General features: G+C 43.3%; 2 protein-coding genes and 3 long non-coding RNA genes across 11 annotated transcripts; 3 read left to right on the top strand and 2 right to left on the bottom strand.

Annotated features, from left to right (window-relative positions):
* The first annotated feature begins 32,486 nt into the window (after positions 1 to 32,486).
* On the top strand, positions 32,487 to 67,800 carry LOC130538165 (glucocorticoid receptor-like). 4 transcript variants are annotated; one of them, XR_008953786.1, is made up of 11 exons: positions 32,487 to 32,931; positions 34,006 to 35,153; positions 52,154 to 52,323; positions 53,279 to 53,305; positions 55,049 to 55,165; positions 55,935 to 56,192; positions 57,058 to 57,202; positions 57,857 to 57,987; positions 62,804 to 62,961; positions 63,259 to 63,375; positions 63,601 to 67,800. XR_008953786.1 is itself a non-coding variant. In XM_057055535.1 (10 exons), the coding sequence occupies exons 2-10, from the start codon at positions 34,015 to 34,017 to the stop codon at positions 63,751 to 63,753; spliced, it is 2,298 nt and encodes a 765-aa protein (XP_056911515.1). In that variant the 5' UTR covers positions 32,487 to 32,931; positions 33,938 to 34,014; the 3' UTR covers positions 63,754 to 67,800. The 4 variants fall into 4 exon arrangements, 3 of the variants coding, with proteins under 3 accessions (XP_056911515.1, XP_056911516.1, XP_056911514.1); XM_057055535.1 differs by lacking the exon at positions 63,259 to 63,375 and having other exon boundaries at positions 33,938 to 35,153; XM_057055534.1 differs by lacking the exon at positions 63,259 to 63,375 and having other exon boundaries at positions 32,489 to 32,931.
* Positions 67,801 to 68,179: 379 nt separating this feature from the next.
* Positions 68,180 to 123,770, bottom strand: LOC130538164 (rho GTPase-activating protein 26-like). 3 transcript variants are annotated; one of them, XM_057055531.1, is made up of 24 exons: positions 123,060 to 123,768; positions 88,268 to 88,363; positions 86,226 to 86,287; positions 85,935 to 86,006; positions 83,642 to 83,743; positions 83,448 to 83,558; positions 83,215 to 83,319; positions 81,759 to 81,888; positions 81,468 to 81,568; positions 80,694 to 80,788; positions 79,389 to 79,467; positions 78,836 to 78,872; positions 78,631 to 78,696; positions 78,429 to 78,503; positions 78,261 to 78,345; positions 77,531 to 77,589; positions 74,734 to 74,839; positions 73,726 to 73,885; positions 73,462 to 73,606; positions 73,101 to 73,248; positions 70,399 to 70,434; positions 70,213 to 70,323; positions 69,588 to 69,679; positions 68,180 to 69,355 (listed from the first exon to the last, which is right to left on the bottom strand). In XM_057055531.1, the coding sequence occupies exons 1-24, from the start codon at positions 123,211 to 123,213 to the stop codon at positions 69,267 to 69,269; spliced, it is 2,316 nt and encodes a 771-aa protein (XP_056911511.1). In that variant the 5' UTR covers positions 123,214 to 123,768; the 3' UTR covers positions 68,180 to 69,266. The 3 variants fall into 3 exon arrangements, with proteins under 3 accessions (XP_056911511.1, XP_056911512.1, XP_056911513.1); XM_057055532.1 differs by lacking the exon at positions 70,399 to 70,434 and having other exon boundaries at positions 123,060 to 123,770; XM_057055533.1 differs by lacking the exons at positions 70,213 to 70,323; positions 70,399 to 70,434 and having other exon boundaries at positions 123,060 to 123,770.
* A 1,577-nt stretch (positions 123,771 to 125,347) lies between these two features.
* Positions 125,348 to 125,750, top strand: LOC130538189 (uncharacterized). Its single transcript, XR_008953802.1, has 2 exons — positions 125,348 to 125,624; positions 125,658 to 125,750. It is a non-coding gene; the product is annotated as an uncharacterized LOC130538189 (long non-coding RNA).
* Positions 125,751 to 131,567: 5,817 nt separating this feature from the next.
* LOC130538196 (uncharacterized) lies at positions 131,568 to 133,468 on the top strand. The gene is made up of 3 exons (XR_008953812.1): positions 131,568 to 131,726; positions 131,809 to 132,240; positions 133,344 to 133,468. It is a non-coding gene; the product is annotated as an uncharacterized LOC130538196 (long non-coding RNA).
* On the bottom strand, positions 132,365 to 134,265 carry LOC130538185 (uncharacterized). 2 transcript variants are annotated; one of them, XR_008953799.1, is made up of 4 exons: positions 134,113 to 134,265; positions 133,766 to 134,036; positions 133,016 to 133,575; positions 132,365 to 132,941 (listed from the first exon to the last, which is right to left on the bottom strand). It is a non-coding gene; the product is annotated as an uncharacterized LOC130538185 (long non-coding RNA). The 2 variants fall into 2 exon arrangements; XR_008953798.1 differs by having other exon boundaries at positions 133,016 to 134,036.
* Positions 134,266 to 144,179: the final 9,914 nt, after the last annotated feature.

The following is a 144,179-nucleotide window of genomic DNA, read 5'->3' as shown; positions in this document are numbered from 1 at the left end:
TGGATTTAATAAAATTGTACTGCCTGACCCTCAATCCTGTCTCTGCCTCTGGAACCGAACCGTATCTGCGCGTGCCTGTTTCCGGTTAATTCCTGGGGTGAAATTCCCCAGGGGGCGTTGTCATTGACCGTTCCACCTCTCTCCACCCCGCCACAGTGGCATTCACCAATTTCTTCTTATCCTGGATTTATGCGTAGGTAAGAACAAATCCTACGAACACTCAGGAGTCCTCTTACGCACATTTCAGTGCCGACATGTTGGCATGGTTGTGTTCTCTTGTGCAGTTCAATAAAATTCAATATTACAATGATAATTATGTCATATTTATTTATTTCCTATTTTTGGTGATTGACGGAGAATTTTAAAATTACGTAAATGTGCCAATGACTTAACTTTAATCAACCAAATTGGAAACCATGCCAAAACTGTATTTTTATTTGATTTTATCTTGATTTATTTTATTATGGGATCGAGGATATGCCCTGGTTGTTGACACCACTGACCAACCCTCAGACTCCACAGGAAATTTTATTCAATCAGATGCATGCGCGCAGTCGCTCCACCATTGAACGCACCATCGGCATTTTAAAGGGGCGCCGGATGTGTTTGGACATCCACAACCCCTTGAGGATGTGCGTCCTGACGCAATGATGGGGCCAGACTGCAGGCACGCGGTTCACGTTTGAGCGCGATTAATTGCCCGTTTGTGAATAAAATGCATTATTGTCACAATTTTAGTCTAACAGTCTTGATTCACTTCAAAAAGAAATAAGAGAGACCGGTTTCAGAGCACAGCTTTTACACGTTTTTATTTTTACATTCTTATTTTTTTTTACATTCTCGTTGATTTCTTTAAGCGTGTTGGCTATAGTCATCAGGGTTGAGGCAATTTTATCAAGCATGTTAGCCATCCTTTCTTGATTGTTCAACAGGGCGTCAGAAATCAGGCGTGGAGAGGCAAGCTTTGTGCATTTTGCTGCTTTTTGCTCCGTCTACAGGGTCCTGCTGCAGTTCCTTTTATAGGCATTGGTGGGCGGTGACTTATGCTAATCATATGTTAATTAGACTCACCTGGCACGCGCTTTCAACTTACCAACAGATGGCATTCATCAATCTAAGAACACAGCTGCGAACAATTCTGGGGCTTACGAACGCGTTGGTGAATCCGACGTAGGGTTTTCTTAAGGAACTTCTTAAGAACAACTTAAGAAAGAATCTAAGAAGATTCTTAAGAACATATTGGTGAATCTGGCCCAATGAGAGGGACTGGAGGAGAGAGTGGCCAGGCCAGGTGTTCCTCAGCCACAAACTGTCCAACAGTGCTGGGGTGGGAATCCTGTTCTCCCCACACTTTAAGCCTCAGTCTGTGGAGCTGCACCACACTATGGATGGACACATCTTAATGGTAAAGGCTGTTTATGAAAATGTGAAACTGATCTTCCTGTGTGTTTATGCTCCTGTGCTGAGCAGAGACAGGATGAACTTTTTGAATGTCCTGTGTGATGTTGTCAGAGGTGTCCAGGATGAGTTCTTATTCATGGGGGGTGATTTTAACTGCACAGTCGATGCAAGACTGGACAGGAATCACCTGGAGCCTCATCCTGCTTCATGTGCCCATCTGAAGAGACTTTTAGAGACTCATGACCTGAAGGACGTGTGGAGGGGTTTCAACAACACCACCAGGCAGTACACCTGGGCCCACTGTCTCCCGACAAGAGTTTGTCGTTGGCTAGACTAGATCGGTTTTACTGTTTCAAACATCATTTTTAAGAACTGTCACATCGTCCCCGTAGGTGGTTCAGACCATTCTTTGGTAAAATGTGAGTTTTTTATTCAAAATGTTAAAACCTCCAGTGTCTTCTGGCACTTTAACACCGTTCTGTTAGAAGATCATGCCTTTAGACAGGCTCTGCAGGTGTTATGGGATGCACATAGACTCAGGAAAGCAATGGGCCAGATTCACCAATATGTTCTTAAGAATCTTCTTAGATTCTTTCTTAAGTTGTTATTAAGAAGTTTTTTAAGAAAACCCTACGTCGGATTCATCAACGCGTTCGTAAGCCCCAGAATTGTTCGCAGCTGTGTTCTTAGATTGATGAATGCCATCTGTTCGTAAGTTGAAAGTACGTGCCAAGTGAGTCTAATTAACATACGATTAGCATAAGTCACCGCCCACTAATGCCCATAAAAGGAACTGCAGCAGGACCCTGTAGACAGAGCAAAAGGCAGCCAAATGCCCAAAGCGAAATGCCCAAAGCTTGCCTCTCCACGCCTGATTTCTGACGCCGTGTTGAACAATCAAGAAAGGATGGCTAACACGCTTGATAAAATTGCCTCAACCCTGATGACTATAGCCAACACGCTTAAAGAAATCAAAGAGAATGTAAAAAAAAATAAACGTGTAAAAGCTGTGCTCGGCTTGTGACAATAATGCATTTTATTCACAAACGGGCAATTAATCGCGCTCGAACGTGAACCGCGTGCCTGCAGTCTGGCCCCATCATTGCGTCAGGACGCACATCCTCACGGGGTTGTGGCTCTGTGTCCAAACACATCCAGCGCCCTTTAACATGCCGATGGTGCGTTCAATGGTGGAGCGACTGCGCGCATGCATCTGATTGAATAAAACTCCTGTGGAGTCTGAGGGTTGGTCAGTGGTGTCAACAACCAGGGAGCCAGGGCATATCCTCGATCCCCTAATAAAATAAATCAAGATAAAATCAAATAAAAAGACAGTTTTGGCATGGTTTCCAATTTGGTTGATTAATGTTAAGTCATTGGCACATTTACGTAATTTTAAAATTCTCCGTAAATCACCAAAAATAGGAAATAAACAAATAAATAAATAAATATGACATAATTATCATTGTAATATTGAATTTTATTGAACTGCACAAGAGAAGAAAACACAACCATGCCAACATGTCGGCACTGAAATGTGCGCAAGAGTACTCCTGAGTGTTCGTAGGATTTGTTCTTACCTACGAATAAATCCAGGATAAGAAATTGGTGAATGCCACAATCTTCGTAAACTGTTCGTAAGTGGGACTTAAGAACAAATTTGTTCGTAAGAACGCTTCGTGAATCTGGCCCAATGTTTTCATCGCTGCACAGGTGGTGGGATTTTGGGAAAACTGTAATTCAACAATTCTGTCAACAGTATACTCGCAACGTCATCAAGCACATCACCGGATCCCTGCAGGACCTGGAGACTGAGGAACAGAACCTGCTGAGCTGTACAGGAAACAGAGGACATGTTGAAGTCCTCCAAAGCAAAAACGCCGCCATAGCCAGCCTGTTGGGCATCACAGCACAGGGGGCACTGGTGCGCTCTCGCTACATGAACGCCTCCATGATGGATGCCCCGTCCAAGTTCTTCTTCAGTTTGGAGCAGAAGAATGGCCAGAGGAAGGTTATCCACTGCCTGCGTGCTGACGATGGCTCTGACATCAGTGAGACTGCTGGAATCAGAAGACAGGCCACTTGTTTCTACAAGGAACTCTTTAAAAGTGACACAGTGGGTGATCCAGAGCTGGAGACAGAGTTCTTGTCTGACCTTCTTCAGGTGGGAAAGTCTTCAAACACTCTTCTGTCAGCTGACCTGACCCTGGAAGAGCTTCATGTGGCCCTCATGAGCCTGGCAAATGGCAAAGCTCCAGGCATCGACGGTATCCCAGTAGAGTTTTACAAAGCCTTTTGGTCGGTGGTGGGTAAGGATTTGTTCGAGGTATTCCTGGAGAGCTGGAGAACTGGACTGTTGCCACAGAGCTGCAGGAGAGCGGCCATCACCCTGCTCCCAAAGAAAGGAGACCTCCAGGAACTGAAGAATTGGAGGCCAGTCACCTTGCTTTGTGGAGACTATAAGATCCTCTCCAAGGCGCTAGCTCTCCGACTCAGGGAGGTAATGGCAGAGGTGATTCATGTAGATCAGACCTACTGTGTACCTGGCAGGCGGATCAGTCATAATATCAAATTGATTCAGCATGTTTTGGACATCTCTAGCTCTTTGGGCATTGACACTGGTCTTATTTTCTTGGACCAGGAAAAGGCTTTTGATCGGGTTGAACACCAGTACGTGTGGAAGACACTCGCCGCGTTTGGGTTCAGCCCAAGATTTATTGCCAGGGTTCAGGTCATGTACTGTGATGTTGGGAGTATACTAAAAATGAATGGTGGTTTGGCTGCTCCCTTCACTGTCCAGAGAGGGGTGTGGCAGGGTTGTTCTCTCTCCGGAATGCTCTACTCTCTTGCCATTGAACTGCTGTTAAACAAAATAAGGAAAACTTTGATAGGGGTGAGGTTCCCAGGTTGCCCTACAGCGGTGAAATTAACAGCATATGCGGACAATGTAATGATGATTTTAAACATGCATAGAGACATTCAGGTGTTAGAGGAAACAATTGAGTTTTTCAAAGCTCTTTCCTCACCAAAAATAAATTGGACAAAAAGTGTGGCATTTGCAACCATGAGGGACTCTCTGGGTGAGCTGGTGTTGCCAGGGGGGACTCCAGTGGACAATGGGAGGGTTGAAGTATCTTGGGGTGTTTTTAGGGGATGACGTATCTTTAAGGAAAAACTGGGAAGGGGTGCTAGAAGCCATTGAGGGACGTCTAAAATGGTGGAAATGGCTGTTACCCTGCATGTCATATAGAGGCAGGACATTAGTGATAAATAATTTGGTGTCCTCCTTTTTATGGCACAGATTCGCTTTAGTGGGCCTCCCATCAGACCTACTCTCCCGGGTCCAGACTGTTATAGTAGATTTCTTTTGGGACAGACTCCACTGGTGGTGCTATTCCTTCCTAAGAAGGAAGGGGGACAGGGGCTGGTGCACTTGGCCAGCAAGAGAGTTGTTTTCAGGCTCCAATTCATTCAACGGCTGTTGTATGGTCCCCAAGACCTGGTCTGGAGGCCATTGGCTCGGCTGATCCTGCAGAGTATCAAAGGCCTGGGATTACAGGAGTCCGTGTTCTTACTGGAGCTCAAGAACGTGAGTATGTTTTCTCTTCTCTTCCGTCTTTTCAGAATCTGGAAGCTGCTGTGGAAACAGAGCTTCATCAATCCTCGTTTTGGCTGATGAGGGAACCAGTGAGCCATGGAAGCCTCCTGAGTTCCCCTTCCTGGAGGAGCAACAGTTGCAGAGGCTCTGCACACAGCTGGAGTTACCACTCTGGGAGCCCTGCTGGAGCCGACTGGACCTGACCTGAAGGAGACAACGGAGCTGCAGGCGCATCTGGGCTGGAGATCAAAGAGGAATGTGGAACGGCTACTGAGCCACTGGAGCGCCTGTCTGATGGGGCGAGAGAGGCAACTGCTGAGGGACCATAGCCAGAGGGTGACCTCTCCCTGTCCCGAGCATCCTTTCCCCTCCCTCGTCATTCAACCGGGATCAGATCAACAGCAGGAGGTGACATTGAAGACGGCTGAGAGCAAGGCTCTGACTGGACTGATGGTGAGAGAACTGAACAGGCAGAGGCTTGTGTGCCAGTCCCGATCACCCTGGAGGGCCAAACTAGCCCTGGGGGAAGAGGTTCGGCCTGAGTGGAGGAGCTTCTACAAACCCCCTCTCTCCAAGAAGGTAGCCAACCTCCAGGGGAGGCTCGTCTATGGGATTTTAGCTGTTAACTGTTTTATTTCAATCTCTTTCAGTCTAAAATGGCCGTGTACATAAGCAGGAGGAAGAAGGTTAAAGACAGTGTGGACTGTGATGTGGGTCTGCAACTGAGTAGAATGATTAAAGCCAGAATTCTCATTGACTTTAACTTTTATAGAAAAATAAAAGATTTAGAGCAGTTGTAAGGACATGGACCAACGGGGGTGTCCTGTGCTCCATTCAAGAAGAAGACCTTGTTTTTGCAGACCAACTGGTCTAATTTGTTTTTCATCTACTCATTTATCTATTGTTAGTTTTCAAGCTGCTTTGTCCTATGAATTCCTTTTAATGTAGAACACAAATGGCAAAATAAAGATGTGATTAAAAAATCTAAAAATATCTCTCTCTCTCTCTCTCTCTACATATATATATATATATATATATATATATGTGTGTGTGTGTGTGTGTGTGTATAGATATACTGTATGTGTATATATATATATATATTGCTCATACAAAATGGAAAACCGCAGAAAGAACCAATCAACACCAGCAGCGCCACGTATTTCCTTAAATACTATTATGGCTTAACTCCTGGTAAAAATCAAACAAGATACAACAATAAAAACTTAGTACAGGAGATGTGCAATGGGAGCAAGTGTAGTATCTGAAGCCTGTGTATCTATTCTCTGCAGGCCTTGACCTCTATAAGACCTTAACTTGTTTTTCAGACACTTTGGAGCCATCTCACACATGTTCAATATGTGTCCTGTCACCTGTGCTTACATGTGCTCGTGATTGAATGTCTTGTTTTTCCCCTATGGGGAGCTGCTGTGAGGGAGTCCTGGGGCCCACAGGCTCCTGCGTCTTCTTCTAATGGACTGGACTCTATACCATTTGGTTGGCTATATTGAGGTCATCAGAAAAGAATGTGTTTACTTGACCATATAAAGGGGGCTACCGACGTAAGCACTTCGGAGAGCTTCACCATCAGGACCATGAAACCTCCCTCGGGCAAGCTGCAGTGTCCGATTGATACCTGACTGTTCTCTCCAATAAACATCTCTTATAACCAAGTCGGTGTCTACGAAGATTCCTTTCTCATCAGCAAATCTCGACTAATCTGACCAACTCCCACTCCAAGCCGGCAAGTAAAGTGAATATTTTTTCACATATTGGGGTGCTGGTTAGTTCAGTTAAGCTTTTGGGGGAGTAATTTAGACACACCGTAAAGATCATTAATGTGTGTGGATATTTTTGTGCTGATGTTGGGAAACAATTCTTCTAATTTTTTTTAAATTTAACCTTTTTTGTTTTGTGAAAGACTGAACTATTGGCTCTGGAGGAGAGACAGGCCATGAGATTTATTTGCACTGCTCACTTCAACTAAAAAGGGACAGCTGATTCTAAATTTATCTTATTTCCATCTGTACACTGTGTTATGTACCGGAAGTGGCATTTGAGCGTGCGCACACTAAGAATGTGTCGGTGTTGTGGCCAGGTAATGATGTTATAGTATTAATAGCCGCTGTTTCAAGACAGTTGTCCCAAAGTCCTGTGTGTCCCTTGGGAGTACTCAGGCCGGACTCTCTTGAGTGGCTGGAAATCTGGGATTAATACTTGGTTATGGGTGTCCTCTCTGGCGTGGCTGACAAGTGCGTTTGAAGACATTTTTTTGATCAGGTACCCACTTTTCAGGGATGTAAATTTAGTGCGGGCAGTCGTGAAAAACTGTGGTTTACAGCAGCGGTGCCAGGACGTCTTAATAGGTAAATCTGCATATGCAGATGGGGTGTGTGTACATGAATTGATTCTGAGCTCTGTTAGTGTGTTTGTTTAACGCCCCTTCCCATCTCACTCGCTCTCTCTCCCTTTTTCCTTGTGAGAGTGATCTTATTGGAGGACCTTCTCATAGTTTGTTGTTAAAAAAGAAAAAAAGGGGGAGGCCAAAAGACTTGTGTAATTAATTGACATTCTAAAGAAAGAAAGAAGAAAACTAATTGAAATTCTAAAAAAGAAAGAAGAAAATCGCTTTTGTACCTCAGATAGACATTTGAGAGTTTATCTGAAGGTTAAAGAGGACCTAAGGGTGGTCCTGGTCATAAAAAAACATCACATAAATCTGTGTCAAGACAAAGAAAACTAGGTGTGATCCAGCAGGACCGCACGGTTCTCAAGCATACACACACACACACACACATATATAGATGTATGCTGGAGTGGTGGCGAATAAAGAAAGGCCGAGAAATATAGAAGTTTCTCCTTGCAGGTTTACATGTCTATCTAATATCTCTGGAGAACTTTATTTAGATTAATTTTGAAAAATTAGTTTTATAGTTGTTGGTTAGTTTTGGACCTTTTGGATCTTAGGGTGTTGCTCACACTATACAGCTACAGTGCCTTGCGAAAGTATTCGGCCCCCTTGAACCTTGTAACCTTTCGCCACATTTCAGGCTTCAAACATAAAGATATAAAATTAAATTTTTTGTCAAGAAACAACAAGTGGGACACAATCGTGAAGTGGAACGAAATTTATTGAATAACTTAAACTTTTTTAACAAATAAAAAACTGAAAAGTGGGGCGTGCAATATTATTCGGCCCCTTTACTTTCAGTGCAGCAAACTCACTCCAGAAGTTCAGTGAGGATCTCTGAATGATCCAATGTTGTCCTAAATGACTGATGATGATAAATAGAATCCACCTGCTCTGTGATAGTCTCAGGGTTCTGTTTAAAGCGCAGAGAGCATCATGAAGACCAAGGAACACACCAGGCAGGTCCGAGATACTGTTGTGGAGAAGTTTAAAGCCAGATTTGGATACAAAAAGATTTCCCAAGCTTTAAACATCTCAAGGAGCACTGTGCAAGCAATCATATTGAAATGGAAGGAGTATCAGACCACTGAAAATCTACCAAGACCCGGCCGTCCCTCCAAACTTTCATCTCGAACAAAGAGAAAACTGATCAGAGATGCAGCCAAGAGGCCCATGATCACTCTGGATGAACTGCAGAGATCTACAGCTGAGGTGGGAGAGTCTGTCCATAGGACAACAATCAGTCGTACACTGCACAAATCTGGCCTTTATGGAAGAGTGGCAAGAAGAAAGCCATTTCTCAAAGATATCCATAAAAAGTCTCGTTTAAAGTTTGCCACAAGCCACCTGGGAGACACACCAAACATGTGGAAGAAGGTGCTCTGGTCAGATGAAACCAAAATTGAGCTTTTTGGCCACAATGCAAAATGATATGTTTGGCGTAAAAGCAACTCAGCTCATCACCCTGAACAAACCATCCCCACTGTCAAACATGGTGGTGGCAGCATCATGGTTTGGGCCTGCTTTTCTTCAGCAGGGACAGGGAAGAAGGTTAAAATTGATGGGAAGATGGATGGAGCCAAATACAGGACCATTCTGGAAGAAAACCTGTTGGAGTCTGCACAAGACCTGAGACTGGGACGGAGATTTATCTTCCAACAGGACAATGATCCAAAACATAAAGCCAAATCTACAATGGAATGGTTCACAAATAAACATATCCAGGTGTTAGAATGGCCAAGTCAAAGTCCAGACCTGAATCCAATCGAGAATCTGTGGAAAGAGCTGAAGACTGCTGTTCACAAATGCTCTCCATCCAACCTCACTGAGCTCGAGCTGTTTTGCAAGGAAGAATGGGCAAGAATTTCAGTCTCTCGATGTGCAAAACTGATAGAAACATACCCCAAGCGACTTGCAGCTGTAATTGGAGCAAAAGGTGGCGCTACAAAGTATTAACGCAAGGGGGCCGAATAATATTGCACGCCCCACTTTTCAGTTTTTTATTTGTTAAAAAAGTTTAAATTATTGAATAAATTTCGTTCCACTTCACGATTGTGTCCCACTTGTTGTTGTTTCTTGACAAAAAATTAATAATTAAATACATAGGGTGCAGCGATGCTCACTAAGAATTTGGACACTATTTCAAAATGGCATCCACACTATTGAGTGCACTATGTAGGGTATAGGGGGTGGTTTCGGACACAGCCTCTGATTAGCAGAAGTGAACAGGAAGTGGTTCTAGACTTTAAGAGGTGGAGCTAGTTGGCTCCCCCTAGGAGTAGGGCAGAGAGTCTGTTACGATACGTGGTTGTACAGGACCCGAACGCAGGCAAGACGCAGTGATAAAAAGGTCCAAAGTAGGTTTTATTTAACAAACACAAAAAGGGCCTCCTGGACTGCCGAGAAGCAACAGTTCTTACTTTGGGTGCGCACAAAGAGCTCCAGCGTGGAGCCACAAAATCACCAAAATCTTCCGAAACCAACAAGTCACCAGAAACACCAAAATCACGCAAAAATCCTCCGACACTGGTAGGCCGGAGTCTTAGTCCTTAAATAGGCGGCTGATCGCTGATGGCCTGCGGGTGCGCCAACCGGTGGCCGGAGCATGGCTCCACCATGCCCCCTGCAGGAAAAACACAACCGGGAAGCCTGGACCCCAACATTACCTCCCCCTCAGCGGGTGCCTACTGGCGCCCTACCAGGCTTATCCGGGTAGGGGCGGTAGAAGTCATAGGAGAGGTCGCTGTCCAGGATGAAAAGGTGGTGGACCTACGATCGCCTCATCGGCCCGTACCCCTCCCAGTCGACAAGGAACTGGAACTCTCGTCCCCGTCGACAGACGTCCAGGATGCGCCGGACTCTGTAGGCAGCCCCCCCATCCACAACCTGGGGGGGAGGCGGGGGCTCGGGCGAAGGGACCAGGTCCGACCCAGTGACCGGCCCCCCCTGGAACGGGAGGTCTTTCGTAGGGAGGCAGACCTTCTGGTCAGGCTGATAGGACGGGGCCGGAGTCCGGTGCCGATCGGCCTGCTGTTGAGAGCGCTGGGAAGCCCTCAGGAATGCAGCGCAGCCCCGTCTCCTCTTCTTTCCCTACTGGTGTACGTCGGCCTGCACCGAGGGCACCGCCACCTTGTCCTCCAGGGTTTCCCCCCCCAAAAAAATGCCCAAAAATGCCCAAAGCGAAATGCCCAAAGCTTGCCTCTCCACGCCTGATTTCTGATGCCGTGTTGAACAATCAAGAAAGGATGGCTAACATGCTTGATAAAATTATCTCAACCCTGATGACTATAGCCAACATGCTTAAAGAAATCAACGAGAATGTAAAAAAAAATAAGAATGTAAAAAGAATAAAAACGTGTAAAAGCTGTGCTCTGAAACCGGTCTCTCTTATTTTTTCTTTTTGAAGTGAATCAAGACTGTTAGACTGAAATTGTGACAATAATGTATTTTATTCACAAACGGGCAATTAATCGCGCTCAAACGTGAACCGCGTGCCTGCAGTCTGGCCCCATCATTGCGTCAGGACACACATCCTCAAGGGGTTGTTGCTCTGTGTCCAAACACATCCAGCACCCCTTTAAAATGCCGATGGTGCGTTCAATGGTGGAGCGACTGCGCGCATGCATCTGATTGAATAAAATTTCATGTGGAGTATGAGAGTTGGTCAGTGGTGTCAACAACCAGGGAGCCAGGGCATATCCTCGATCCCCTAATAAAATAAATCAAGATAAAATCAAATAAAAAGACAGTTTTGGCATGGTTTCCAATTTGGTTGATTAAAGTTGATCTTCTCATAGCTTCCGATCATGGACTGGTCTCTATGCTGGTTCTGCTGGACCTCAGTGCTGCTTTTGATACAGTTGATCACAGCATCCTGTTACAGAGACTGGAACATGTGATTGGGATTAAAGGGACAGCACTAGACTGGTTTAGATCATACTTATCTGATAGATACCAGTTTGCCCATGTCCACGGCGTTCCCTCCTCATACAGTAGGGTTAGCCATGGAGTTCCTCAAGGCTCCGTACTCGGACCAATCCTCTTCACATTGTACATGCTTCCCCTAGGGAACATTATTCGGCAGCATGGGATAAATTTTCATTGTTATGCTGATGACACTCAGCTCTATTTATCCATGAAACCAGAGGAGACAGAGAAGTTAGTGAAGCTCCAGACCTGTCTTAAAGACATAAAGTCCTGGATGTCTTCAAATTTCCTCCTCCTTAACCCAGGAAAAACTGAGGTCATGGTGTTTGGTCCTGAACCTCTCAGGGATAGATTAGATCACATGATCACTCTAGATGGTATCTCATTAACATCTAGTCTCTCTGTGAGGAATCTAGGAGTAACTTTTGATCAAAATCTCTCCTTCAACTCACACATTAAATTAGTCTCTAGAAGTGCCTTTTTTCACTTGAGGAACATCTCAAAGATCAGGAAGCTACTGATGCAGCCTGATGCTGAAAAGTTAGTCCATGCATTTGTTACTTCCAGGCTGGACTACTGTAACTCCTTATTATCAGGGTGTCCAAACAACTCTTTAAGAAGCCTCCAGTTGATCCAAAATGCTGCAGCCAGAGTTCTGACAGGTATTGACAAAAGAGATCACATAAGTCCTGTAATGGCGTCGCTTCATTGGCTGCCCGTTAAATTTAGAATAACTTTTAAAACCCTTCTTCTGACCTACAAGGTCCTCAGAGGCCTAGCTCCATCCTACCTGGAGGAGCTAGTGATACCCTATCAGCCCAATAGGCCGCTCCGCTCTCAGAATGCTGGTCTACTTGTGGTTCCCAGAGTTTCTAGGAGTAGAATGGGGGGCCGAGCATTTAGCTACCAGGCCCCCCTGCTTTGGAACCAGCTCCCTGTCCAGGTACGGGAGGCTGACTCCATCGCTACTTTTAAGATCAGACTCAAAACCTACCTCTTTGAAAAAGCTTACTGTTACTAATTCAGTAGTTGCAGTTACTATCATAGACAGACAAATTATCATACTTAGGGGGTCGTCTAATCATTAGGTCACATTCTAGCTATGCTGTTATAGGCCAAGGCTGCCGGGGTCCAGAAACATGATCACCTGACAGGCCTCTGTCACTCCACTGGGTCATGGTTTCCTCTCCTTTCCTCTCCTCATCAAGCAGACTAGTTATGCTGATTCTTGTGTAGTTTTTCTGCTCTCTCCCCCCCCCATCTATTTGCAGGTATCACTGCCATCGGAGCTGCATAATGACCTCCGGCCCCGCTGAAATGATTGTGCATCATATTTTTTGTGTGTGTTTCTGTGCTCTGTGCCTCTCCTCTCCTCTCCTCTCCTCTCCTCTCCTCTCCTCTCCTCTCCTCCTCCTCTCCTCTCCTCTCCTCTCCTCTCCTCTCCTCTCCTCTCCTTCTCCTTTTCCCTCCCTCTCCTCTTCTTTCCTCTCCTCTTTCCCCTCCTCCTCCTTCTCCTCTCCTCTACCTCCCCTTCACTCTACCTCTCCTCTCCTCTACCCCTCTCCTCTCCTACCTATCCTATCCTCTACCTGTCCTCCCTCCTCTCCTCTCTCTTTACCCAGCCGGCCATCAGCAGGAGGGTCCCCCTACATGAGCCTGGTCCTGCTCAAGGTTTCTTCCTGTTAAAGGGGAGTTTTTCCTTGCCACTGTTGCTTGTCTGGGGTCAGGCCCTGGGATTCTGGAAAGCGCCTTGAAACAATTTTGATTGTATAAGACGCTATATAAATAAAGATTGATTGATTGATTGAAAGTTAAGTCATTGGCACATTTACGTAATTTTAAAATTCTCCGTGAATCACCAAAAATAGGAAATAAATAAATATGACATAATTATCATTGTAATATTGAATTATATTGAACTCCACAAGAGAAGAAAACACAACCATGCCAACATGTCGGCACTGAAATGTGCGTAAGAGTACTCCTGAGTGTTCGTAGGATTTGTTCTTACCTACGCATAAATCCAGGATAAGAAGAAATTGGTGAATGCCACAATCTTCGTAAAATGTTCTTAAGTGGGACTTAAGAACAAATTTGTTCGTAAGAACGTTTCGTGAATCTGGCCCATTGTCCCTGGTGTGGCACGTGACGTACTGGGTGAATTTGGGCAGAGAAGATGATGGAGAGGCATGAGTGAAGTCTCCAGAGATGAGGAGGAGGGCGTCAGTGTGTTTTGTCTGCAGCCTGCTCACTGCTGAGAGCAGGACATCACAGGCTGCATCAGCGTTAGCAGAGGGGGGGATGTACACAACCACAGCGAGGGCATGTGTGAACTCCCTTGGCAGGTAGTGAGGCCTCATGCTAACGGCTAACAGTTCAATGGGCCAGATTCACGAAACGTTCTTACGAACAAATTTGTTCTTAAGTCCCAGTTACGAACATTTTACGAAGATTGTGGCATTCACCAATTTCTTCTTATCCTGGATTTATGCGTAGGTAAGAACAAATCCTACGAACACTCAGGAGTACTCTTACGCACATTTCAGTGCCGACATGTTGGCATGGTTGTGTATTCTTCTCTTGTGGAGTTCAATAAAATTCAATATTACAATGATATTATGTCATATTTTTTTATTTCCTATTTTTGGTGATTCACAGAGAATTTTAAAATTACGTAAATGTGCCAATGACTTAACTTTAATCAACCAAATTGGAAACCATGCCAAAACTGTCTTTTTATTTGATTTTATCTTGATTTATTTTATTAGGGGATCGAGGATATGCCCTGGCTCCCTGGTTGTTGACACCACTGACCAACCTTCAGACTCCACAGGAAATTTTATTCAATCAGATGCATGCGCGCAGTCGCTCCACCATTGAACGCACCATCGGCATTTTAAAGGGGCGCTGGATGTGTTTGGACACAGAGCAACAACCCCTTGAGGATGTGTGTCCTGACGCAATGATGGGGCCAGACTGCAGGCACGCGGTTCACGTTTGAGCGCGATTAATTGCCCGTTTGTGAATAAAATGCATTATTGTTACAATTTCAGTCTAACAGTCTTGATTCACTTCAAAAAGAAAAAATAAGAGAGACCGGTTTCAGAGCACAGCTTTTACACTTTTTTTTTTTTTTACATTGTTATTTTTTTTACATTCTCATTGATTTCTTTAAGCGTGTTGGCTATAGTCATCAGGGTTGAGGCAATTTTATCAAGCATGTTAGCCATCCTTTCTTGATTGTTCAACACAGAAAGAATCTTCTTAGATTCTTTCTTAAATGTTCTTAAGAAGTTCTTAAGAAAACCCTATGTCAGATTCATCAACGCGTTCGTAAGCCTCAGAATTGTTCGCAACTGTGTTCCTAGCTTGATGAATGCCATCTACTAGTAAGTTGAGGGCGCGTGCCAGGTGATTCTAATTAACATACAATTAGCATAAGTCACCGCCCACTAATGCCCATAAAAGGAACTGCAGCAGGGCCCTGTAGACAGAGCAAAAAGCAGCAAAATGCCCAAAGCAAAAAAGAAGTCAAATGGAGCGCAGCAGGTGAGGAGAAAAAAAACTTTGGTCGTTCAGAGGTGGAGGTACTGCTGCAGGAACTCACCCGAAGAAAATCCGTTATATTCAGTAATGTTAGTGCTGGTTATACCAGCACTAATAAAAAGGAAACATGGGAGGCAATCACTCGTGCAGTGGACGCAGTGTCAGGAGAAGGACACTCAGTAGCGGAAGTGAAAAAAAAAATGGTTTGATCTTAAATCTGAAACCAAAAAAAAACATAGCTAAATTCCGACGGGAGACGCAACGGACTGGAGGAGGAACAGCAGACACCAAAAGCCTGTCCGAGTTGGAAAATCTTATACTGTAATTGTAATGTTATTTATTTTAATTGATTGTTTAATTTCCCCACCTCTTTAGGTGTACCATCGGCTGAGTGTTTGGATACAGACCTGGGCCCCGAGGCAACACTGTCACTGTCATTTTATTCACAAACGGGCAATTAATTGCGCTCGAACGTGAATCGCGTGCCTGCAGTCTGGCCCCATAAATAAATAAATAAATGCATAAATAAATATGACAGAAATATCATTGTAATATTGAATTTTATTGAACTGCACAAGAGAAGAAAACGCAACCATGACAACATGTCGGCACTGAAATGTGCGTAAGAGTACTCCTGAGTGTTCGTAGGATTTGTTCTTACCTACGCATAAATCCAGGATAAGAAGAAAATCGTGAATGCCACAATCTTCGTAAAATATGCGTAAGCGGGACTTAAGAACAAATTTGTACGTAAGAACGCTTCGTGAATGAGGCCCAATAAAACACTGGACCTGTTCTATGCCAACACATACCACTCGCTCCCACTTCCTCCCCTGGGCCGTGGCGACCACAACCTAGTACACCTCCAGCCTGTGTACAAACCTCTTGTGCAGAGACAGCCTGCTGTCACCCGCACAGTGAAGAAATGGTCCGAAGAAGCCGAGGAGGCCCTGAAAGACTGTTTTTATACAACCCTGTGGGATGTATTCAGCGACGCCCATGGGGAGGACACTGACAATCTCACCCACTGCATCACGGACTATATTAATTTTTGTGTGGCGAACACCGTACCCACCAAGACTGTACGGAGTTTCTCCAACAGCAAGCCCTGGATCACCCCAGACATAAAGGCCCTCCTGAAGGAGAAGAAGAGGGCTTTTGTGTCTGGAGACAAGGAGTTGCTGAAGACTGTGCAGAGGGAACTGAGGAGGAAGATCAGACAGGAGAAGGACAACTACAGGAGGAAGATGGAAAACCAGCTGCAGCAGAACAACATCTGTGGGGTATGGAAGGGACTGAAGACCATCACGGGCTTCAAAGAGCAGAAGTCCCAACCTGTGGGTGACCGGGGGTGGGCTAACGACCTGAACTTGTTCTTCAATCAATCAATCAATCAATCTTTATTTATATAGCGTCTTATACAATCAAAATTGTTTCAAGGCGCTTTCCAGAATCCCAGGGCCTGACCCCAGACAAGCAACAGTGGCAAGGAAAAACTCCCCTTTAACAGGAAGAAACCTTGAGCAGGACCAGGCTCATGTAGGGGGACCCTCCTGCTGATGGCCGGCTGGGTAAAGAGAGAGGAGAAGGGGGAGGACAGGTAGAGGATAGGATAGGTAGGAGAGGAGAGGAGAGGGGTAGAGGAGAGGAGAAGTAGAGTGAAGGGGAGGTAGAGGAGAGGAGAAGGAGGAGGAGGGGAAAGAGGAGAGGAAAGAAGAGGAGAGGGAGGGGAAAAGGAGAAGGAGAGGAGAGGAGAGGAGAGGGAGAGGGAGAGGGAGAGGAGAGGCACAGAGCACAGAAACACACACAAAAAATATGATGCACAATCACTTCAGTGGGGCCGGAGGTCATTATGCAGCTCCGAAGGCGGCGATACCTGTAAATAAATAGGGGGGGAGCAGAAAAACTACACAAGAATCAGCATAACTAGTCTGCTTGATGAGGAGAGGAAAGGAGAGGAGAGGAGAGGAAACCATGACCCAGTGGAGTGACAGAGGCCTGTCAGGTGATCATGTTTCCGGACCCCGGCAGCCTTGGCCTATAACAGCATAGCTAAGATGTGACCTAACGATTAGACGACCCCCTAAGTATGATAATTTGTCTGTCTATGATAGTAACTGGAACTACTGAATTAGTAACAATAAGCTTTTTCAAAGAGGTAGGTTTTGAGTCTGATCTTAAAAGTAGCGATGGAGTCAGCCTCCCGTACCTGGACAGGGAGCTGGGGGGCCTGGTAGCTAAATGCTCGGCCCCCCATTCTACTCCTGGAAACTCTGGGAACCACAAGTAGACCAGCATTCTGAGAGCGGAGCGGTCTATTGGGCTGATAAGGTATCACTAGCTCCTCCAGGTAGGATGGAGCTAGGCCTCTGAGGACCTTGTAGGTCAAAAGAAGGGTTTTAAAAATTATTCTAAATTTAACGGGCAGCCAATGAAGCGACGCCAGTACAGGAGTAATGTGATCTCTTTTGTCAATACCTGTCAGAACTCTGGCTGCAGCATTTTGGATCAACTGGAGGCTTCTTAAAGAGTTGTTTGGACACCCTGATAATAAAGAGTTACAGTAGTCCAGCCTGGAAGTAACAAATGCATGGACTAACTTTTCAGCATCATGCCGCGTCAGCAGCTTCCTGATCTTTGTGATGTTCCTCAAGTGAAAAAAGGCACTTCTAGAGACTAATTTAATGTGTGAGTTGAAGGAGAGATTTTGATCAAAAGTTACTCCTAGATTCCTCACAGAGAGACTAGATGTTAATGAGATACCATCTAGAGTGATCATGTGATCTAATCTATCCCTGAGAGGTTCAGGACCAAACACCATGACCTCAGTTTTTCCTGGTTAAGGAGGAGGAAATTTGAAGACATCCAGGACTTTATGTCTTTAAGACAGGTCTGGAGCTTCACTAACTTCTCTGTCTCCTCGGGTTTCATGGATAAATAGAGCTGAGTGTCATCAGCATAACAATGAAAATTTATCCCATGCTGCCGAATAATGTTCCCTAAGGGAAGCATGTACAATGTGAAGAGGATTGGTCCGAGTACAGAACCTTGAGGAACTCCATGGCTAACCCTACTGTATGAGGAGGGAACACCATGGACATGGGCAAACTGGTATCTATCAGATAAGTATGATCTAAACCAGTCTAGTGCTGTCCCTTTAATCCCAATCACATGTTCCAGTCTCTGTAACAGGATGCTGTGATCAACTGTATCAAAAGCAGCACTGAGGTCCAGCAGAACCAGCATAGAGACCAGTCCATGATCGGAAGCTATGAGAAGGTCATTAGTGACTTTAAGAAGTGCTGTTTCTGTGCTGTGGTGAGCTCTAAAGCCTGACTGAAACATCTCAAACAGGCTGTTCCTCTGCAGGTGCTCCAGTAACTGAGTCACCACCACCTTCTCTAGAACTTTTGAGATAAAAGGAAGGTTGGATATTGGCCTATAATTTGCTAAGACATCAGGATCCAGTGATGGTTTTTTAAGCAACGGCTTAATCACTGCCACCTTGTAGGACCGGGGTACATAACCTGACACTAAAGAACCATTGATCTGGTCCAGGATAGAACTGCCTATCAATGGTAAAACATCCTTCAACAGGTGTGTTGGGATGGGATCTAAAAGACACGTGGTGGTCTTGGATTTCTGAATTAGCGATGACGCCTCAGAAAAATATATAGGGCTGAAGGAGCTTAAGGGCTCGTTGGAGACCCTGTATGTTCCCACAGTCGGCACATCTGGTGATGGTCCAGTTGTTGGGATGGCCTGGTTAGCTTTCTCTCTGATAGCTAGAACTTTATCAGTGAAGAAGCTCATGAAGTCTTCACCACTCAGGGAAGAAGGGATACGTGGATCTAAAACACTGTGACTCTTGGTTAATTTGGCCACAGTGCTGAAAAGAAACCTGGGGTTGTTCTTATTTTCCTCAATCAAAGAAGAAAAATAAGCTGTTCTAGCCTTGCGAAGGGCCTTTTGTAAACTAATAGACAGTCTTTCCAGGCTACATGGTAGCTGTCTATTTTACAAGAATGCCACTTCCTTTCCAGTCTTCGCGCTTTCTGCTTGAGGGTCCTGATATGTGAATTATACCAGGGGGCACACCTACTCTGAGTTACTATTTTCTTTTTCAGGGGGGCAACAGAATCAAGCGTGATTCTCAGTGAGGTTGCTGCACCTTCAGCAATAGAGTCAACCTGCAGCAGGGCTAAGATTATAATGATTGATCCCTGGGGAAACACACGGTGGTCCTGGGATCAGCACAGGGATCACTTCCTTAAACTTAGCTACAGCATTATCTGAAAGACATCTGCTATAGTAAGACTTTGTTCTGAGCATAGAAGAATCCTTAATCATAAATGTAAAAGTGATCAAAGAATGGTCTGACAAGACTGGGTTCTGAGGGAACACTGACACATGTTCTACCTCAACACCATAAGTCAGAACTAGATCTAGGGTGTGGTTAAAGCTGTGAGTTGGTTGGTTTATCTGCTGGAGGAAACCAACTGACTCAAGTAATGAAATGAAGCCATTTCTAAAGCTGTCATTTATAACGTCCATATGGATATTAAAGTCTCCAATGATAATGACTTTTTCCGTTCTAAGGACCAAGTCAGATAAGAAATCAGAGAACTCAGACAGGAACTCTGAATGTGGCCCAGCAGGGGGCCGATATACAACTACAAACAGAAGTGGCTTTTCTGTCCTCCAGTTCAGATGACTGATGCCAAGAGTCAGGCTTTCAAATGAACTGAAGCTATGTTTTGGTCTGGGATTAATTAAACTTGGAGTGATAGATTGCTGCCACTCCCCCTCCTTGACCAGTAACACGAGGAATATGATCATTAAGATGGGTAGGAGGAGTAGATTCATTTAAGCTCACATACTCCTCCTCCTGAAGCCAGGTCTCAGTAAGACAAAATAAATCAATGTGATGATCCGCTATCAGGTCGTGCACTAACAGGGATTTACACAAAAGAGATCTAATATTTAACAGTCCACACTTAATTGTGATATTAGTTTCTCCAACTTGTGCTTCAGTATTAATTTTAATAAGATTTTGGTGATTGACCGCTCCCCTGCTCTGTGCTTGGTGAACTTTTAACCGTGGAACAGAGACTACCTCTATAGTTTTAAATATGCTATTGTTGGTGGATGAGGGTTCTAAGGAAGCAGCAGAGAGGTGTGTAAGACTACAACTCTGCATCCTGGTCTGGACCCTGGATTGTCAGGTCACTTTGGGTCTAATAAAATTAGCCAGATTACTAGAAATGAGAGAAGCACCATCTCGTGTGGGATGGACACCGTCTCTCCTAATCAGACCAGGTTTTCTCCAAAAGGTGCTCCAATTGTCTATAAAGGCCACCTGGTTATCGGGACACCACCGTGACAGCCAGCGACGAAGCGATGACATGCGGCTAAACATCTCATCGCTGGCCAGATTGGGGAGGGGACCAGAGAATGCTACGGAGTCCGACATCGTTTTTGCGTAGTTACACACCGACTTCAAGTTAATTTTAGTGACCTCCGACTGACGAAGCCGGGTGTCGTTGGCTCCGACGTGAATAATAACTTTACCAAATTTACGATTACGTCTCGCCAGCAGCCATAAATTTGCTTCTATGTCGCCCGCTCTGGCCCCCAGAATGCACCTAACTATGGTCGCTGGAGTCGGCTTCACGTGGCGCAAAACAGAGTCGCCAATTACCAGGGTCGGTTTCTCAGCGGGTGTGTCGCCGAGTGGGGAAAAGCGGTTAGCCACGGGAAGCGGTTGGTGGTGCACCGTGGGCCTTTGTTTTGGGCTACGCTTCCTACGAACCGTCACCCAGCCGCCCTGGCTAGCCGGCTGCTCGGCTGCTGCCGGGGGACCGCTAGCTGTAGCTACGCTAGGCGGCTCCGCAGCAGCTAGCTTACCCTGGCTACTTGACGCAAGTCCAGCTAACTCCAAACTGCGGAACCGCGTCTCAAGCTCGCTAAGTCTCGCCTCCATAGCCATAAATAAACTACACTTTCTGCACCTATTCCCTTCACTAAGGGAGGCAGAGAAGTAACTAAACATTTCACACGCTGAACAGACAAAGACACCGGGTGAAACAGACGGTGAGGCCATGCTAACGCTAGTGATCGGCGAAGCCCTGTATTTGTTTAATATGGATTGTTTCTCACTGTTGATATCAGGTGACTAGAATGTCCCAAGTGTTCAAAATTTTAAGTAAAATGAATACAACACACCAAGTGTTTAATATTAAGTGAATACCACACACCAAGTGTTCAATATTAAGTGAATACGGCACCCCGTGCACAATGCAACCAACGAACGATAGAGGAGACAGGAAGTGACGCAATACTCACGCGCAGGAAGTTAGTGAAGTGTTTAAGATGTAAAGTGTTCAATAGATTTGATCAGGCACCCACCCCTCCCCCATCCCACTCTCCTCTGCTGCTACCCCCGCCACTGTCTGTTCCCCCAATCCACTGTCTTCCTGTCCCCCTCCCCCTCTCTCAGGACCATCAGCTCACACCTGACTCTTCACACTCTGGCTCACACATACCTGACCCTTCACACTCTGACCCATGCCCATCCCCCCCACCAACACCTCCCTGCTCCAGCCTGTCCCTCACACCACACCAGGTGAGGATGGCCCTGAAGAAGAACAGGGCCAGGAAAGCGACAGGTCCGGATGGCATCAGCTCCAGGCTTCTGAGGTCCTGCGCAGACCAACTGTGTGGGATCTTCAGTCACATGTTCAACCTGAAGCTGGGGAGAGTGCCGCAGCTGTGGAAGACATCCTGCATCGTCCCAGTGCCGAAGACACCACACCCCAAGGAGCCCAACAGCTACAGGCCGGTAGCTCTGACGTCTCATCTGATGAAGATGCAGGAGAGACTCATCCTCGCCCACCTGCGCCCACTGGTGAGCTCCTTCCTGGACCCGCTGCAGTTCGCCTACCAGCCGAGCATCGGGGTGGACGATGCCGTCATCTACCTCCTTCACACCTCCCTCACTCACCTGGAGAAGGCTGGGAGCACTGTGAGGATCATGTTTTTTGATTTCTCCAGTACATTCAACACCATCCAGCCCAGGCTGCTGGGGGACAAGCTGCAGGTAGCTGGGGTGGATCACCACCTCTGGACACCCTGTTTGTGAGTGTGAAAGGCTCCGAGTCAGATCCGCTTCTCTGCATCACTGGTGTCCCGCAGGGAACAGTTCTGGCTCCTTTCCTGTTCACCCTCTACTCCAATTGAGTACAGGTCCCGGGCAAGAACAGCAGCGGAGTGGGTTAAGTTAAGCTAGAACAACTTTAGCAATCTTGAAGATGAGGTCATCTTCACTAGGCCTTCTTCGATCCACTGCCTCACAATCCGTTCCAGGAATCTGATCTGGACAATGTTCAGGCATGTTGGGTCGACTACCAGGGCTTGTGGTGATGGGTAACCAGGCATGAAGATTTTGCACATTTTCCTCACAGAATGCTTGCTTACCCCCTCATCTATGGCAGTCCCGATGAAAGACAGTTGAGAGTTGGTTAGGCATTCCCCGGAAGAAAACAGACGCGAGGGTCGCATGAGAAGGAAGGCCGCCAAGGGCAGGTCCATCAAGAGCTAGGCTTGCAACCGTCTGTGGCAAGGATGATATACGGTGCAGAAGAAGGATTCTAATCTCTAGGCAGTACACCAGTATACATGCTATAACAGATGGCCAGGGTGTGTAGTTGGCTTGTGCCGCAGTCAAGCAACTAGAGCTCAAACATTGTAGTCTTGCATAGATGTTTGGCTAAAGCTCCCCTGTGTTATCATAAATTCTTGAAAAGATCTTCAGAAAGTTACTGACCTGTCCTCCACAGAAGTACATCTTCTTTCCATACTCATAGAGCACATCGCTCAACCAGCACTCGTCAGGTTTCAAAACCAGCCCACAGCCTGCAGAGTACTCTTTAAGAGTAAGCAGAACTGGGTCCCTAACAGTCTTAATTTGGGTGAGTATGGATGACTAGAGTTTGATTGTCACCCTGCCCTAGTACCTCACCTCTTATGCCTGCTTTCTCAAGGACTAGGAGCTCCATACATCCTGTTAATATTGTCCAAAGATTCTGCCTCATCCCCTCGCCCATGGTCAGAGAACCATGCATGCATAGGGATCCTTCCTCTACGGGATACCTGTTTTCACCCTGCTTTGGAAGGTTGTAATGGTCCTGTATCAAGAATCAGGTAGCCAGTGGAAGATAAGAAACAACCCCTGAGGAAAACATCCTTGTCAAGTTCTTTACACAGTGGGTCCTGAAATTCTAGTCTAAAGGTGTTGCACCAGCTTTCATAATCAAGGTTGATGAAGAATGCTGTATGGTCAATTATTTGGTTTGAGATTTTTGTCCAGAATGTGCGATAATCGAGTTGAGCCAGTAGTCACTAACTGAAAAGGAAGGTAGGGTAAAATCGATTGTTTGAGGTTGAGCTTGCTTAAAACCTGGTAGACTCACACAGGCAGTGATTGCTTTGAAAAGAACCTCCCTTTCACTTTTAGTTCCTTTTCTTTGGGCACGAGGATAGATACAAGGCTCTCTGAATGGGGGGACCCTTGGATGTAGGGTTGTAGTATCTCCCCAATGTCATCTAGCTTTCCGTTAAGGAGCACTTTGATAGACCTTCTGAGAGTAAGGGTAGAGAGACTTTATTGCTCAAAAGTAGTCATCATGGCTCGCCCTAAGCGCTAGCTGGTCAGCTGCAGCAATGAACTCTACACAACACTGTGAGTGTGTTTTGACCATAGTGATGTTCCTCGGCAAATGGACAAGGCTTGGAGGCTGACCAGACCCCGTTGCTCCAAGGTAGGAAGAGCATTCAACTCTAATTAGCATGTAAAGGTGTGTTGGGGCAGGAGGAGATGATGCGTAGGCTATTGAAGTTCTTGGATGTAAGAACATGGTGTGATTGTCAATCTTGACAGGCGTATATAGGGTGGAGTTGTCCCAGTTGAGGAGCTCTGCATCTACTTTCTCACAGTCCCACAAGAGAATCCTGTGTTTCTGGTCACGTCCGCTCATCCTAAAACCTTGCGAACTAGGAGAGTGTAGTCTGCCAGTGGCTGAGCTATTATGATGTCCCAGAGGAGGGTGATGTAATCCCATGAGCTCCTTGCTTTCTCTAGGGTTGTGAGGTTTCTTCCTCCTTGATCAAGGTGGTGGTGAGATCATGGGCCTTGACCCTTTCTACACTTCATTGCTGCAGGCCTGGAAGATATTTAATGTTAAACGGACAGTGGATGCAATTCCAGGTTTATTAAGTCTAGGAAATACGGCTGGACAGTATCTCTTGATGCCCATTTTGTGGGTCTGCAGGCTATGAAGTCCTGATCGTCCTTGTACTGTGGTAAATTTGTTCTGGTGATCGTTGAGATGTGCTGATGAAAAAGGAATCTTCGTAGACACCGACTTGGTTATGAGAGATGTTTATTGGAGAGAACAGTCAGGCATCAATCAAACACTGCAGATTGTCCAAAGGAGGTTTCGTGGTCCTGATGGTGAAGATCTCTGAAGTGCTTTGTTCGGTAGACCCTTATATATGGTCAAGTAAACACATTCCTTTCTTGTGACCTCATGACACAATATAACCAACCAAATGGTATAGAGTCCAGTCTGAGAGCCCAAGAGCCTGTGGACCCCTGTACTCCTTCACATCAATTCCACTTGGGGGATAACAAGACATTAAATCACGAGCACAGAAAAACATAGGTGACAGGACACAGATGGAACATGTTGAGATGGTGCCAGGATGGCTGAAGAAGAAGATAAGATCTCTAAAGCTAAGATCCTCAGAGGTCAAAAGTCAGGATCTGCTAGGAAAAATACACATTCTTTGGACACTACAGTACTTTCCATCATTTAGGGGGAAAGACACATGAAACTCCGGAACCATTATTTAGGGAGGAACAGGATAATAGCGATAGTTACCGGTTATGCTTTCCGGGTCTTCACTAAAAGTCTGTGGCGCAAACTTTATCTTAAGACCTGCCCCCAAGAGGCATGCACCACTTGACATATCCATTGCGGAACAAATAGAGCAATCGTCAAAGGACAATGCAATTTCTTCGGGCCTGCAAATGCAGGTTTCAGTTTTTTAATTTTGTCTTGCCATCGTCCATATGTCTGGGTGGCCTGCGCCTCGGTGACTCAACACACTCTTTTGTTCCCATGATTAGGCAATAGTTCGACCGACACTGTTGAAAGACTCCCCATGAGGTGTGCATGGTGTATAGCCTGCACTCCTTAACACAGGCCGAAAGAGTTTCTGTTGTGGTTTCCACTTTTCGTTTAGCGTGGTGGTGGATGTGTGAGTGGTACGTAGTCTGAATTTACTTTGCTGTGTTATTTCTATTTTCTTATCTCTTTTCTGTCCTGCATGATCAGCTAAGTTATTTAGTTCTGTTTTATTTGCAGTGTGGATAAATTCATGATTATTTAGATTTTACCGTGCGGGTGGAATTTGGGATGAATGCCGTCCTCTGAGACGCCACCTCCATGCGCCAAGGTGTGCAGATAGTCCCTACAGAGGGGAGCGTCAATGTGGAGGAGGTCCTCCTGGCTGTGGCGGAGCAGGTGGGACAAAGTAGTCTGTCCTTCGCTTCCCGCATGAATAAGCCTGTTGTTGTTTTTCTGAGGTCAGAACCACTTGTTCGGATCACCTTCACGCTGTTGTTGCCCTCTGTATGGATCAGCGTGTCTGGTGTCACACCGTTTATCCCTAATTAGCTGCTGGAAACGGAGCTCCGCAGGTTTGGGAAGATGGCCAGCGTATTTAAACGGTGAACTTAGGGTGTAAATACCCTATACTGATTCACGTCAAGTCTCTGACAAGGCAGGTGTTCATGTTCCTGGACTCACTGTCTCAGATTCTGGAGGTGTCCTTTTGAGTCAGACAGGGTGACAGCACATACATGGTGTACGCCAGCTCAGGTCACATGAAGTGTTTCGAGTGTGGAGATGTTGGGCATGAACACCTCACATGTCCCCATAAACAGCCAGCGGCTCCGCTTGCTGCCGCTGCTGGTCAGCACCTGGTTGTGGCGGCGCATGCAGCGGCGTTACCTACAGCGGCCACGTCCCAAAGTCCCCGGATCACATCCAACCTCTACACTCTGGAGGAGGTCAATAATTTTTTAGGTACGCACATACAGTGACCCCACCTCTGGTCACCGGCTCCAGGAGAAGAGTATGGAGCTGAGAACCTTCCTGAGGGAGCGAGTAAAGGGGGCTCTGGTAAGATCGTGCTTCCTCCACCTGGAGGAGATGCTCCAAGCTCTTTCTTCTTTAATCTGGAGAGGTCGGTGGCCAGGAGGAAGCAGATGGCCTGCCTTCATCTCCCAGCGGGCAGAATTACAACAGTCCTGGAGGAAATGAGAGCCCACATCAGGAGTTTCTATGACAGTCTCTTTGGGACGGAGCGCTGCAGCCTGCAGAGCCATGAGGAACTCCTGGAGGGCCTCCCTCAGCTCAGCCCAGAGGAGAAGACCTCCCTTGACTGTGAACTGACCCTAGAGAAACTGACAGTCGCAGTCAATCACATGGCTTTAGGACGGGCACAAGGGATGGTCTCTCTACAGACATTTTTTAACATTTTTGTCCACTGCTTAGCCGAGACTTACACTTGGTGCTTTTGGAGTCTCTGGCGTCAGGATCTCTTCTGGTCTCCTGTCACCGGGCTGTTCTCTCTTTGTTGCCAAAGAAGGGGGACTTGGTACAGCTGAGGAACAGGAGGCTGGTGGCTCTCCTCTGTACAGACTATGAAGTTCTTTCCAGAGCCCTGTCCAACAAACTAAAGGGAGTTCTGGAGAACATTTTAGACATTGACCAGACATACTGCGTCCCACAGATGTCAATGATGGACAATATTTTCTTATTAAGAGGCATAATTGAAGCTTGTAAATATTTTAATGTGGACATGGGGATTCTGGGTCAGGAGAAGGCTTGTGACAGGGTGGACCAATCCAGTGATCGGTGTTGAGGGATTTTGGTGGCGAAAGGCAAAAGGTTTTATTCATGGGTTACTTTGTTGTATTGGGGTGCACAGTGTTTAGTTAAAATGGGGGCGGGGCTAAGCTGGCCCATCCCTGTACAGCGGGGAATAAGGCAGGGATGCCGTATTTCAGGTCAGCTGTATAGTCTAGCCATTGAGCCCCTGCTGTACAGGCTGAGCGGCCTAGCATGGAGAACGATCAGTGTCTGCAGGAAACACTGTTATTGTATGAAAAAGCGTCTTCTACACGTGTTAACTGGGCTAAAAGTGGGGCTCTGCTGTTGGGTCAGTGGAGGAGCACATCATTTTTCTGGTCTGGCCGGCATTGGGTGAGAGCTGCAGTCCTCTATCTGCCTGTGGAGGAGGGAGGTCAGGGGCTAGTGGACATCGCGACAAAGATGGCATCCTTCCGATTGAACTCGGCCAAGGGGATGCTGTATGACGATGCTGGCTGGACACAGCTTGGCTGCTACTGAAGAGGGGTGGCCAGCTAGGTTATGACAAGCAGCTCTTCCTCCTTGATCAAGGTGGTGGTGAGATCATGGGCCTTGACCCTTTCTACTCTTCATTGCTGCAGGCCTGGAAGATGTTTAATGTTAAACGGATAGGGGATGCGATTCCTGGTCTCTGGGTGTTCGCAGAGGCATTGTTATTTGACAGCATTCTCAGCTCGCAAAATTGCAGTCTTCCAGCCTTAGAACCTGTCTTCGTGAGGCTGGCTGCACTAAGTTGGGCCACCTGTTGAGGGCCAGGGACTCATCGCTGCACCCACTGAGAACAAGGATGATTTAGATTGCTCGAGAGGATATTGGCTAAAATCCGTGCTGCTCTGCCGGCCCGTTGGAGATCCTTCACCGACAATCGGACTCACTGTGAACAGTGGCTTGATGGAGGAGAGTACAGTTTCCCTACATTCCCTGCTCCAGCTGTGAGGGAATGGTAAGAGGGAGGAGGACAGATCCTGTCTTTTTCCACCTCAAGGATGGACACTTTCCAGGCCACTGGGAAACAAACTCTCTATTGGGTCTGTGTCAAGCTTTTGAACCTGGCCTCACTGTTGGGGTACAGGCAATTGAGGTGGACCGAGTTTTTTGATGTCTCCCCGAAGGGTAGCTGGATGTGCCTCTATAAGCTGCCTGTTGAAAAGTGGAGCGCTAACCTCCCATGGAGGGTCATACACTGGGTAATAGCCACAAACAGGTAACACATCCTGGGGCAAAGAACCTGGGGAAGGGTGTGATATTTGCTCACAGATGGAATCTTTAGAGCACCTTTTTGTTGAATGTAGGCGTCTCACTGCACTGTTTGATCTTTTAAAGAGAAGGGTTGAAGGTTGAGGGAAGATTTTTTTCTTTCAGTTTATGTATTTTTGGTTTAAAATATAGGTTAAAATAAAAGCCAGTTCACACTCTGATCAACTTTCTCTCTGCCTCTGCTAATTTAGTCAACCTGCAGAAATACAATGAATGGTGTGGGAGGTGTGGAACCAGTAGCCATGCTGGAGAAAAAGGTTGAAAGCTCAAATGAGAGTGGATAATGTTGAAGCTTTCATGAATAAACAGGCCCCGGGTGCGGGGGTTGTGCTGCATAGGGGAGTAGGGACAGCTTCTCTTTTCCTTTTAATTCAGGTATTGATTGATGGTTTGTTCTTGAGTTTGTGTTTATTTATTTTTTTCTATTTCCACGAAGATGTGAGGACAACTAGTTTTATGTTATGGTTATTAATGTGAATATGTGAGATTTGAATATCAAACCTCTCCTCTCCCCCTCTCACTTGTAGGCCATTCTCTTATGCCATACATTGTAGGTGTCAGACTGGGTATGACCCCCAATGGTTTGTGCTTTGGGATTGTAAACAACTTCTTTTGTTCGGGTTACTTTGGGTTCAGCAAACTGTCAGCCAGTGGGTCTGCATCAGGCTGTCTGAGTCCTTTTTGATAATGGGAAATCTCAAATGAATGTTTTTTTTTGTCAACAAAACATTAATAAAATGAATTTGGACTGAAAACACGTCAGGGAGATTGGGAATCTCACAGCTCATTATCAAAAATCATTAGCTCAGCTCTCTGTTACCACAAAACCAGCTGATCTGAGAGCTGCCCTACATAATCTGATGGCCTGGCAGATAGGTGTATTGGTTAATCTCACCCAGGATCCCTGTTTAAGATCTTTTGACCTGTCTAATCATCTCATTTCCTCTTTTCAACATTGGGTTCAACATTAGGTCATTTCTGGTACAATTGATGCTAGCTACCCTCGATGACGAGACAGAGCACGAGACAGATTCTTGATTTGGTACAGAATGGCAGACCCTACGTCTAAAGCTGGATATGTGGTTTGTACCGTAGAACCGGTATATATATATTGTCAGTGCACACAGCACTATTCAGTCAGTATTTGTTGCATGTGAGATGCAGCTATCAGACAGCACTGCTAACATTTGAATTAGGAGTCATAATTCATTTTCTCTCAAGTCTCAGTCAAACAACTGTGCAAATAGTAAAAACATGAATATCAGACAGTGATGTTTTTCATCATCTGATGACAGACTGATTTTTTTAGCCAAGTCCGTGATGTTTCTTTTGCATCCACTTTATTTTAGGCTGTTTTTGAGGCTGATCCCCTCTAAAGCCATCTTCACTGTCTGGAGATCATGTTGCCTCACCAACTATTAAACTGACAGGTTACTGTGGGCCATTGAGTTGAAGGTTAACTGAAGGTAATTATGGAGCTCTGTCTGAAAGCTTCGGGAGTGGCTTTCAGCGCTTTGCTACAGGCAAACAGGACAGATGTGTTACAACTCTAGCCAAACTTGACTTACTGTGACCTGCAACAGATTTCCTGTAATTGTTCCCAAAATCACCATATGTCCCATAGGGCTGCAACTTCTCACAGATACTGTATTTTAGCTTCAGTAGTTTTTAAAAGCACATTTTGGTTGTGCTTCCTGCTGCCACAGGGTTGCATGAAAGAACTTAAGTGTTAACTGAAAAGGGGTCATGTGCCACTTTTAAACCGGGAATAGTTTTTGTGTGGGCTTCCTGTCTGACAGCCTGCAGGATAAACTCTGGTATGATTTGATTTTCCCATGATTTACACAGGCACAAGTGATCATTGCAGCATTTTGTAAAGGTACAACCTCACTTCTGTTTTCAGGCTGAATTCCTGCAGAAGCCCAGATAATTTGTGTTTTTTAAGTGTGAGTTTCACACTTTCTTGCCTGCTACTTTGGCTTTTCCTCCTTTGTGTATTGTATGAGTCCACCTTCTCTTTGGGTTTGAAGATGAAATGTGCAGGGTGTGAACTGCTTGTTCATCTTTAAGCAAAAATCCTTCCTTCCGTTCTGGACTGCTCTCTCTAAAGTCTTCCTTTTATGCAACTGCTGTGACTTACATAACAATGGTGTGGTTATGAAAGTCCTGCCCTTGGTATGCTAACCATTCCTTCTAAGGCCAGAGTGTGAATCTTCTAATAGAATACAGAAAAGTGTGAAGAAAAATGCTTTTATTCATTAATGGCTGTTGCAGTACTGTAAATATTAATGCATAACCATTTTTGTGTAATAAACAGGTTAAAACAAAGTAATGTTTGTCCATTATAGTGGTGCCATTCAAATCATGACTTGTGTTGGATTTCACATAAGATGACAGCATGAACCGCAGAATCTTAAAGTAAAAGGTTACAGAGTGCATTAGCAGCACTTTATGGTTTAAGTCAGAAATTCCACAATTTGACCTTTCCGTGCATGTGTCTTTAAAGTTAGCTCAGCGGTAAAGAAAGCATCCCTCACTGGGACAGTGACAGTGGTGAGGCCCCAGCATCTCAACTGTGGTTGGACTCGAGGAATAAAACCCTTCCTTTTACATTATTAACAAATATGATCTCATCACATAGCTCCCTAAAACATGGCAGTGGGGTTTGGTGGTTCGATCCATGTCTCCCTCCAGGACATCAGACTGTTGACACGTCTATGGCGCATGTCGTCGCTGACACGAAGAGCAAGGACACAAGTTACAAGACCCTGCACACACAACATTCTTCTGGGCCAATTCCCAGCTATAGATACACATACACAGCCAACCTTTCCATTATTTACCATTGAACTGAATTACATGTTAAGCAGCATTAGCTATTCACGGTGTTTATCTGTGATGTTTTGGGAACAGTGCATTATTTTTTCTTTTTCAGACTCTTGGGAGCCTCCGACTCACTCGCTCTGCTAGACTTTTAATGATGCATCTACATGCTCAGAACACACTCCGATACTGCTAATGGAGTGACTTGCATGGAAAGCCACACCTTACCCCCACCACCACCTTGCTTCTCTGCTTTCTGACATGCTGGTTCACATTTGCACCTCATTGTTTCTTTCTTTTCCAGACAGATCAACATTGGGATCTGCAACTGTGTGGTCAACTTTTCTTTCTCTCCTCTTCTGATCTGAACCACAGTTTGCCCTCTTCCTCTCTGTTTCCATTGTTCCTCCTGGTCTTTTTATTTTCCCTGATTAGACCCTAAATATACTGCTGTAATTACAACCCCATATTGTCACAGGGCGCGTTTACAGCACCGAATGGTTGTATCATGGCAACTGGGGTGGCTCACGGTCCACTGTACACTGCTTATTTTTCCTCTGATGGACTCTTGGTAATTCATGGGAGCATCCAATAAGTGGCCAGTTGGTCTATTTGTGGTGAAAGTTGAAAAAAAGTGCATTGAGGTGATTTGGGGAGGATGAAACTTACACATTACATATCGAATCAAGTTAATTTTCCAAAATAGAAGGCCTAATGCTAAGGATATGTTATCAAACATACATTATTATATAAACAACAAATATCAAGGAAAGCCATGCATATGTTCAATGTTCTCAGGCACAGCTTTCTTCTTTTTCTGTAGTTTCTTTTACATCTCAGCGCATTGCTCTGTGCAGCAACTTCTGATGGGATTTAATCAATTGCATATCGTTTCACTCTTAATGTATTTTGAAGTCCCAAAACCGACGCTGCATCAACACCAGCCTCCAGCGGCCGAATCAAGAAGTACGATCTTTACAGTTCCGCATTCGCTCCAAGCAGCAGTCGCCGCGCTCCCTCCACTTCGAAGAGGGAGAGTTCGGTCGTTTATTAATATCTATGAGGGACAAACTTTGACAGATCACCCAGTGGATAGTGTGTTGAGAAAGGGGCGTTCACTGATAAGTGTCAAACTCACAGTCGAGTCAAGTTGCCCGACCTGATCTGGCCGCGGCAGGAAGTCAAACTACTTCAGCTAGCTGTCTGTGTAGACTCAATCATCCAGGTCATAGTTAGCCTAGGTAGTTTTCTTTGTCAACTGGACTGTATTTCTTCCAGTTGACAAAGAAAACTACCTTGGATACTTCAGCTAGCGTGAAAATATACATCATCACTCAAGTGATCGTCATCATAATTCTCCTTATTTTCAAAATAGGTTCTTTTGCTTATTTCCCCCCACGCACACATTTTCCTCTGAGAATTCCTACAGCTACAGACGCAAAACCAGAAGCCTTTATTGTGAAAGGCCAACACGGAAGCGCATCTCCAATCTTTGACATTAACATTAATTTCACCAACTGTCCGCCATAACCTAGCTTGAGTTTGTTGAGTGCGACCTGCCCATCTTATATAACTTAAAAACACTGGTTTAATGGCGCACGAGTACAGCCGCGGCGGCGCAGATCTGGCCCTTCTTGAATGTGAATTATTTTTCAAAATCACCAGCAGTTAACCAGTCGTCGACTAGTTTCTTTTCGGAGGCTGACGACTTGAAAGTTTTCAGACAGATCGGCGAAAACACGCGCACGGATCGCTACAGATCCACCAGCGACTTTGAAGTAGTTGGCTTTTCGTTTTCCAGACTGCTCTTCGTGCCGGTCTCCGAGAAGGGCGGCAACAAATCCAACAGCACCGGTTTAAGTAACAGGCTTTTATCGAAAAGCTCAAGCGACGTTTGTGTCATTTTCTCAGACTGGAGAAAATGAGAAGGAGATGGTTTAACCAACGGAACGCTTCCTTTTTGTTCCCAACAGGTACGATTACCCCTAAGACGTTGTTGCTGGTGTTGGGATTCTGTAGTTTGATTTGCATGGGGAAGGTGGGAAAACTGGTTTCGTGCTGGAGGTAGGCCGACGATGCGCACCGAACGCCCCAACGTCGCCGCGTGGAGGAAACGAATATATATGCGTAATGCAAGACAAAGAATCTTGCATGAGAACTGCTTTTCAGCTTCCTTGACTGCGTGCGTGACACGCGTGTAATTTTCCATGCCGACCAACAGGTCGCATTAATGCGGTGGAAGCGCTGTAACAGTGTGTCAAGGAACTAAACTTTGAGTTGGTTTTCATGTTCTACACCTGAACATTCTGTGTTGAAGTGCTCCGCTTTATTCTGCACTGTTTGGGCCTGCGTGTTGTGGGCGGTGAAACGTATGACCTCAGAAATCTACACGGAGAGTGTGAACTTTACATATACCCAATAGCGTACAGGCACGGCCCTCGCCGACTTCTGGGAGCGTTGAAAGTGTTGCGACTGTTGCCTTGAATATGTTTTTAGCAATAATGCCTTTTCCGTTTTTGCCGTGCTCCACAAAACGGAGGCGGAATGGACCATACAATGGCTTCAAATATTACATTTGGACGACCTTCCTGTGTTTTTGACTGATCGATCCTATTTCGTGCGTTTATATCTCAAATATTTAGTCACACCGACCTTTGAACCAAGGGATTGACTGTCGGCTTGTTTATTTATAACTGGTTCTTCGTTTATAATTTTTTCACATTAAAATGATTTTTTTTTTTTTCAAATATATGTGACTTATTTAGCGATGATGTCCGTGGCACCAGTTATTTCATTTCCCTTTATTTTCTATATTTGGTCAGTGAAATGTCATCTAGACTGGGTTAGGGTGACATGCTGTATTTATTACACTCTAAAGGCATAAGTCAGTATTATACTGAGCCTTTCCACGTTAATTTGATAAAAACGAAGTAATAATCTGATAAAAACTAAGTAATATATTGCATGGTCTTGTTGCAGGGCTTTTATAAGCTAACCATCTCTGCTCTCTCTTATGTGACCTGTGATTCATCCTCTCCACTCGTCAGTATAAAGACATGGATCAGGGTGGATTGAAACGCAACGGAAATCGAGATGGCAGCCTGACATTTGGGGAAACGGGAGGAAGATTAGGTGGTGACATGGGCGACCCAGCTGGTTCACTTCTCCAGCCTGACATGCACCTGCCCGGCATTGGGTCTCTCCCCTCATCTGCGGTGTCCTCAACCGAACAAGGTGGGTCCAAAGATCCCGTGGAGCTTGGAAGTTTCTTCTTGTCAGACATGAAGGAGGGCAAAGGGAGGATGCAGAAGCAACAGGATATTGATCAGTTCAGCATGGAGAGCAACCTGTTGAAGCAGAGCATTCCTGACTCTATCATCACCACCTCCGACACCTCTGTCCTGGGGAACCTGCCCCTGCCTGACCTTTTTCCCCAGCACATCAAGCAGCAGGAGACTTTTTCTCTGGATAAAGACCTGGAAACATACAACACAAACACGGTTGTTGGCCAAAGCATTTTGGAGAGCAACAGCAATCTCCTGCTGGAGGACGCAGTGATTTGGAAAGACCTGGAACTTTCCTGCTCTCTGCCAGAAATCAGTGATTTTGAATTGGATACAGAGGTGGCACACTTGGATAACATCCTGCACCAGTGCAGGAGCAGCAGGGCTCCGATAAGCCCTTTTCCCAACGACATAAGATCTGCCTTGGATAGGGGAAACAACTGTCCAAGCTTGAATGGAACTGACAACTCAGTTCAGAAACTGTCTCAGCAGCAGCAGCAGCAGCCTGGACCCCTCCTCTCCAGCGTCACGATCAAGGAAGAAAAGGATCCGGTCCCCTCTTTCATTCACATCCGAACCCCTGAAGTGGTCAAGCAGGAGAAAGGGGATGGTGATACTTTCTGTGACGCAGCGTGTCTCCAGAGTGCCGTGAGCTCCAGGTACGAAGGCCGCACCATGGCCTCCCTGCCAGTGGGACTTGGCCCGAGTTCTGACTATAACTATACAGCAAACTTGGCCTCGGTGGTGGATCTTCAGGACCAGAAGCCCTTTAGCTTGTATCCCAACCTGCCTGTGTCCAGGGAGAGGTGGAGCACTGGGAGTAGGTATGGGGAATCGGCTGGAACACAGAGAGCGGATGACAGTGTCCAATCCATCGCAGTGCTGGGATCTTTTCCTAGCAGCTTCTCCAGGTAAGAAAAAAATATTATTTTTATTTGTTCACAGTTGCAGGACAAATTTGTAATCCATCTTCAGCTGATGTCTGTGACAGAAATTGGATTGAGCACAGAAATGTGAACTTTCAGGTTCTTTGCCGCAGGGAACTCCGTGGTGTCTGTGTCTGTTCTTGCCTCGCAAATCTCCCTGTAATTTTAGCACCATTTTGCATCTGTTGTCACCTCCCTGGCTGTTTCCGAAACAACCCCCTATACCCTACATAGTGCACGCAATAGTGTGGACGCCATTTTGAAATAGTGTCCGGAATGTTAATGAGCATCGCTGTACCCTATGTAGTTCACTCAACGTATCCCACAATGCACTGCGAAAAGTAGTGTACAACTGATGCACCCTAACTCACAAAATATATTCCATCAGCCTTTACGGTATCACGTGACAATCTGTCATTGGCGGGTAAACAAGGAGAGATGACTTACAAATGTATGTATTGTCCGCTGTTTGTTTCACATTTCACACTAAAGCGTCAAATTCTTTCACTTTAGCCATAAATGACGCCGTTGTCCGAATACCAACTTTAAATTGAGTGCGCTACATAGTTCACTCAATCCATGTCCCCCATGTAGTGAGTAGTGAATAGGGAACGAGTGTGTGGTTTCGGAAACAGCCCCTGTTTTTTTTATTTCAAACATGCAGGAAGCAGCAAGTAATGGCTGCACCAACAATCCCCCTGTTGTGGGAAGCAATAATTGGCCACATTAAGGCTCCTGCTTTTCCATTTTGGGAAAATGGAAAGAAATATTATGACTCAAGCCTTAGTAGTACACAGTGATTTATGATCTGATGTTTCTTAAGTGTTGTAGTTTTGGCAATTCCAATTAGATTTATCTCCAGTTGAGCAAGTGTGCACATTGGTGCAAGACGAAGAAACCCTGGTGAGATGTGCACACGTAACATCCAGGTGTTTTTCCAAACTGACATCATTTTAAAGATATCACAGTTGCATAATCATCTGAGGAAGTTATTCATCAAGTAAACTGGATAGGTGTGCCATGTTTAATGTCTTTAGTCTTGTGAGGAACGTTCCCATGTGTATGCACCACTGTAACTGCTGTGCATGGTGCTGCATTTTGAATAACGCAGCAGAGATGAGACATTTGCCCACTGCTGTATGATCTTTGCTGTGATTGACAACTGACTGGATGGGACAAATCAATGTAATTAGCCAACAAATACACAATATGAACCTATTGTTATTGGACCCACTGTAGTCACCTAATGAACAATTCATCATCTGATTGTTTTTCCTCCAGTTACACAAATGTTTTTATGAAAGTACATCATGTCACTACAATCATGAGCATCAGAATAAGTTTTTATGCACTGGTGGATAATATATTCTGACTGAGTAAAACAAACTCAAAGTGGCCCCAGATGAGAAATCCCAACCCTAACCCTAACTGAGCAAGATAAACAGAGTGTCCCTATTTTTGACAGATATTGTGATGCCTCACTGTGTGGTTGTCTACTGTCCGTTCCTTTTTCAGACAAAATGAATGGTTGTTTTTCAAATAAAGAAAAGACAATTTGAAATCTGAGAATGTGAACTGCAGATTGGTTTTCTTCAGAAGGCATCACATTTTTATTGGATTTGTTTATTCTGTTTTTTCACAGTAAACAGAGTGGAAACATGCTTAAAACAGACAGCATGACTGAGCTAATGAGTGCAACTACCTAGATCAGAGCAGATTAATTTAAGCATTCATCTAGCCCTGCAGAGAGAACGTGACTCTAAATTGGATGATATTTTAAAAATTTAAAGGCATTTGTAGTGCATTATCATGTGATGTATACCCTTTTTTTAGCTGTTCTGGAAACTGTTGACATAGAGTTGGAGTTGGCAGTATAGATGTTAAGCATGATCTCAAATTAGGATTAAAAAAGTGGAAACATCCAGGCACAACAAAATTAAAGATAAATAAGAAAAAAAAAGTAAACACATGAGGATCTGTTGATGTTAAGAGAATTCAACCGGACTTTTGTTAGTTTCTCCACGAATTGTGAATTATTAAAAAGTCAGTTTTTAATCCTGAACATCAGTTTGTTGCTCTCACCTACCTGTAATGTAGCAGGTCAATCATATCTTAAGACAACTACGTCAAACCCGCCTAGTTTGGTAATATCTCAGATTATTCTATTCTTAATTGACATTGTTTGTGTGAGTGGCCGCTGGTTAACAGGTTTAACCTCTCGGTTCTCAGAAATAACTGTTAAATATGCTCCCGAGAAGAGTTTTGTTTTGCTTTACAAAGGCCGTCCCTCCAAACCAATCCTGGAATGGTGGGCTTCATTAAAGAGGCTTTTAGCTGTGCAGCCTGTTAATGTAGAAGACGTGTCAACTCCCTGTCGGCCAACTTTGTTTTTTATTCTCACACCACCCTATTGGGCCAACTGCACTGATCCTGTGGTGTGGGCCTCTAACGGAACTCAGTGTCATGTAGCAGACTGACAGGAGGTGAGGCCTCGGAGCAACCAAGCTGTGGCTTTTTACCTCCACCAAGATATTATGAGACAGTTGGCATTTGTTTGTTTAATTGTTAGGAAATAACCCTAAAAGTTTCAAAGAATCCAATTTTTTATAATGGGCCAAGGAAGAGCACATTAAATTTTGGTGACACTCTGGATTCCAGAGGGAGTTTATGATCAAAGCCAAGGGGCTTCAAACCCATGAAGAAATGAAAAACTACAGGTTTGCCTGGTAAACAGCTTCAGACTTCACTGCAGCAAAAACGTACAAGGCAGTAACATTTTGAGAGAGAGAGAGAGAATTCTAAGCTGTGTCATGACTTGCTTTCTCATTCGTGAGTCACATTGAGGCATTTCCTGCCGCATTCTGCTGCGGCGCACACAGATGAGAGTTAACAATGCTTACTGCTGAACCACTGCTCATCTGACCCTAAGCCCGGGCCAGTGGACAGTGCTCAGCTCTCACACCAGTTGCGTATCGGTTTGAACATCATTTTGGTCCAGAACAATAAAATACAAAGCCTGAAGGCACAGGGATTTTCTTATGAAAGTCTTACAAAATTACAATGACTCGCATTCTTAAAATAAAATTCCAGGCTTTGGGTCCAGTTGTGGTGGCCTTTCCCTCAGTTCTCCCACACAGGGCTTTGCAGAATTGAAACCAGTTATAAAGGAGAGTACTGCAAGCATGAGCTCCTCAGATTGAGAAACGTTGTACTGACTTAGACAATTAAACGGGTTAGGATGTTTTTTTCATGAGCCTTTTACTCTTATTCTTGAGCAATGTCCAAACAGATTCTAATCCAGAATATGGATTAAGGAGCTTAATCTCTTCTTTGAGTGACACATGAATGTTTCCTAATGTAAAGATCAACCAACATCCAACATACCTTCCCTGACACGTGTCATGAGGTGCTTTTGCACTGTAACTTACGATTAAAGCCAACATAAAAGGTGCACGCAGAACTTGATAGGGTCATTGAAGTGTTTTGCTTTTGTCTGATCATTGTCATCAGGGTGGCATGGTAACCATGGAGGCTGTTGACAGACTTTTCAACCTCTCATTCAATGAGGATCAAACCTTTCTCAGCACGGTCCACTTATGGAGTCCATCCAGCGGTTTGCTGAGGGTCACTTGGCCGATGTTTGTAAAATATCACAGACCTGGCTGCTTCTGAAGCCTGCTGGGTGGTTTTCCGACCTCTTTCAACGCTTTAAAGGAAGGTTTAAAACACTTTGGTATTTATTTATTTTTTTGTATAAATGTCACTTTTATTACCATGGACCCATTTAAGGGCCAGTTTTGTCTGAGTGTGTGCTCACACACACGTAAAGTCCCGGCTGTATCTTAATTGCCGCAGACCTTTTACCAAGTGAATAATTAACCAGTCCAAGGTCACTGTACATGTGGAGGCAAACATTCATCCCCCAAAGTACACACCTTATGTAACCTTTTTATCCATGTTAACTGGCTTAGGGGAAAACTTCTTTAATAATGGTCTGGTTTTACCCTGGTCAGGACAGTGTTAATGACTCCTGGGTCACCTAATTCTGAAGGTGTGTTTACTGCAGGACGTACAAGTCAGGCTTTGTCTGATAAGGACCTAATAACGCAGCCTGTGTGTGGTTCCAGGTCAATATTGGGGAATATAGAGTTGATCTAGTACAATTTTTGATATTTTAATTGATCCTCCTAACTTTAAAGGGCCATTTGATGGTTGCAATTCTGTTAAACATGAATTTTGAGCTATTATGAGTGCTTACAAAGGTAGATGTACAAATGTGTGTCTATGTTTGCAGAAGGTGGACAGATATTTCCTTAGGAGAGGAGGATTGTTTCAGGGGTGGATGATTCTTGTTCCCATTTGCCGATCTCTCCTTACTCCAGTTCACTTCATGTCTGATGCACATTTGCAGTTTTAATAGAGACGGACTGTTTTCCACCCATTTTATCCACGAGACTAGATTTTCTCTCCATTTTGTGTTCAGACCAATAGCCTATATTTACAGTATCCGTTTGTTTTGTCAGTGGTGTCTGAAATGAGGTGTAGCTTTAAAAGTCGCTGGTCCTTAAATGGGTGGAACAATACCTGAATATTTGCAGAATTTTACTGACTTTAATGATGGAACTTGAAGGATTAGCAACCTCAAGTGGAGATTTATCACTCATAAATCACAAATGTTTTTGGACTGTGGGGGAACCAGAACCTTCTTGCTACTAGTCTTTGTGCAAACTGCTATTTCAGCAGGATGGACATTGTGAACTCTTTACACTCTCTGAGCATCTTAATTGTGGCAAAGGGTCTTTGTGACAACAGCGTGGAAAATAGAAAGTCCAACAAACACCCATTGCCGCCATATATTTATTCTGTGTTTCTGTCTCAGCTCACAATGCCATGTCTCAGCTTTCATGGCATTGTGTCTAAATTTACATTTATGCAACCATTTTCTGCCATGTGCAGTTAAATGAGTTTGAGTGGTTAATTGTTGCTTTTGGTTATGTTATGTTGTTTTTGGCAGAAAGAGGACCTGGAGGAGTTTGATTTATAGCCTTGGGTTAAAAAAAAAATTCTTGCAAATGAGTTTAGATGCAGACTCACTCATTTGGAAAGAACCTGTTTTTCTTCATTTGACATGACTAAGGCTCCAAGGTCCTCCTGTGCCCTCTGCTGTGGCCCCATGGATCGCATCAATGCTGTACCAGTTTGGCCATTGATAATTTGCAGATCCATCAAATTTTTGTCATGGCTTGTTTCAAGGTCGTCTGCATGCCCGCTGGCATTAAGTGACACTTTCTGTCAGCCACATTTAAAGGAACTGAATTCAGCAAAACAACTGTTAATGTGTTTTGATGTGCAGGATTATGGGATTTCTTTTGCACTGCTATCTGACAGTGATTGGATCTCATTCATCCCTTTAACAGCTTTGGAATTCTGTTAAACAGAGAAGGTTCTCTAAGTGGAGTTGCAAGACTTTTACCTCTGTGTTGACAGAACTCCCATTATGGATGAGGCTGATTCTAGTCTTACACCATGGGTTAATAAAGCTTCATGTTCTTTTCATGCTCAGGTAGCTGTATCTGCTGTTTGAAAGGCTAAAAGAGCAGTGACCGGAAGTGGTAAATCATCATGGGGACACCCGGGGAAGTGGCTAACAAACACTGACCTATTACTGCTATTCATTCTGTCATAACAGAGAGGCTGTTTTCCTGCAGGCTATAACATACTGTGGAGCGATACAGTCAGCTCTCCTTAAGGGAATGGCCACATTGCAGCAGTGTCATATCTGGTCATCTTGATTGATAGGGCTGCTAATTAAATCCTGGCATATTATCTTTCTGCTTCCCTTAAATTTTCATAAAGGTCAAATCCTACGAGATTTTGGCTGGGCTCTGTGATAATCGTGACACCCCAATCCTGCTGCAGTTCTTTGGAGGAACCTCTTTTAGACAGGAACAAAGTGAGTCAGGTCTGGAGCTGAAAAAGAGCAGGGGTGGTTTTGGGTCCGCACCCACTGAGTTGCCCCTTAGCGGTCCTCTTCTGTGGCCTGACGCTGAGCCGTTCAACTCAGAGATAAGCTTAATTCAAACCTGTTTTTATAGTAAATGAAATCGTTAAATCCACTATAATGAAGATGGATTTTGAGGTTTTGGTGGAACATCAGCATACGTAGTGTGACTAAAATAGCTTAGCTGTAGATGAGACGATGATGCTTCTCTTGTCTGACAGTATTCCTGTTCTGGAGGACCACAAGTGTTGGAAGATGAGGTCAGACCTGCTGCCTGCATGCAGGCGCTATCTCATACATGCTGGCAGGCAGTCAGAGTTTACTGGCTGGCACTGCTGAAATGCGGCCAAATTCTTCCTGGTTCCTCCTGTGGAGGCTGAAAAATAGGGGGAAGAGGAGGAGGCGGCAGAGCGGAGCGCCGTGGTGTCAAATGTAAATGGGCAGTAATCCAGCTGGTTCAAATTTTGTCTTTATCAGACCTGCTGCATTTAAGCTGATTTTATTGATTTATTCTTTCACTTTATGATATTTGAAATGTCTTTCATGGATACAATTATGACCTTTATATCAGATTGACACACAAAGCTCGCCATTGATTGTTATTTGCATTTAAGTCACCTCGTCTCCTCTGCAGACCTCACTTTTGGGTAGGAAATGATGATTTACTGACTTCATTGGTGATCAATTCAGAGTTTAAGGCGGTTAAAAGTATTGATACAGGTTTTGAATTTTCACCTGGGCAGTGATGAGGACACCAAACTTTTTATATGTGCCACCTTTTCTTTAGGATAAACAAGTTTGGTTCCTTCTCTGGAATGCCTTTATAAGATTCCTGCTGTTCCCTTTCTGCCTCCCTTCCCTCGTGTATTACTCTCTCAACCCCACCATCATATCTGAACTGGATTTTCCCACTGTCGAGGATTTTCTTCAGTTAACACAAAGTCAAAATGCTGCTTTTAAGAGTTTAATAAGTCAGTCAGAACACATGCAACAACAGCATGCAGAGATCTCTGCCCAATGTAACAAACATGTCCCTTTTATAATGCTTAGCAACTATGCCTTTTTCTCAGTACTTTTCCATCTACTTACTTCATCGTCACAAGGTTAGCATGATAAACTGTAGCATTTTGAAGGTTGCTGACTTCATCATTTTCTAAGGAGTCTTTGTTCTACAACTCGTGACACCTCGTACACCTGCACAAGCATCATCAGATGAACTTGCTTGACCTTACTGGTTTAAATTATCTATGCTAAACAAAAATAATTTCTTTTATACCACAAACCCCCTGGTCCCTCCTCTGTTTCTTTCTCTAGCCATCCATCTGTGACATTGTGGAAATGTGATCTGACTGTCTGCCACATGCTGCCCTGTAACTGTGCATCACTGAGAAGTGGCTGTGAAACAGGCTGTATTTCTGTGGCCACAGCAGCATTGAAACTCTTAGTCACACTAAGTCACACCTCTGGCTTCATGGATAAATAAAGCTTAGTGTCATCAGCATAACAATGAAAATGTATCCCATGCTGCCGAATAATGTTCCCTGAGGGAAGCATGTACAAGGTGAAGAGGATTGGTCCAAGTACCTTGAGGAACCCCATGGCTAACCCTACTGTATGAGGAGGGAACACCGGGGACATGAGCAAACTGGTATCTATCAGATAAATATGATCTAAACCAGTCTAGTGCTGTCCCATCCATCCATCCATCCTCTACCGCTTATCCGGGGTCGGGTCGCGGGGGCAGCAGCCTAAGGAGAGAAGCCCAGACTTCCCTCTCCCCAGCTACTTCTTCCAGCTCATCCGGAGGGATCCCCAGGCGTTCCCAGACGGGTCGAGAGACATATTCTCTCCAACGTGTCCTGGGTCTTCCCGGGGGTCTCCTACCGGAGGGACATGCCCTGAACACCTCACCAGGGAGGCGTCCAGGGGGCATCCTAACTAGATGCCCAAGCCACCTCATCTGGCTCCTCTCAACGCGGAGGAGCAGTGGCTCTACTCCGAGCTCCTCCCGGATGGCAGAGCTTCTCACCCTATCTCTAAGGGAGAGCCCAGCCACCCTACGGAGGAAGCTCATTTCGGCCGCTTGTACCCGTGATCTTGTTCTTTCGGTCATTACCCAAAGCTCATGACCATAGGTGAGGGTAGGAACGAAGATCGACCGGTAAATCGAGAGCTTTGCCTTTCAGCTAAGCTCTCTCTTCACCACTACGGACCGGTCCAGAGTCCGCATTACTGCGGATGCCGCACTGATCCGCCTGTCGATCTCCCGCTCCATTTTTCCCTCACTCGTGAACAAGACCCGAGGTACTTGAACTCCTCCACTTGGGGCAGGATCTCCTCCTTGACCCGGAGAAGGCACTCCACCTTTTTCCGGTTGAGAACCATGGCCTCGGATTTGGAGGTGCTGATTTTCATCCCAGCCGCTTCACATGCGGCGACGAACCGATCCAGTGATAGTTGGAGGTCACGGGCCGATGACGCCAACAGGACCACATCATCCGCAAAAACCAGAGACCCAATCCTGAGGTCACCAAACTGGACCCCCTCTGCACCATGACTGCACCTAGAAATTCTGTCCATAAAAATTATGAACAGAATCGGTGACAAAGGGCAGCCCTGGCGGAGACCAACCCTCACCGGAAACGAGTTCGACTTACTGCCAGCAATGCGGACCAAACTCTGGCACCGATCGTACAGGGAGCGGATGGCCCATATCAGCGGGCCCGACACCCCATACACTCGGAGAACCCCGCACAGGACCCCCCGAGGGACACTGTCGAATGCCTTCTCCAAGTCCACAAAACACATGTGGACTGGTTGGGCAAACTCCCATGCACCCTCGAAAACCCTGCTGAGGGTGTAGAGCTGGTCCACTGTTCCACGCCCAGGACGAAAACCACATTGCTCCTCCTGAATCCGAGGTTCGACTATCCGGCGAACCCTCCTCTCCAGTACCCCTGAATAGACCTTACCAGGGAGGCTGAGGAGTGTGATCCCCCTATAGTTGGAACACACCCTCCGATCCCCCTTCTTAAAAAGAGGGACTACCACCCCGGTCTGCCAATCCAGCAGCACTGCCCCCGATGTCCACGCGATGTTGCAGAGTCGAGTCAACCACGACAGCCCTACAACATCCAGAGCCGTAAGGAACTCTGGGTGGATCTCATCCACCCCCGGGTCCTTGCCACCGAGGAGTTTTTTGACTACCTCGGCAACTTCAGCCCCGGAGATATGAGAGCCCATCTCCAGGTCCCCAGGCCCTACTTCCTCACTGGAAGGCGTGTTGGTGGGATTGAGGAGGTCCTCAAAGTATTCCTTTTACCGATCCACAACATCCTGAGTTGAGGTCAGCAGCACACCATCACCACTATACACAGTGTTGACAGTGCACTGCTTCCCCCTCCTCAGACGCCGGATGGTGGTCCAGAACCTTTTCGAGGCCATCCGAAAGTCGTTCTCCATGGCCTCACCGAACTCTTCCCATGCCCGGGTCTTTGCCTCGGCAACAGCCGTAGCTGCACTCCGCTTGGCACACCGGTACCTATCTGCTGCCTCAGGAGTCCCACAGGCCAGTAAGGCCCGATAGGACTCCTTCTTCAGCTTGACGGCATCCCTCACTGCTGGTGTCCACCATCTGGTTCGGGCATTGCCGCCACGACAGGCACCAACCACCTTGTGGCCACAGCATCGGTCAGCCGCCTCAATAATGGAGGCACGGAACATGGTCCACTCGGACTCAATGTCCCCCGCCTCCCCCGGGACATGGTCAAAGCTCTCCCGGAGGCGTGAGTTGAAGCTCCTTCTGACAGGGGACTCTGCCAGGCGTTCCCAGCAGACCCTCACAACATGTTTTGGCCTACCAGGTCTGTCCGGCATCCTTCCCCACCATCGGAGCCAACTCACCACCAGGTGGTGATCAGTTGACAGCTCCGCCCCTCTCTTCACTCGAGTGTCCAGAACATGTGGCCGCAAATCCGATGACACAACCACAAAGTCGATCATCAATCTGCGGCCTAGGGCGTCCTGGTGCCAAGTGCACATGTGGATGCCTTTATGTCTGAACAAAGTGTTTGTTATGGACAATCTGAGACGAGCACATAAGTCCAATCACAAAACACCACTCCGGTTCAGATCAGGGGGGCAGTTCTTCCCAATCACACCTCTCCAGGTCACACTGTCATTGCCAACGTGAGCATTGAAGTCACCCAGGAGGATGAGGGAGCCCCCAGAAGGAGCACTCTCCAGCACTCCCTCTAAGGACTCCAAAAAGGGTGGATACACTGAACTGCTGTTTGGACCATAGGCACATACAGCAGTCAGGATCCATCCCCCCACCCGAAGGCGAAGGGAGGCTACCCTCTCATCCACCGGGGTAAACTCCAATATACAGGCACTGAGCTGGGGAGCAACGAGAATTGCCACCCCTGCCCGTCGCCTCTCACCATCAGCAACTCCAGAGTGGTAGAGAGTCCAACCCCTCTCGAGACGACTGGTTCCAAAGCCCTTGCTGTGCGTCGAGGTGAGGCCAACTATATCTAGTCGGAACCTTGCGCACCAACTCAGGCTCCTTTCCCACCAGAGAGGTGACATTCCATGTCCCTAGAGCCAGTTTATGCAGCCGGGGATCAGACCGCCAAGGTCCCTGCCTCTGGCTGCTACCCAAAACACAATGCACCCGACCCCCTTGGCCTCTCCTGCAGGTGGTGAGCCCACGGGAACTAGTGCTGTCCCTTTAATCCCAATCACATGTTCCAGTCTATGTAACAGGATGCTGTGATCAACTGTATCAAAAGCAGCACTGAGGTCCAGCAGAACCAGCATAGAGACCAGTCCATGATCTGAAGCTATGAGAAGATCATTAGTAACTTTAAGAAATGCTGTTGCTGCAACAGAACAACGTCTGTGGCGTATGGAAGGGACTGAAGACCATCTCGGGCTTCAAGGAGCAGAAGTCCCAACCTGTGGGTGACCGGGGGTGGGCTAACGACCCGAACTTGTTTTTCAATAGATTTGATCAGGTACCCCTCCCCCCCCCCAGCCCAGTCTCCTCTGCTGCTACCCCCGCCACTGTCTGTGCCCCCAATAGACTGTTCCTCCTGTCCCCCCTCCCCCTCTCTCATGAACTTCAGCCCACACATTCCTGACACTTCACACTCTGACCCATGCCCATCCCCACCACCAACACCCCCCTGCTCCAGCCTGTCCCTCACACCACACCAGGTGAGGAAGGCCCTGAAGAAGAACAGGGCCAGGAAAGCGACGGGTCCGGATGGCATCAGCTCCAGGCTCCTGAAGTCCTGCGCAGACCAGCTGTGTGGGATCTTCAGTCACACGTTCAACCTGAGCCTGAAGCTGGGGAGAGTGCCACAGCTGTGGAAGACATCCTGCATCGTCCCAGTGCCGAAGACACCGCACCCTAAGGAGCTCAACAGCTACACGCTAGACGCTGGAGAGACTCATCCTCGATTACCTGCGCCCACTGGTGAGCTCCTTCATGGACCCGTTGCAGTTCGCCTACCAGCCGAGCATCAGGGTAGACGATGCCGTCATCTACCTCCTCCACACCTCCCTCACTCACCTGGAGAGGGCTGGAAGCACTCTGAGGATCATGTTTTTTGATTTCTCCAGTGCATTCAACACCATCCAGCCCAGGCTGCTGGGGGACAAGCTGCAGGTAGCTGGGGTGGATCACCACCTCACAACATGGATTTTGGACTACCTCACACAAAGACCACAGTTTGTGAGGGTGAAGGGCTCCGAGTCAGATCGGCTTCTCTGCAGCACTGGTGTCCCGCAGGGAACAGTTCTGGCTCCTTTCCTGTTCACCCTCGACACCGCGGACTTTTCACACAGTACATCTTCATGTCACCTCCAGAAGTTCTCTGACGACTCTGCTGCTGTCGGCCTCATCACTGATGGGGACGATACGGAGTACAGAGAACTTATTCAGGACTTTGTGGACTGGAGCCTGCGGAACAACCTCCAGATCAACGCTGGCAAAACCAAGGAGCTGGTGGTGGATTTACGCAGACGTAATAACCCCCCGCCTGCAGCAGTGAACATCCTGGGAACTGATGTTGACGTGGTGGAGTCCTACAAGTACCTAAGGGTTCACCTAAACAATAACCTGGACTGGACACACAACACAGACGCCCTTGTCAAGAAGGGCAATAGCAGACTGTTCCTGCTCAGGAGGCTGAGGTCTTTTGGAGTGCAGGGACCACTCCTGAGGACTTTCTATGACTCTGTGGTGGGATCAGCCATCTTCTATGGGATGGTCTGCTGGTCCAGTAGCATCACGGACAGGGACAGGAAGAGGATGGACAGACTGGTGAGGAGGGCCAGCTCTGTCCTGGGATGTCCCCTGGACTCGGTGGAGCTGGTGGGAAACGGGAGGATGATGGCTAAGCTGTCATCCATGTTGAACAACACGTCCCACCCCTACAGGACACCCTGACAGCACTGGGCAGCTCATTCAGTGAGCGGCTGCTCCACCCTCACTGTGTGAAGGAGAGGTATCGCAGATCTTTCCTGCCGGCTGCTGTCAGACTGCACAATAAACATAATGCCCGCTAACACAATCTGAATATTATATATTCTGATAAGTATATTGTATTTACCTTTTGTACTATGTACAGGTATACAGGGGCCGAGTATCCATTTACCTGGATTATTGTAAATATACATCCTCTTTGTATATTCCAAATCCTATTCTATTCTATCTTATTTTTCTCCGTGTGCTCTTGCTGTTGTTGCACTGTAAATTTCCCCATGTGGGACAATAAAGGACCTGAATCTGAATCTAGGCATATGGGTTTCCCATTCACCTCCGTGAACATATAAGAATATGTCCATTTTTCTTGAGAAATCCGACACTCTGTGTCCACTTTTCTCCTTTTTGACAAAGACATTTCGCTGATGAGGGTGCGAGGCCAACAGAAAAGTGGATAATGCAATTGCCGCCAACAGACGCTGAACAGACGTACAATGCTACCATCTCCTAGTTCCGCCGCAGTCATGCTTTCATGTTGTCTGCGCGTACTAAAATACACGAATACACAAATTTTTAAGATTGTTTTTTTTTTTTAATAATGCAGATTTGTTCCCCGGGCCTGTACCGGACCCCGGTTCCACAACATTCTTGAAACCAGACGTGATTTAACTCCCAACATTGTGTTCTTTTATGATGCAGCCCTAACAGAGTAGACTGTGATTCCAGCAAAAACCTTCTTGTCAAGGGCAAGAATTGACAAAAGCAGCTATTCAACATAAACAGCATCAAACCTTCCTCAGTAGCTGCAGCTGTCATTAGGTGTGACGTACAATCAGATCGGACACACCTTCTTCTGAATGGTCTGGAGATGTCAGTTATTTTCCATATTTGCTCTGTGAATATTCTCTTCCTTACGTTTGTGAAGTGAATGAATCAGTCCCTGTTCTCCCACTGCCTTCATCTCTCATGTTACACTCCCCAACACAACCGCTGCAGACACTCTTGCTTTTTATTGCTTCAGCTTAATTTTATATTCATGTAATTCATTTATTGTGATTTAGCGTTCTCTTCTGCCAAAATAAAACTGGCCTTGACAGCAGCCTCGCTTTGTGATTTGTGTTAGGTTCAAACGACCTGAAACATGAGAAAAACAAATGAGGCAAAGACAACAGTTTTGAATTTTACTTGCAAGAAGAACGGAGAGATGTGCTCAGTTACAGATCTCCAACACGTTCTGACGCATAACTTCCGCCATCCTTCTTTTATTGAAATTAGGAGGTCCCTAGTTACACAGAATTCAAATGTGCCTAAAGGGAGGGGAAAACACAAGATAACAGGTCCCAAGCAAAGCAAAAGACTGTAAATCATAATGGTGAGATTATACGTAGGTCTTCACTGATTTGATTAGCTTAGCTCGCAAACAGCACATTCTTTCATATCAGACAGATTAAAAGAACACCTCCTGTGTCATGCCCTGCAGCTCTATCTCCAGTCAATGTCACTTCCAGACCAGAGAAGTTCGAGTTGACATATCAAGCATCATGAACATTAAGCATTAGCAAATAAAAAGAAACATTAAGTAATGAGAAACAATATAACAAGAATAAAGAATACAACAAGGTAAAAGCAAATAAGAGATAACTTTTATATAATGGATCTAACATTTCCCTCATGTTTATCACATATTTGCTTCAAATTCTCATAGTCATTTAACAATCTCTTCCAGTAGATTTTCAAAGTCATGTTTATGAACACAAATACATTTACACTCAGGGGAAAATTAGTTCAATTCACTCGTAGTCTTCAGAGTCTGTAGTCAAATCCAGCTCTTGTCTGCTGATTAAGGGATACAACTCGGCCATACGGTTTTCCATGGGAGCGATAGCTGTAGTGATAAGGCGGTTAATAAGAGAACACAGGCAGGGAATACAACAACATCCACACAAGGTAAGGATTGCAGCAAAAACAGCGACAGAAATCAGGATAGATGTAACCAATGTCTTATACTTCTCAAACACATTCATCCATTCATCCCACATCACGGTATTTACTCCTGAGTGCTCTTTCATTTTGCTATTCAGGGTGCGAAGGCCTTCTATGGCCAGTGTGAGACTACCATCCGACGCAGTGTTGTTAGGAATGAAGGTGCAACATTGATCTCCGAACACAGCACACACACCACCTTTCTCAGCTATCAACATATCCACTGCGATCCTGTTCTGGAATGCCATAAGGGAAGTAGCCGACAGTTGGCTATGAACAACCTCAAAACCGCTCTGAGTCCAATTTCCTAAACGTTGAACATTGTAATGGATCTAGTTGATTCTGTCTACGTTCTAATTTATTGTACACCACCAACAAATAGAAGATTCAAAACCAGCAGCTTTTCTGAACAGAACCTGTCAAGATATGAGGCCTCGTTTAAATTTCCTCAACCTTCTATAGCCTTTGTTCCATGTTCATATTCTTGTCTCTGTCCGCGTGTTTTGTTTCATGATACCGTCTCTGATTATACTCTTTCATTACCACCACACTTTCTCCACACAGAAGACACACAGGTTTTCCAGCTACCTCCGTGAACATGTACTCCGACTCCCACCTTGTTTGAAACCCCCAGTTCTTAGTGTCTATCTTCTGTTTTGCCATTTTTATGGGTATCTGTTAACTTTTGCTGTTATGCTAATGACTGCTGATAAATAATTAATTGAAGCCGCCTCCCGCTCGGTGCGTCACTGTTGCATTGTGGGAAATGTATTTGTGCATGTAAAACATCTGCGGGCTGCTGGCTTGCTGCGGCCTGCGGGTTGGTTCTAATAATAAATCAATATCATCCCGGGAGCCATAGAATACCCTTTTGCGGGCCTGATATGGCCCGCTGGCCTTGACTCTGACTTATGTGATTTAGGATCTATGTTATATTTGTGTCATGACCATGATTCCACAACCATGATTGCACATTGGAGGAACTCATGTTTGTTCCAAAAAAACATGAATCTCTGCTGCATGCCTCAGAACTAGAGTGAGCTGGAGGTGTGTGTGTGTGTGTGTGTGCGTGTGTGTGTGTGTGTGTGTGTGTGTGTGTGTGCGCACCCAGCATTGGTGCTACAATGCTACTTGTTGGCAGAGCTCACTCATCAGGACTACAATTTGCAACATATTAGCCCCTGTCTCAAGAAAGAATAAATAACCACAATAATTAGTTTCCAGGAGTTTTTAATATTCATTAAAGTACTTCTAATAGTTCAGCAACACATTACACGCAATCAGAGACACCAATCATGTCTGGTTCAGACTATACCACCTTCACACGCAGACTCACAAAAATAATCTACTCCCAACAAGCTCTATGACCCACAAAGCAAGTTGCAATAACCTCAACATACAGAATAATTTGGATAAACCACATTTTAAATTTCAGTTTTTGCCTTCTGTCTCCAACAAAATGAACCCAGTTAATGATGAATGGAAACAAATTGTGATTGAGGAGCAACGATTTAAATCTGAATCTGACCCTGTTCTTCCAGCAGACACACATACCTTTACTTCTCCTGGTGTTATGTGACCAGCACTGAGGTAGTCAATGGTTCAGTGCTGGCAGCTAATTAATATGAACCTTGTCTTTAGTCAAGTTTGGCTTTTTGGCACTTTGAGTTGACAAGTAATGAGGGATTCTTGAAGATGTGCAGATAGCAGGAGGAAACTATTAATAGCCCACTACAGCCTTGTAGTGGGCGGTGTTTCCAATAAAGCGTTGCTTTGTAATGACGGTAGGAAAAGCCTGACATTAGTTTGGTGAACCTGCTGTACTTGCTGTTTACAGTACAGGCAGTAATACTAGCAGATGTGATTACTGATTCTGATACTGTTTTATTGAGGGCAGCTGTGCAACAGTTTCGGGTTTCATCAGTTTCAGAATGAGTGATTGGAAATTTAACGGCAAACACCAGGATTACTAGAAAACATGACACTTGTAGGGTTTTCATATCAGTTTCAGATCCCATTCCTGTCTGATGGTGGGATGCTGATTCAAAGATGTCTGTGCTTAGTTTTAATCTTGAATGTATTTTGAGTAAGCTTGTCTTCTCAGGCAGGTGAGCTTGTCTTCTCAGGTGGGAAAAGATGAGTGAGTCTGTTTGTCCGTACACAATGCTAGAGCACTCAGAGGATCAGGGGTCAAACTCACGAGTGAGAATTCCCCAGAAAATCTTTAACGCAATTCTTCCTGCCGACGGATACGCCCACTAAGGACTCTAACCCCTGCTGACTGGACTGTGCTGATCAGATTTGTTATTAGATTCAACACACCAAACTGGGGACTGATAAAATTGTGATGGATTAAACTGTGACTGATGGTTGGATCAACCGAATATTTAACTACCAATGTTGCATACATGCAGGCACATCTCTCGGCACCAGAACAACACATCCTTCTTTATCAACCATGTCATCACAGTTTCACTTCACATAATTTCCTCCTCTTTCTTTCTTCAGCTCGTCACCCAGAACTGCAGATACTGTTGGGTCACCGGTCCTGAGCCAGCCCAAGCCCAGCGGGCAGACCCACAAGATCTGTCTGGTGTGCTCCGATGAGGCCTCGGGATGCCACTATGGAGTCGTTACCTGTGGGAGCTGCAAGGTGTTCTTCAAGAGGGCCGTAGAAGGTCTGTGTGACATACCTGCAGTTTCAGATCCAGTGGAAGCACAGATATGACCCCTAATTAGATATTCTTCTTGAAGAAATCCTTAAAAAAAATTCGGCAAAGTTGACTCACGCTTGCATATGCATGTATAATCCATTATGCAGCCACAACCTTATGTCGGGTTTAGTCTATTTACATCAGATCTATGAACCTCCGGCGTAGCAGTGATGTAATTACAGATACCTCCGCTGGCTTATCGCCCTGCATGTCACTGCCTCCATTTCAACAGCTTCTTGACCATCTCATCTGTATTCAGACAAAAATAACAAAGTGTATTAATAGTGAATGATCGGTCTATTTCAGAGATTTCGACCATTTCAATTGAGTATTTTCTGTGCTTACACGCCAGCTCGTTTTTTTTCTCCATTTCACAAGTGTTTTTTTTCTAAATTTTAGTCCAATGTTCCTTATTTCCAGGCAAAGTAGTTGGAGCCCTGATTGGCTGAAGGACTGGGAGGAACCTGAATGAACCTGACAAAAAGTCATGTGTGCTGAAAAGTTTCTGGCAGACATTCCCGCTCCAACTGCTTCTCTCTACTTTGTTGTGCGAGTCTGTGTACAGATACCTAATTAGTTTGAAAAGATTCTCTGGCATCAGCCTGCAGCTGACAAGCTTTGTGTGATTTCAGCTGGTCCTGACAAGTTTGCTTATGAATTAACCTGTAGAGTCAAACTTGATGAATCCTGGTGGGAAGTAAGCTAATACAAGAAGACCCCTCAGTAGGAGGGATGACGTAGTAAGAATTTGGTATAACGCTACATGCTAAGTGTACTCAGACTATTGAATTTACCAAATTTGAATTGAATTGGAAGATGTGTGAGTCTTATTTGACAATAACTGCATACTGAAAAAGTTGTTTTTATTTTTGTTTTTCCTCCCCATCTCCGTTCTTCGCTTCTTGTCTGTATGGTGAAGGATGGAGAGCACGACAAAACACAGATGGTAAATAAATGCACCTTTAATAACAGCCACTATTTCCATAATTTTGATAGTACAATTTCGTGATTTACTGTAATCCTCTAGTGCTGATATACAGCCTTTCACCTTTACATGTACAGCTTGTTCTGCATGCTGATGCTCCCACTGGGTCAACCTTCCTGTAAATAATTGTGTGGCCCTCACGTTCTGTTTGTATTACGCCACCTAAGCAAATCGACTACAGCCAGCTCTCATATACTAAGTCTGATTCTTTTTAAAAAGTGGGACAATGCTGTCAACTCAAAGACAGCATTATCCCGCTCCCTCGTCAAAGTTTTTTTAATTTTTAGTTCTCATTATCAGATAATGCACCACTTCGGCAGTGTCGAATATTTAGCAAACCCTTCTGATCTGCAGCCTGAGAATCTGATATTAGGCACACGTCCACAGATACACATATACACACACTGCCAGCGCCTTGCAAATCCGGACTACGAAGGGGAGAGTGTAAGTAATCTCCTTTGAGGATGCACATGGACGCTGTTGTTTGAAAATCTTTCTTATGATATTAGCAGCAGCAACCCACTAACCTGTACACATACTACTCACAGACAAGCGGTGCTATAATTTAGGGCTCAACAGTGTTGGTTCAGACTGGCTGGTGGGGGTCAGCCAGTCAAGTGACATCATTAAATATTCTCATGTTGATTTCAACTGAAACTGCTGCAGTATGAACACGTAAAAAGTTAATTTGTAGTCCCGTTATTTATAGTTTTCCTTGCAGTCTTTGCTTCACTTGTGCTACTGGACCGCCTCAGAACTTTCACCCAGCTTTACATAAGACTGGCAATGGTTTGGCATTAAAGGAAACTACTGTTCAAGTCATAATTGGTTTACACAGACATTTCTTGGAATGTGTGTTACTCTCCATATAATTTTCTATGCTTACACATCGGGCGATATTCCTTTCCTGTACTTGTTTTGGACACATCTTAGCTTTGACCTACAGTCACTCTTGTTTCGGTGACACAGCAGTTATTAGTTTGCTAAAAGGGAGAATCCCTGGGGGGGATGATGTACGTGCCTGAAGCCACCATTTCATTGTAGGCCACCATACTAGTGGTGAAGGGAAGCACAGACATGGTTGACGATGACAACAGCCTGTGCTGCAGAGATCACTGCTGTAACAGACGGGATGTTAATCTGATTTGTTTCCATTGGCAGAAAAAGGATGGTTTTAGCCTCAGTGGTGTTGAGTGCTACTAATCTGTCCTATATCTGACCTTATCGGTAAAGTTTTCTTTTTCACTACTGATTAAAATGTATAAGACCATGTGACTTTATCTCCTGTGACATTGATATAATCTCTATTGGTGAGTCTCCTCCAACATTATGAAGCTGTTATCTCCTCTAATCTCCGGGTTGCAAGAACTGGATTGCAACTTGTCACGAAGTCAAATGCAGCATTTTTCAAATTGCTGGCATGAAGCTGTGCCACTTGCCACTTCTGAAATATAATGAAAACCAGAGAACAGTTGGAACGCTCATGTTGATTTTCATTTCTCTGGAAAAGCAGCTCTAAAAGACACCTCCAATTCCAAAACTGAGATCTGTCTCTCTTAACCTAACCCTAACCCTTGCTTTTGCATTTGGAAACTCTTGGTCTCTGAAAATGAACCGGTGTTGATCCGCTATTTCATGTGACATCAAAAGGTTGCTTCTTCACCATCTTCTTCCTCTGTGTCTTTTTGCCTTTTCACTCCACAGGACAGCACAACTACCTGTGCGCTGGGAGGAATGACTGCATCATCGATAAGATCCGGAGGAAGAACTGCCCAGCCTGTCGCTTCAGGAAGTGCCTTCGGGCTGGGATGAACTTGGATGGTAAGCAATCCACTTTAAAACTTCCTGCCACAAACAACACAATGGCTGCAGGCTTTATCTTTTATTGCAGCCAGGTTGAGAAATGGATGGCGATTCAAACATTAAGAGATGTTTGGTGGCAAGAAAACTATAGGAACAAGTACCTATCAAAGCAAATTATGTTGCACAGGGGTCTTATGTCATCAGTCCCCTAATAAGGTTGCGACAGGAAGTGATGCATGGCATCGGCAGCTGGTGATCTTACTGTAGTTTGTGCTGCTGACATTTTGTCTGAACCACCCCTGTGTTTGTCAGATTGGGATGAAATTGGCTTTACAGAGAAAGCAAGGGAGAGAAGGAAGCAGAGAGGGGGGATGCAATGGACAGCAACACTTCATCACAGAGATACACAACCACCAGAAAGGCTATTAGTTGCCATAGAAACATCACTAAAGAAATTAAAAAGGTAGAGTAGGGAAAAACCTCATATTTTAGGTAACCTCTGAGCATGTGGAATGCTGTCGTTAAGACAGAGAAGGTCCCTTAAACCTTTTTCCTTTCCTCTGAAGGAGGTGTATGATCTTTAATACACATGTAAGTAACATCGGTCACGTAGCATCTTGTGGTCATCTGCCACCCTTTGCTTTTATCGGAGCATAAAATTTGATTGCCTCTGTCCTCCTTCCATCGAAAAACTTTGCATATGTGTGATATAGATACAGTATGGATTAAGTCTATGGTCTCATAGATGCTTTAACCCCCACCCTCTGCTCTGTACTCCACACCCCAGCGAGAAAAAACAAGAAGATAATAAAGATGAAAATGCAGCGTCCCACCAACATCAACATGCCTGTTCCAGTCATCCCCAGGAGCATGTCCCAGCTCGTGCCCACCATGCTGTCTGTACTCAAGGCCATCGAGCCTGAGATCATCTACTCGGGCTACGACAGCACGCTGCCAGATACCTCGTCGCGGCTCATGAGCACCCTGAATAGATTAGGGGGGCAACAGGTCATCTCTGCTGTCAAGTGGGCCAAGGCACTGCCAGGTAATGCATGTTCGCTCTGCTGCGATTCAATTTGATGCCATTGCTCCAGGGATTGTCCTCCTACCTGTGAATGAACAAGAAGTAGGTGGATACAGGAGCATTTTGGGATTAGTTGTCAAACAATTATATTCCCTTGTGCACGATAAATATATTCAGCTTCAGTGTTTTGAAGTCTGCAGCATCATTTAACCTGTCCTAGGGGCTAAACAGGAACGTGCAATATTTATTTAAGTCCCATTTGGCAGATTAAATAATCAGTTGGGATCTTTCTCTAAAAATGATAAACAAATATTTTCCTTAATGTTCTTTGTGTCTGAAGTGCCAAGAACACAAAATACTGAGCAATGGTGTCAAAGTGTGACCTCCATACTGGGTGTGATGGCAAACAACTGCTTTGTTTTTTTCACACAAATGTTTGAATGCCAGCATGTTTGTCGCCACGGGATGTGAAAGGAGTTTTCAACAACCCACATAAATCAGGGGGAGGCATCTGACTAGATGTGCTCAGACCGCCTTCTCATTCCAACAACTGTATTGTTCCTCCTGAAGTATTTAGGATGGCATTAAAACCTATTAATGAAACTGTATAATAACAGCTTTATTTAATGGGCAAAAGTATAATCAAGAGAAAATATGGCTCCAGCATTCACTACTGTGAGCCTTCCAAGACAATAGTGATGACACGCTGTTATATAAGAGAATTTTTGTCTCTTCTGTTTTCAGACCTTTACAGAAAGACACAAATCCTTTTTTTCTCGTTTTAGCTATGTTGAAGATTCTGCTGTCTGTTCAAAACATCCAAATGTAAAAATGCTTCTGATGTATCCCTTATAGACTCATATCTTTGTAAAATGTTCTTTTACAGGTTTCCGCAACCTTGATCTGGATGACCAGATGACTTTGCTGCAGTGCTCCTGGCTCTTTCTCATGTCCTTCAGTCTTGGTTGGCGCTCGTATGAACAGTGCAACGGCAGCATGCTCTGCTTCGCTCCCGACCTGGTCATCAACAAGTGAGTACAGCAGGCGTTGCTTTCACCTGAATCGTGGCTCAGTTGAACGAGGGGAAGACAGCTGCTGATTTCAGGGCTGCCGTCATTCTTCCTTAACTAAAATGTGTTGGAGTTAGCGTGGATGAAGCCTGTGGCTGACATTCCAACATGAACATTCCTGCAGTCGAAACACAGCTAAATGCATACAGCAGCAAGTTCCTGGCTTAGCTAAATGGAGCTTGAATAATCAAAAAGTATATTTTTTCACTGTAGATTGGTTTGAGGTGGTTTTTCATTGTGGCTGTAAGCTCTCAGTGAACATCCTGCAAATGGTTTGTCATTTTTATTGGAAATGAATAAAACTAAATGTCTAAGCTGCAGAGATTTCCTCTCTGGTAGAAAATTGTGCTTCTATAGCATGAAACTTCATCATCTCCTGAGGTGGCAGGTGTGGGGATAAGTTGTGATATCCCATTACTGCTGATTTCACACTGTTTAGGTTTTTCTCCTGTGCAGCTGCAGTTGTTCATCTGCTGCAGCTGTTGATTCAAGATTGAGAAAGATAATGAGTGATAAACCTATTTGAACTGATCTTTGCCCCTCTCTCTCTCTCTCTCCCTCTCCCTCTCTCTGTCTCTCCCCCTATCATGATTACCCCTCCTGCCCTCTCATCAGGGAACGCATGAAGCTGCCCTTCATGAATGACCAGTGTGAGCAAATGCTGAAGATCTGTGACGAGTTTGTGAGGTTGCAGGTGTCCTATGAGGAGTACCTCTGCATGAAGGTCCTTTTACTGCTCAGCACAGGTATTACAGTACAGCTTTTGAACAGTGGTGACCCTCAGGCCTCCACAATTCTACTAACTACTATTGTGTTATATTATTATTTGGTTGCCCCAGCAAAGTGAAAGCAGTGTCATTTATTTTTTTAGTGTTATCATTTTCAGTAGCTCAAATTTTTTTCATTACTTTAGGCTTAACGAAGTGACACTGTAAACCAGGGGTGGGGAACCTCCGGCCTCCGGGCCGTATACGGCCTACGAGACCATTTCTACCGGCCCGCAACGCAATAAGATTTTTATATTTTATATGTGCACTTATACAGTGGGACCGTTCGCTAAACTCCGCGAGCTGCGAGTAGCAGCGGTAGCGTATTTTTGCCTTTCGTATCTTGAAATTTCTTTCGTAACAAGATGAAATATTTTCCCGTTTTCTGAGATAAAACAGACGGTTATGTTATGTCCGAGTCAAGGTCAGGGTCAGTAAACACAGCATGTGATGTACGTAGTGGGCTGGACTGATTGACACGGACGAAAAATGCTTAGCGAAACACGCTAAACTCGACGAGTTGAAAGGACAGATGAGTTTGGATAAAATGAACGCTCTTCGCCGGAGTTTGGAGGCTCAACAAGCAGCTTTCACACGACCATGTACCGACAGAGAATATTACGCGTGCAAGTTTTGTGGTGAGTGAATTAATAGCCACGAAGCTGAAACCTCACGCCGAAGGAGAGTTCGTGAACGCGCCTCGTAGCCGCCGCTGAGGCGCTCGCGCCGGACAAAGTAAAATTGTTTCAAAGCGTGAATTTTTTTCGTGAATAACTATTGAACTGGGACATACAGTATATTGTTATGATTCCAGTGGCTAACGGTATGTTTTTATGGTCAAGGAATCTAAATATGTAGTCAAAGTATATGTGGGACTAATATTTATGGTGGAAATCACAATATGCCAGGAATTGTTGCGCTTGGCGGAGGTCTGCGCTCTCCGAGTGCTTTCTAGTTATTATTATTGTCTTTATCTTTCTTTCTTTTCATTTATATTCTTGATTATCTTGTTGTATTGCAGTTTTTGTGAGTAGAGGCCTCGAACAGGCCCTTATGGGTCTCTTGCCTCAACTCTGCACCTCTTTTTATTGTTTTGTATGATCATGAAAACATATTTTACTTGTCATTTTATTCTATTTATTTGGTGATTTTATATGCATGTGTGCTAAATAAATAATTCAAACTCAAATGCAGCAATCATGAGACTTAGTAACACAGTGGTTATAGACTTTTTTTTTGTCTTTTTTTTTGCATCCCTAGGTATGTGTTCATAATAGTATGGCCCTCGGAGGACTTTATAAAAATTGAAATGGCCCTCAATATGAAAAGGGTTCCCCACCCCTGCTGTAAACGGAAGGCTAATCATGAATGTCACCTGTGCTCTGCGTGCCACCAGGCTGATGGCTTGATCTAGTGTGCAGGCCCTAATTGACCAAGATAGTAGTAAAAATGTCGATAATTATTTATTGAAATAATCAGTGAACTGGATACAGTGTAAGAGTTTAACCTTAAATTTACTTTCACCTAGTGGTCAGTTGTGGTAAACAGCTCCCCTGAGTCAGCAATAAAAAGGTCCACTGATATTAACAAATGATCTTTGTCCAATCTGAACCCTATTATATAGAATTTGACATTTACCATTTTACTGAAAGGTAAAAATATGCTTCTCTTTTATTTTCTTTTGAAGAAGGCAAAATAATGGACATGGTTAAAACAACAGCAACTTTCCATTCAATCTATTTAATTATCACCATTATGATCTATGAGAAATCATTTTTAGCACCTCACATTCTGGTGGGATTGGATGCTCTTTAGATGTATTATTGCAGAGGAAGTGACATTTCAATTCAGAGCCTCGATGGCATTTTCCAACCATTTCCATCTGATCACTTCGGGGATTAAAAAACTATTAAGTTTAACAGTTTAGGCCTTTTAATCATTTATCATGATTGGAAACAAAAGCTGCCTCCTGAAACATGGGATACATTAACGTATGGGGCTCACAGTGGGGAACCACATTCTTTTGTTCATAATTCTTTAGCTGTCGTGTGGCCATTTTCTCTTTTCCTGTGTTTACCTGATGAAATCGTCTTGAACTCTGGCTGTGATTGTTGGATTTGCTGTGGTTAATTGTCGGATCAATTGATCCAACAATTGTTCTTTAGATCAATTGTTCTTTAGTGACAGGTTATGTAGCCCGGTCCTACAAGGTGGCAGTGATTAAGCCGTTGCTTAAAAAACAATCAGTGGATCCTGATGTCTTAGCAAATTACAGGCCGATATCCAACCTTTCTTTTATCTCTAAAATTCTTGAGAAGGTGGTGGTGACTCAGTTACTGGAGCACCTGCAGAGAAACAGCCTGTTTGAGATGTTTCAGTCAGGCTTTAGAGCTCATCACAGCACAGAAACAGCACTCCTTAAAGTTACTAATGACCTTCTTATAGCTTCAGATCATGGACTGGTCTCTATGCTGGTTCTGCTGGACCTCAGTGCTGCTTTTGATACAGTTGATCACAGCATCCTGTTACAGAGACTGGAACATGTGATTGGCATTAAAGGGGCACCACTAGACTGGTTTAGATCATATTTATCTGATAGATACCAGTTTGCTCATGTCCATGGTGTTCCCTCCTCATACAGTAGGGTTAGCCATGGAGTTCCTCAAGGTTCTGTACTTGAACCAATCCTTTTCACCTTGTACATGCTTCCCTCAGGGAACATTATTCGGCAGCATGGGATATATTTTTGTTGTTATGCTGATGACACTAAGCTTTATTTATCCATGAAACCAGAGGAGACAGAGAAGTTAGTGAAGCTTCAGACCTGTCTTAAAGACATAAAGTCCTGGATGTCTTCAAATTTCCTCCTCCTCAACTCAGGAAAAACGGAGGTCATGGTGTTTGGTCCTGAACCTCTCAGGGATAGATTAGATCACATGATCATTCTAGATGGTATCTCATTAACATCTAGTCTCTCTGTGAGGAATCTAGGAGTAACTTTTGACCATAATCTCTCCTTCAACTCACACATTAAAACAGTCTCTAGAAGTGCCTTTTTTCACTTGAGAAACATCATAAAGATCAGGAAGCTACTGACGCGGCATGATGCTGAAAAGTTAGTCCATGCATTTGTTACTTCCAGGCTGGACTATTGTAATTCTTTATTATCAGGGTGTCCAAACAACTCTTTAAGAAGCCTCCAGCTGATCCAAAATGCTGCAGCCAGAGTTCTGACAGGTATTGACAAAAGAGATCACATAACTTCTGTACTGGCGTCTCTTCATTGGCTGCCCGTTAAATTTAGAATAATTTTTAAAACCCTTCTTTTGACCTACAAGGTCCTCAGAGGCCTAGCTCCATCCTACCTGGAGGAGCTAGTGACGCCTTACCAGCCCAATAGACCGCTCCGCTCTCAGAATGCTGGTCTACTTGTGGTTCCCAGAGTCTCTAGGAGTAGAATGGGGGGCCGAGCATTTAGCTACCAGGCCCGCCTGCTATGGAACCAGCTCCCTGTCCAGGTACGGGAGGCTGACTCCATCTCTACTTTTAAGATCAGACTTAAAACCTACCTCTTTGAAAAAGCTTATTGTTATTAATTCTGTCACTATTACTAGTTACTATTATAGACAGACAAATTATCATACTTAGGGGGTCGTCTAATCGCTATGCTGTTATAGGCTAAGGCTGCCGGGGTCCGGAAACATGATCACCTGACAGGCCTCTGTCACCCCCCCACTGGGTCATGGTTTCCTCTCCTCTCCTTTCCTCCTCCTCCTCATCAAGCAAACAAGTTATGCTGATTCTTGTGTAGTTTTTCTGCTTCTCTCTCTCTCTCCTCTCCTCTCCTCTCCTCTCCTCTCCTCTCCTCTCCTCTCCTCTCCTCTCCTCTCCATTCTATCCTCTGCCTATCCTCCCCCCTCTCCTCTCTCTCTACCTAGCTGGCCATCAGCAGGAGGGTCCCCCTACATGAGCCTGGTCCTGTTCAAAGTTTCTTCCTGTTAAAGGGGAGTTTTCCTTGCCACTGTTGCTTGTTAGGGGTCAGTCCCTGGGACTCTGTAAAGCACCTAGAAACAATTTTGATTGTAACAGGTGCTATATAAATGAAGATTGATTTGATTTGATTTGACTCGGCTGTCATGTGATCATCTCCCACTGGCTCCCACGTGCAGGTTTAGCAGTACTTGTTTGTTGAGTCCCTGATAAAGTTTTTTTTTAAGCCGAACTGGCAATAAAGAGTTCCGGTGAGACACATGACCTTGGATTTGTACTTTTCATGATTTATCTTCAAGTGTTAAAGGACAAGCTTGGCTTTTTGTTGCAAGAAAAAAGCTTTCATGCGGTGTTTAAAGAGTGAGTGAAGGTGCATAAAAACGACATGTGAGCCTAAAACAGGAAGTGCCATCTGTTTTTTCTCTTGGCCTGAATATGCATAAGGATGAATAGCCTGTGTATGCTGGGTTCAGCAGTGTGCCCTATTTATTTGATTATGTATGCAGGCTGTTTTTTTTCACCCTGATGTCGGCCTTTCTGGCTTTACATAATCACCAGGTCAGTAATTGGGAAATAGCCTGGGCCCAGTACTAGGAAAGCTGGGTGGAAGTTATTGTGTTGTTGTTACCACAGTGCTTTTATAGTACTGTCAGATTTCTCTGACAGGGACCAGTACCAGTGTTACTGTCCTTTGGGTTAATCCCATTGGCCTCTCAATGCTCGTCTGTGTTTTTATGCCTGCTTGCAGTGTGTTGGTACTTGATGGTTCACAGTATTGAGTCACCATGTTTGTGTTTGTGTGTAGTACCAAAAGATGGTCTGAAGAGCCAGGCGGTGTTCGATGAGATCAGGATGATGTACATCAAGGAGCTGGGAAAAGCCATTGTCAAGAGAGAGGAGAATGCCAGCCAGAACTGGAGGCGTTTCTACAAGCTGACCAAATTACTGGACTCCATGCAGGAGGTCAGACAATCACGTTCACATGTTCAGAATTAACAAGGATATTTATCACACCCATCATTATCACATCACATAAAGCATCAACGCAGCCCAATGCACTGTGTGGCAAATACATTCCCGTTTTAGTGAATCTCTGCATTTCCACAGCGAGCACTGCTCTGTCTCTGAAGCGTCCCAGAAGCACCAGTGCTTCTGTGACACATCAATCCATGTTGCTCAGATTGGAATTGGAAACATAGACTATATCCTGTACATTTCAACTCTTTTAAATCATATTATCTTACGCATGATGAAAACAAGGTTCAGAGGAAAGGTGGACAAGACGAAATGGATCATTTCAGTGGAAATATTTAGCACCACTCATCCTTTCTCTATGGATACAAGCAAGAAGAAGAGGACGTGGTCTAAAACTGCCGGGTGATTTATAAGTTCAGCTACTTTCTAATGTGAATGATATTGCGGGAGTAGCTGTAGTTCCTCTGGGCGAGAATACGAACCATCAGTCACTCCAGATTCCTGGTGTGATGCTATATGTGGAAATTGGGGGGGGGGGGGGGGCAGTGTTCTGTGGGAACGCCACAACATTGTGTTAAAATTGATCTAAATTCACCTTTTTTGCTAATGCAGTTGTCTCTCTTCCAGATGGTAGAGGGTCTTCTCCAATTCTGTTTCTACACCTTTGTGAATAAAACCCTCAGCATAGAATTCCCGGAGATGCTGGTGGAGATCATCACAGACCAGATACCAAAATTCAAAGACGGAAGAGTCAAACCTCTACTTTTCCACCAGAAATGACCACCTTGAACTGTGAAGCAATGCCTTAAAATCCTGTCCCACCCGTGACCTCCATCCTGACCTTTCATACTGCACTCCTGACCTCTTTCGCTTGTGTTGATCATCATCAGTGGATTTTCTGAGAGCCTGAACTGGGAATTTTGACATTCCATCTCATGAACTCAGCCATTAAGGCCCAATCTCAGTAGCCCTTGCACTCTTTAACGGGGCCTCAGATTTGGCAAGACTGGAGAAACCACGACTTGTAGCCCTACCTGTCAATCAACCAAGAAGAGTTTGTATGCGAGGTGAAATATGTCAGGGAATGTCTTTTCGGACATATCTCGGGAAGTCTACTTTATTTTATCCAGCCCCATCTCCTGTGCAAAGCTGTCTCTGCTCAGGTTTCTGCCTGCATTTTATGCTCTCTCTCTCTCTCTCTCCCTCCCCCTAACTCCCTCCCCCCTACTGTTTTAACCATCTAGCTGCTGAAGGGAAACGGCCTTTCCTCCTTCAATCGGATGACCACCGTTGACTCAACTCGTCCTCCTCCCTGTACGTTGAGAATGTAGTCAGTGTTGACTCGTCATGGTTTCCCCCAAGAACTTAAAAGCTCTGAATTTTCTGTCTTGTGACCTGATCTCAGATGTGACCTGGCTACATTTATTTTTGAAATGATACAAATCAGATTCACATAACCTTGTAGATCAAAAAAACAACTCACAGGAAGTTTTGTTTTATTTCAAGCTTTTTGTTGTATGCAGTTGTGCATCTCTGACTGTGCTTAGAAGAAGCCAAAGAGCATATGTGGAAACATGCTCCCTCAGCAAGATGTTTACAATGTATTTGAGAAGGGAAAAACAGTGCCTTTTTGAAGCTCTTTATAGCCTTCTTCTCTGCATCTTTGTTAAAAACACAAAAATATAACCTTCACACCCGTCCCCCATTTTTATTGTCTTTAAATGTTTCAATTTCTGCTTTCAATTTAAAAATTTCTGCTATCAATTTCTGCTTTCCTTCTGAGCTTGTAGTCTTGAAAGCTAAGAAAATAACACTGAAAAGTTGCAATTGTTCTGCCATTCATGCCAAGTATCTTGGATGAACAAATCTTGTGCTGGAAGCTGTCAGACTCTCAGCAAATGTTAATGATCAATCTAAATGTTTTACTAAGTCTGTAACAGCTGTGATAAATGGACTCAGTAGAATTCAAACAAGGTGTTCTCAATGTTTTGGCACAGACTGGATGACTTCTGCAGCATCATGTTGCAGTCACACGAATCAGGTTTTTGGAAAAGATCCCATGCAAGTGTGTAAATTAAGAGTTTGCACAGATACTCAGCCTTAGTAAATAATTAGTGGAACCTGGTTTCATTGAAGTCCCATTCGATGTATGTTAATGGAATTGCACAATCCCAATTAAGGAATTGGACATTTGTTGTGCAGCATCTGTATGGAGGGGTTGGATTTCAATGATATAAAGTTTTGGAATTCACTGAAAGAATGTATCACTCTAGAGTTGTGAAAAAAGAAACTGCAGGGCTGACAGAGTGCACTCAGAAAAGCCTTTAATGAGCTTAATCTCAATCAGAAAAGCCAAATTAGTATTTGGATACAGTACGGTATAGGAATCAAGCAACGGAATTCTGTATTCAACATAGTTTTCATTTCTGAAGCTGAAGTTTGCTTTGAACAACTCGACAGTGCTCATGCAAAAAGTGAAAATGGGGCTGTTTTCACACTCTTAAAATCCAAAATATGAGTATTCACTGTTAAACAAATGAAAAAAAAACACCCAGACCCTCTTTTCATTCAAGGCTGCAACTTTTCAGTGTACACAGACAATGTGATGATCACAGTTTGGGATCAGCTGGCAATATGTTTTTTCATAGACTTATGATCACCACACTGGTCTTCACAATAAACAGCGTAACAAGTTGCATGTTCAGATGTTGTGAAAACAGCCCTGAAGTCACCTGGATTTGTTTAATTTGTGCCCAAATCGTTACGTTATAGTGCATCCTTATTTTTTGATGCATCAAGAACCAACTGTTCAGTTGAGCTTTGATGACTTGCTCTTTTATTGCGAGTCTGTCAACACCAGGTTCAATGTGTAGATTATTATTAAGGTTGCAGAGTGGCATTAAATTCTAGTAAGTTTTTGGAAATTTTCCATGAGAAGTAGATATCATTTGGAAAACTGACACATTGGAATAATTGGAATATTGTGGATGTAGAGCACATTTGGCATAGTAAATAAAAAGGCTGAAGATACATGCTACACAGTAATGAGCAAATTTAAACAGGTTTCCTCTGCAGTGGTATTTTCCCTGATTCTGTTGTACAGCAGAGGAAGGCAGGGGGTGTGGCCACATCTGCCCTATAGGAAGTAAATATTGGTTTAGCTTAGTTCCATCCACTTTTGTAAATCTCTATTTTTTCAATAATTCCTTTACTTTACAAATAAATATCATGGAATATTTCCATTTAACAAAGTGAAATTCTGCCACCTCAGTGGTATCAAATAAGTAAGTGTATGCTATACCGGTACATATTTTTTGGAGATTCACTTTTATTGTATTTTTGAAAATTACAATTTCATACACATGTACCATTTAAAAAAAAAAAAGAGGTTCCAGCAGCATAGGTGATGGCCAAAGACAGTGCTGGGCGCCAACTTGATCAGGATGTTCAAGCACAGTGCAGAAGCAGATGTGTTTTCTTCACTATTTCTTGTACTTACTGCCTAAAATATGACTGTACAGATTTCTTACACTTTATTCTTAGTGTTATCACAGTGGAACGGCCATGTGGCCTCATAGACCCAACAGCACTGTAGGCTTTGATGAATATAAGCCATTATTTGATAACAGCCATCGGATTTCTAATCTACTTTTCTGCCAAAGTACAGTCACTCGTAGGAGGGTTTTAGAGGGTGGTCTACACATGCAGTGTAAGCTTCACCTGGTATCTCCATCTAGTCAACTCAGCAGGCATCGCTCTGCGGAAGGTGCAACTGATCCATCTGCTTGTGACCTTTGCATTCATATTCAATTTCCCCACGGGGATGAATAAAGTACATCTTAATCTTAATTCAGTATTATAGATGGTGGCCTTTAAGATGACCAGGTTCCCGATGTAGGTGTAACCATTTTCCCCGCTCATACATAAATGCCATAGATGTATATAGCAGCGCTGACATATCCAGTGAAAGATAAACTTAAGAGAGTCTATTATTGCAAAATATTTTACAATAAACTGTTTTTATTCCCTCTTATACTTTCCATTGTGTGACTAAAGGCCAAGAAACAGAGCCATAGATTTAAATTCAGGACACTAACTCAACTTTTTTTCCATTTTGGACATGTCAGCGTGATTGTTTCCACCTTTTAATTATTCACAAACGTATACACCCCCCTTTTTTGCCCAGCAGTTCGTGTTTGATAAACATAGGTGCGCTAAATACATTAGCAAGTGTCTCGTGACGTAAAGTGAATATTCTTTGGGAAAGTCACTGTTTTCAATTTCTAAGGAAATGTTGGTGGGTGGACAGAAGGCGGAAGTGAACTGGAGGCTTTCAGTTTTGTTATAGGAGTGACCAAAGTGTGGGAGGAGGGAGAGAGCATAGGAAAGAAGTATTCAGGCTGTTACTTTTGAGTAGCAACCATTAGCAAGGCAAAAACTGTTATTTCATTTAAAAAGATATCTCGTATTGGATGGGTTGTGGATCTGTTCTACATTGCTGTGAAAACATAGTGGTCACAAATATATCTTTAAAAAGTAAAGAAAAAAAATCTACCAGAGCCTGATGAAATTGCACTACCCTCATTACAGGATAATCAAGTCTGTTTTATATGAATGAAATGCAAATATCTTCAGAGATAAAGGGCAGACTGCATCTAACTGGTACACAAGGCTATGGCTTTCAAAGTATTTCAGTTATGTAAATGTAATCAAATGTTTGAAGAAATGTTGGTTTATAGAAATTTGTTTTACTTCTGTATTATGCCATTTTCTGTAGTCAGTGTCAATATTTTCACCTACTTGATTAAATGTTGAAATACGTCATGATGTTACGCTTTAAAATAGTTGGTCTTTTTTTTTAATTTTTTAAAGTGTTTGCTGGTTTTTCTGTCTGCTACAACCGGTGACTGGGAATTTACCCTTCAGTTGAGGAAAGTGACTACAATGAGCCGAGAGGATCAATGAAAAATTGGTTTTGAATTGGGTGTAAGGCCTCTATAGTACGTATTCCCCAGCAACCTGAAGAATTCCAAACTGCCATAGCCACCAGTAAAGTTAAGCTTCATTGCTAGTGGATTAGCAATTAGCCACAACCAAATGGTGCAAAAGTAGGAACCCAGAGTACAAAAACCCCTGTGCACTCCAGTTGACAACAGTGCTCATCAACACTTGTCAGAGAATGAACAAAAAGACAGGTAGATGTGGATGAATGGCTGTTCAACACTTTAATTCAGCAAAATTTCTTCAATTTACCAAACCACCAGGTACAACATAAGGCTGTAGAGAGGCTCAAGATACAAACAACTGGGCAGGAAATCAAAGCAATTAAGTTAGCATGCTAGAAATGCAAAATATAAAATTCCAGACTTAAAAAATTATCAAATGGTGCATCATTATTTACACTATTGAAAATAATACCTCAAATACAATTCAGGATTGCATCTTTAAGAGTGTCACAAATAAGAAGTTTGGGTTTGAAGAAAATTGTGTTGTTTCACTTTTTTTTTGACTTGAGATGCATTTAAAAGGAAAATTCAGAGATAAAAAAGTTGAGATAAGTGTTTCAAGCATGACAGTTTAGCTTCCTGAGCCTCCCTGGAAAACACATTTGCACTCATGAAATCCTTTCTAAAACAACCTTGGTTGAAATCTCAGCACCACAGCCAAGAGTGGACTCAATTATTGCCAACGGGAGCATTATCGCAGCGAGGCCTTACAGGTGGGCTTACTTTAGGCAGCATGGATCAGTTGTCTTCTACGCTGCTCTGAAAACCAAATTTCTACTTTACATTTTTCTGAGAGGCATTTGGAGTTAGAAATGAGATACCTCTGCTGACCTTTAAGTGAGTTGTTCTCTACTGGCCCTAGGAGTTCCCGGTGCTGTGCAGGAGGCAGCAAATTAACAGCCCCAGTGCTCAGCAACCATCAGCTAAATTATGAAAGTGATACTAAGCCCACACCCCCAGACAGACACACGCACACTCCAACACACATTCCAGGCTCACTATGACATCGACTTCACGTGGAAAATCTTCCTCCACTCTAATCCAATAACAGCCAGACCCACAGTGCAACTTTTTTCCCAGTGCAATTAATTTGCTTAGATGTCATGTCCTTTCAACCAATGCTGCTTGATCCAGTTCATATTCCTAGTCTAGTAGTAACACCAATGAAGTGGCCTAAACTGATCTTTGTTCTAATGGGATCTATTCAGACTTGTGTGGTTGAACATGGTTATCTGGAGTCAACATAACACTACTTTGTCCCACTTAATCTTCTTTTTTGGTCCTAGGTTAAAGAATCTCCACGTAGTTTTCTGGTATCAGTCCTGTCTGGCCATCCAGAGTCCCCTCCAGCCACCCAGGCTCCCTGGATGTGTGAACTGAAAGAAGAGGGACACATATGAGAGTTCATACTGTAGATGCAGGAGAGGGTGGAACTCTTAACTAGTGAAGTGAAGAAAAAAAGAAATGAATTGAATGTTCTGAGGACTTGGATGAACAAATCCCCAAAATTAGGAATGAAGGCAGAGGTTAACCCTCTTCAAATGTGAACCATTTCATAACATACTTTTACCATTTCCTGTCTGCTGGAGAACAAAGAGCCTCACTTACCGTTCTCAAAGATGTTCCCGGCTATGAAAGACAGCTCAGAGTTGTGCTCTGCCTTACAGGCATACAAAGCTCGAGCCTTCTTCCCCACGATGCTGTAACAAGAAGACAAACAAAAGTACTGTGAGTTTACATGGAAGAATGAAACAACAACCTAATGTACCATTTAGGTCAAACTGGAACTAAACTCAAAAGACACAAGACATGTCAAATGTGGTAGGTAGCACTTGAGCCCTGTTTAAAACTACAATCATTCTAATATCCTGAGCCATTTTACTGGACATTCTGCTGAAGACCATGCTGTGGGTCATGTGTGCCAACACAGCTGGTGTTTTTAAATGAGGATGACGATGGTTTCTTCAACAGACTGCCTACAACATTACAATGTAAAGATGCTGCTGGGGCTTTATCCAGGTCCAGCTGAGCAGCTACAATTTAACTAAGGCTGCTATAAAAATGTTCCCTGACCTTTGAGAAAACATACAACTGAACCTAAACACTTATTAGAGGCCAAAGGTCACAGTCTTGTGTGAGGAATAATTCTTTCAGTTTAAGAACTGGAGAAGGGCACTTGTGGGTTGATTTAGATGCCAGCAGACAGCGGAGGATACATGCCGAGTTTAAACACCTGAAAGGTGACGAGTTGCTGGAGGCAGAGGAGATCCGCTGAGGGCTCGATGGGGCCGAGAACATGGGCCAGGAGGGAGAGCGTGGCGAGTTGGGACTTGGAGAGGGTGCGCTGAAGGGCAGGAAAGTCAGCAATGTAAGCAGGTATTCTAACACATGTTCAATCACTTCATGATAGTCTTTTCACCTGCTTGGTATGCTGCTGCAGCTTTTAGGGTTCCGCCTGAAGGAAACAAAATTGATAAAATGACCTAAGTATAAAGAATTTTATTCACATTCTAACTTTAATTTAGCCTCTAAAATAATGAACGAGTCAGCAACTCTCAGGCAAAGAAACCTCTTCACTCATCATTTAGCTGCCTATTAGCCTCGCCTCGCCTCGCCTCGCCTCGCCTCGCCTCTCCTCTCCTCTCTCTCCTCTCCTCTCCTCTCCTCTCCTCTCCTCTCCTCTCCTCTCCTCTCCTCTCCAACCAATTTTGATTATATAAGACGCTATATTAATAAAGATAGATTTGATTTGATTTGATTTATTACATCATTTAGCTGCCTATTGTGGATTGCATAATGCTTCAATATTTTGCTCAAGAAGGAAAGCATTTAAACTGACATATGAAAAATGGACACAAACATTTGATGAGCTAATCAGCATCCAAGCTGCATTTGGTGACAACAACAGACAAAATTTCCTGGGGGAGACTGACAGCCCTGGTGTCAGATTTCACAATGAGTGATGAAGAGGCGTAACATGAGAGAGCACAGCTGTCTTTTGATCTCTGACACTCCTTCATACTTGCTCTGCTATAGAAATTAAGTAATCCTCAAACAACTAATAAAATGAAGAGAACAAACTAATCGAAGAGGGCAGGAGCTTATTACATTAGGAGTGTAAAGGGTGCCTCAGTCACATGTTTGTCCCTGAGCCACTCCCACAACTGCATCAGCATCTGATTCAGCTTCTTTCATCATACACTTGTGCGCTTGATAAACCTCACAGTAATGAAAAAGCAGCCATCAACATTGTGGGGTGCGTCCTGGGGAAAGAAGGAAAGTGAAGAAGCAACAGACTCCAATTTTAGTTTTAAGTGGTATCATATCTCACCAAACACTGGGGATGCATAAAAATGAAGTAAACAAAAAATTCATTGAATTTCATGTTGCATTGCACATCAGCAAAGTTGACATGAGAATTATAATAGTATTAATCTCTGTAACAATTTATGGACATATAGAAAGGATAAAACAAAGCTGCTAGCGCTAGTCAAACACACATCTTTAAAATATAAGTATATGAAGACCAAATGAATCAAATGAAGTAATAACCACTCATGAAAAAAAGAACTCGACCTAAATGGAATTCAGAGCTTCTGAACTGCCTTTGACGTCCCTCACTACTTTTGGGTTGCTATGAACCCACTGGCTGCCCTTCCTTGGAAGGACAGGAAGCACAATTCTAGGTGCTCCATTATCATTTGTTGAGATGCATTTGTCATGGTTTGTGTAAATAGGTCTGATTTTCAGAAAAACAATCATTAATTAAGTCAAACATTTTCTAATTTCAATCCTCAGAAGTGAGCTAATTTCAACAAAGTGCACAATCACGCCATCATTCAGTGATCACCCAGGATAGAGCTTCATTAAAGTTCTGTGTATTTAAATCAGAATAATCAGGCTGTTCCTAACCCATCATGCCGATGTGTGTAGCAAAACTACTTCAGATGGTCCAGAATATGGTGGCGCGTCCGGTCTTCAACCAACCAAAGGTGGCCCACGTCACTCCACTGCTGATGGAGCACCACTGGCTGCCTGCATAAGGCAGTCCCTTATTCTGACCTACAATGTACCGGCTGGATCTGCTCTTCCTACTGACACAGTCTCCCTGGAGTCCATCTACCCCTCGTCTGCTGCGTTCCTTACATGAGCGTAGTCCGGCAAAGAATCTGTTCAAGCATGACAATCGAAACTTCTCATCCCTTGTTCCCAGATGGAGGAACGACCTCTAAAGCTCTGCCAGAGCAGGGGCAACCCTCTCGTCCTTTAAAAAGCCCTTCTGAGAGCTCCTCCTGTGCTAAAGGCTCTTCTCTTACTATGGTCACCTTAAAGTGTTTAAGTTTGGGACATCTGTCATATATCTTGTCAAGACCATTTTTACAAGCATCCTGACATGAAAATACATTATGTTTTCTCTGTGTTTTGCCTATATTGATCCATCTAATCTGGCCTTGGGAGCTCTTTTAAGGCGCATGCTTGATTTGAAAACAAAGGTTTTCTAAACGGGTTTGCTCTGCCTCCATTGTTACAGGTTCACCTGTGTGTGTGACAGGAAACGTCTCCCCCAGAGAAACGATAATATAGAAATCTTACTGAAGCAAATAATCAATACCTACAGCTCAGAAATACTTGTGAGTTTTGAGAAAGAGGCTGGAAAACAATCAAAGATTGTGCAGTTGTCAAGGTGACGGCAGGCTGGTCACAAATGTGTTTCCATCATATCAGAGGTTGAGATGATTGGTAGTGCCTCTCTTTTTAAGTGGAATTCAACAAAGTCGTTTGTATGGTTATGGTTGAACTAGTCATGTAATTATGGGCAGGCAATCAGCGTGTTTCTGCACAAGTATGTATTTGCCTGTACACAAATGCAGAAACACACAAACATATACAGTACTTCACATCAGCTGTATTGTTGGTGTAAACTGATGTAACCATGCTTGATTGGTGCTATAGGGAATTCAACAGAAAACCTGACAGTTTTTAGCACGTGACTGTGCGTGCATGTGTCTCTTCACGTGTGCGCATTTGTGAATGTGGTATGTGTCTCTTCACGTTGTCATCAGATAAATCTGAAATTCCGTGCACCAGCACAGGATAAATCCTTGGATTGCTCCCACTCACAGTGAGCTGGGCCGGTTCGGCTGGGCGTCCTGCTCTCCGTTGCTGCTGTTCAGGCTGTGTTTCATGGTGCCACCTTGACTGCTGCTGTTGCAGTTGGCCGAAAGCAGTTCGGCAAACGCTGTATTGGCCACACTGTCCGTCTTTTCACCTACAAGGGCAAAGTAAAAAATACCATTAAGGGCCCTCTTCTTATGCTCATCTCCAGGCTTAACTTTTCATTTTATATTTAAAACATGTCTGTTGGTGTCCTGCTCTTCTGTACGATCAGCTATCAACTGTACACAAATCCCTTTAATATTTAAAAATATATATGATACCTATAATGTGGCTACTTTTGATGCAAATGACTGGTTGTGTTCACCTTTCTGGGAATTTGTCGGAGTGTGAAAGAGCGTGAGAGGTCTCTCGCTGCAGGAAGGAGCTTTACTCGCGATGCTTCTCCTTCGGGTCAGGTCAAGCAGCAGGTTGGTAGGACTAGTTGCTGAACTTGGAACATCCCTGAATATCTGTAAGATCAAGATGGTAGTGCTACCAACATTATTGAACTGCTATTTCAGGTAAATTTACAAAAAGCAAAGATTTTAATATAATTTTTGACCCCACAATAATCCAACTTCATTCTTACCTTTTCATGATGTTCGATGAGAATCTCTACCACAATGTTCTGAAACTTAATATCCATGATGGCGGCCACTGTCTCCTCCTGTGGTCGGAGCAGAGTTGGTCCGAAAACCACGCCCAGGTTGGCGACTGTCATCAGATTGTGTTGATTGTGACTGGCCACGCTGTTGGAGATGGGAATGATGTATGAGCCGACATTTTTAAAGTTTTACGTCAACATTGGATCAAATAAGTGCCCGTACTAATCCGCCAGTTAACTCTTCACATCTCCACAGCATTTTTTAAAATGTTACACTCTTGCTGCACTTTTCACACCATGTTAGAGACCAAAATTTAATTATGAACCAAAAGAAGTCATGAAAATGGGCCCATATTCACCCAGGACAAAAATCTAGACAAAAGCAAATTAACAACTGTTCTACCAAATTACTTCTCTGCTAACTGCTGACACTAAGGGAGTCAAAACAGCTTTTAAAATCATCAGTAAACACAGAAGGATGTTTATTTTATAAAGTGAGAATGAAAACTGACAGATGCTCAGAGCATCACAACTCTGCTCCCAGTTTTTGCAGGGCAGTGATCCAACACTGCCTCATAAAAGTTTGTATGTTAGTAATTCATATTCATCCATGTTTTATTAACATAGCTGCAGTGATAATGTTACTTATATACCCACTGTTCATTACAGCACAATTTTTTATAGAATAAGAACATTAAGACATGTGTTATTACTTTTAAATATTCAGATTTTAAAAATATACATATACATATGTATATAGATCATTTTATTTTTCTTGTTGCTGAATTTTATCTCCAAATCATTCTGCAGGATGAATAATTTGAGAAACACATTTGATGGGGTGACTGCATTATGGAAAGAGTGGATGTGATCAGGAGCGTTAGATTACATAGGCTGCAAGGGTCACTAAAACTCACATTTCTGCAAAACTGTGCTACTTCTTAAGAACACAAAGCCATAATCACATTCATTTTGACAGTAACATTTTCCTACTTAGCCAAGTGTTTCATCAGCAGCTCCAGCATCTGTCTGTTCTTCTCAGGGAGTCGGTGAACCAGAGCATGGATTTCCGTCACCCTGGCTTCTGGGTTGTCCAACTCTTGAGTGACAGAGAACCATCATTCAAGCCATTTCCTAAACAAATTGTGTCGCTACTGATAAAAAGATCATCTAAAAATTACCAACATGCATTAGACAAATGTTACAGGATGAGAGTTAATATCATCAAGAAAAAAATGGCTTTGACTCTAGTAAAAGGTATCTAGATGGTGAGGTGACAGTGGCGGTCTTGCACTAGATGAGCCAGCTCAGAACCCCACTGTCAGCATCAGGCAATACAGTACAGTCCACAAAACCTCCAGACAACAGAAAGATGCCCGTTTCTTAACTCATAAACTAAAGCTTATGTGAGAACTACAGAGGAGACATACACATAGAGGCAGAAAAGGAGCTCTGACGCTATAAATGTACAGAGATTTGTAATAGAAAAGGCACATTCACTGCCTTGCCACATTGCTGCAAATATAAACATGCTTATGTAAGGAATGACAGTAAAGGCTACACATTATTCATGCTGATGTCTTCACCACTTTAGATCCATTTATTGTCTCCTTTTAACGCAACTCACTCACTCACTCACTCACTCACTCACTCACTCACTCACTCACTCACTCACTCATCACTCACTCACTCACTCACTCACTCACTCACTCACTCACTCACTCACTCACTCACTCACTCACTCACTCACTCACTCACTCACTCACTCACTCACTCACTCACTCACTCACCTCACCTCACCTCACCTCACCTCACCTCACCTCACCTCACTCACTCGTTGACCAAGTTTAGTGCATATAGAAATTTGAATTTTGATGATGCAGGAGGGAATTCCTAAATAAATACCCCATATCCCACTTTTTAAGTGGGAAGGGGGAAGTGGTTAAATCATAAAGTATTTTAAAAGTTTTTTTTTTTTTCCACCTTCACTGTGCTGCATAAGAAGTGATGAAGAAAAAACATCTCACACTCATGCAAAACTGTGAGCAGAACATTGTCAAATCACCAGAGATTAAATCAGGTGGAGGTTATTCATCATCATGGCCTCCTTCACATCAAGTATCCATCATCCAGGCAAATGCCCACTCCTGACAAGTGTTTGCATGCCTTATGTTTAATAGTTATCATAAATAATTGTTTTTCTGTTTAGCTAAAACAGTCTGGCAGATCCCAGTGATGGCTGGCATGGCTGTCATTCATTTATGAGATGTCTTTGTTTCCGCCTACAGCCCAAACTCTGCAGCCAAACAACTCCGCTCTCCTCTACCTTTGGGTGCACACCTGGTGAAAATATTCACCTGCTGTTTATTGCCCATTTGAATGAATGGATGCAGAAAGCCTCAGGAGATTTTCCAAAGAGTGTGTAAGAGATGGGGCTCTACAGAACCGTGCTGAGAAAAACTCAGAAAATAATGCCTGCATCCAAGGCATCAACGCATCATATTTAACAGCAAACAACGCACCCTACTTCAGCAGCTAGTTAGGTTTATAGCAGGCTTATTTAGAAATCCATACGAAAATATGTTTAATGTTGTCTTGGGAATGTTTCCTGCTCTGATGTTGACTCTTAAAGCTGTTTTTTATCAGGCAAGTAAAAGACTTACAAAATAATTTTTGTGAGATAGGTCATAGAAACTTGTATTAGTGCTCATGTTCTGAACAACTTTCAGTGAGCAAATTGAGTGAATTTAAGAAAAAAATCCTGGAAGCTGTATTTAAAGTGCCAAATGTTTCCAATTAATTTCAAAGACAAAATGTCATTCATTCTCACGTGTCCTCATCTCCTCCCTTTCTAAATCAGTCAGATTTTAAGCGATTTATCTTTAAAACAGTTGGGTGCTATTAAAGTTTGACAAATCAGCCAGACCCAAAACACCACACCCATCAGGTGCCGTTGAATCACTAAGTCATCAGAGCACTGCAGATGTGGAGCTCAGATGCCCATTGAGGGATATTTTCAAATTAAGCTCAAAGCCTGCACAAAGTCCAACTAGTTTCAGCAGAGACTAAAGATCAAGATGAAGCTATCAAATCAAACTTGGCCATCGTTTTTCACAGATGATGTTATACATTTTGACAGTTTCTTCTAGAGCAGTAGAGCAGATATTATAAACCACAATAGCTCATTAGTCAAGAACAGGAGGATGAGGTATTGCTGAGACAAGTCTAGGCACAGACAAAAAGAAAGAATTCTTCAAAAATAAAAACTCTGTTTCACCACCACCAAGTGACGACTCACACACATACAAGGATATTATAAATACGTAAAAGCAGCTGTATGAAAGGGTGGCCCGAGCTGGAGGCAGAACAACCTTTTTTTTGCTTTCTCAACTGCCATGTTCTGCTCACACCCCCACCACAAGCCCCGCTTAACACACTTTTCTCATTTCTTTTCCTGTTGGCTTCACTTTTAGGGCTTTAATGGCAGAATTGCAAGACACACATAGTCATTTCCTGCCAACCTTTCCCTGTAAACTACACTTACAGAGAGAAAACACAGGAGGTCAATATTGTGCTGTGACTGATGGTTGAAGACTGTTCTAGAATCTCAGCAGAATGGGTCTCAATAGGATGGGTCTTCTAATGTCTTCTAATGTTCTCATTCTATAGTCCATTAATAAAGTGTGCTTTAGTAGGGTCGAACACAAAAACAGGGATTTCAGCTGTAATCAATAAGGCAGCATAGTCTCACTACTGAGAGATAAATGAGGCAGACGAGTGAAAGACTCACTGGCAGCCTTGATGAAGGTCCTCTGGTATTGGTAAGTCATGAGGGGTGCAGGCAGCATTCTAGAGACAGGATGGATGCAGGTAAAAGCAAGTAAAGTTGGACAGTTCAAGTTGTTTAATAACTGATCTCTGGACAGTGATGACACATGTAAAGCTATAAGACTCTTTCATTAAGCCATCAATGTTTGCCAGGGAATTTTAAACTTGGGTAATCTGTGTTTTCTGTTTAAGTCTGCTTTCTGTTTATATGTCCCCCGTGCATTTAGTGGACACTTGGCATGTATAGTTCACAGATTTTTTTTTTTTTGCCAAGAAACCAACCACTAAATACTGCACATTTTGGATGACAATGTTTGCCTATTTTTCCATTTTCAATAGTTTCAATAAGAAGCAGCTCTTACACCTATAGTATAGAATACAGTACAATTACAATACAAGGATATGTGACATAGTAGGTTGCTTTATAATCAGTTTTGCTCTTTGGAAGATAAAAGGTCGAATTCCCTCCAGAATCCAGAACATCACCAACATTTAACCAACTCTTCCATGGCCTGTTATCAGCATTTTCATAAAATTTAATTAATATCCATTAAAACTTTTTGAGTGTATTTGCTATCAATCAAACAAACACTGGCTGTCATGAAAAGGGGCATTTATTCACTGAGGGGGGTATCATTTACAGTAATAGGACTTTTGCTGCAAGCACATTTTTATTTTATTTTCAATCGCACCTCAGATAGTGCTTGATAGCACTTGTGATGGTCTTGATCTCCCACTCGTGGTTTTCCAGCTCCACGTCAGCACACGTCTTTGGATCTGATGGAGAACGCCACAAAGTTGAATACAAAAATACGAACAGCTCTATTTTAATTTGTAACGATCATAGTATTTTTGTGCACCCATAGCAAGGTTCAAGAGTTTCTGTACTCTGGAGTTCACACCAGCTATTCTGTACAAGCCCTGCTCATCAATGCCTGCAGGCAGAAAACAGAGAGGAAAAAAAACTTAACAATAAAAATGTATACTTGCACTTTAGCTTCTTAAATTTCTTTAAACTTCTTAATTTAGTTAAAATTACAACAACATAAATGAGCTCTGAACCTCGAGTCTCGACTGCATAAATGAATTTTTTCATGACGTTGAACCCTGTCACATCCAGCTGGATCACTGACAACGCAGAGAAAATACATTTATTGGTATTAATGTCACTGTAAAACTGAGACATTTATATCTTTCAGAAACAAAAATATTATATACATATAATACATGATCAATGATAGAATCTCTGAACAAGAAAACCACTTACTTCCTTCAGCCTGGTTGTCTTTATTGAGATTATACACCTGCAAACAATAAAACCCCCTCAGCAATTGAACGCAAGGGTGCAATGAGGCTCATACATAGACGAAAACACTCATGGCAAACTGAAAGAGTTTAATGTTCTTTGAACATTAAACATAATCCATTTATCATGATTAATACAGTGTAATATGTTCTCTGGGACGGAAACAGAAAGCTGCATCCCAAAGGGTTACTTTTTATGCTAAATTGCTTTAAGATGGATTTCTCAATAGTTTGTTATGCACTAGCTATGGAAAGAATACACAGTTTATGTCCTAACTGATCACAGCTGTGTAACAGCCAGTGATGCAGCAGCCACCCACTAGAATAAACAGTGACAGATAAGTGGTGTCTGGGTTGGCTGTCTTTTAGGCGGCTAAAATTATTCTGTACTTTTAATGAGAACTTGAATTGATGAGGGTGCATTTGTTCCTGAACAAACATGTGAGCTTTTATTTTTTTTTATTTTATTTTATTTTATTTTATTTTATTTTAAAATTGTAAATGTGGCAACCCACCGGTTCTCTCCCATCCATGGCCTCCATCCATAATCTGCGGTCTTCTTCTGAGAGAGCCTGCATGGTTATAACTCCGGATCTATGTGTGCCAGCGCACAGACAAACACGCATATACATACATACATTTCCAGACTTGTCACTTCACACAAACAGGACATTCTTATCTTGTTCTACAAAACAACAACCTAAACCATACCCACATAACAAATGTCTACACATTATTCTTCACCATCACCATTTCGTCACAATTCTGTACAAAGACAGATGTAAAATAAAATGTATTTCTGCCAAACTGTACTTGAATGCATGAGAGACTAGCACAGGAAATTACTGTGCTTGCATCATATTTCCTTCCAGCAGATGTGCAATACAGGAAGTATTAACTTGATTCTTGGTTGACCTAATCTTCTTTCATGTGAGAATGAGGGAGACTTCCATCCTCTTAGGAACAATAAATACAGCAGAATGTGTATTTTGATTGGTGGTTGTTTTTTTCCTAGTTCAGATGTGTGTCTTGCTACTGCTCTGTATCGGAGCTCTTTGGGCAGTTCTTTTGGCCTTTTGGCCTCATGTGATATTTCAGTTTTTGCTTTTTATAAATTTGTGAAAATTTCTATACTTTTCAGTTTGGACAGTCTTGAGGTACTGAGCATAGACTAAGTAGGGAAAAAATTGACTTTTTAGGATTCTGACATGAGGCTTCACTGTTAGAAATACTGAAACATTTAAGAGGTGGGTGAATGCTTTCCTTAGCCAATGTATTTAGGAAGTGAGGAAATCTGGCTGGTAGTCATGGCTTTAATATTCTGTTTATGGGTTAAGACTTAATTTTAAATTGGAATTAAGATTATTATTTAGATCAAGATTGGGTGGCATTAGGGTAAAAGGCTGATAATTGTATCGCGTCTATGGTTATCCACATAAAGACAGAAGCATAGGGTGTGTGCAGTTGGAATACAGAAAAGTGATAGGAAGTGAGGCACCACAGAGGGCTGGGTTCAGAACAGCTGTGACGACCGATAGCGTTTCTATTCAAAAAGCCCCGAGTGCCCTCTTGTGGTTATCTGTTGTCATTACACAAGTAATATAATAATAATTATTATTATTAAACAATAAATTATTATTATTATTAGTAGTAGTAGTATTATTAATAACATTAATAACAACAACAACAACAACAATAATAATAATAATAATAATAATAATAAAATAATAATAATAATAAATGTTTAAAATCTTTACATTAGCATAAAGGTTAAATAAAAGATTGAAGGAGGCCTGTGCTGGAAAACTACAGAAACTGACCTGTCTACAGCCTCAATGTCAAAACAAAACCTCTTTTCTATTGAGTCGGTCTTCCTTCTTGTGCATGACTTCAGGATGAAGCTCTCCTCTTCTCCCTAGAAAGAGAAATTTAAACCTGATGTCTCAAGTGATGCCAAATATGGTAAAAATGTGAAAAGGCTAAAGTTTACCTTATTTTTTTTAATAATACTATGAAGGCAAATATGCACTGGTACTGAAGCAGCAGTACAACAGTTGATCATTGGACCCTCAAATCAATTCCAAAACTAAAAGTTAACAGACCTCTTGAGTTTCTTCACCCCATTACTTGAGTACACAACCAGGAGATAATTGTACTCCTTGAGATACCAATTCTCTGCTAAGCTGATGTAAAGAAATCCATTTTTTTTTTTTGCTTCAGATTTAAAGATTCTGATCAGCTCCAGAACGAGCTGAAGGTCATGGCATCAATGAAACCATCAGCACTATGTTATCTACACCAAAGAGAGACCGAATGTTCCCCGACAATGGCACCTTCCACAACTTGGTCTGTACCTCGAAATTCTGTCCATAGAAATCATCAACAGTGATAAAGGACAGCATTGTCAGAGACCAGCTCTCACTGAAAACAGGTCAGACAGCAATTTAGATGAGTTCACTCTGATTGTACAGATATCAAATGGCCTAAAGTGACAAAGCCAGACTCCATCTGATATAAAGTAAGGAGCTTTCTGCAGGTCATTTTTGCCAAACACCTAAATTTGTTGTTCAGTTTTAACGTCCACACCTGCTCACCATTTTTCCTCCAGATTTGGGGTCAAACAGGACCATGGTGACCCTCTTGGGCTCTCGATGGTACATGCAGTAGTACTTCACCCAGGTAGATACGAATGAGCCTGAGAGAGAAAAAGAAATTAAAGATTATATTCGATGAAAGAAAAAAAGAGTTTAGATGCAGCAGGAAGAGAAAAAACACAAACCACAAATCTAGTACTAGAATTTTCCTTGATAAATGCACCCTTCAGTCAGATTCAGTTTTTCTTTAAGTAAATATCCATCTGTGTGAGAGGTACTCTATGTACTTACGCTTCTCCTGTACAAACAGATAACCCTCCATAGTGTGATGGCTGACGCTCTTGTGTTCATGTGGGTTCTCCTTCATTTTCCTCATCAAAGACTCCACCTCCGACCGTGTGCTCTCAAAACGGTTCCTTGTCTGTTAACAAAGATGAAGAAAATCTGGATCAGTTAACCAAATCAGATGTGCGCTCCAGAAGAAATCTTTGTGCGTTATATCTTACTGAAACCTGGCTTCAGAAGGAGAAGAATTTTAGCTCAAATGAAATACTCCTAAGCCTAACCCTCCTACTCATCTTAATCATATTGCTCGTGGCACTGTTCAGGGGGGGAGAGTGGCAGCAATCTATCATTCCTGGAGGACGGAAAATCCAGTTCTGTTTGTAGTTTTGTGTACCTGCTGGTCCACATTCAGTTTCTGTCTGACTTAGTGCTCAGAACAGATTGAGTCATTATTGTAGGTGACCTTAATATTCACATAGACATCATAAATAACAGTTTTAGGAACCCTTAACAATAAATAATAATTATTTCATAAGCTTCTCTGTTAACATTTTTTAACATTAGAGGGAAAAGATCTGCCAGGATCTGACCTCTGCCAACTCAAATTGCAAAGTATCTAACTCATCTTTAGATAAGTAACCATTAAAAGATTAAATGTGATCATCTACAGGTATTGCCGCCTTCATAGCTGTATGCTGACCTACTGATCTCCAACCCTGCTGACCCACTCAACTCTACCGTCACTTTATTAGAATTAATGTATTTCTATGAACTCTGCCTAGTCTCTCTTCTACCCGTCTTCTCCCCTTCTCCTCTCTCTCTACCCAGGTGGCCATCATCAGGAGGGTCCCCCTATATGAGCCTGGTCCTGCTCAAGGTTTCTTCCTGTTAAAGGGGAGTTTTTCCTTGCCACTGTTGCTTGTTAGGGGTCAGTCCCTGGGACTCTGTAAAGCACCTAGAAACAAATTTGATTGTAACAGGTGCTATATAAATGAAGATTGATTGCTTGCCAGGAAACCAACTCTGAATAATTCTTCAGAACTCTACAGGGCAACTCTAACTCAACTCTATCTCCAAACTTCCCTTTTTGTCTAAGATCCTCAAGAAAGTGGTTTCTAGGCCATTATATGACTACCTCCAAAGCAACAACCTTTTTGAGGACTTTCAATAAGGATTTACTTCATCATAGTATAGAAACACCACTTGTGAAAGTCACTAATTACCTTTAGTTTAGCAAAACACTAAAGCATAAGTGCAAAGTTTACACACAAAGTTGTTTGCCTTTATATTAGTGTTGTTGTAGAGAAACATTATACATATGTATATCCATGGAAAAATCAGTTATATCATTAATATTAAACTGAAACTGCACCAACATGCATCTCATCTCCAGAACTGATGAAGAATCAGTACTATGGGTCTGTGTGTGCATGTGTATTTATGTGTGAGGGAGCACCATTACATTCTGAATGCTGATGGTCAGCTCAGTCTTGAAGTGGTTGAAGTCCTTTGCCAGCTCATAGCCATGGTGATAATAGGTGAACAGGCCTTGGAGAAATGCCAACAGCTGAAGGAATCATAAACGGTAACAGAAGCAAGACGAGGGCCAAAAAGAATGAAAATAAACATAGATAAACTATGCAGGGATGTGGCTGACAGGATAAAAAGGTTCAAGTATTTTTTCCGTTTACTCACAGGCTCCACAAAATCAAACATCTTCCTCTCTTGGACCTCCTGCACCTTGAAGACGTACTCCAGAGAAACTTCGTAGAAATGCTGCCGCACGTTATCAACCTGATTGTCCGCCTGTGACACAGAAGGCAGACAGTAAAAGCTGAAGGACTGATGCTGATAATAAATGCTGAGAAATACCATGAGCAACATCTGACCTCATGGAGGTGTGCCTCCTTCTTCCTCGCGGACAGACTGAGGTGTTTCTCCAACACTGCACAATACTTTTCTGTCTCCTTGTCATATTTTTTCTTGGCCTCCTTTTTAAGATAAAGGCAAAAACCTTTTAAAGGAATATACTGAAAGTACTAAAAAAATAAACAAATAAAACTGTCTAGAACACACACAAAAAAGGTTTTCATTTATAGTTTAAAAATATCCATAGATTACTATCAATTATTTAAGCATAATTTCATTTTGATTGGTCATCACTTTAGTAGGTGAATATTTGGTTAAAAAGAGTAAATTTGAGAAGGAAAAAAAGAGAGAAATGACCACACAAACAAAGGAGAGGCAGACAAGGGTGGGTCTTCCTCTCTCATAATGGCCTATGAGGTATTGCTGGACATCTGCCTCTCACGCTTAGCAGTCCTGCAGCTCTTTAGCTCCCACTCTTCTCTTTGTACTGACAGAATATTCATCAAACAGGATTTAACTTTAACAAACATCTCATCAAGTCAGAGACAGACTGGCTCCAGTTATTAAAATGGGTAGCCCACTCTGATTTATATAAAATTAAATGAAATAATATAAATACTGCAACATTCATCATTACATTAAATAAAAAATAGGGAGCTGTTCTTTAAACGTACACTAAGGAGACAATGATACGTGTATTGAGTCCAATTTCGATTTACAAGTTAACGTATTATTTGACTGGATTTGCTATTTTTTTCATCGTGTTATTTATGTCTTTGTGAATTTGTCTCCATGTCAGAGAGGGAAACAAAACAATGCTTCATCATGATGTCATTACCGCTGCAGTCACATGATGCAGGTGTTTTATTGCAGAGGCTGAACAGTGAGAAGAGGCTTCTTGGCCAACGGAGGAATAGAACACAGCTGTGTATTCCAGATGATAATGGCCCTCTAAACAACAAGACCTATTCTAAATGTCTGTTCCTTTGACCTTTGTGTCGCCTCTGAAGAAACTGTGTTATGAAATAACCACTGCCACAACCTCCCTGTATGTCCCTTCTAAGGTAAATTATATATTACATTTTAAAGCAATAAAGTATTCAAACAAACATAATTAGCACATTCAGCAGGTTCAGCAGGTTCCTGAAAATTATGCTCACTTTCAGCCAATTGGTGGTACTGTCCATCGTGCCAGATTTTTTTTTTTTTAAATGATCCCATTACCTTTTGTTTTTTCAATAAAGTTTAATGTTTCACAGAAGAATAATCACACATAAATGTCCATGAGGTGTGAGGCCACAATAATATGGCATAAAAACATTAATTTATACAACAGCATCGGCATTGAAGGAACATCTGTTCTGCACAGGGGTACATTTTTGGAGGGCATAACACATAACTGAGGAGTTATCGGTTATAGAAAATCATTCTTTAACTCAGTGTTTTACTGCACTTGGAATGATCTGTCAGACTTTGCCAAGAAAAGATGCTGTTTTTGGAAGGCATAACACATAACTGAGGAGTTATCGGTTATAGAAAATCATTCTTTAACTCAGTGTTTTACTGCACTTGGATTGATCTGGTCAGACTTTGCCAGTAGAAGATGCTGTTAGGACTTTTAGGGCTAAACTGGGATTAGAGCATCGCTGCACGGTGACCTGAGTGCACAGATTATGTGTCTACTTCTTAATCCAACCACCATGTCACAATTAAACCATGCCATAATACAGAAGGGATTAGCAATATGCATGCCGATAGCATGTTTAATACCAGACGTGTTAGGAGAATCCCTAGGTCATCTAGGTCCGATGGCTAATGGCAGAGAATTAGATTTTATCACTAGAACATGAAATATTTTGTACACCAGACAAGGGATTACCCAAAACCAGATTAATATTTAGGATTTATTTTAGCATGTCACAGAGTGCATCTCTTCACTTTAGACTTTCTTATATATTTAATATTTACTCAGTCTGACAGACAGAAACAACACTAGCCGTGTCATGAAGGAGGCCCAAGATCCCCAACTGATTAGGATCAGGATTATGTATCCGCCTAATCTGTGATTGAGGTTGTGGTGTTATAGTCCAAATTCTTGACAGATATTCCTGAACCATCAATGGTGAGGAAGAGGCCCCCACTAAACAATAGTCTAAATATGTGGTTAAACTGCTTTTTTAGCAATACAATGACTAACATTTTCTGTCAAAGTGTGTACCAGATTTACATTAAATAAAATCACTTACACGTAGCATGACAGGCACAAACTGCATGTGTCCTTTTGGATTAATCGGTGCACAGGCATTTCCTTACCTTGGCGGCACTGATCTGCTCTTTCCTGAACCGCTCCAGGGGCATAATCAGCACATCATTGGCATTTTCAATCTGGAATCACACCCAACCACCCACCCACACCACACACCCCACCACACACCCACACCCACACACCCACACACACACACACACACACACACACACACACACACACACACACACACACACACACACACCACACACACGTCAGGTCTCTACTTGTAAGTGGATGAATGGGAAATTGAGCCCAGTTAGGAATGTATTTGTGTTGCTTTTCAGTTTGGAACTCACCATACGTGTTCGTTCATCCTCCAGGTTCTGTAAGACTGCTGCAAATTCCTGCAGGGACTTGGCTAAAGCCACCCACATTTGCAGAGAGGAGAGATATCAAAGATAAATTTACATAATTTGTCACATTATAATTATAATCACAAACATCTCGATCAGGGATCATTGTGATCTTAATCTTTGTTGTATGTTTCTATGGTGCTTTCACATCAAGCACAGTTGGGCACTGAGCCCATTGATGGAGAGGAGGGCTTAAATGGTTTTGGGTCAGAGTTTCCATTTGAATAACCTCAGTCCATGTTCACACTTGACACATTGACCCAGGCTGTCCATCCATAACATTATTGTTTTATTTAATGTTTATCTTATGACAAATAAGGTTGAACTATCAGCTTCAATACTGTAGCACCTAGTGTACAGCTAAAAAGTCACTTGTGCATCATTTATATTCTTAAAAGAGAGAACATGCATACCTAGATGTTCATTTATACAGTTCTGACACAAGTACGACAAGAAAATTCTCCCAAAAAAGGGCTTTCAGAGCTAAGCACAAAGCTAAAGAGAAAGTCAAACAGCTGAGGGTGGGTCAGCACAGTGAGGATCTACAGCCTGTGCACAAACAGCCAGGGCAGCGCCAGAGGGTGTGGTGACATGGTTCTCGTTCTCGTTTGGACAACGCACAGAATAACACAAAGTTTTAACAGTTTATCTTCTACTGTACTGCAAAGCTCATCCAATGAGTTTCAGGTCAATACACAGTTCAGAATTTAGCAGCACTGGTCACTGAAGATCAGTAAAAATGATGAGAAGGATTAGCAGGAAGTTATTTTGTCCTCCACTTGTTCATCTTCACTTGTTTGTTTGGACAGGAAATTGCCCAACATTTAACCCATTAAAATCTACTATGACACAAATCATGATAGCTGCATAATCTGAGACTATTTATGGATTCAGGGCAATGACCTATTTTCAGCCATTCAGCCTCTCAGAAGATACAGTACCGTATTTTCACGACTATAAGGCGCACCTAAAACACTGAGATTTTCTCAAAAATTGATGGTGCGCCTTATAATATGGAGCGCCTTGTGTGTGGACTGAGTTCCAAAATCTGCTGTGCGCCTTTGGTGGGTGCACTATGGTAAACGCTCCGCCAATCGATTAGCGGCACACCTACGCGTAAGGATCCCCTAAAATGGCGCCAGTCAAGCGAGACGTGTGTGAATGAAGCTTACTTTAAACTGCAGGCCATCGAATATGCGGTTGAAAATGGCAATCGAGCAATCACAGTGTTTTCGCTTTATGAGGCGGCGGCATCTCTCCATATGCGCGAGGACAACTGTTGCTGCGATTACCAGGAGAGGGTGGCCATCTTCCGCACCTACTGCCACGACAAGATAACCGCGCCCAGCCACCTCACCAACATGGATGAGATCCCTCCGACTTTTAACATTCCTTTGACTCACAAAGTGGAGAAAAAGGGACCGGCACGGTGGCGATACGCACAACGGGGCACGAGAAGTCGTCGTTCACCGTGGTTCTCGGCTGCCACGGAAACAGACAGAGCGCTGGATGGCGGAAGGCGAACACTCCTTCACAAAGACTATGAGGCAGCGGCGCGCAAGTTATGCCACTATATGCGGGTGGATTGCAGACGCATGGGCTATGATACCGTCTTCATGTATTGGAAGAGCTTTCACAAAAGTCGGCATCAACGCTGAAGCAGAACCGGTCGGTGAGTCTGATTCAGATGATGAAGAAGAGGAATTCCGGATGTTGGACATTGAAATAGTGCAGCTGTTTAATTCAGATACAGAAGATGAAAACTTTGATGGTTTTGTGGCGGAAGAATGAATATTTTGTTCAATAAATGTGTCGAAACTCACCGTTTTACTTCTGTTGTCATTTTTTACTGTTTGTTTTAGCATGCGCCTAAAAATACGGTGCGCCTTATGTATGTTTTAAATACAGAAATAGCACCCATAACTGAGACTGTGCCTTTTAATACAGTGCGCCTTATGGTCGTGAAAATACGGTATATTACTCACCTATGCATATCTCATCATCCGTCTCAGCATCGCCGATACACTGAAACTTAAACTCATTAAGAGACTCAGCAAACTTCCTCTTGGCTGTTGATAGACCTGAAAAAAAAAACAAGAAAGAAAAATGGGAACTGAAGATGATATGTTCGCCTCATCGTGGTGATAGCAGGAACATAGCCCAGTTAGACTGATAGCACTATCAGAATGTGATACTACATGCAGTCTTGTAAAGTATGAGAACGTCACCAGAAACCTTAACGAAGTGGGTTCATGGCCTCGAACATTTGTGCAGAAATACCTTCAAAAATGTGATGATTTTCACATAACAGGAGCTTCTGAGAGCTCCTGAGAGACATATTCAAATGGCCAGATTGGCTTCTTCCTCCAATTTAAACTCAAGAAAGGGTCACCTTCAGAACATTTACTTCCAATCCAGTTGGACTGGACAGAGTCACTGTTTTTGAAAACAGTGCAGTTCATCCTCGTAAATGCATACGTGTACACACTGTGCACAGGCTGAAGATATAAAACACAGACATGGCAGCCATTACATGTCACACTCCCTCAGTTCTTGGACCAATCTTTTTTGTGGGTCCAAGAACTAGCTAATCAGTCAGCAACAAATCAGCAGCATCAAACTGACTTGAGCATGTCCAAACAGATGCCTTGTACTGGCCTTAAGCATAAAGTGTGCTGTGCATAGTGGTAGTAGCGCCTTTTAGGAGTGTGCTGGAGTTTAAAACAGTTGTGCTACCTGCTAATAACAGAAAAATAACCCCAGTAACTACAAAAACTCCTGGATTACATGAGTGTGTACTATTTTAGTTCCCAATTCAATGCAGGAACCCTGCTGGAAGTATCATTTTCATGTTTCTGAGCACAGGTGATGCCTTAATCTCAACATATTCAGTGTTGAGAACAAATCTGTTGTCTGCTGTGTCTCTAACTTTAACATATGACCTGATTAAAATTTTGCTTTTAGGAGATGGATTATTTGCAGCCGTGGCCTCAGAGCGGCCTATTATGGCTCCAAGCCTGCATGTACACTGACCTTACTCTCTGCTTTTCAACTCTATATTTGGCTTCTTTCCGAATTCCATTTCCTCTCTCCAATTGGTTCCGATAACGTATTGCGTCAATTCCTGTCTTCGTCGCTCGTTGGTTGCACTGTGCATGGTGTGTTGTATTCACTTTACTTAAAATTGAACACTTGGTGTGTCGTATTCACTTTACTTAAAATTTGAACACTTGGGATATTCTAGTCACCTGATAACAACAGTGCGAAACAACCCATATTAAACAAATACTGGGCTCCGCCGACTATTAGCATTAGCATGGCCTCACGATCTGTTTCCCCCGGTGTCTTTGTCTGTTCAGTGTGTGAAATGTTTAGTTACTCCCCTGCCTCCTTTAGTGAAGGGAATAGGTGCAGAAAGTGTAGTTTATTTACGGCTATGGAGGCGAGGCTTGGCGAGCTTGAGACGCGGTTCCGCAGGTTGGAGTTAGCTAGAGTTGCGTCAGGTAGCCAAGGGAAGCTAGCTGCTGCGGAGCTGCCTAGTGTAGCTACAGCTAAAGGTCCCCCGGCAGCAGCCGAGCAGCCGGCTAGCCAGGGCGGCGGTTCGCAGGAAGCGTAGCCCAGACCAAAGGCCCACGGTGCACCACCAACCGCTTCCCGTGGCTAACCGCTTTTCCCCACTTGCAGACACACCCGCTGAGAAACCGACCCTGGTAATTGGCGACTCTGTTTTGCACTATGTGAAGCCGACTCCAGCGACCATAGTCAAGTGCATTCCGGGGGCCAGAGCGGGCAACATAGAAGCCAATTTAAAGCTGCTGGCAAGACGTAAACGTAAATTTGGTAAAGTCGGAGCAAACGACACCCAGCTTCGTAAGTCGGAGGTCACCGAAATTAACAGAGTCGGTGTGCAGCTATGCAAAAACGAGGTCGGACTCCGTAGCATTCTCTGGTCCCCTCCCCAATCTGGCCAGCGATGAAATGTTAAGCTGCATGTAATCGCTTCGTCGCTGGTTGTCACGGTGGTGCCCTGAAAACCAGATGGCCTTTATAGACAATTGGAGCACTTTTTGGGGAAAACCTGGTCTGATTTGGAGAGATGGTGTCCATCCCACACAGGATGGTGGCCTTTCTCATTTCTAGTAATTTGGCTAATTTTATTAGACCCAAAGTGACCTGACAATCCAGGGTCCAGACCAGGATGCAGAGTTGTAGTCTTATACACCTCTCTGCTGCTTCCATAGAACCCTCATCCGCCAACAATAACATATTTAACACTATAGAGGTAGTCTCTAGCACAGAGCAGGGGAGCGGTCAATCACCATAATCTTACTAAAATTAATACTTGGAGAAACTAATATCACAATTAAATGTGGACTGTTAAATATTAGATCTCTTTTGTGTGAATCCCTGTTGGTGAACGACCTGATAGCGGATCATCACATTGATTTATTTTGTCTTACTGAGGCCTGGCTTGAGGAGGAGGATTATGTTAGCTTAAATGAATCTACTCCTCCTACCCATCTTAATTAGCATATTCCTCATGTTACTGGTCGAGGAGGGGGAGTGGCAGCAATCTATCACTCCAAGTTATTAATTAATCCTAGACCAAAATATGGTTCCAGTTCATTTGAAAGCCTGACTCTTGGCATCACCCATCTGAACTGGAAGGCAGAAAAGCCACTTTTGTTTGTAGTCGTATATCGGCCCCTTGCTGGGCCACGTTCAGAGTTCCTATCCAAGTTCTCCGATTTCTTATCTGACTTGGTCCTTAGAACGGACAAAGTCATTATCATTGGAGAGTTTAATATCCATGTAGACTTTGTAAATGACAGCTTTAGAAATGGCTTCAGTTCATTACTTGAGTCAGTTGGTTTCCTCCAGCAGATAAACCAACCAACTCATAGCTTCAACCACACCCTAGATCTAGTTTTGACTTATGGTGTTGAGGTAGAACATGTGTCAGTATTCCCTCAGAACCCACTCCTGTCAGATCATTCTTTGATCACTTTTACATTCATGATTATGGATTCTTCTATGCTCAGAGCACAGTCTTACTATAGCAGATGTCTTTCAGATAATGCTGTAGCTAAGTTTAAGGAAGTGATCCCTGTGCTAATCCCAGGACCACTGTGCGTTTCCCCAGGGATCAGTCATTATAATCTTAGCCCTGCTGAGGTTGACTCTATTGCTGAAGGTGCAGCAACCTCACTGAGAATCACGCTTGATTCTGTTGCCCCCCTGAAAAAGAAAATAGTAAATCAGAGTAGGTGTGCCCCCTGGTATAATTCACATATCAGGACCCTCAAGCAGAAAGCGCGCAGACTAGAGAGGAAGTGGCATTCTTGTAAAATAGATAGCTATCATGCAGCCTGAAAAGACAGTCTGTTAGTTTACAAAAAGGCCCTCCGTAAGGTTAGAACAGCTTATTTTTCTTCTTTAATTGAGGAAAATAAGAACAACCCCAGGTTTCTTTTCAGCACTGTGGCCAAATTAACCAAGAGTCACAGTGTTTTAGATCCACATATCCCTTCTTCCCTTAGTGGTGAGGACTTCATGAGATTCAGCACTGATAAAGTTCTAGCTATCAGAGAAAAAGCTAACCAGGCCATCCCAACAACTGGACCATCACCAGATGTGCTGACTGTGGGAACATACAGGTTCTCCAAAGAGCCCTTAAACTCCTTCAGCCCTATATAATTTTCTGAGGCGTCTTCGCTAATTCAGAAATCCAAGACCACCACGTGTCTTTTAGATCCCATCCCAACACACCTGTTGAAGGATGTTTTACCATTGATAGGCAGTTCTGTCCTGGACCAGATCAATAGTTCTTTAGTGACAAGTTATGTACCCCGGTCCTACAAGGTGGCAGTGATTAAGCCGTTGCTTAAAAAAACATCACTGGATCCTGACGAATAAGCAAATTATAGGCCAATATCCAACCTTCCTTTTATCTCTAAAGTTCTTGAGAAGGTGGTGGTGACTCAGTTACTGGAGCACCTGCAGAGGAACAGCCTGTTTGAGTTGTTTCAGTCAGGCTTTAGAGCTCATCACAGCACAGAAACAGCACTTCTTAAAGTTCAGATCATGGACTGGTCATGGACTGGTCTCTATGCTGGTTCAGCTGGACCTCAGTGCTGCTTTTGATACAGTTGATCACAGCATCCTGTTACAGAGACTGGAACATGTGATTGGCATTAAAGGGACAGCACTAGACTGTTTAGATCATATTTATCTGATAGATACCAGTTTGCTCATGTCCATGGTGTTCCCTCCTCATACAGTGGGTTTGCCATGAAGTTCCTCAAGGTTCTGTACTTGGACCAATCCTCTTCACCTTGTACATGCTTCCCTTAGGGAACATTATTCGGCAGCATGGGATAAATTTTCATTGTTATGCTGATGACAGTCAGCTTTATCTATCCATGAAACCAGAGGAGACAGAGAAGTTAGTGAAGCTTCAGACCTGTCTTAAAGACATAAAGTCCTGGATGTCTTCAAATTTCCTCCTCCTCAACTCAGGAAAAATTGAGGTCATGGTGTTTGGTCCTGAACCTCTCAGCGATAGATTAGATCACATGATCACTCTAGATGGTATCCCATTAACATCTAGTCTCTGTGTGAGGAATCTTGAAGTAACTTTTGATCAAAATCTCTCCTTCAACTCACACATTAAATTAGTCTCTAGAAGTGCCTTTTTTCACCTGAGGAACATCCCACGGATTAGAAAACTACTGACCCACCATGATGCTGAAAAGTTAGTCCATGCATTTGTTACTTCCAGGCTGGACTATTGTAATTCTTTATTATCAGGGTGTCCAAACTCCTCTTTAAGAAGCCTTCAGCTGAGGGTATTGACTAACAGGTATTCCCTACTCTAGATCAGAAGCCTTTTGGTAACGATCTGTAAGCCATTGCTTACATATTTTAAGTAAGTTACTCTTGGCAGCGTGCCGTTGATAGATGAAGCAAGTATGTAGACAATGCTTGTAGCCTGTTTTTAAATTTCGGTGTCAGCCTGGATGTTTGTATCAGATTTACTAATATTAATAAATTTAAGTTAAAAAAAAAAAGAGCTGCAACATCCCTAGAGTATATTTTGGCATATTGTAATATCTTCAACATCTTCAAAAAACACTTATTTATATTTATAGATATTATATTTTAATAGCTAACAGAACAATGATTTCCCCAACTGCAAGAAATTATTTAATCTTACAATTGCCACCAAGTCCGAGGATGGAGGTTTTAAACAATTTCAGTTTAGGAATAAAAAAAGAAAAGAAACCAGTTACCAGGAACTTCTGCAATAATTGTTGTTCTCATGGGGCAGAAATATGGAATTCTTCACTGCAAGCAGAGAAATTGGTCCAAGCTTAATTTCTCCCTACAAACATCCAACAATGAATGTCAATAGAAGCTCTTCCAGAAGCAGTTCCTGGTGTTGAAGTATTAGACCCATCCTGAAAAGAAGCTCCACGTTTTCAGACTTTGGAAGTTTCAAAATTTGTCTACCTGGACATTCCTCCTATTTCAACTTTTTAATAGATGACTCCATCAGGTGCCAAAAACATGTTGAAGCTTTCGTCAGTGAGAAACCCAAAGGTAAAAACCTGAGAAAACATTGACTTCTATACATTATTAATCCTGTTCGTTACACAGGATTATTTTTTTTATACACAGCATTATACACAGCATCTGTTACAATAAGGATTCAAAAACGTTTCTTCGATCCAAAGAGAAAAAAATGAAAGTGTTATATTAACTGAGTGTTATATTAACTGCAGCCTACTCATCAAGGAAATCATTCAAAGTTTAGAAAATTGTGAACAGATTTTGATGGACACACAAACAAAATTAGAAATTCTAATTAGAAAATGATGTAATCAAAGGCTGGGCAGATTACCATATAATAGCGTATTTGCACTTCAACATAAATCTAGCATTCATTGTAAGATAAGTGATATTGCTGCAAATAAATATGATATCTGTATGAGATCCAACTTGTCGGCCACAATGAAATTGTTTATCTCTCATTTTTTTTATGCTGGTAGGATGAGAAAATACCTTGGCAACTGCTGGGATGACCTCACTCTTGTCAGAAAAAGTTCAAAACATGCCTCTGTTTGTGTTTGGATTTCCTTCCTTTACAGGATGTCTTGTTGCATTTTGGCAACTGCAGGGATCACGTCACGGTGTTATTTTCCTGGCAAGAACGTATATGTACATCACACATGTGCAAACATCAAATAAGAATTTAAAGGCTCCCCAGTTGCAACATAAGTAAACGTACAGTAATACTACTGTGAAGTAGTATTGCTCGCGTGTCCACTTTCAGGCGAGAAGGACATCAGTCATATACAAGTGACAGCCATATACAAATGAGCCGATACAGGATTCACCTCCTTTCAAAGTTGACAATAACGACTTGGACTAATTAAAAGAAAACTACAGCTCTGGTCAACAGAAGTAAAGTGAGGAGATGCTTCAGCCATTCGCCCCTCTGCTGTGACCATCTATTACATCATCAACATTCTGACCAAATATAATTATCAGCATAAATACATTCCACCAAATGCAATAAAAGGACCCAAGTGTTAAACAAAAATGGACTGAATTGAAAACTGGCTGAGTTGCAGGAACTCATCTGCAATATAATAATGACATTTGCACAGCGCTGCCTCAAATGTTGGAGCTGCTTGAGCAAGTGAAAGAGAAAAATGACTAAAAGGAATTAAATTGGACACCAACATGAAGCTGTTGAAGCTTGTAATGAAGCACAAGCACTGCACAACAACTGCTACCCATGCAGTCAAAAGAATGGGCCTGTGTGATATCGGCAGGATATCCAGCAGTAGCTGGAACTCTGCAGTTGCTTTGTTCCACAAGCATGTGAATAGAAACCCTATTCATCCAGCAGGAAAAACAAACAACACACAGACAGACACGTACACTATTCAACCAGGACGACAAAGACAGATTTCAGTATTCTCATCAAGTTCTTTATAGGACTCAGCAGCCATAGCAAGTGAATAGCGAGGAATTTATCGAATCAGAAGTACAGTAAAAGATCAGTATTCAAGTAAAATTACATTGGACAAAACTAGTGTGTAAATTTCACTTTTTTGTGTTAGCATAGTTCCACAAATAACATAATTCACATTGGTGAAGGTCCAGAATGTTAAGATTAAACAACATATTGCAAAAATGCCTCATTATATTTTACCAGATGTAGTTTTTTTTAAACTGTGTGTGTACATATAATATGGTCATGAATTTCTGCTGGTCAAAGAACAAGGTTAGTTAGATGCACTGAGGGGAAGAAACACTCCTTTCACTGCAACAATGAGCCCCAGAAGCACAGAAAGCCTGACAGAGAGGTGTGGCTTGTTTTGGGTGTTGGTGTGGTAAATGTACGTTGGAGGGAAGAAGAGGTGAAGGGTCATGCTTTATCTGTTTATTCTGCTCTGTCAGCGCTACAGGAGACAGATCAGCATACATTGATATATACTGCTCAAAAAAATTAGAAGAACACTTCGAAAACACATCAGATCTAAACGGGGGGAAAACGATCTTGAATATTTTTCCTGATAAAAAGTAGGTGATGTATTAGTAACAAAATGATGCCATATAATTTGATAGAAATGTAAATGATCACCCTATAAAGGGGGGAAATCAAAGACATCCCAAAAATGAAAGTGAAAAAAATGATGCAGCAGACTGGTCCATTTTGCCAAAATGTCATTGTAGCAACTTAAAATGATTCTCAGTAGTTTGTGTGGCCCCCACGTGCTTGCACGCATGCCTGACAACGTCGGGGCATGCTCCTAATGAGACGACGAATGGTGTCCTGGGGGATCTCCTCCCAGATCTGGACCAGGGCATCACTGAGCTCCTGGACAGTCTGAGGATCAACCTGGCGGTGCCGGATGGAACTAAACATAATGTCCCAGAGGTGTTCTATTGGGTTTAGGTCAGGTGAACGTGGGGGCCAGTCAATGGTATCAATTCCTTCATCCTACAGGAACTGCCTGCATACTCTAACCACATGCAGATCCATTGTCGTGGATCAGGAGGAACCCAGGTCCCACTGCACCAGCGTAGGTTCTGACAATGGATCCAATGATTTCATCCCGATACCTAATAGCAGTCAGGGTGCCATTATCTAACTTGTAGAAGTCTGCGCGTCCTTCCAGGGATATGCCTCCCCAGACCATCACTGACCCACCACCAAACCAGTCATGCTGAATGATGTTGCAGGCAGCATAACGTTCTCCATGGCATCTCCAGACCCTTTCACGTCTGTCGCATGTGCTCAGGTTTAACCTGCTCTCATTGGTGGAGAGCACAGGGCGCCAGTGGCATAGTTGTCAATTGTGATGGTCTATGGCAATTGCCAATCGAGCTCTACGGTGCCGGGCAGTGAGCACAGGGCCCACTACAGGATGTCGGGCCCTCAGGCCACCCTCATGGAGCCTGTTTCTGGTTGTTTGGTCAAAAACACCACCAGCGGCCTGCTGGAGGTTATTTTGTAGGGCTCTGGCAGTGCTCATCCTGTTCCTCCTTACACAAAGGAGCAGATACCAATCCTGCTGAGGGTTTAAGGACCTTCTACGACCCTGTCCAGCTCTCCTGGAGTAACTACCTGTCTCTTGGAATCTCCTCCATGCTCTTGAGACTGTGCTGGGAGACACAGCAAACCTTGCAACGGCACGTATTGATGTGCCATCCTGGAGGAGTTGGACTACTTGTGCAACCTCTATAGCAGGGGTCACCAACACGTTGCCCGCGGGCACCCGGTCACCCGTAAGAACCACATGAGTCGCCCTCCGGCCTGTTCTAAAAATAGCTCAAATAGCACCACTTACCAATGAGCTGCGTGAGAAGGATTATTGTTATTGTTGTTATTAGTATTATCTTTAAATGCTAATGTATGTAGACTTTGAGTGTTTGAGGAATGTTGATAGGAAAGGAAGAACATGACACTCTCATGTTCTTCCTTTCCTATCAATTTCTCGTAAAAGTGCTGAAGCTGCTTACTATCAAGCTCAGCACTCAGACGTATCCTGTTGGTCAGGATTAGAGAAGTTTGTAAAGATGTCAGAAGACAATGAATTATGAGATCCTGTTTAGACACCCATTCTGTTTGCACCAATAAAAGAGGTGAGCGAGCAGCAGACGGACGGAGTTGACAGAGGAAGCTTGAACTGCTGCTCGGCTCCCCCTTTTGCAAAGGACTCCAGTTGTTTGCGTGGTTACTCTGAGTCTAGTGAACGAACAGCGCGGGTGATCAAAACTTCATCCTCACAAAATTTGGTCCTTCGAGCCGGATCCCAAGACCTGGAGAGGAGCGCCGTGGGACGACCGAACGCCGAAGTCTGCGCAGCCGGAGTCAAAAAGACGTCCGAATCGAAAGACCTTCATCACGAGTTGACGGAAGGCCGGTCTTCGTCCCTCCCAGGGCGACCATCTCCAGTGACGGGAAGAAGGCACCAAAACAACTCAGAGAGAAACCATAGAAGCAACGGAGTGGGTATAAGACACAAAAAGCGCTACACGGAATATACCGCGGTATTACCTGCCTGGTCATCAGGAGAGAAGCAGAGGCAAGATACACCCGCCTCCTCGGAGGTAGAAGCTTGGTGTATACTCTCCTGATTAAAAAAGAGGGGTTATAAGGCCACGGCGGAGGGACTGAACTAGATATCCTGTAGGGATTGAGGGTTGTTCAGTCGGGAGATCAGGCGTCTCCACCCAAATACATAAAAACTGATAAATAAAGTGCAAACATGGGCAACCAACATTCCACAAAAGGTGCTGAATTCGAAATCCCAGCATCATGTAAACACATGGAAGACAAATATCCAGGTTCATGCTCATATGTTCAGCTGTGGATGACTAAGTTCGATTGGGATGGTAACTTAGACAGGCCAGGCAATATTATAAAATTAAAAGAAGATTTAATAGAATATGGAAAGAAACATCCAAAAGTAAAAGTGGGGTTGACACAATGTCACCTCTGGCTCACTGAATCAAAATATAGAAGAGAAAAACAAAATCAAGAAAAAGAAAAACGAAAACGAGAGAAAGAAGAGAAAAATGAGAACTTCTTATACCCATCGCTGAGTGCGTACGTGAGGGCGGAGGACAACGAAACAGGATGCAGGAGTCAATTGATAAATGTGCCTCCTCCGTATGTTCCTCCACCTCCTGTTCCACTAGCTCCCCCTCAGGCGGTCCCATTGGACCCGCCCGGAGCTATAGCCCCCCTTGCTTCAAACACTAATCCTTTTTTGGGCCCCTCTCCATCGGGAGCCCAGTACAGAAATTACCACATGCAGGACAACACTGTGCAGATGTACCCATTGATCCAGGTTGCAAATCCACAAGCCGGTGTGCAGGGTCAAGATCCTACTATCTTGGTGTATAGAACCTGGACTCCAGAAGACTGTAAAAAAGCTTGTGATGACATAACCTCGCCCCAAATGGACGTAGAGTCGTGCATCCAAGACATAAGACAGTTACTAAGAAGTTATCATACTAATGGTACTGAAACCCAGCAAGTCCTCATGTGCGTTAATGGCAAGAAATGGGGCACTGTTAGAGGAGATTGGGTCCCAGTGGATCCAGCCACTCAACAACCATGGCAGCCTGGCAGCCAAGAACTAAATGACAGACTCGACAGACTGTACGAGCGCATGCGAACTACTTTTACCAGACGAGCTGACTACAGCGCCATTACGGCCACAAGACAAAAGACTGACGAAAGTTTTGAAGACTATAGCATGAGAATGAAAGATGTGTTCCGGAAAAATAGTGGAATTCTGTATGCGGAAGATCCAGAAGGTCCCTACCAACAGCAGTTAAAGCAAGCTATACATGGGGGATCAAAATCAGAGATAAAAACCTGGGTAGAGAGACAGTTAGTTGATTTCGGAACTTGTAACCTAGGCCGCTATGAACAACATGCTATGCATGCTGAAAGACAATGCCAAAAAAGTAAGAATCAGTTAACAGGCATGTTTTTCAATGCCAATCCTTTCCCAAGCCGAGGCCGAGGGCGTGGGCGAGGCCGAGGCGGAAGGGGAGGAGGAGGCAATTCCCGTGAAAATGATCAGTGTCATTATTGTAAAAATTATGGACACTGGGAACGTGATTGCAGAAAGAAACAACGTGACCAGAGATATAATAGAGGACAGCAGCAAGGTTCTAATACACCTCAACAATGACTAGAACTGGAAAAAGATGTCACAAAAATTAAAACAAATCAGGGCACAAAATTTGATCAATTTGAAAAAGAAGACTTAGAAGATGTTTTAGACTTAGAAACCATCTTCCTGTTTGCTGAAGGCAAACCAGAAATACAACTGACCGTGTTAGGTAATTCTTTAACATTTTTAGTAGACACGGGTGCAGGTAAATCAGTAATTAGAGATCCAATAGCCCTAAAGCCAACTTCTACACAGATTTTTGTGAGATCAGCAAATGGTCTCGTAACTAAAGAAAGAATGTCAGTCCCTGTAGATGTTTGTGACCCTGTGAGTGGAATCACACTTAAAGCTCCTTTTGTGATCTCCACCACATGTCCCGTAAATCTGTTAGGAAGAGATCTTATCTCTCAGCTTCAGTTGATGATTCGCACTACAGCCGAAGGAATGTGGTCTGTAGATAGAATGGTTAATCTATGGGTAAGGGAAGGAGAGATGTGCAGTAAATACTGGTCACTCAACATTCTCTGACCCAATCACTATGATATATGGTAAAGCTCTGTCATACTTACAGCCTGAAGCCCAGCTCCACAATCAAACTGACCTGCATGTAACCATGCACGTGGAGCGCATTGGTGAGATCTGTAAATCAGACTCACATGGCACATCAAGCTATGCAGAGAAGTTTGCTAAACTTAAAGATCCACAAATGATTGTAATTATGCACCTATATGTGTGTGGTCAAACAGCTGTCTGCTCGGCAGGAAGCCTTTCCACCGAAGCAGCAGCACTATTCAAAGTGTCAGGTTCTGTACCACATGTTTCTATTGCTAAACCGCTTAAGAAAAGATGGCAAGACTTGGGATGTGACGTAAAACACTGGAGCAGCCTGCCCTATAGGCCTAAGGGTGAGGTTGATTTTAATGATCAGTTCCAGGTGTGGCACATTCCCCTTAGAACATGGTTGCTGACACATCCAGCAACGCACCTCACAGACCAGAGTTCATGAGAAGAAAACATCTTCCTCACGCAGGAGGAAGAGGAGAAGCTGAAAGAGCTCCCCCCTGAATTATGGTCGGAAGGACCTGCAGATGTAGGTCTTATAAAAGGATCAGAACCTGTAAAAATAATCCCTAAATCAGATTATAGACCATTTCAGAGACAATATCCCCTTAAGACTGATGCACAGGAGGGTATTGTTCCGATATTTAACTCACTGCTTAAAGCAGGAGTCATCAGAGAGTGTCCTGAGTCCCCTGTAAATACACCCCTATTTCCAGTAAGGAAGTCACCACCATCTACCGGCTGGCGGATGGTGCAGGACCTGCAAGCTGTAAACGCTGCAGTGGTCCCTAGGTCTCCCTTAGTCGCAGATCCATACACCCTGCTGAATGACTTAAACCCTGAACATCAGTGGTACACGGTGATCGATGTATCCAATGCATTTTCTCTGTACCAGTACATCCAGACAGCCAGTTTTGGTTTGCATTTACGTTTCAAGGACAGAGGTACACCTGGACAAGGTTACCTCAGGGCTACTGTGAGAGTCCCACAATCTTCTCTCAAGTAATGATGTCATCATTAGCTAAGTTTAAACCTCCGTGTGGAAGTCAAATCCTCGTCTACGTGGATGACATCCTCATGGCGTCAAAAACAGAGGCAGATTGTTGGTCAGACACGCTAGCATTGCTACACTGGCTAGCCTCTCAAGGCCATAAATTAAGCAAAAGCAAACTGCAACTGGTGAAGGTGAAGCGGAAGTGGTTTATCTGGGCCATGTTTTGACACATAATGGAAGAGCTATTCTCGAGTCGAGGAAAACAGCAGTGCTTGATGCTCCGAAACCAAAAACAAAGAAGCAGATGATGTCATTCTTGGGACTAGTGAATTTTTGCAGATCATGGATCTTAGATTATGCGAAAATAACTGCCCCTTCACAAGCATTGATGTATGATAATCCCTTAGCAATGACTGATGTGTTAACATGGACCCCTGAAGCTGAAGAAGCATTTATGTACATAAAACAGGCCCTTGTAAGTGCTGGAGTGTTAAAGCTGCCAGACTATCAGAAGCCTTTTGAGCAGGTCGTGGATTGCAAGGGTGACTTTATGACTTCAGTTTTATTGCAGAAGCACGGAGATAAGAGGCAGCCAGTGGCCTATTACTCCCACAAGCTAGATCCCGTAGCTTGTGCACTGCCGCCATGCGTTAAAGCAGTTGTGGCAGCGTCTGAGGCAGTAAAAGCCTCCGCAGGAGTGGTGCTATATCATGAGCTAACTTTGCTAGTTCCACATGCAGTGTCAATACTGCTGCTACAAAGTAAGATAGCGTTCCTGTCGCCCGCACGTCATCTTTCCTGCATGGCAGTGTTGCTGTCTCAGCCGAATCTGACGATTCGTCGCTGCACAACCTTAAACCCAGCGACGCTGCTACCCACGCAGCAGAAGAGGGACACCAGCACAACTGCCTGGATGAGGTCTCCATTACGGTCCTGCCGCGACCAGATCTTAGTGATGTCGCGTTGACTACAGGACGGATACTCTTTGTGGATGGATCATCGAGAAAGGATGACTGTGGACGCACTAGAACTGCCTATGCAGTAGTCACAGCAACTGAGGTGGTGGAGGCGAAATCACTTCCCTCCTCCTATTCTGCTCAAGCTGCAGAACTTGTCGCACTCACACGTGCTTGTGAATTAAGCAAAGGACAAGATGTTACCATTTACACAGATAGTCAATATGCATTTTCCACGTTGTTTGTGTTTGCTCAACAATGGAATTTGAGAGGGATGAAAACTTCGACGGGCAAACCGGTCATGCATGCAGAACTGCTAAGAAAGTTATTAGCTGCAATACAGCAGCCACGTAAAATAGCTGTATGTAAATGCACTGCACATACTAACAACACAGACGCAGTCTCACAAGGCAATGCCTTTGCTGACAAAGCCGCAAAGGCTGCAGCAAATAACAACACACTTCTTGATAATGGTGAGGAAGAATCATTTAGCCTAGAACCTGCAGATAATGATATTCTGAAAGAAATGCAACAAAGTGCTCCAGAAAAGGAAAAGGCCACGTGGAAGAAGCGAGGAGCCAAACTGGATGATAAAGGATAACCATAGGAAACAAACCAATCCTTCCCCGGAATATGCATAAATGGGCAGCATTAGTGAGCCATGGGCCATGCCATGTCTCAACAGGAGGCATGGTACAGATGGTTAATGAACATTATTACACTATAGGACTTCATACATACTTAAAAAAATGTTGTTCACAATGTGCTATTTGTGTAAAACACAGCCCACAGGGAGCCCTTAAGGCCCCTGCAGGCACTACACCATTGCCAAATCATCCATTTCACACAGTTTTTCTAGATTTTATTCAGCTAACACCATGTGAAGGTAAACAATATTGTCTAGTAGTGTTAGATGGATTTACTAGGTGGGTGGAAATTTTCCCCACAGCAAAAGCAGATGCACTGACAGTGGCAAACGTTTTATGTCGAGAAATCATTCCCAGGTTTGGCATCCCGAAGGTCATCTGGAGCGACAATGGAAGCCATTTTGTAAATGAGGTAGTGAAAACTGTAGGAATAACTTTGGAAATTGATTTGAAGAATCACTGCACATACCACCCTCAGAGTGCAGGATTGGTTGAAAGAGTCAACGGTACTATTAAGAACAGACTGAAGAAGTGTATGGACGAGACAGGAAAGAACTGGATGTTTTGTCTCGACCTGGTGAAATTATGGATGCACATACACCACACAAGAAAACAGGCATCACACCTTTTGAAGCATTATATGGGCGGCCTTATTGCCTACCATACTTTGCAACAACAAATGAGTTAGAACATGTTGAGGAAACAATAGCAGATTATCTGAAAAAAGTGTTACTCAACCGAAGTGTGAATACTGTAAATGTTCTGCCTAGTCCTGTGTCTTCCACAGATTCCACCCCCCAGGAACCCATTCAACCGGGCGACTACGTGTGGGTGGGGTGAAGAAGTTCGTGCGAAGAAGAGGGGAACACGCCTAGATGGGAAGGTCCTTATCAAGTACAGCTGACCACAAAGACTGCAGTTCGAGTGGACGGGAAACTGTCGTGGATACACCTTTCCCATTGTAAGAAACAGAAAATTCTTCCAGGTGAAGGCGAGGGAGCAGTGGCGGACTGTCCAAACGGCTGACGGCCTGTATAGGTCCAGCAACGGCTGAACCCCGTCGGAACCTGTGAAGAAGCTCTAAAAGGAAATGAAGTTGTTCTTCCTGATTGTGGTGAGTGCTGTGACGGCAGGACTCGTGAGTTTTGGCCTTTGGAACTTCCGACAGGAGGGAGGTAATCAGGGACAGAAAGATGCTCTGAGACAGGATGAGAGCTACGCGCGCGCTAAACGCGCCGTAGTTAGCCACTTAGGACATTCATGGTTAGAACAAGATCCAGAATCCCCACACATTTATGGTTTGAATACATGGTGGCGCTATGCTAATTTCACAGCTCAGACACAGAATCATTCTCGTTGTTATGTTTGTTCTATGCTACCAGTTTCTGTGCATACACCGCGAATAACTGCTGAACCAATGACAGGGAGTGAAGGACAGTGCTTTGTCCACATAGGGCTAAGCCGTGACCCGAACTTCACAATCAAGTTGTTGGATGGAACGTGGTTCACTCGCAGTAATTGCACCCAAAAGCCACTACGGACAATGGCAGGGAAAGCCAATAGATTCAGATTCCCTGTGCTAGGTGCGATAAATCCCACATACTGTTATGCACGGAGTGGTGGTAGAGACTTGGGGTCATTACACAAGGATGTCTGTAAAGTTGTTTATACGTCATGCACACTGGGAATCAGTGATGATGTGAAGTTAAACTATATAACTGGTCGGTATTATCGGGAAACGTGTCTACAGCAACATAAAAGTTCTGAGCAATGCGAACAGGAGTGTATTGGTGACCCCCGGCACTTATGTGGTTACTTTACCTTAGATGAATCAACACAGATGTGTCCAGAAGGTTATAACTGTACATGTAACTATCCCACATTCACGCCAGAAGATAAAGGTACGCAATTAGTGGATAAGGGATGGTGGTTATGTGGACACAATGCGTATGCACACCTACCAGCAAACTGGTCAGGAGTGTGTGCTCCTGTACATCTCAAGGATCACACAATTATAATCTATGCCAACAACACCGAGAACATAGCACAGAAGCGTTTTAAACGAGATTTGAATGAATACGAGTTCAAACCACACGACTCAGTGTGGGGCACAGATGTACCACAAGAGTTTAAACACTGGACAGATGGACAAAAGGTCTCCATTAGCCTTTTTCCGTGGTAGGAGGGTGGCAAAGAACATATTGAGATTGGAAACGGTTGATTATAGGCTGAAAGTGTTTACTAATTTGACAAAAGTTGCTCTCGCAGGAGTCAAGGAAGAATGACAGCGCTAAGACTGATGACCATGCAGAATAGGATGGCCTTAGATCTGATAACGGCCCCCCAGGGAGGAGTTTGTGCAATGGTAGGAGATTACTGTTGTACGTTCATCCCAGAAAATGATGCGGATGGTCACCTGATAGATAGCGCATTGAGAAATTTAACTAAGCTACAGAGAGCTATGCTTAATGATGGTAGTCCCCCACCAGATTGGCTTACAAAAATGCTGTGGGGTGGAGGGAACTACTGTTCAAGATAGGAATAATGATAGGGATAGTACTGCTAGTATTAGCCATACTAGCTTGTTGTGTAGTACCTCTTGTCCGGGGTTGCATTGGCCGGTTCGTGGGATCAGTTGTTACTAGTACTTTGCTGCAGGTGGAAGAACAATCTCTACTGGACGACGATGAAGAGGAATCGGAAGAAGAATGGATCAATGTAATACAAGATGTAAAAGAAATGTTCAAGATGTCTTAAGCTGTACACATGTTGAATTCTGAGTGTAAGAATGTGTTTCTAGGAAAATGACGTAATGCATTGAAATTTCATGAAAATGTAAAGATGTAATACTGATGATGAGAATCTAGACGCATTTAACGATAAACAGGAGGGAAATGTGAGAAGGATTATTGTTATTGTTGTTATTAGTATTATCTTTAAATGCTAATGTATGTAGACTTTGAGTGTTTGAGGAATGTTGATAGGAAAGGAAGAACATGAGAGTGTCGTAAAAGTGCTGAAGCTGCTTACTATCAAGCTCAGCACTCAGACGTATCCTGTTGGTCAGGATTAGAGAAGTTTGTAAAGATGTCAGAAGACAATGAATTATGAGATCCTGTTTAGACACCCATTCTGTTTGCACCAATAAAAGAGGTGAGCGAGCAGCAGACGGACGGAGTTGACAGAGGAAGCTTGAACTGCTGCTCGGCTCCCCCTTTTGCAAAGGACTCCAGTTGTTTGCGTGGTTACTCTGAGTCTAGTGAACGAACAGCGCGGGTGATCAAAACTTCATCCTCACAGCTGCATCTAATTTATTTTGTATGCTATTCTTGTTTAAATCACACTTACACATAAACTGGAAATAACAATATATATATTTTAAAAATTAAAAAATAGTTCAAAGGTCAGTATGATGCGCGTGACCAAAATGTAGCGTCTTCGCAGATTGCTACGACCAAACAACCTAGCGGGCGCAGCGAAAACGAGGAGACTGGCCCATAAAAAGATGGCAGAAAAAAAAAAGACATCATTTTCACAACGAATGGGAGGTCGACGGCAAAGGCACCAAAAGCGGCACAATGTGGAGAGACATTTCACGATGTGTCACACAAGCTACCATGCTAAATATCCACAGGGCAGTAAACTGCGAGCAGAAAAAGCCCGAGAGTTAAAGGCAGCTTTGTGCAAACAGCAAGCTTTTTTCACAAGGCCAGTTAAAGCCTCCCAAAAAGCAACCGAAGCCTCATTTAGAGCTACACAATTCTTGATTAAAAAGAAGAAGGCATTTTCAGACGGGGAGGTAGTTAAAGAAGCAATGATGTTAATTGCTAAAACTGTACTTGAAAACGAGAAATACGGAACCGACGTGATCTCCAATCTCTCCGATGTTCAACTGGGGGCAGATACGGTAAGAAGAGTATCTGCGATGTCCGGGAACTTGGCCGACCAGCTGGACCGTGATCTGGCGAGGTGCAGGTGGTTTAGCATCCAGTGTGACGAGTCGGTGGACAGCAGCAGTACGGCGCAGCTGATGATCTTTATGAGGAAGGTGTTTGATGATTTCTCCGCAAAAGAAGAACTTCTCACACTACTGCCCCTAAAGACAACTACGAGGGGAGTTGACATATATAATGCGGTGAAGGAGTTTTTGGTGGAGAAAAAAGTGCCGCTGGAAAAGCTGGTATCAGTGACTACAGACGGGGCTCCTGCTATGAGCGGCCGACACACAGGATCCATTGTTCATTGTAAAGGTGACACAGAGTTCCCAAACTTTCTGCATTACCACTGCATCATTCACCAGCAGGCCTTATGCGCAAAAGTGATCGGCTTTGAGCACGTGATGATTCCTGTGGTGAAGATCATAAACAGCATCCGCTCCAGAGCTAAACAACACAGAACATTCAAGGTACTGTTGGAGGAGCTGTCAACTGAATATGGTGACCTGCTACTACACACAGAAATCCGATTGCTCAGCAGGGGACGGATTTTGCTTCGTTTTTTGTCACTTTTGAGTGAAATAAAAGAGTTCATGCAGTCCAGAGGGGAAGACACCACGCTGCTGGAGGACACTGACTTGACACTTGACCTTGCATTTTTAACGGACATTACTGGGAAACTGAACAGTTTGAACTGCGAGCTGCAAGGCAAAGGTAAGACTGTTGCTGATATGATAAGTGCTGTAAATGCATTTAAAGCCAAGATGAACATTTTCTCTATGCATTTACAGACAAAAAAGGTGCTGCACTTTCCCTCTGTGCAGATGGTGCTGAAAGACAATGCTTCTGCATGTGAGGCTTTTGACAAAAGCATAGAAAAGTACTGTCAGGTCAGGCGCAAATTGAAATTGTAACATTGCAAAATGACCTGCACCTCAAAGCCTATCAGGCTGCACCAAACTTTTAGTGCCTTGTTGACACAGAAAAGTACAGTGGTGTATGTACAGCAGCTATGAAGGTTGCAAGCCTTTTTGGTTCAACCTATCTTTGTGAATCAGCCTTTTCTGACATGAACTTCATCAAGAACAAACACAGAACACGCCTCACTGATGCACATCTGCCAGACTCACTCAGAGTTGCACTGTCAAGTTTCCCACCAGAGTACAACACACTGGTAAACAGCATGCAATGCCAGGCTTCCCACCAACTGGCAAAGGAATGGATACCAGATTTGGTGTCTAGTTCATAATTTGTTAAATGTGTTTGTAAAAAGTAACAATTGTTTATGTTAAAATGTTAATGTAAAAAATTCTGCATACTTAAGTGTGAAGTTCAAAACGTAATCAGATTTATTTTAAAAGTTTATTTTTGTATTTTACATGATTTATTATTTGTACAAATGTGGTGCAAAGTAATTCATGATTTGTTAAAAAATGTTAGTGGCTAGTAAAAATGGGACATTGTGATTTCCTAGGACTGTTGTAGAAGTGATCATTTTAAAATGTTTTTGAACATTTTTTTTCCAATTTGAAAAACACTTGCACTAAGACAAAATATAGAAATTAAGGGTTGCATATTGATATTGATCTGTTCCCGATCTTGTTAAATCATTGTTGATATTCATTGTGAGAAATCATTAACATGATCAGTGTCTTTGCAGAGATGAATATCATTCACTATTAATAATGACATTTAGTTAAAGATAAATTGGGCAAATTGGCTATTTCAGAAGTGTGTATCAAACTGGTAGCCCTTCACATTATTCAGTACCCAGGAAGTAGCTCTCGGTTTCAAAAAGGTTGGTGACCCCTGCTCTATAGCGTCCAGGTACCGCACCATGCTATCAACAGAGATGCTGATCAAAGCCAAATGGATAACTACAGCAGTAGAAAGCCAGTCAGTAAAAAATAAGCCAAAAGAGATGAGGAGGAAAAAAAGTATCAGTGGTCTCAACCTGGAAAGCCATTCCTGTTTTGGGGGCCATCTCATTGTTGCCCCCCTGATGCACCTTTTGTTGATTTCATTAACAACAGAGCAGCAGAAACTGATTAACAACCCCCTCTGCTACTTAACTGACCAGATCAATATCCCAGAAGTTTGACTAATGGTTGCTATACTCTGATTAAAAAGTGTTCCTCTAATTTTTTTGAGCAGTGTATATTTTATAGTATCAACTTTATGTCTGGAATGAAACGTGAATGGATGAAGCAATCTGGACATGGACATAGATCTTGTTACTAACATACATTTTAGGTCCATCATTTACATGTAACATGATTCACCATCACAGCTGGAGAACAGTGGAAAACCATCGATACAATCAGTCCAACTATCCATATGTTGTTATGCTTTTGGAAGGGAATGGAGAAGGGTTGGAACGAGGTTGGAAGGTACCCTCCACATGTTGCCAATTGCATCAAAATGTCTACAACTACTGCCACAGCCTCTGAATGTAAGATGCTGTAATTACATCCACTTGTATAAATATTTCTAGTGGATGAACAGGGATAAGACAGCTAAGCCATACCTTGACAGCTAAGCCATACAATTGACGTTTACGGGCACATTTATCTTTAACACATGCTGAACCACACAAGGCAGTGTGGGAGAAAATGAAGTAATATTGAAATCATAATTTTGTCCTCTAGGGGGGCAGATTTTAAAAAAACATTTTCCCGGATTATTAAACAGACTTACACCTGCCACTTACCTATCAAGACAGATATCTCATTTGTTTTTTCAAGGAAGTGACAAACCTCGGGGCCTCATTGGCGTCCAATAGCTTTAACTGTCATAAACATTTGTACTCGTGTTGAATGCAGGGCATCATAAGCAACAGGGGACAAGCTTATGTGTTCATATTTACATTATAATGTTGGGAAGATCTTGGTGATTTTGCTACCATCATCTCTTTGGACTGTAAACATTAGCTGCAATGAAGCATCCACACAGGAACTGGGGATGGTCACTGGCCAACATTTGGATCCACAAACACAAGCATGAGCTAAGGAATGACACAGCATTGGATTTAAAAAAAAAATAGACCTAAACACGCACACTGAATCTTTTACACACAAAAACGGTCCTCTTATTTATAATTGAAGAAAACTAAGCTAGACAGTGTGTGTGTATTGTAAATGTTGACTATAAATACAAGAGAAAGGACTGAACCATCATTAAATTGGACCTGATCTTTAAAACGCGTGTGCACGCGCCCCACTGTATCTCCATGCCAGTCGAGATACAGAGTGTTGATCAAAAGGCCAGAGCTCATGGAAGGAATTAAAAAACAGTATTAACAATTTTAACCAGACTCAACACAGATTATAAAGCAGAGAATAATATATATCATGGCTTTTTGTGGACTTTTAAAACCAATTTGATCATCAGAAACTGGGTGAATTGTGGTCAGGGTGCAATAAAGTGATTACCAACAGCTAAATAAAGTCCAGGAAAAAAGTGCAAAGTCCTGACTATCAAGAGGACGGTTATGGAGAATGAGCGATGACTTTTGGGAAAGAGCTCAGGGGAAAACAGCTCTCCAGAGACAGAAGGAAATGGGTTAATAAACAACTGCAGAAACAGGAAAATCAAGATGTCACAGCCTCTGACGGAAGGCTGAACTATTTTTTTTGGACCTTAATTTCACGCCACTCATTCACCCTTCCTTTTCAACCCCCTCTTGCCCTCTTCTTGCTGCTATTATTGCACTCAATCACACCTGCTGATGACACAGCCAAACCTGACAATTAGGGAGGTTTTCCTTCTGTGAAATCATTCTGCAAACTTTTGGCTGCCTCAGCAAAGAACCACAACAGGAATCCGGGCTAATCTGACTTGGAGTGAAGCACCCAGGGCCAGAGCCAGGCAGCTTCGGCTGAATAAGACTTCAGAATTTGGAGAAAAATGCTGAATTCTTTCACTATAGCAAGTGAATGTAAGCCACAAAAATCTCCATGTCTCCAGTATCATTTAAAATAAAGTTGTTGTTCGGGGATCTTGGGGTTGTGATACACAAACAATGAATCAAAAGGATGGATTTTAAATACCTTTCTTTTCATCAGCTAAAGTGGAAGCTTTACTGGAACTCTGTCCATCTCAGTCTGTTGGGACTTGCAAAACAATTTTTATTTAGCTGAGCTCTGTGGTGCTTCACAATACAGATGGGTCAACCTTTGCGAACTACTCACTCTGTATAATGCAGTACTTTAGTGTCATGATTGTTCAGGTTTCTGTCTAATAATGTTTAAAACACTGGCAATTAAAATGAACCCTGGAACATTTTGGTGATCTCCTGGAGCAGGCATGTCAAACTCAGTCCTCGAAGGCCACGATCCTGCCGGGTTTTCTATCCCACTGAATGCATTTTCAGCCTGGTAGGACAGAAAACCCGGCAGGATCGTGGCCTTCGAGGACTGAGTTCGACACATGTGTGAGGATCTGGGAAAGGTAGAGTACCACCTGGGCCTCCCTATAAACATCGGTTAGATTCCAAATTTATGGTATGCACCAGAGATGCACCAGAGAACCAAAGAACCCAAGTATCCTGTGTGTTTTCATATTCTAATCTCCATCATTGCTTGAACAAGAATTTGGGTACATTCTAACAGAAACTGCAGAAATACCAGTATTATTGATGTCCGGAAGATCTTGTTGATGCAACACTCATTTTTAATTTCTCATGAGTCAATATCAAAGACAAAACAGAGAGCTGACTCTGCCACGGGAGTTCACTTTTGGTATTACCAAGCAGAAATAGAAAACCCTTCTGTGCACATGACTAGCTACATACTGATGACATTACAGTCATTCTTATTCCAGCTCTTCCTCATAACCTTACACTACGGCTGCATATAACAATATTTTTTGTTGATTAATCTAGAGATTATTTTTTCATTCAGTCACACCACTGCGCATTTCTTGTATAAATCTAAATACAGTGTAAATTAAATCAACAAATTTCCCCAGCCCTAACTGACATAACTCTGACCTTTACACAACAGCACAGAAAAGAAAACCTTAGAAATTCTCACCTTATTTAAAGATTGGACTGAAATTAAGACCCTCTTTGGACCACTACACCATCTATGCTGTGAATAAAATAATTACATTCTATTTGTCTTTTCTTTCTTTTGTTGTCATTATAATAAATCTAGTTCTTTATTAAATTTTATGATTTACCTGTAGGCCAAATGTAAAAATAAAATAGGCCAAGTGTAACAAAAGGTGCTGATTATTTCCTATAACATCATGTAGATGATGACAACTCACTTAAGTTATTTTACATGTCCTCAAATGGTTGGGCTGGTTGGGCTTCTACTAATTTAACAAGATCTTCCATGAACTATTCTTTAAAAGCCATCCAGATACTTTTGTCAAACCAATCAAATCAAGGAGGAAAACAGCCCTGATGGCAGACATATACACAGTTCTTATGTCCACTGTGTCATTCTTACAGCACATTACATGGTTAATAGCTAGATTTTGGGTGCCAGCTCCACAGTGTGCCAACCCATCTCGTGTCTCATATGAACCCTTAGATAAAATGCTGTGTGGTTTCCAGGCCTCTGACTGAATGCCAGCCTTCTTTGCTGAGCTGAGTCAGGACAGCAATGGTGCCGAGATATTTATAATTGTTATGTGTTTAAGAGTGCTATCATTTAAAAAAACCTACAAAGGAGTCAGGAACATTTGTTTAATTAATCTCTGATTAGCTGTTTTGAATCTTGGAATTGATTTTAAAATAGTTTTGAAACCCTAAAGATAATTTCATTGAACCTGACTGTTTTAACCATTTTGTTGTCTTGTCGCATTAATGTGCAGATTGTTAGGAGTTCCTGAATGTTTCCCTCTCTCCCTCCCTGTCTGTGTCTCACCTGCGTTTCCCTTGTCTGTTTATTTCCAGGCTGGGCTGAGCGGCTTCCAGATTCTCCCTCGTTGTGCCACTAGCACATCCCCGCGGATTCCCAGCATTCACATCTGCAACCCGAAACTGTTCCATGGGGACCTGAACAAATGTCAGGGGTTTCTCCAGTGCCAGTTAGTGTTTCAACAGAAGGCACATTTTTTTCCACAAACAATTTCCCCAAAGTGTCTAATCTATGGGCGGAGGCTGTCAGTTCCCACAGCCGCCTGGAAACCATGTCCTAAGTTGAGTTGGAGGGAAGCTTGAAGGTGGTCTTCAAACACCTAGACCACTTCGGGGATGCGATCACCCGCTTCCTGTCCCTCTGCCAGGGAAACCGCGCCGTAGAGGACTTCTCGGTGGAGTTCTGGACCTTGGTGGCAGACTCTGGTGGCAGACTTGGTGGCAGACCTTGGTGGCAGAAGCCACCGCTTCGGGGAGTCTTCCTGCAAAGGCTGAGCGAATGCCTGCAGGACTAAATCCTGCTCCGGCAGCAATCCCAGGACCTGCACTCCCTCGTCTAATGGCCATTTCTTTGGACAATCACCTGAGGGCGAGACGCCAGATGCGAGATTCCCCCACTCCAAACCATCCTGCCTTTCCATCTGCGGCCCCAGTTCTTTCCCTTGCCCACCTGGGGCCTTCCAGCCTGGTCCAGGTTGGCTACACCGTGCCCTCAGGCATGCTGATTGATGCAGAGCAGCCAATGCAGCTTGGGCGTACCAGGCTAATACCAGAGGAGCGCCACCACAGGATCGGTGGGGGTGCTCGTATTGCGGCCAACCTGGTCAAGTCATTTCGGGTTGTCCGGTTCGGCCAAAAGGGCGGGCCTGTCAGTAGCTGTGGGGGTACTGGTGGGCCAGAAGTCAAGTGTGGACAAACCCTCGCCCTTGGATCAACTGTTGCCCCTGTGTGTTGGAGGTCGAGTTCTCCCTCTCCAGGCCCTGGTCGATTCTGGAGCCCAGGACAGTCTGCTAGATCAGGAATTGGCGATGCAGGCGGGCTGTGTGCTGGAAATCCTGCCATCGCCATTCACCGCCACGGCCTTGGATGGCAGGATCATCGCCTGGGTCACCCACAAGACGTTTCCTGTCACGCTCGTTACTTCGGAGAACCACTCGGCACCGATCTTCTTGGTGATACCGGCTTCCTGATGTTCCTGAGTTACCCCAGTTGCGCCGCCACAACCCCCAAATGGACTGGATACAGGGTAAGGTGGTGAGTTGGAGCTCACACTGTCACTCTCTGACTCACTGACTCCCGGAGGGCATTCAGCCGCTCCATGCTCCCCACCAACACCCCCAGACCTCTCAGGGGTGCCCGAGCAATACCACGACCTCTGTGAGGTGTTTAGCAAGGAGAAGGCACTCTCTCCTAGCTGAGTGCTACATGCTCATTTGTAAAACATATAGCATCTTAATGTTGTCTGGTTCCTTTCTACCTTATGTTTATATATTTATATATATATAAACATAGAAATTTAAGGAAATTTGCAAAAGGAAGTGCCAAACAAAAACAGGAAGATGACATATGAGCTTCGGCCAGTTCAATGTTTGCCTCATATTCTGTGTTTCAGATTTTCAAATAAATGCTGAATTGATTGCTTCACACATCTCAGCTTTTACTGGAGGACAAGACTGGAATGTGTCATAGGAGGCCAACAGATTTAAAGTACACATGATAAAAATGAATGTTTTCAAAAATAAATTTCAACAGTGGGAGAACTGGTCTTTTCATTGTCATACAAATGTTTGCTTAATGGGGATTTGGGTTTGAAGGCAGGGTCAAAGGCTTGGGCTCTTTGCCATGCTCCTCATTCAGGATATGTAATTTTGTCATTGTATTTACAGGTTTTTATTTGATGATTAATTATAATGAGGTTTTTATATGAGGTTATGTTTTTTAAAATAGAGCTTGCTCCTCTGTGTTATATTTAAAACAATACTTTATAGTAATTTTAAATGAGAAAGGAAACATCAATATTATTCCTGTTCAATTAATAAATCAATCTTTATTTATATAGCGCCTGTTACAATTAAAAATGTCTCCAGGTGCTTTGCAGAATCCCAATCTTAAACCCACAAAGTGAGGAGGAAGCAACACATGGTTACTTAAAGACAGGAAACACTAAAATCCAAAGATTTTATTGTTTTGTTTTTTTACACACACTGGCTCTGCCAACCACATGGTAACATTACCATTATCCATTGAGAAAACACATACATCAATCCATATGCCACTGCATCCTACACCCCTCCCCCCTGATGGTGATGGCTTAAAGTGCATCTGCAGCAGAAAATAATTTTATTGTATTGATGCTTAAAGTCATCCACCTTCTAAAGGAGCAGAAGAAATTGCTTTAGTCTGGCTCTGAACATCTCCCTCCAGCCAGCTAATTCTCCCTCCTTCTGTCCTTTCTTTCTAGAGGCAGGACATATATGCATTCAAATCAAAATTATCTGAGCATTCCACCAGTACCCACCGCCAACATACATGCTACCCAGAGCACTGAAACCTCAACCTTCATCCAGACAGACCTCACACAGTAGGTGTATCTGCAGGTTATAATCTCCCTTTCCTCATCCTTGTGCCTCTCATCTTCCCTCAATAATCCCTCCTTCTCTGCCTCGTGTGTGTGGTCAGCATATTATCAGGTTAGCAGGACAATTCTATTAATTTGAGAGCTTACTGAGAGCTCACACAAATTTTCCTCCAAGGGCCAAAGTGTGTCAGATTTTAGCTCTCAGTGTTGGTGCTATGACCCTCTTTGCCTCCCTGTCCCTTTTATCCCGCTTTACAGTCAACCTAATTCTCCCTTTCTTTGTCACACTGGATAAGAACAGCCTGGGGGATGCACAGCCAGGCCGGCTGCTGCTCAGAGGTCTGTCTGTTTGAATCAGTGTGACACAGACAAACAGCCAGATGAGAAAAACAGGACAGAAAAAACAACCATCATAAATAAACTACCAAATGTAAGGCCGTGAAATTATTATATAATTCCCCTTCGAGCTGTTGCATGTCACTCTTTTCTCCCCGGGCAAGTGCTCCGTCTCAAAAACATCTACCTCGATGGTATTCACAAAACAAATACAGACAAGCCTCGCCATGGAGAGCCACATATATCATGTCAAGCAAATATTTTCCAGCCAACTTCCAGAACAAGAATGTCCTAAATGAAGAGCTGGACAGCACCAGGGCCTGATAGGATTCACGCCTATTGGCTTAAGAAGCTGTCTGCACTGCATGAACGCCTGACAGCACAGACGAACCAGCTGTTAACATCGGGGAACCACCCAGAGTGGCTAACCCAGGGCCGGACAGTCGTCATAAGGAAGGACCCCCCAAAGATTACAATACCATCCAACTACTGACCCATAACCTGCCTCAGCACCACAATAAAGCTCCTATCAGGCATCATAGCAGCTAAGATCATTAGGCACATGGATCAATACATTAGCAGAGCACAGAAAGGCATTGGCAACAACACCAGAAGTGCCCAGCACTAGCTTCTGGTCGACAAGGCAATCGCCCATGACTGTAGGACACGGCACACTAACCTGTGCACTGCCTGGATTGACTACAATAAAGCCTATGACTCAATTCCACACACATGGATACTGAAGAGCCTTAAGCTGTATAACATCAACAGGGCACTAAGAGAGTTCATCCAGAACACAATGAAGCTGTGGAACTCTGGATGCCATCTTAAAGCCAATTGCGTGGGTTAACATCAGATGCGGCATATATCAAGGAGATGCCCTGTCCGTCCTGCTGTTCTGCAGAGGCCTAAACCCCCTCAACCAGATCATCACTAAGAATCGCTATGGGTACCAGTTCCGAAGTGGAACCATCATCAGCCACCTCCTCTACATGGATGACATCAAGCTGTATGCCAAGAATGAGCATGACATTGACTCCCTGATTCACTTCACTAGGATCTACAGCAAAGACATCGGGATGGCATTCGGACTAGATAAATGTGGGCAGATGACATCTAGAAGAAGAGAGGTGATCGCAAATGATGGGGTTGAACTACATGAAGGGAACATAACACATCTGCAATTCAGTTACAAATACCTGGGAATCCCACAGGCAAATGGTAACCATGAGGAGGCAGCTAGGAGGTCAGCCACAGCCAAATAACTACAGAGGTTAAGGCAGGCCATGAAAAGTCAGCTGAATGTGAGAATAAACTCCTGGCCGTTAACATCTACGCCCTGCCAGTAACCAGATACCCTGCTGACATAATATCCTGGCCACTGGATACATCCCATCCCAACACACCTGTTGAAGGATGTTTTACCATTGATAGGCAGTTCTATCATGGACCAGATCAATGGTTCTTTAGTGTCAGGTTATGTACCCCGGTCCTACAAGGTGGCAGTGATTAAGCCGTTGCTTAAAAAACCATCACCGGATCCTGACGTATTAGCAAATTATAGGCCAATATCCAACCTTCCTTTTATCTCTAAAGTTCTTGAGAAGGTGGTGGTGACTCAGTTACTGGAGCACCTGCAGAGGAACAGCCTGTTTGAGATGTTTCAGTCAGGCTTTAGAGCTCATCACAGCACAGAAACAGCACTTCTTAAAGTTACTAATGATCTTCTCATAGCTTCAGATCATGGACTGGTCTCTGTGGTGGTTCTGCTGGGTCTCAGTGCTGTTTTTGATACAGTTGATCACAGCATCCTGTTACATAGACTGGAACATGTGATTGGGATTAAAGGGACAGCACTAGACTGGTTTAGATCATATTTATCTGATAGATACCCGTTTGCTCATGTCCATGGTGTTCCCTCCTCATACAGTAGGGTTAGCCTGCTCGTTCTCCACCACTTTCGGGGGTGTCTCCCACCTGGTCCCTGGGACCTCCAGCCCATACTCAGTGCAGATGTTCCTGTACACTATGCCAGCCACCTGGTTATGCCGTTCCATGTATGCCTTGCCTGCCAGCATCTTGCAACCTGCTGTGATGTGCTGGACTGTCTCAGGGGCATCTCCACACAGTCTGCACCTGGGGTCTTGTCTGGTATGGCAGACCATGGCCTCTATTGCTCTGGTGCTCAGGGCCTGTTCTTGTGCAGCCATGATTAGTGCCTCTGTGCTGTCTTTCAGCCCGGCCTTTGTCAGCCACTGGTATGTTTTCTCGATATCAGCCACTTCCTCAATTTGTCGGTGGTACATTCCATGCATGGGCTTGTCCTTCCATGATAGCCCCCTCAGGTTCCTCCTCCTTGGTGGGCTTTTGTTGCCTGAGGCATTCACTCAGCAGTGGGTCAGTGGGGGCCATCGTCTTGATGTATTCTTGGAGGCTTGTTGTTTCCTCCTGGACAGTAGTTCCGACACTTACTAGTCCTCGGCCCCCTTCCTTTCGCTTTGTGTACAACCTCAGGACACTGGACTTAGGGTGAAACCCTCCGTGCATGGTGAGGAGCTTCCTTGTCTTGATGTCAGTGGCTTGTATCTCTTCCAGTGGCCAGGGTATTATGCCAGCAGGGTATCTGATTATTGGCAGGGCATAGGTGTTTATGGCCTGGATCTTGTGCTTACCATTCAGCTGACTTTTCAGGACCTGTCTTAACCTCTGCAGGTATTTGGCTGTGGCTGACCTCCTAGCTGCCTCCTCTTGGTTACCATTTGCCTGTGGGATCCCCAGGTATTTGTAACTGTCCTGCACATCTGTGATGTTCCCTTCAGGTAGTTCAACCCCGTCAGTTGCGATCACCTTTCCCCTTCTAGATATCATCCGCCCACATTTGTCTAGCCCGAATGACATCCCGATGTCTTTGCTGTAGATCCTAGTGAGGTGAATCAGGGAGTCGATGTCATGCTCGTTCTTGGCATACCGCTTGATGTCGTCCATGTAGAGGAGGTGGCTGACGGTTGTTCCACTTTGAAACTGGTACCCATAGCCACTCTTGGTGATGATCTGGCTGAGGGGGTTTAGGCCTATGCAGAACAGCAGGGGGGCAGAGCATCTCCTTGATATATGCCACATCTGATGCTCACCTGCGCAATTGGCTTTGAGTCATAGGCTTTCTTGTAATCAATCCAGGCAGTGCACAAGTTGGTGTGCCGCATCCTACAGTCCTGGGCGATTGCCCTGTCAACCAGTAGCTGGTGCTTGGCACCTCTGGTGTTGTTCCCTATGCCTTTCTGTGCTCTGCTTATGTATTGATCCATGTGCCTGCTGATCTTAGCCGCTATGATGCCTGATAGGAGCTTCCATGTGGTGCTGAGGCAGGTTATGGGCCGGTAGTTGGACGGTATTGTGCCCTTCTGGGGTACAATAGGCGTGGATCTTATCAGGACCTGGTGCCGTCAAGCTCTTCACTTTGGACACTCTTGTTTGGATGTCTGCTAAGGTGATGACTACTGGGTCTTGTTCTGGGAGTTGGCTGTGTTCAGTCTGTAGGTCTTGCAGCCATCGGGCAATAGTGTTATGCGTTACCTCTTTCTCCCAGATAATTTAGTCAGTCATTGATTTCCCGAAACCAATATATTTCAATATAAAGAAATTTGATCAAAGACGAGGCTGTACGGCACAATTTGTGCCTTCACTCTAAATTGCATGTATGGTTTATAATTTGATGCTATCTGGCATCAGCCCATGGTCAGAGTGTTCTGTACATGCTAGCTGGGTGTCTTCGATTGTGGTTTCCAAAAAGCACTCTTAAAGGACAAAGATGAACACACGTTCTGTCAGCTTTTCAGCAGGCTTGATTAAACTAGGTCTGCAGGTTTCTCTCCGTTTTCAATAATCAAATGCATCTGTTCCACTGCAGCTTTCTCAGAACTAGATTACCATAACTTAAATTGTAAATGTCTGACTGAAGGTCACAGCCATTAGGAAATATACCTTTTAATGTGTGTCATGATCATTAGCATCAATAACTGTCATTATCTATCATCAATATCTATCAATTGGGGCTATTATAAATATTATATAACACATGGACACACCATTTCACAAGTTAATTTCTGCCTGGTTTTGATTCTTTATCAAAATGAGAGATAACTAATGGCAGATGGGCAAATATTCCAAGCATGGAGAATTTGAATACAAAAACTGAACAGCCTTTGTGATTCTAAAAAAGTTTTCAAGCATTGTCTCTTCACTCACCTTGATATAAATTGAAAAGACTTCGGGCCTTCGAGCAAATGAGTTCAAAGAAATACATTTTAAGCTTAACAAGGATCGAAGAAGTGTTTATAAGTGGAGCAAAACCCAAATTTAGAACTCAGTTAGGTCAGAATCTGCCTGTCCTTCAAATAAACATGAAAGTTAAATATTATTTGTAATAACTATCCATAACTGCCTTACATACACACTGCAGTTGTGATTGTAATTGTTAAACCTAGGGGTCATGACAAAACCAAGAGTCTTTCCGGCCTGCGTGGAAGTGAGAACAGAGCCCAATTTTCACATCTGCAGAACCTTTAAAGTAAACACTCATGCATGGCATCCAAACCCAGCAAACAGAAAGCATTCTCTACAGAGCTAAAATTCTCCTTCCTGCCCTCTACAACCTGTTCTCACTTTTGCACCAACATTAAATCTAATGTCTCTTATAAGAAAGTAAAGGTAAATTTGCATTTAGATCAGAGTGTTTTTCTTAATATTCACATATCCCGTGAGTGCAACTGTTCACGCTACCCCAGCTAAAATGTTTCTGCTAATTTGACACCTGCTGCATGTCTGGACAGATAGACAGCTGTTCTGTGAGGTTTATTTTCTGCAGAGCCACAGCTTTTCTCTACTGTAGGCCCCTACAACTTTGGAAATTTGACTGACAGCTGAATGCACCCTGTGGGCTAGGAACACTCTTAGAAATAGTAAAAGTCTGCTTTGTTACTGCTGGGTGATGTTTCACATAAGACAAGCTCAAAATAAACAATCTGCATCAGAAACCACTAGCTTTTAAGTGAATATGGCTTGAGTTTAGAAGCAGAGCATTCTTGTCATGAAATGTTGCCTTTATGGCCGAACAGTAGACCTCAGATAGCTATGGTGAAAGAGCAGAGAGACCTTTTGTGAAAAATTCAGACATCATTGAGTTTAGTCATAGTTTAAGATTATACAAAGCAAATTTCTGCTTTTAAAAAGGCAGCAAAACACACTGCTGAAACAAGAAGCTCCACTGCAAAAACATTATTTTATTCCATCTTCAATAGAGACAAAATCATCGTATTCTTGAAACTTTGGAAGGGCTCACAGTTCTAACAGTTCTACAAAACACACTTAGAATTTGCTCTTTGATCAAGCAGGCAGATATGTCATCATTGAATAAGCAAGACAAGCTAAAGATGCAGAAGGTGTCATTTCTTCAAACTCAAGAGGCAGTTGTGCTAAAACCACTCACATGCAGACTGAGCCACAATCATTGGTCACTCATTTGGATTTTATTTTTAAAACCAACCAATAAGCAAACACAGCTTTGCCCTTCATTGTTCTGATTTCAATTCCTCTGTCCACTCGCTTTTCTACCTAATCACATTTCTAAAACAGTCACCTGTCTGAAACTAGTGTGCGAGCTGTCTGGAGAGGGAACAAAAATCAGGCTTTCGCCCTGAGTTGTTGCACGAGAGAAGCTCCTTCATGCATACATCGCTGGTAGGGGCAGAAATAAGTTCCACATTGTCCTGATGATAAGGACACAAAGTACCACTGTATCATTGTCAGATACTGTTAATGAATAGGTCCCCTAGCTAAACCATTGATACCAGTTTCAGTACAACTGGAGTCCAGCAACAACCATATTAAAGACTCAACTAATCTAATAAAGTGGCTGGCTGGGCTGTGATTGGTTTCTTTTTCTGCAACAAATCTGTGCTGGGAAAATACATTAGCATTTACATTTGATGATCTTTTGAGATTGAGCAAGCATGCTAATTACTGTAGATGCATTGAAAATGTATTTTTCTTTGGGACATTCAGACACAGCCTGAGGTTGTTTGTGAGATTGCTGGGGGTAGCTAAAGGTTCAATTTAAAGTCTGAAAAAACTGCCTGAAAGCAAGGCTGTTATCAAGATAGTGCTAATGGAAGGAAGGCTTTTAACGAGTACCAGGCAGCATGCAAAGGGAAACGTATGTCTGAATATGTGTGGGATTTTTAGGGTTTAGGCAGACTGTAGGTTTCAGCAAAAAAAAAAAAAAAAAAAACAAAATCCAAAAGGACATTTATGCTCTACCAGAACTTACTCCTGCACATTACTCCTGCATTGACCTGCACTATTTCTTACTATTTATATATATACACTGTACATATGTCTTATTTTATTTATCTTATTCTAATGTTGTCTTTTTTATGTTGAATGTCGCAGCGTCACACCAGGACAAATTCCTAGCTTGTGTAATACTGTGTATTACATGAACAATGGCAATAAACCTGATTCTAATTCTAACTTCAGGGAGTAATTTAAGTTTGGGACCATGTTTTAAAGTTTAGGCATAAATTACTTCCCAAAGAGGAAGGTGGGTGCCTCTTTGGTTTGTTGTTTTACTTCTTCAACAGCAAAGAGCTTGTGAAATTAATAAAAAATACTTTAAAAAAAGTCAACTTTAAAATGTGTTAAAATTACTCATCTATTTTATTACTTGCAAAAACCATGCCAACTTTAGCTCAATGATGTGTCAAAACATGAGTTTACTTTTACAAGCCAATGGAACATAAAGCTGGTGATTAAATAATGTCTCCCAGCATAAAAGTCCCAAATAAAGTGACACATGGTGGCTCATCATTTTCTGTGTCTGGTCTAACATGGATTTGATCATGAAAAGGAAACAAATACAGATGTAAAAGCTCTAAGAAGATTTTGGGTCTCCTTCTCCATCAGCAATTACTGGGTTTAAATAGGGTCAAACATCCTCCCTGGACCACAAGAAAAGCTAGGGGAGGCAGAGTTACAATGAAAGATGCAGCAAAAACCAGTTACAGAGCAGCAGTATTCAAGAGAGACAATCAGGTTTGCTTTCTAGATCTCACCAACAGGCAAAAACAGAATTGTCTTTACATTCATGCATCAGCTAAAAAAAATAATTGTGGTGACAGAGCCGGAATGTTCCTACAGGGGTAGAATATTCAGGTGACATGGGAGGCTGGTCTGGTCCTGGACTTTTCAGGATGTGCCCATTGGGACAAGAGTGTTGCCAATAGTAGTTCAGAGTCCCCTTTTTGGTTTCTGTCTTTTATATCTAAGAGTTCAGTTCCATAAAGATTTTAATGTCTTATTTCTTTAAGATTGATAGCAGTGTATGAATGTAGAATTTTAACACCTGGCCCATCTCTTATCCTGACTGGCTCATTAAAATGTCACCTAAACACACCATCATCTGGCCTCACCACCCACACGTGTAACCATGTTTCTGTTCAAAACTGCAGTGTAACATAAACCTCTCTTCTTGACTCTTATTAACAATCAAGACTTCGTGCCTTATCAGGAGGACCCAGACAAACAGAGGCAAGTGCACAATTCTGATTAGTCTTCCATAGGATACAGACATGAAGGCCTGCTGGCGAAAGCACAGCGATCTTAAATATTATAAACATAGTATGAGGGTTCTACTTACATTTTAAAGCCTGGATCAACGCCTTTCCGTCTTTAATGAGCTCCTTAATGAACTTGTTGGTCTTTTCCAGTTCCACTTCATGGGATTTGAGCCTGTCCCTGAACTGGGGGCTGTCCAGGTAGCAGTCGCTGAACTCCAGCGCAGGTAACCCCATTTTCGTTCACACCTCCAGAACCACCCACACCAGCATCAGCTGCTGCACAAACACACTCCAAAGGAGAGAGGGGGGAATCGAATGCAGCTGCGATGGAAGTCCGAGGTTTTTCTAGTGCTACTGGTGGTTCCGCCACTTATGGCCGTTCCGCTGCCTCGGATTGATGCAAAATCCAATTATGACATGTAAACACTGGGCCGGGGAAGAGAATTTGCATGTACAACCTTTGATTTTTCTTCTTTTACGATTAAAACTCTTTCGCTGACACAAACCCTCCACGGTCCAATAGGGCCCGATCACCCTAAATCGTCACAAAAATTGTCAAGCGAGTTAAGTGCTGTGGGCGGGATTAAAAGAAATCACTTCCTCGGGCGAACATGAGCTACGCTCCTCTCAGCTAAGGCATCGTGAACCGGGATAGCGGCGAGCAAGGAGGGAGGCTGTTAAAAAGAAAACTGGCCCAGTGAATGTGGCGTCTTCACTGGGCGGTTTTAGACTGCGTCTCCACCAACAGACCCACTCTGAGCGTAGCGTCGCACACTAAACAACCTAACCCAGCATGGCTAATCCTTTGAGTGACGGCTCCTCTTGTCCAATCAGATAACAGGAATTGAATATGGCGGAGTAAGGGGTGGGCCACTCTTTGTCAACCGTTGCAAAACACAAGAGGACTCACATATATGTGTCAAAATCTATTATTTGTTCAGGTCGATAACGTGATTTTAAGTGAGCGATCACTGTGTTCAATTCTATAGACCCTGTCTTTTATCTACAGTAATAACAGTAAATATTTTGATTGCACTAAAACCGGTATATTTCCCTCACATTGTGCGAGAACAGTGGATTAATCACTTCTTTAAAAAATTTCTAAGGTTTTCATATAATTGTAATATATTTTATATCTCAAAAAGTGTCACATTTGTTTAACCCTATTGGATGTCCGTTACTGAATGTAAAGTACAAAGTAGTTTAATATTTGAGCTGCTATTTAAGTTTTGGGAATTAATGTTTCATCATCCATATCATAAACGAGCTTTGCCTCTACTGGAGCGATGGGAGGAGAACTGACGTCATTTTAGACAGAGTGGGTAGATTCTGGGGAAATTCTCTCAAATTTGAATTAAATCCTCACATTAATCTCTCCTGACATCTAGTGGGAGATGTGTGTATTGCACTATTTTACATTTTCTGTTGTCGATATGATCTTGACTCATCTGAAGAAAAAAAACTCATCTGACTCATCTGAAAGTAATAGAGAGATAGTTTGATCATTTTATCAATATTTTATCTATATCTATATCTATATCTAGATATAGATATAGATCTATATCTATGTCTAGATATAGATATATCTATATAGATATATATATATCTATATATCTATATAGATATATATATAAATAAATGCTTAGAACGTACCATACCATCCTCTACCGCTTATCCGGGGTCGGGTCGCGGGGGCAGCAGCCTAAGCAGAGACGCCCAGACTTCCCTCTCCCCAGCTACTTCTTCCAGCTCGTTCGGGGGGATCCCCAGGCATTCCCAGACCAGTCGAGAGACAGTCTCGAACGTGTCCTGGGTCTTCCCGGGGGCCTCCTACCAGAGGGACATGCCCTGAACACCTCATCAGGGAGGCGTCCAGGAGGCATCCTAACTAGATGCCCAAGCCACCTCATCTGGCTCATCTCAACGTGGAGGAGCAGCAGCTCTGCTCCGAGCTCCTCTGCTTAGAACGTTATAAATTAATTTACTTGCAAAAGCTTAAATGTTAATAACTTAAATGTTATTCTTATATATCTTTAGTCCCATTTTAATGTATTATTTGTGTGTCAGCAAAAAATGCTTGTTGCTAAGTAACAGGAACAGAATTATTTGTGTATATCTACAACTAAAATAAATTCTCACGAGATCTTGTGGAAAATTTGCGCAAATATAATAGCCGGAGACGCTTTGCAAAATATGGCATAGTTCAGGAAATAGATTTCCCCCCCCATTCGAGATTAAATCAAAAATCTGATCACCCAGAAGATGTAGAACCTTCTAAATTATATTTTAAAACAAAACAGACATTTGGAGTGTATATAAGTCATGAGGCTGTGTTGAGGTGCGGCCCAGATGTGCATACTGCAGTCAGAGGGTTGTCCCTATTTCAGACTTGTTTTGTTTTTGTGACGGGTATGGTATGGACCCAAGTGCAATACAAAACAGGCAATAAACTGATGATCAGTCAACTGGTTTATTAACTGCAATCTGGCAAACAAAGAACAGTTCAAGGGCGGGGCAGTGGACTTGGTAGAGGCAGGCAAAAAGTCAGTAACCGGGAGGCAGGCAGAATCAGGCAAACAATCCAGAGGGAGACTGGCTGAGCTCGTGGTCAAAACGGAAGACAGAGTTAATTTACCGGGGGTTAGGTAGAACAGGCAGGGTCGATTCCGGGAAGACAGGCAGGTAAACGCTGGAAGGTCATGCATAGCAGAGACAATCTGGCACCAAGTGAGTGTGAGGCTGGAGAATATATACTGGTAGGTGAACTGATTGATGAGTGAAGGCAGGTGTGTGATCAGTGAGTGAGGGCAGGTGTGTGATCAGTGAGTGAGGACAGGTGTGTGATCAGAGGGTGTGGTGTGAGCAGGGGAGTGGAAAAGAACTGAGTCCATGGGCTGGAGCAGGGTGTGACAGTTTTAGTGAGCACCAGGTAACGTAGTTGTCTGAAAGCCGAATTAAAAACACAGTATTATAAAAATAAATCAAACAATATTTTATGTGGGGAGGAAGGGAAAAATAAATACGTACAGCGAATGAAAAGAAGACAGACATCTATATTTTGCAAGCATCGTCTTATTTTTGGTTATTGTGCTATTTCTTCAGTAGTAGTGATAATTATATCATGAATACTTAATTTGGTTTTCAACTGATTTAATTTCATTTTATCTTTATTTATATGGCATCTCTTACAATCAAAATTGTCTATAGGTGCTTTACAGAAACCCATGGCCTGACCCCCAACAAGCAGTGGCAAGGAAAAAAACTCAAATTAAACAGGAGAGGATAGGCAGCCATGAACCAGCAGGGTGACAGAATCCTGTCAGGTGATATGCTTATAGCAGCATAACTAAGATTTAAACCTATACATTAGATGACCCTGACATTCTGTTATTGCCCTTCTGCATTTTAATTACCATGACTTTGATATATATTATTTTTCCCTTCTTATATGTAGAGACAGTGTACTCATTGGCATTGACACACCAAGAGCAAAAAAATACAAAAAACCTTTCCACAAACTGAATGAGAATCAGTGAAAATGATCAAACTATCTCTCTTACAAAAAGTGGAGCATATGTTTCCGCAGACAGCAGTGTCCATTATCAATGAACACCATGGATACACGATAATGCAGAAAGTCTGTAGTGGATCATTATACCTGCAGTTGTCAGTACTACAGCAAGTGAGGACATGTTGTATGACGTTTAGGAGTACCGTGATGGCAGGGACAAATGCTTTTAGTCCCAGAGCAAATTTGGTTTAGGATTGCAGGAGACGGAGTGAGATGAGTCAGCCACGGTGCAGTCAGAGCAACATGGAAATTGGTCAGATTTTTCCACTTTTTCTGTAAACACCTGCACTTGCTATCACTCCTGCAAGTCCAAGTTCAAGCACAAAGACAGATTTACACTCACGTTACAATTTGAACATATTTAGGTTGTCAAATCACAATCTGGGATTAATTATAAAGAGCTGCTTGTAGGGGGACCCTCCTGCTGATGGCCGGCTGGGTAGAGAGAGAGGAGAGAGAGAAGAGGAGAGGAGAGGAGAAGAAGAGAAGAGGAGAGGGGAGAGGAGAGGAAGATGAAGAGGAGAGAGGAGGGAGAGGAGAGAGAGGAGAGGAGAGGAGAGGAGAGGAGAGGCACAGAGCACAGAACCACACACAAAAATACACTATACAGCGGGTCAGTCTTCGCACTTTCTGCTTGAGGGTCCTGATATGTGAATTATACCAGGGGGCACACCTACTCTGATTTACCATTTTCTTTTTCAGGGGGGCAACAGAATTCTCAGTAAGGTTGCTGCACCTTCAGCAATAGAGTCAACCTCAGCAGGACTAAGATTATAATGATTTATCCCTGGGGAAACGCACAGTGGTCCTGAGATTAGCACAGGGATCACTTCCTTAAATTTAGCTACAGCATTATCTGAAAGACATCTGCTATAGTAAGACTTTTGTTCTGAGCATAGAATAATCCTTAATCATAAATGTGAAAGTGATCAAAGAATGGTCTGACAGGAGTGGGTTCTGAGGGAACACTGACACATGTTCTACCTCAACACCATAATTCAGAACTAGATCTAGGGTGTGATTGAAGCTATGAGTTGGTTGGTTTATCTGCTGAGGAAACCAACTGACTCAAGTAATGAAATGAAGCAATTTCTAAAGCTGTCATTTAGAACATCTACATGGATATTAAAGTCTCCAATGATAATGACTTTGTCCGTTCTAAGGACCAAGTCAGATAAGAAATCAGAGAACTCAGACAGGAACTCTGAATGTGGCCCAGCAGGGGGCCAATATACAACTACAAACAGAAGTGGCTTTTCTGCCTTCCAGTTCAGATGACTGATGCCAAGAGTCAGGCTTTCAAATGAACTGGAGCCATATTTTGGTCTAGGATTAATTAATAACTTGGAGTGATAGATTGCTGCCTCTCCCCCTCCTCGACCAGTAACACAAGGAATATGCTAATTAAGATGGGTAGGAGGAGTAGATTCATTTAAGATAACATAATCCTCCTCCTGAAGCCAGGTCTCAGTAAGACAAAATAAGATCAATGTGATGATCCGCTATCAGGTCGTGCACTAACAGGGATTTACACAAAAGAGATCTAATATTTAACAGTCCACACTTAATTGTGATATTAGTTTCTCCAACTTGTGCTTCAGTATTAATTTTAATAAGTTTATGGTGATTGACCGCTCCCCTGCTCTGTGCTTGGTGAACTTTTAACCGTGGAACAGAGACTACCTTTATAATGTTAAATATGTTATTTTTGGTGGATGAGGGTTCTATGGAAGCAGCAGAGAGGTGTGTAAGACTACAACTCTGCATCCTGGTCTGGACCCTGGATTGTCAGGTCACTTTGGGTCTAATAAAATTAGCCAAATTACTAGAAATGAGAGAGGCACCATCCCGTGTGGGATGGACACCGTCTCTCCTAATCAGACCAGGTTTTCCCCAAAAAGTGCTCCAATTGTCTATAAAAACCACCTGGTTTTCGGGGCACCACCGTGACTGCCAGCGACGAAGCGACGACATGCGGCTAAACATCTCATCGCTGGCCAGATTGGGGAGGGGACCAGAGAATGCTATGGAGTCTGACATCGTTTTTGCGTAGTTGCACACCGACTCCAAGTTAATTTTGGTGACCTCTGACTGACGAAGCCGGGTGTCGTTGGCTCCGACGTGAATAATAACATATGATTAATCCTTGTGTCTCCACAAGGATACCACTGCAAGAGTAAATCAAATGGTGACCTGTTAATCTGAAAATTGAGTAATTTTAAGGGGGAAAAAAGAGGGGGGAGAGGGCCAGACTCATCAGGAGCATCACCTCATGACCTTTTCACAGGTAGCTGAATCAATTATCAAAGACCTGCTGGAATTTTTTTTTTTTTTTAAAAAGAAAATCAAAATTACCACCTTAATAAAGAAAAGGTGTCATTTGCATGAATATACATATTGTAGAATTCTGTTATGCTTGTGTATTTCCAGTTTCTGATGCCTTGAAATAAATATTGTACTTCTACAGATTTATGATGTCAGGGTCACTTTTACAAAGACTGAACCCAGAATGTATACAGGAGGCAGGAAATCGCCAAGTGAAGTGTTTTACAATATTTACAAAGTCCAATGGTACACGGGTGCTCTTCAACATGGAGACTACAGAAGAAGAAAAGACAGGATTAATCCAACAGTAAGTACTAAAGTCTCAAGACGCTCAATTGCCGACAACACAGGTAAAACTATGTGACACTGATCAGCTGGTGTAAGCTGCTTAAAAAGACTCCTAATCAAACTGATCTGCCACAGGTGTTGCAGCAGCCAGCGCGTGCAGGGAAAAAAAGGTGAAACACCCCCGATGGTAGAAACAAACTGCAACAACAAAACAGGAAAAATCACAGGATCATAATAGTAAAAGTTATTTCAGTCAAACATTTAAATTAATCTAGTGATTATGCTGTCAATTCTAGAATCCTGGTTTAAGAGTTAAATCATTACAATATTATTGTTGCCATTTGTTTTAAAGAGTGAAATATTAATTTAGAAACTCATTTCTTGGCCACCAATTTTACAAAAACCCACTTTGGCCTCTTTTTTTGACGTTTGCTTGTGGAAAAAACGTCACTTTAGGTCAGGAGACACATTTTCTCAGAACAAAGGTGAATGCAACAAGAACATTTGAAAACATATGCTGGTAATACATTATGACTTTTTTTGACGTTTATTCGTGGAGAAAATGTCACGATGGCTCAGGAGACACATTTCTCTCAGAACAAAGGAGAATGCAACAAGATCATAAGAAAACTTATGCTGGTATCACATTATGACTTTTTTGATGTTTGCTCGTGGAGAAAATGTCACTTTGGCTCAGGAGACACATTTTTCTCAAAACAGAAGTAAATGCAACATGATCATATGAAAATTTATGCTGCAGTCAGATTATGAGTTTTCTGACCTTTGCGCGTGGAGAAAACTTCACTTTGTGTTGGGAGACACATTTTTCTCAGAACAAAGGTGAATGCAACATGATCATGAGAAAACTTATGCTGGTATCACATTATGACTTTTGTGACGTTTGCTCGTGTAGCCCTGGGTAAAACCAGGCATGTTAAAAAGAAAAGACATCAGTTAAAATAAATAAAGAAATAAATAGCAGCTAGAGCTAAAAAGAAACAGTTCATGATAAATAAGTTAATTAAAGTAAGTAAAGTAAAGTAATTAAAAGGCCACTTCAGATTAAAAGTATGATGGAGTGATTTAGCGGTAGGGGGTGAGTTCTGTGTAGTATATGTGTTTTCCAAGATGCATATTACATGTTTGATGCGTTATCCGTGAATGTATATGTTATAATGTCCCCGGGAAACAGAAGAAATAGACAAGTGGAACAAAATGTATTTTATTTTGAAAAGCTGATACGCAGGTGTGAGGGAGGAGCGGAACAGCGAAAAAAGAGAGAAGAGTCGGAGGAGAGGAGAGAGTGTGGAAAAACGGAAAAGTTGATCAAGTGTAATAGAAGTTCGTCATTATAGTCATTCTAGTGTTCGACCAGAACTCTTTTTGAAGACTGAGTGATGACTTCCAAGTAAGTGTTGAGTGGAGAACTCGATACGACAAACGGACGAAGAGGAGAGTGCACGTAGCTGCTGACTAAGTGGCTGCTAACTCTGAACTTGGCTAACGAGCTAGCGGCTAGCAACCTGGTGGAGCCGAGCAGAGGTGGATCGTCGTCCGCGGTGGAGTGACCTGATGTGGAGCTGAGTCCGGAGTTTCCTGCCTTCCTTTGGAGCATCCCTTCCCCTGTTTCAGCAGTTATTCTTCTCACCTGAGGTAACACCTGAGGCACAGTTACACGTTGGAGCCTACCACGTACCCGAGCTGCAACCAGGCCTGCTACGGTAACTTAAGTATTGCCGGCTATTTTCTTTATTGGGGGCCCCACAGTAACTGTTTATTGTGCATATTTGACATATGTGAACGAAGCCTGTTTACAAATGTTTATTTTCTTGAATCTATTTGTTGAGTAAATCTTTTATTTTTTATTTTCCGCTAAAACTGTGTTGGTCTTTGAATTCCTTGGTTTAAGTTCATTGCAGAAACCTTATTCATTATTTCATATTTTAGAAAGAGCTCAGGTTAGCCACCTCTCAAATAGTAAAATACACTAGAGAGGCGCTACACTCGAGAAAATGTCACTTTGGCTAAGGAGACACATTTTTCTCAAAACCGAGGTGATTGCAACATGATAATAATAAAACTTTTACTGCAGTCACATTATGACTTTTCTGACGTTTGCTCGTGGAGAAAATGTCAGTTTGGCTCAGGAGACACATGTTTCTCAAAACAGAGGTAAATGCAACATAATCATCTGAAGACTTATGCTTGGAGTCACATGACTTTTTGGACGTTTGCTCGTGGAGAAAACGTCACTGGCTCAGGAGACACATTTTTCTCAAAATAGAAGTGATTGCAACATGATCATATGAAAACCTATGCTACAAACCTATGACTTTTTTTAATGTTTGCTCGTGGAGAAAACGTCAGTTTGGCTCAGGAGACACATTTTTCTAAAAATAGTACGGCGGGGTTGCAGCTTATCCGGGCAGTTCGACCAACTGAAACTGTTTCACAGAACGAGCATGCTGTCTGGCAGCGCCAAGAAGGTCGGTGCTTCCTCCCGCCATCCTTCCGTCTAGGGCGCTTTGCCGTAAGGGCGCATGCGCTAGTTTGCACTGGGCAGGTAAGGCGCAGCAATGCGCGTCACTGACTCGCCCACTTATGCAGTTCCTAGATAAATGGTAATGGGGCTGTTCTCGCTGCAGTTGGCTGCCGGCTGGTGTCGGTGGGTCGCGTTGCCCCAACGGGAACCCCTCACGGAGTGGTGGCGCCACCAAATACAGTCGGCACAGACTACCTCGCTTACTGGACCCACTGCTGCTTTGGCTCAGTCCCGCTTTAGGAGCTCTCTCCTGTTTGCTCTCGCTCCCTCTCGCACTCTCTCCCTCGCTCCCCGTCGCTCGGAGAAACGGCGCTGAGACGTAGTGGTGCCGCCGAGGCAACCACGGAGCTATTGCCTTCATTTTAGACTCTTAACAGTGTGTGTAAATTGTATCAACTGATATTTACTCTTTTTAGTGTGGCGGGGTGGAGGGAGGTGGAACGGTGGATGACAACGCCACCTGGGGAATTTCACCCCAGGAATTAACCGGAAACAGGCACGCGCAGATACGGTTCGGTTCCAGAGGCAGAGACAGGTGTGGCGGGGGCCCAGACGGGGCTCGGTATCTCTTTCCTAAGTTGACAACGCCACCCCAGGAATTCCACCTGGAGAATTATCAAGGCCGCACAAGTGTTTCTAATGAGGGTAAGAGACTGGTCCAATGTTCAAAATTAATACCTTTATTTCCGGATATCTGCTAACAACAATTGCTAAAATACTCACACACCCATTCAAGTTCATATTCGAGATTTTTACAATTATCTTTAAAACACCTGCACCCCACAGGGTAGGATCGGCACCACTTAGAAAATAACAGAAAAACGTACACAATAATAGAACCCAAATAAACATACAAAAATAACCCACACAAATAACACAATTAATCAAATCCAAATAACATGCAAAATAACCCACACGAGCAAAAAGCACACTTAGTCAAACCCAAATAAACATGCAAAATAACCCACACAAACAATAATCACAAATCAACCCCAAATAAACATGCAAAATAACCCCCGCAACAAAACATTAAACCCAAAATAAAGGCAATCCTAGTCCTCCTAGAGGCGCAGTTCACTCACACTCGCACTTTAGATTGGACCCCACACGATGATACCTCGCAGAGGTACACAGGGGTGACAGTCGGGAGCATACGCGATACACGCGATGCGGAGGGCAAAACAGCAGCCGGGCAACGGGAGGAAAGCGCACGAGAGCCGGCACCTGTAACAATTTCTGTTAAAAGAGAAAGCAATTTTAAGTTGCTGACAATTCCCCATATGGTGAGGCTAAAAGCAGCCGCTACGTACCGTCAGGTGAGGGAAAGAAATCTCTAAAATGGAGACGCACACCGAGCCACCACAGCGTTCCCGCAAGCAGGGCCAAACAGCCGACGAACCAAAGACACCCACGGCTCCCCAGCTCTGATGACAGCAGTCCCAGGTGCGCACGGGATAGCACAGCCCGATCGCACAGCAATCAATGAGGAGGACCAAGTAAACTGTGGTGTGGCACCCAAAAGCTCGACAACAAGAGCAGCCAGTGCAGCACAGTCTCCTTTTAAGGGGAACGCCACAGCTGCAACTGCCCGAACAATTAAGCTAATCAGCAGCGCATGAACTCCATGCTGCCACACAGGATTGAGGGTTAGGCAGTACAATTTTATTAAATCCAACTTAACACCAAAATAACTCGGCTGTACAAACAAACAAAAGGGGGTGGACAGGGCTGGGGCCCCACCGGCAGGTGAAACTCAATTAGGGGAAAAAGCAAACTAAAAAACCCGTGCTACTACAAACAAAACTACACACGAAAGGTGTGATAAAAACGCCCTCCACCAGGGGTTGGTCCCCGCCGTGGCCCGCAGCACCTGTCCACAAAGAAAAGAGGACAATTAAATTTACAATGATAATCAGACGCGTCGAGCGCACACGCACACACACCTCACACAGACAAGCGAATAAATGGCGACCAGGTCGTCCAAAGAAAACAACGTCAACCAAGACACAAAAAGCAACAAAACCAACAAAAGTAAATGTAAATTGATACAATTTACGTACTGTTAAGAGTCTAAAATTAAAAGTAATAGCTCCGTGGTCGCCTCGGCAGCACCACTACGTCTCAGCGCGCGTCCCCCGAGCGAAGGGGGGGGGGGGGCGAGAGAGAGAGAGCGCGAGAGCGAACAGGAGAGAGTCCCGCAAACGGGACGGAGCCAAAGCAGCAGTGGGTCCAGTACGCGAGGTAGTCCGTGCCGACTGTTTGGTGGCGCCACCACTCCGTGAAGGGTTCCCGCTGGGGCAACGCGACCCACCGACGCCAGCCGGAAGTCAACTGCAACAAGGACAGCGCCATTAACCTTTATCGACCGAGTGCGGGGAAGTCAGTGACGCGCATTGCTGCGCCTTACCTGCCCAGGGTAAACTAGCGCGCGTGCCCTCACGGCAAAGCGCTCTAGGTGGAAGGATGGCGGGAGGAAGCACCAACCTTCTTGGCGCTGCCAGACAGCATGCTCGCACTGTGAAACAGTTTGTCGGTCGAACCGCCCAGATAAGCCGCTACCCCGCCGTACCGTCGAACGGGGAAAAACAACTAAGATCAGCTGGAGGCAGTGCCTTATATAAACCTTTTCTCCCCACCCACCAATTAAGGCACTACCTCCATAGGACACCTGTTCGGAGGGTAGGCCACGCCCTGCCACATTAGGTTACGTTTCTTTTCGTTTCTTGTTTGATGTTGTGTTCTTTTTGGTCACAATTTATTTGCCTGTCTGTGTGAGGTGCGTGTGTGCTCATCGCGTCTAATTGTTACCGCAGGAAATTTAATTGTTCTTTTTCTTGTGGACAGGTGCTGTGGGCCACAGCGGGGACCCAACCCCTGGTGGAGGGTGTTTAGCGGAGTGCCTTGCGGTGGAGATTCAAACTCTCAGATTACAGAATTATCTTTAGCCTCCTCTAGGCATATTTAATCAATCAGACAGGGAGATGCAATGAGCTGCCGCTCTGTTTCACAACTATACCGGAACAGGTACATAGGTAGTGACGTCATGTCCATGACGCACCGTGAACATTACCCTCTGCAGGACACAATGAGTAAGGACGCACACATATCACATTTAACACCCCCACTCGACCTTTGCTTATTGTGGTACACTCAGTGGTAGAAAATAAACAAAAATATTCTCCCTTTGGTATTCAGTGCAAAAGTAAATAAAAACATATTGGCACATTCTTCTTGCACTTTATATGCCAAACAAATACTGTGCAAACTTATGGAGTTTTAGCTTTGTGGCTGGTTTTGTCATCAAGTCAGCAACCATGTTGTCAGTGGAACAATACTTTAAACAGATCCTCCCACTATTCACAGTTTCACGAATGAAATGATATTTTATATCAATATGTTTACACCTTTGCCGGTTAACTGGGTTCCTGGCCAGTGCAATAGCTCCTTGGTTGTCATCGAACACCTTGGTTTGGGCATACTGATATTTATCAATTCCCTTGAGTAGTTGTTGTAAGTACATACACTCCTGTATAGCTGAGGCTAAGGCCATATATTCTGCCTCACAGGTAGATAGTGCTACTGTTGGTTGTTTTCTGCTCTTCCATGAAATGAGAGAGCTTTTCTGACTAAGACTGGCACAGTAACCTGTGGTGCTACGTCGGTCTGTGACATCCGCTGCCCAGTCAGCATCACTATGGACCATTAGACCTAGTGCCTCCGTGTCATCCTTTTTGAAACACAATCCATGGTTTGTTGTACCCTTTAAATACCTGAACACGTGCTTCACAGTGTTCCAGTGCTCTTCACTTGGCTCTGAGAAATGCTGGGAAAGTTTGCTGACCACGAAACTTAAATCTGGTCGAGTGCATGTTGCCAGGTAGATCAAACTTCCCACTGCCTCTCTATACATCCTTGGATTCTCCAATTTCTTAGCACCATCAGTGTATTCAAGTTTAGACTCACATGGGGTCTCTCGAGGCTTACAATCTTGCATACCAAACCTTGATAGGATCTTGTTGGCATACCTCTCTTGTGTCATTGTGACTTGACCATCTGATTGTTTAAAATCTATTCCCAGAAAATTGTTCAGTTTCCCCAGGTCTTTCATTTTAAATCTCTCAGTGAACATCATTTTGACACTTTTCACAACTTCTTCAGTGTTTGCAGCGATAATCAGATCATCAACCCATATGATCAGAATCACTTTTTCATCTTGTTTTTCCCTTGTGTACAGACAGTTGTCAGCAGGATTTTGTTCGAAACCATTTTCAGTAAGATATGCATGTAACAGAGTATTCCAGTTCCTGCCTGACTGCTTAAGACCATACAGTGACTTCTGCAATTTGCATACCAGTTTTTCTCCTGATTTGGACTTTTTCTCATAACCTTCAGGCTGTTCCAAATAAACCTCTCAATCAATGGGTGCGTGTAGGTATGCAGTTTTCACATCCATTTGATGTAAAACTAAATCTTCCTGCACTGCCTTTTGCAACACAACTCGAACAGTGGTCATGTCAGCTGTAGGCGAGAAAGTTTCCTAATAGTCGATACCTTGTTTTTGGCTATAACCTTTTGCAACAAATCTGGCCTTATACTTGTCAGACCCATCAGTATCACTCTTGAGGGTATACACCCATCTACCCCCCACTGCCTTTTTGCCTGGTGGCAACTGGGTGATTTTGAATGTATTCTCCTCAAGTGACTGAATTTCATCATTCATTGCATTTATCCATTGCTGTGACTTGGTAGACCTTATAGCATCTTGGTAGTTTTGTGGTATGTCACAGACAGCTCTATAACAGGAGTCCACACATGTTACCAGTTTGTATCCTCAGTCTCATAATCTTGCAAGCACACTGGCTTTCTCCTAGTTCTAGGTTGATTCTTCCTAGTTACATGCTCAGTGCTTGGCAGTTCAACTTCAGAAACATCACCTTGAACACTTTGACTTGATGCATTTCCCATTTTGTCATCATTTTCCATAATGTCAAGTACCTTGGGATACACCTCTCTGTCATGATATTCGATGTGTGGCCCGTGTGTCTGCATTTCTTTGTCATTGTCTGTCTTGTTTGTGAATTTTACCAGCCTGTGCTTTTGAACCTTTTCAGTGTCTTTATAGTACACAAGATAAGATGGGCTATTCTTATCGTAACCAATAAAAAGACCCTGCACACTTCTTGAATCCATTTTCCCTTTCTCTTGTGGGTTGTAGGCAAAACACATAGATCCAAATTTCTGAAGTTTTGACATGCTTGGTTTCGTGCCTGTTAGCATTTCATATGGTGTTTTCTTTGTGCGTCTACTGTAACACCGGTTCCTTATGTAGGCTGCTGTCTGTACAGCATAATTCCATAGCTTGTCTGGTAACTTGCTGTCTAACAGCATACATCTGCCCATCTCAGAGAGAGTTCTCCACCCCCTCTCGGCCGTGCCATTTTGGTGAGGCGAGTATGGTGCGGATGTCTCGTGCCTAATGCCATTTTTTGTTAACAGTGCTTTGAATTCCCTATTAGTATACTCTTTTCCATTATCTGACCGCAGACATTTTATTTTCCCATAAGGTGCTGAGTCTGCTAAGAATCTCTCTGTGGCATGTGTAGCATCACTTTTGGATTTCAGGAAGTACACTGTTATAGCACCTGAGTAGTCGTCGGTAAAAGACATAGCATATTTGTGACCCTCTATGCTTGGGGTTCTCATAGGACCCGCTAAATCAGTGTGAACCAGTTGTAAAGGTTCTGTAGCCTTTCTGTCTGGCTCTCTGTTCCTTGTCTGTGTGAATTTTCCTTTTGTACAAATTTCACAAAGTTGTGCTGGCCTCGTTGCACTGCCTTTTATCTCCATGCCTCTTAGCACATCCTGTAATTTTTGCACATCCTCATAATTGCAATGCCCAAGAATTTCATGCCAAGTCTGCATGTCGTGGCACACATTACATTTATCACCATTAACATTCTTTTCAACTGTTGGCAAGTAAAACAGGTTACCACTTTCATGAAAATCAAACCTGTGGTTACGCTTGGTGATCATGTGACTGTCCCCTTTCTTGAAAGTGACTGTAGCTCCACCATTTGTCCCTCTTGCCACTGAGAAGATGTCATGTGGATAGGTTGGCATATACAGTGCGTCTTTCAGCCAGGCTCTGTGCTGACGTCCATCGGTGTCTAGTAGGTAGATCAGCGCCGTCCCTCTGCGTTGAGCCATCCCGCTGCACTTTGTTCCATCTGCCAGCTCGATTGAATGGGTGTCGGGCTGGAATGAGCTGTCGAAGCTCTGGAACTTGGTGATGTCATTCACAATGTGAGACGTTGCTCCAGCGTCCACCATGATCCCCTTCTTCTTTACGTTGGCTGATGGTCTCTCGCTGTTGGTATGCTTGGCCGTGAAGCACTGGTCCTCGTCATCCCTTTCTTTTTCTTCGGCAACTTTCCTGGCTCCATCTGCTTTTCCTTTTTCCTGCATAGGGACTCTGCATGTGTGTTGCTCTTGCAGTGACTGCACCACACTTTTTGGCAGCATTTGCTTCTGATGTGTCCTCTTTGTCCACACTTGTAACACGTCAGAGTGGCATCCCCATCCTTCTTGTGTATTTTGGTGCCTTGTCTGCTTTGCTTTGAGCTAGTCTTCATCACACTGTCAGCAGAACCAGTTGCCCTCATCTTCTCAGACTCCTCATAGACTCGCAGTCTTCTCTTGAAGTCTGTGAATGTCACGTTGTCCTCATTCTGTGTGACATGGACAGCCAATGGCTTGAATGAGTCTGGCAGTCCATTCAGAATAGTGGCTACAAGCAGCCCATCACTCATGTTCTCTCCTGCATCACGAAGAGCTGAAATAATATTCTCAGCCCTTATCATGTAATCAGTAACAGTTTCACCTTCTGCCATTTGAATGGTGGTCAGGGATGTGTACAGGTTGAGAATTCTAGGCTTGCTCTTTCCAGAATAGTGCTCCCTCAAAATTCTGAGAGCTTTCCTTCCATCTTCAGCAGCTTCATGTCTAATCAAAGACAGGCTCTTATCATCGAGTGCATTCACTAATTGAGCATAGCAGTCTGCGTTCTTCCCTGGGTCTGCAACTAATGCAGCGTCATCCGTGGGCACTCGCAGTATGGTGTCTTTTAACTTAAGAATGTGTAGACGGCTAAGGAATCTTGTCTCCCACAGATCATACTTATCTTCAGTTCCGTCGAATATGATCTGCTGGGGCGTTCCTGCTGTGGCCATTTTAACGTTCTCTTTCCAAAGTTCACTTTATCTCCAAAAATTTGGGCTGCGCAGCTTGTAGAATGTCCGTGTCCTCACTGTCTTTAGTTTCCACGTGAGACTCTCAGCGCCGTCTTCACTCAAACCAAGCTAGTAGCTTCTCTTGGCTAACAGTTAATTTCTTCTGTTACCTTACTCGTTGCTCTAAGCCTGCGTTCCTGGGCCCATAACCTGTTGAGCGGAGTGCCTTGCGGTGGAGATTCAAACGCTCAGATAACAGAATTATCTTTAGCCTCCTCTAGGCATATTTAATCAATCAGACAGGGAGATGCAATGAGCTGCCGCTCTGTTTCACAACTATACCGGAACAGGTACATAGGTAGTGACGTCATGTCCATGACGCACCGTGAACATTACCCTCTGCAGGACACAATGAGTAAGGACGCACACATATCACATTTAACGGAGGGCGTTTTCATCACCCCTCGTGTGTAGTTTTGTTTGCAGTAGCACGGGTGTTTTTAGTTTGTTTATCTCCCCTCATTGAGTTTTACCTGCCGGTGGGGCCCCAGCCCTGTCCACCCCTTTTGTTTAACTTTTGTACAGCCGAGTTATATTTTGTTGAGTATTGGATATAATAAAATTGTAGTGCATAACCCTCAATCCTGTCTCTGCCTCTGGAATAGAACCTTATCTGCGTGTGCCTATTCTCCGGTTAATACCTGGGGTGAAATTCCCTAGGTGGCGATGTCGTCAACCGTTCCACCTCTCTCCCACCCTGCCACAAAAGGTAAATGCAACATGATCATATGAAAACTTATGCTGCAGTCAGATGATGACTTTTTTGACTTTTGCTCGTGGAGAAAATGTCACTTAGGCTCAGGAGACACATTTTTCTCAAAACAGAGGTGATTGCAACATGATCATCTGAAAACTCATGCTGCGGTCACATTATGCCGTTTCTGACGTTTTCTCGTGGGGAAACCATCACTTTTGGTCAGGAGACACAAGTTTCTCAAAACAGAAGTGAATGCAACATGATCATCTGAAAACTCATGCTGCGGTCACATTATGCCGTTTCTGACGTTTTCTCGTGGGAAAACCATCACTTTTGGTCAGGAGACACATTTTTCTCAAAACAGAGGTGAATGCAACATGATCATCTGAAAACTTTCACTGCAGTCACATTATGACTTTTGTGACGTTTGCTCGTGGAGAAAACATCACTTCTGGTCAGGAGACACATTTTTTTCAAAACAGAGGTGATTGCAACATGATCATCTGAACACTTATGCTTGGAGTCACATTATGACATTTTTGACGTTTGCTCGTGGAGAAAACGTCACTTTGGCTCAGGAGACACATTTTTTTCAAAACAGAGGTGATTGCAACATGATAATATGAAAACTTTCACTGCAGTCACATTATGACTTTTCTGACGTTTTCTCCACGAGTAAACGTCAGATTGGCTCAGGAGACACTTTTTTCTCAAAACAGAGGTGATTGCAACATGATAATATGAAAACTTTCACTGCAGTCACATTATGACTTTTCTGACGTTTACTCGTGGAGAAAACGTGAGTTTTGCTCAGGAGACACATTTTTCTCAAAACAGAGGTGATTGCAACATGATCATATGAAAACTTTCACTGCAGTCAGATCATGACTTTTCTGACGTTTACTCGTGGAGAAAACGTGAGTTTTGCTCAGGAGACACATTTTTCTCAAAACAGAGGTGATTGCAACATGATCATATGAAAACTTATGCTGCAGTCAGATTATGACTTTTTTGACGTTTGCTCGTGGAGAAAACGTCACTTTGGCTCAGGAGACACATTTTTCTCGAAACAGAGGTGATTGCTACATGATCATATGAAAACTTATGCTGCAGTCAGATTATGACTTTTTTGACGTTTGCTCGTGGAGAAAACGTCACTTTGGCTCAGGAGACACTTTTTTCTCAAAACAGAGGTGATTGCAACATGATCATATGAAAACTTTCACTGCAGTCAGATCATGACTTTTCTGACGTTTACTCGTGGAGAAAACGTGAGTTTTGCTCAGGAGACACATTTTTCTCAAAACAGAGGTGATTGCAACATGATCATATGAAAACTTATGCTGCAGTCAGATTATGACTTTTTTGACGTTTGCTCGTGGTGAAAACGTCACTTTGGCTCATGAGACACATTTTTTTCAAAACAGATGATTGCAACATGATCATATGAAAACTTTCACTGCAGTCAGATTATGACTTTTTTGACGTTTGCTCGTGGAGAAAACGTCACTTTGGCTCATGACACACATTTTTTTCAAAACAGAGGTGATTGCAACATGATAATATGAAAACTTTCACTGCAGTCACATTATGACTTTTCTGACGTTTTCTCCACGAGTAAACGTCAGATTGGCTCAGGAGACACTTTTTTCTCAAAACAGAGGTGATTGCAACATGATCATATGAAAACTTTCACTGCAGTCAGATCATGACTTTTCTGACGTTTACTCGTGGAGAAAACGTGAGTTTTGCTCAGGAGACACATTTTTCTCAAAACAGAGGTGATTGCAACATGATCATATGAAAACTTTCACTGCAGTCAGATCATGACTTTTCTGACGTTTACTCGTGGAGAAAACGTGAGTTTTGCTCAGCAGACACATTTTTCTCAAAACAGAGGTGATTGCAACATGATCATATGAAAACTTATGCTGCAGTCAGATTATGACTTATTTGACGTTTGCTCGTGGAGAAAACGTCACTTTTCCTCAGGAGACATTTTTTCTCAAAACAGAGGTGATTGCAACATGATCATATGAAAACTTATGCTGCAGTCAGATTATGACTTTTTTGACGTTTGCTCGTGGAGAAAACGTCACTTTGGCTCATGACACACATTTTTTTCAAAACAGAGGTGATTGCAACATGATAATATGAAAACTTTCACTGCAGTCACATTATGACTTTTCTGACGTTTTCTCCAGGAGTAAACGTCAGATTGGCTCAGGAGACACTTTTTTCTCAAAACAGAGGTGATTGCAACATGATCATATGAAAACTTTCACTGCAGTCAGATCATGACTTTTCTGACGTTTACTCGTGGAGAAAACGTGAGTTTTGCTCAGGAGACACATTTTTCTCAAAACAGAGGTGATTGCAACATGATCATATGAAAACTTATGCTGCAGTCAGATTATGACTTATTTGACGTTTGCTCGTGGAGAAAACGTCACTTTGGCTCAGGAGACACATTTTTCTCGAAACAGAGGTGATTGCTACATGATCATATGAAAACTTCACTGCAGTCACATTATGACGTTTTTGACGTTTTCTCGTGGAGAAAACATCATTTTTGGTCAGGAGACACATTTATTTCAAAACAGAGGTGAATGCAACATGATCATGTGAAAACGTATGCTGCAGTCACATTATGACTTTTTTGACGTCTGCTCGTGGGGAAACCATCACTTTTGGTCAGGAGACACATTTATTTCAAAACAGAGGTGAATGCAACATGATCATCTGAAAACTCATGCTGCAGTCACATTATGACTTTTCTGACGTTTTCTCGTGGACAAAACATCATTTTTGGTCAGGAGACACATTTATTTCAAAACAGAGGTGAATGCAACATGATCATCTGAAAACTCATGCTGCAGTCAAATTATGACGTTCTTGACGTTTTCTCGTGGAGGAAAACATCATTTTTGGTCAGGAGACACATTTATTTCAAAACAGAGGTGAATGCAACATGATCATGTGAAAACGTATGCTGCAGTCACATTATGACGTTTTTGACGTCTGCTCGTGGGGAAACCATCACTTTTGGTCAGGAGACACATTTATTTCAAAACAGAGGTGAATGCAACATAATCATGTGAAAACGTATGCTGCAGTCACATTAAGCCTTTTTTTATGTTTTCTCGCGGAGAAAACATCATTTTTGGTCAGGAGACACATTTACTTCAAAACAGAGGTGAATGCAACATGATCATCTGAAAACGTATGCTGCAGTCACATTATTACGTTTTTTGACGTTTTCTCGTGTTCAAAACATCATTTTTGGTCAGGAGACACATTATTTCAAAACAGAGGTGAATGCAACATGATCATCTGAAACCTCATGCTGCAGTCATATTATGACTTTTGTGACGTTTTCTCGTGGAGAAAACATCATTTTTGGTCAGGAGACACATTTGTTTCAAAACAGAGGTGAATGCAACATGATCATCTGAAAACTCATGCTGCAGTCACATTATGACGTTTTTGACGTCTGCTCGTGGGGAAACCATCACTTTTGGTCAGGAGACACAAATTTCTCAAAACAGAAGTGAATGCAACATGATCATCTGAAAAGTCATGCTGCGGTCACATTATGCCGTTTCTGACGTTTTCTCGTGGGGAAACCATCACTTTTGGTCAGGAGACACATTTTTCTCAAAACAGAGGTGAATGCAACATGATCATCTGAAAACTTTCACTGCAGTCACATTATGACTTTTCTGACGTTTGCTCGTGGAGAAAACATCACTTCTGGTCAGGAGACACATTTTTTTCAAAACAGAGGTGATTGCAACATGATCATCTGAACACTTATGCTTGGAGTCACATTATGACATTTTTGACGTTTGCTCGTGGAGGAAAACGTCACTTTGGCTCAGGAGACACATTTTTTTCAAAACGGAGGTGATTGCAACATGATAATATGAAAACTTTCACTGCAGTCAGATCATGACTTTTCTGACGTTTACTCGTGGAGAAAACGTGAGCTTTGCTCAGGAGACACATTTTTCTCAAAACAGAGGTGATTGCAACATGATCATATGAAAACTTTCACTGCAGTCACATTATGACTTTTCTGACGTTTGCTCGTGGAGAAAACGTCACTTTGGCTCATGAGACACACATTTTTTTCAAAACAGAGATGATTGCAACATGATAATATGAAAACTTTCACTGCAGTCACATTATGACTTTTCTGACGTTTTCTCCACGAGTAAACGTCAGATTGGCTCAGGAGACATTTTTCTCAAAACAGAGGTGATTGCAACATGATAATATGAAAACTTTCACTGCAGTCACATTATGACTTTTCTGACGTTTACTCGTGGAGAAAACGTGAGTTTTGCTCAGGAGACACATTTTTCTCAAAACAGAGGTGATTGCAACATGATCATATGAAAACTTATGCTGCAGTCAGATTATGACTTTTTTGACGTTTGCTCGTGGAGGAAAACGTCACTTTGGCTCATGAGACACATTTTTTTC

This window comes from Takifugu flavidus, chromosome 14 (assembly GCF_003711565.1).
Source record: "Takifugu flavidus isolate HTHZ2018 chromosome 14, ASM371156v2, whole genome shotgun sequence".
Taxonomy (NCBI): domain Eukaryota; kingdom Metazoa; phylum Chordata; class Actinopteri; order Tetraodontiformes; family Tetraodontidae; genus Takifugu; species Takifugu flavidus.
The sequence above is the reverse complement of the archived record's forward strand: the minus strand, read 5'-3'. Positions and strand labels throughout refer to the sequence as shown.

Coding starts and splice junctions, on each gene's coding strand:
- LOC130538165 (XM_057055535.1), top strand. CDS start 34,015: ATGGATCAGGGTGGATTGAAACGCAACGGAAATCGAGATGGCAGCCTG. Junction 52,324..53,278: donor CTTCAAGAGGGCCGTAGAAG/GTCTGTGTGACA, acceptor TGTATGGTGAAG/GATGGAGAGCACGACAAAAC. Junction 57,203..57,856: donor CCCGACCTGGTCATCAACAA/GTGAGTACAGCA, acceptor CCCTCTCATCAG/GGAACGCATGAAGCTGCCCT.
- LOC130538164 (XM_057055531.1), bottom strand. CDS start 123,213: ATGGGGTTACCTGCGCTGGAGTTCAGCGACTGCTACCTGGACAGCCCC. Junction 78,697..78,835: donor AGACAACCAGGCTGAAGGAA/GTAAGTGGTTTT, acceptor CTGCGTTGTCAG/TGATCCAGCTGGATGTGACA. Junction 73,607..73,725: donor TCATCGAACATCATGAAAAG/GTAAGAATGAAG, acceptor TTGATCTTACAG/ATATTCAGGGATGTTCCAAG.